A 104,542-nucleotide genomic window follows, 5' to 3' on the forward strand; every position below is an offset into this window, starting at 1 on the left:
AATGTAGGAGCCATAAAATAAAACACGCCACGGCTCTGTGTCAGTGTGTGTTAGTGTAGCTGTTCAGTGGGATGAGTGTGAGCGCGGAGGGGCCCTCTGGCCCCGGGACTCTCTGCGCCCTCAGGGACAGCCGCCGGCTGCGGGGCTTCAGGGAGTGCAGTGCGCGCCGGCCTCCGGGAGGGGGAGCACTCTCTACTCCAGGACCTGCGGAGACTCCGTGAGAGAGAGTGTGTGAGAGAGAGAGAGAGTTCCTGACTCGGAGCAGTCCGCATCTCTCCCGCCCACTGCGCGCTGGGTAATAAACCGGGTTTGCCGGGAGAGACGGGGGAAGATGGCGGCCACTGACCGTTCCAGGTCCGAAGCTGCGAAGCAGCGGCGTCAGGATCAGCTGCGGCGGTGGCAGGGCTCGGAGACGGACCGGACCGGCGCTGAGATGCGGACTCGGGCTGTGAAGTCCGCTAAAGTGCGCTTCGCGCAGGGCGCGGTGTTTATGGCCGCCTGCTCGGCCGGGGACCGGGAGGAAGTGGCGGAGCTGCTCAGACAGGGAGCCGAGATCAACCACGCGAACGTGGACGGACTCACTGCGCTGCACCAGGTTAGTAGGAACTCGCACTCTTTCACTCTCACACCCCCTCCCTCTCTCACACACACACACTTTCACAGAGTGTGAGAGAAACTCACACACTCATTTTTTCTCTTTCATTCACACACTTTCACACACTCTTCCACTCTCTCTCTCTCTCTCTCTCTTCCACTCTCTCTCACACACACTCATTTTTTTTCTTTCACTCACACACTCTTTCACACACTTTCACTCTCTCACACTCACACACATTTTTTCTATTTCACTCTCTCTCTCACACACACTTTCACACTCTTTCACTCTCTCACTCTTTCACTCTCTCTCTCACTCTTTCACTCTCTCACACACACACACTTTCACACACACTCTCACACACTCTCACTCACTCACTCAGTCACACCCACTCTCTCTCACTCACTCTCACTCACACTCCCACACACTCATTTTTTCTATTTCACTCACACACATTCTTTCACTCTCTCTCTCTCTCACACACACTTTCACTCTCTCTCACACACACTCTTTCACACACACTTTCACACACTCACGCTCACACACACTCTCACACTCTCTCTCTCACTCACTCAGTCACACCCACTCTCTCTCTCTCTCTCTCTCTCACTCTTTCTCACTTTCTCTCACTCTTTCTCACTTTCTCTCTCTCTCTCTCTCTCTCTCTCTCTCTCTCACACACACACACTCACTCTCTCACAAACACACACAGACTCTCACACTCACTTCCTCCTTCACCAACACAAGTGAGGTGTTTATTCGGAGCTCCTTCTCCTCACTGAGAGACAGGAGTCCAGTTAGAGCGGCTCTGATCCGATGTTTCAAAGTTGTGTCTGGAGGAGTAAAGAGTCTCAGGAAACAGACAGACACTGTGTTACTTTTCAGCACAACATGAAAGAAAACACAATAACTCCAGCCTGTATCTGTATCGATCTGCTCATGTGTTTAGAACGCAAGTCATGATCCACCCTGTGATCCGCCCTCAGCACATTCCTGATCGCAGCCCAACAAACACCACGCTTTCATTGTTGATTTTCTTCTTTCCCCTACACACACTGTATTTACATATATCGAACACTTTCTACCTTAATATCTACTGAGTTTGGGAGCAGTCTGTCTTTCTTTCTTTCTTTCTTTCTTTCTTTCTTTCTTTCTTTGGCAGGGCTGTTTCTTTTTTTTAAGAACTGAACCAGAATAGCTGTGGTTATAGTATAAGCTAAGCTAGGCTAGATCCTGTCTTCTTCCCTTCTTAAAGTCTCCAAGCTTCACATAAACCTCTTCAAGAATAATACACGAAAATAAATTTCATGATTAGCATTTAATGTGTGATTTATTTATTTATTCACCAGTGAGCAGTCAAAACTGCATTCAAGTGAAAAGTGCATCATGAAGCAACTGAAATATGTTTATGTTGAAATATTTCTCTTGCGTTTGATGATTCTGCTGTGCATTTCTTCTTTGGTGCTTTTTTTTTTTTCTTGTTCTTGCTCTGAGAGAAGAGTTGTGTGCCAGACTGACGTCACAGGGAGGACGTGTGGTAGTTAGAAAGTCTGCCTTCCCACTCGGGAAGTTGGAATTCCAAGTATGTCTCGTTCAAGTGCTTAGTCGTCAGAGCGAAATGACATCGCGGACGCGAGATAATCTTGAGGGACTAGATTGCTATCAAGTAAAGTGTACACAGATTGCAGATTAGATTATGTACACGAGTAACAGTTAACGATAGTTGTGCTGCTAAAAATAAACGATTATGTAACGTCCGTTACTGAAAGCATCCTCTTCTCTGCTACGTTCAAAGGCTGAAGGTCGTCCCGACTTGGGTATCAAAGTTATTTCCGAAGTTCCCACTTGAAATTTAGTTGAGGGGGATTTCATGTGCAACTTCAAATTTGGTAATTTGTATTTACCGTAATTCCAATAGCTAGTGAAGGCAGCATAATGCTGTGTTCAAGGTGAGGTTGCAAATTGTAATTTCTCACTTCCAACCAGTAAAAGCCACAGAAAACGCCCCTCGATTTGAAATATCAGTTTGTTAACTTGAGGTAGTCCTTGTCAAATACCAGTTTTATTTATTTATTTATTTATTTCCCATTTAAAGTGACCTCGAACCCATAGTGGCATAGCAGTATTGGCTTTATCCATTAATACGTCAAAGTCTTTCCCACGCCATGTGGCACATAGGGTGGCGCCAATCTCCGTTTCCGTAGCCCTCGGCCTCTCGCCTATTACATAGCTAGGGTTACAGTGGGGGGCTGGTCCTCTGGTAACCGCGAGAGTTTGACTCACCACTCGCATCTGTATTGCAGCGTGCCTTGCCAGACGGCAGTAGGTCCCATTTTTTTTTATGACGGACTTTGGTATGACCTGACCGTGAGTAGAACTCACGATCTCCCAATCGAGAGGTGGACACGCTAACCACTAGGCCAACTCGTGGTCCATTTAATATATAGACACAGTTAAATCTATACTATCCATACTAAGAAGAAGAACCCTTTATTCGTCACATGCACACTTCAAGCACAGTGAAATTCATCCTCTGCATTTAACCCATCTGAAGCAGTGAACACACACACACGCACCCAGAGCCATGGGCAGCCACACTACAGCGCCCGGGGAGCAGTCAGGGGTTAGGTACCTTGCTCAAGGGCACCTCAGCCCAAGGCCGCCCCACGTCAACCTAACTGCATGTCTTTTGGATTGTGGGGGAAACCGGAGGAAACCCACACAGACACGGGGAGAACATGCAAACTCCACACAGAAAGGCCCTCACCGGCTGCTGGGTTCGAACCCAGAACCTTCTTGCTGTGAGGCGACCGTGCTAACCACTACACCACCGTGAGAAAGTGATGATAAATGTCAGGGTTATCGCTTTGTATAACTACCGTTAGCTAGTTTGCGTCTTGTTGTTGCTGCTGTGGTGCAGTTTCTGTTTAAAATGTTGCATGAATGTTTGAAGGTCACTCCAGAAGAACAGAACCAGGAGCCACTCAGGCCTGAAACTGTAAAAGTGAGGTTCAAGTAGCTGTTTGAGCTTTACATGCTCTGACACGCTTTCATTTGTTTTCCCCCACTTTGTACATCGAATGTGAAGGGATCGAGGTAGGAAATGACATCCTTACAGCTTGCAAGTTACTGCTTACAAGACCCCATGAATGCAGCAATTTCCATCGTTTCCGAATTCCCAATAAGAACGATCCATTTGAACAGCTTTCCGGTTCGTAATTCCTACTCGGAAAATATTTCGAGAGCTCAGACTTCTCGAAGTTGTGGGTCCTTCACGATGGCAGTGCTCGAAGTGATGAGTAAGAACAAGAAATAAGGTTTTGAATCAGTTGTTTTATATTTGAAGTCACTAAATACTGGGTGATCTTGATGATTTGGCTTTCTGCAAGATCATCATCATCATCACCACACCGCTCTGTCGTGTAACATTCAGCGTTTTTACCAATGAATTATCACATCCGCTTTAATCAAACAACTCTTCAGTTCAAGTTGAACTTTAGTTTACAGCGAGTATTCGTTTGATTTTCTGACTTCAGACCGATGAGTTTGCGTGAACCTTCCAATGTGGGAAGTAGGAGCTTTTAAGATTTCCCAGTTCCAGGTTGTCATGAACCCAGCATGTTGGGAGGACAATAGGAGAACTTGAGCGTAAGGAATAGTGGTCAGGTTGCACTTTTGGCTCCTTAAAGCAAAAAGAGGTTAAGATTCTTTTTCTCGGTCATTGTTCATGGTCTTATTAATGAGAAATCCAACACGGAAGTCGTACAGAGTGCAACCATTGGAGTCAAAGTTCCAGAGCAAAGTGTAGCTGTAGGACACAGTGGCACTGATTTACAGCAAAGACTTCGCTCAGCTAGTTAGCGATCTACCAGATAGCAAGTGTTGGTGCCAATAGTGGCACAGAAGTTGATGCTTTGGAACCTTAGGCCATCCTTAAAAAAAAAATCCGTTTCCTGTCCACCGGGTGAGCAAAAAAATTTTCAGTAGGAAGGGAGGGATTTTTTTTTTTTTTTTAATATATGGATGGATAAGAAATCGCAATGCTGTGTTTGCTTTTTCTTTCAGTACTTTTTTTTTTTTATTACAAAAGCAGAGACACTTAATAAAATGACAGTTTAATCAACTGAAACTTGTACAAAAACTTTAAGTTAGCATTTTAAATGCTGACTGCAACATTTGCAAAACTTTTACAAAGGTACTTAAAATGTCCGACACACGGACTTTTTGTAGTTCTAAATCGAGCGTTAGGCCTAGTTCGGATGAAATTACACTATTAAAATGATCACTGAATGATTTGTTTTTCTGAATCTTTACTATTTTGTTGTTCGCTAGAATACCATTTTGCGATTTCACACTTAAGCAAATGTTTGAAAACTCCGGCTCTCCTTCCTTCATGGTGGCTGCCATTTTTTTGTGGCGCATGCGCAGAGCTGATTCAGTTCAGAGTGTGCGCGCACTCGGCGGAGGCAGTAGTGTGTCGGAGGGAACAGAAGCAGAGATAACGCTTATTTTGTCTCCGGCAGGGGCGATTTCTCAGAGACAACAAGGGAAGCCGAGCTTCCCCTAAAATTCTCTCCCCAAACTGCGGCATCTATGACATTGAATTCTCATTAAAACAATAATTTGCATAACATAATATATGCCCAAGATTGTATTTACGTTCATAACTATCCTGTAACTTATTTGAGTGATGTCTGACGAACTTGCAGTTCGCTACGAGAATCACCTTTGCTGCCAGGCTGTAACCAGCGTTGCCAGATACTGCTGACGTTTTCCAGCCAAAATATGTTCAAAACCCACCAAAATGCACTTAAAACCGCCCAATCTGGCAACACTGGCTGTAACCTTTCTTATTTCAATGGGCTCTATGGCTGGCAGCCGGGTATCCATTGCAGTCTACGAGACGGCTCTGAACAGCCAATTTCGGCTAGTTGTTATTGGTTAAAATCGACAAAATTGTCACTTCCAGGGAAGCCGGGCTTCTCTGGGACTAAACGAGACAGTGGGAGGGACAAGAAGCCGGGCTGATGAAGGATTATTGGAGGTGGTGTTTGAAAGACATGAGGAGGGCGGGCTCTGTACTTCAGCGTCGGCGAGGAACACGGAAGTATGATCAGATAGCGGATGTCGAGAAAGTGTAGCCGTGTGCCAAAGTGCTGTCCGAATTTCTTTTCATATAAACGTTTCTTCTCATTGATGTCTCTGTACATTACTCTGTAAATAAATGTAAATATTACTCGTTGTGCTCCGTTAACTTTCATCCATTCTATCAGTTTGATCATTCGCGAATTCACTCGTTTATTTCATTTGTAGTTCAATCTGGTTGTAGGCTAGCTTGAGCCTTATTGGGATCTGCAGTGCTAGCTGCTAACAGAAATTGGTGAAGTCTCTGGAAAGCACAACCAGCTGGTATGACAGGGTCACAGACCATTTTCTGGAAAAGGAGCGGAGGGCAGAATTTGTGTATAAATAGTGTTCATGTTCATGAATGTGAAGTGTGTATATTGTTCAGTAATGTTAAGAGAATGGTGGGCTCTGTGTTATAGGTTATACCTGGGTATAATATTCAAGGTTCTGTGTGTTGCATAGCCTACCTGGTTATGAATTTCCAGACTGTGTTGCAGAAGATGTTCAAGGATGTGTTGCACAGCTGGGTGTTGTGTTAAAGACTCTGTGTTGCATATCAGGGTATGATGTTCAAGGCTCTTCGTTGAATAGCCAGTGATTTTTGGATGTTTGATATTTTTGATTAAGGATATGAGGCACTAGCCTGGCAAGCCAGACTATAACATGAAATGTACAAGGAAAAATACTTTCTGCCACTAGGTAGGGTTGTCTAGTTCACTATGCTAATGGGGCACACCTTTCTATGCTTTGATATCCGGCCTACAGGTTTTACGATGAATGCGTAAAATGGGCTTCCCCTGTTTTAAAAACCAGCAGCCGCCACTGGTCTCCGGTAAACCAGTCTTCTCTCGTTCAGTTACGTGCTGGCATCAAAAGACACCGTTGGTTGTAAATGAATCCAAACCGAGTGGTTGGAGTGTATTTTCATACACAAATGGAGAAATGTTGGCTGAGTGTGTAATTGTGTAGCCCCCACTGCAGACCGTTGTCGTTGTTAATTCATAGCATGCTCAGCTGCGTGAATGTGTCATGCACCGAAAATAAGAGATTTACAAGCCAGGAACGCCTCATGATGCAATACACAAGAAAAGAAAGATGATTTACTGCCATTTTACTTTGTATTTGAGTAAAGTGAATAAATAAATGGTCTGTGGAAAATACATTTAATCCTGGGAACTGCGTGCACAGGAGTTTTTGTGTTTACCCCCCCCGGCTGGCTACTTATTTGTCATGGCTGGCTAGTATGAGCCTTAGTGGAAAGCCCTGGGAATGCGGAAATGTCGAGTTCGATTTTAGATTTACGAACCCAAAAAAAATGTCAAAACCGGCGTTTAAAAAAAAAATTCAACCGCACAAACGGCACTCGCTCGGCCGGTGGACCGGAAACAGAACATTTTTTAATAATGGCCTTATGCAAAATGAAGACCATGTTAATTATAGAAATTAACATGCATGTTGTTTAGAGTGATGTCGCCGCCCCCCCCCCCCCCCCATTTTAATGCTATGATACAAAAATGTCTCGGTTATACACAAGTTGAAGTTTATTTACAAATCAAATGTGCGTCCACTGTTTTGGCCTGATTTGGTCAGATCTCACACACACACACACACACACACGAGGAGAGAAAGTCAGTACCAGAGGCCTAGCGGAGAACTCTCGTCAGCTGGAAAATAGAACGTGGTGCGGGAGCAGGACACGGGCAAAAGAGTAATTGTTTGCAGAAATAAAACCTGATGTATGAAATACAAGTGTCGTATTTGAATCTTGGTGACCCCTAAGCAGTCATCTGGACAGCTGCAGCACGCACACACACTCGCGCACACACATTGTATCGCTATTGCAAAGGCCATTTAAATAACAGCTAACAAACGGTGTATTGTGCAGCGCTGCTGTAGTGTTAATGGTGTATTGAGCTGGAACAGAGCTCTGGTTTTAGTCGCGGTGATGTCATGGCTGGACAGTGGATAAAGCGAGCTGTACGGAACAAGTTGTCAGTACGGAGGCCTGAGCCTGTCAGGAGGACGGGGTTAGGAAAAAAGTAGTGTCGGGGCTGCTCCGTTTGTAGCTTATATGAGCCACAAAGCAGATTTCAGTAGTGCAAGGGCCATGCGTGGTCTTGTTTTGTTTCGTGGCGAGATGGAGCAGCTTGGATATCTTGGGGACGTGAGCTGGCTGATGCTGGTGTCCCAGAGGAGAGTCGCTGCTCCAGCTGTAGGATGTTTTTCTAAAAGTTCTTTATATACACACTGCTATAAGAGAGCAGCTCTCCATGAAGTCAGATTAAAACTTGGTGAATAGTGTAAGCCAGAGTGATGTCCCTTTATGTGTGTGTGAGAGATGTTCTCTCAGCTCTGCTCTGGACAGAATCAGTATTGCATCCTGTCATACAATTTTCTCCTTCTTCTGGGCTCGCACTGACACACAGCACACACTGTACTCTGTCTTCCAGAGATAGTTCGCATCCCAGGAGTCCTCCTAACATAAACACAGCTTATGTTCACCAGCAGACGGAGATGAGCCTCTGATTGCACGCCGATGTTCTTGCCTACTGTAAAAGCTTCTTCGGGAGACACCTAAAGTTTACTCCGCTAACCAGTGGTTTCAGATGGATCGTCAATGACGGCTGAGCTGAACTGTTGTCAGCCATGTTTTTGTTTAATTTGAAGTTTAAAAAAAAAAAAATTGGGGGTCGTTGCTTGGGTTCGTGAGCATGGTCTGGAAGTGCGCGGGGTTTTATTTTGGGAAAATCTCGTAGCGTGGCGGTTTGATGACCAAAATATCATCCAAGACCAAAAAAAACCCCAAAAAACCTGAAATCTGTCATTATGTCTGGAGTCTCACAGTTTCAGTGCCATGTCGGTTTGTATAGGTTTTATAGTGTGGCCCAAGCATTAAAACATGAACTCTTCAGATCCCAGTTGTGTAAATGGCTTCTGTTGTGTGGGGTGTTTTTTTAAAATGAAGTGCTGCCTACGCCAACGTTTTTAAAGCTAGACGGCTTTTCAATTTCATAAAATCAGTGAAATTTAGTTCCCTCTTACCCCTTTTCCATCAAATCAGTTCCAGGGCTGGTTCGGAGCCAGTGCTGGTGCTGGTTCACAACTCGTTCAACTTGCGAGCCAGCTGAGAACCAGTTTGCTTTTCCATAGCTCGCGGTGCTAAGGGAAGCCACGTCAGTTACGTCGCTGTATACGTCAGTTACGTTGCTACGTTTGCATAAACCTTGGCGCGAATATCGAAGCAAAAACAACACGGAAGAAGCAGCAGCAACAATAATAATAATAATGGATGACTTCGCGTTTGTACAGCTGCTGCTTCTCGTCGCTTAAAAATGGCGATCTTTCGCGGTCTTGTTACTGTTGTTGGTCTTAACAACTCCGCCCCCTGCTGACGTAAGCGGTTCTTTCCTCTGGCCCAGCAGAGAGGTGGTGCTAGCCTGGAACCGGTTTTTCTGGCCCCAGAGCCAGTTCTTTGTCAGTGGAAACAGAAAACCCGGTTCCAAACTAAGCACTGGCCCCGAACCAGCCCTGGAACTGATTTGGTGGAAAAGGGGCAATATACGTCAATGTGAGGTTGGTGGTGGTGGTGTTCTAGATGTGATACTGTATTAGAATATCAGCCCCGTTACAAATTCAAGAGTTCAGCAGTGCTGTGCTAAAAATTTCTCGGCAGTACAAGAACACAAATGACTTAACCATCAGTTTGAGAATTTCTGTGTCCTTCCGGAAAGGTGTGCGCACATTCCCAGGCAAGACAGTAATGTATTGTAGAAATACGTCTTTTTTTTTTTTTTTAAACCTTGAAATGTAGCAAAGTTGCATTTGTAATGTTCTGAACAAGATTAGTCCGTAATCAGATGTAACGCTAAATGGACCAGAAAGACTTGACAAAAGCTGTAATATAATGTTCATCAGGCTAAAGAGCAACGTAAAGGGGAAAGAATGATTGTTATTCCGATGTCTCGGTAAAGGTTCGTTTATTTTTCGAAACGTTCTCGGCGTGTAATGCTCCAGAGTGTGCTCGCTAGCAGAGGAAACGCTAATTGGCCGTGCCGTTGTATGAATGAACATGGTGGGAATTGTGCCACACAGGAAGCTGAAGCCAGGCTTGTGCCAGCTCTAATCTAGTTAAAGTAATGAAAAGCAGAAATGCATTTACTTTCCCTGTAGAGTTCGTAAAGCGTAAATCCACAAGCAGCGGTCGTATGCACAACGCTGTAAACAAGGAAAAGACTCCAAAGGGCTGCGCCAGTGAGGAAGGCTGCCTTTATTGCCTTTATTAGAAACACACGAGTGTTTCCAATACAGCATAATTCTTCACAAATCCCAGTTTGGAAGGAAGCTGAGGTCAGGACGCACAGTGAGCCATGGGATTGTGCTGCTGGAACAGCTGAGGGTTAAAAGTTCTGTTCAAAAGCCCAACGGTGGCAGCTTGTGCTCAGGGAACTGAACTTGCAACCTTCTGATCAGGAGCACAGAGCTTCTATTATTGCCTACTGTTCTGTTTTGCAAATTATTAAAAAGATATAGAATTACAGATTAACGAGGAGTGGCCGTACCCAGCTATACTCCTAGGGTTCTCATCTCATTATCTCTAGCCGCTTTATCCTGTTCTACAGGGTCGCAGGCAAGCTGGAGCCTATCCCAGCTGACTACGGGCGAAAGGCGGGGTACACCCTGGACAAGTCGCCAGGTCATCACAGGGCTGACACATAGACAACCATTCACACCTACGCTCAATTTAGAGTCACCAGTTAACCTAACCTGCATGTCTTTGGACTGTGGGGGAAACCGGAGCACCCGGAGGAAACCCACGCGGACACGGGGAGAACATGCAAACTCTACACAGAAAGGCCCTCGCCAGCCACGGGGCTCGAACCCGGACCTTCTTGCTGTGAAGCGACAGTGCTAACCACTACACCACCGTGCTGCCCTACTCATAGGGTTAAATTAACAAAATATTTCAAGAGGCAGCTGTACTGCCTTTCAGATTAAGTGTAGGTCCTAAAAAGAATTTTCCCCGACACCTAATTATTTTTGTTTAGTGGACCGGAAGCTACTGAATTCGAATCACAGACTTGCAATTTTATTAGGGTTTTTAAAATAGAACAGTTAATGAATTTACAGCCACGTGGCCCTAAATTCTCCGCTATTTTTTCCTGCTTCACCATGACCCAATTCAAGATTCTACGTCATGCATCACATGGTGGGCTTTCCCTGTTTGCGCAAGGCATTGTGGGATACAAATTAGAAACAGGAGAGAAAAATGGAGGACGTGAGTGTGCGAATGAAACGTGAAAGACCGACTACAGTAATGAAAAGCGAGAAGAAAAGACGTTATGTTGCGAAGGAAAGGAAACGCAGGACCAAACTAATAAATATCGGCGGTCAGCGAGCACCTCGGTGTGATCAGCTGTTCGTTTAGCGACAGAATGATGGAACAGTCAGTGCATCGTCAAAGGTAATCAGGCGCATGCACACACACGGGCTTCCTCTGTCTGCTTGACTGCGCAAAGCGAGTGATTTCATGCGCGTGATTTGCTCAGGAATCCCCTCAAATTAAATAACTTCCCAGCCACAGAATTAGGGCTGTGCTCGTTTGCCATCAGTTGCTCACGATATCGTACCATATATATCGAGTTAAACGATGTCTTTAATGTATTGTAAGCAGAGGACGCGAATACGTTTGGCGCCAAAATTATTCAATCAATGAGTCTCAAGACGAGGCCATGGAGACATGGGGGACGTACGGTAATTAGCGGCTTGCGGCGTCTGTAGCAGAGCGCATTGAAACTTAATCTACTGATGACAACATACCGATTGAGCCACTTCCAGTTGATATTATCCAAGCAAACTTCAGATTTGGGTCACCAAATGTCTAAAGATGTTATCTACTTCGTCATTTGTTGTGTTTCAATAACAAAAGTCGGACAATAAAGGCACAAATGACAGAGATATTGGATACTAATTAGACAACAAACAGCCATTACGGCATGCTGCTGCCTTAAGACACTGATTCTGATTGGCTGGCTTATAATACACCAGCCAATCAGAATGAGGGTTTCAAAAAGTAGTTTGGATGAAAAAAAGGCTCATTTCTAGTGCGCATGCCCTGAGTAACTGGAAGCGCCATTTGTAAATAAAAAAACGTTTTTGGTTGAAACAGGTCGCAAACATGAATTTCCGTCGATTTCTGGCATGAAACATGCTTTAAATCAAGTGAAAATTGATAACCTGCTACGGAACCGGGAGATATGCATGAAATGTGTCATATATGGGATTTTCGATTTTCAAGTGAGTAAACGATATCGTATCGTACCCCTGAAAATCGTGCATGATCGAGTATCGCGAGCTGTGAGCACAGCCCTACACAGAATGGCCTTTTTTTTTTTTTTAAATTTTAAAAGCTATTACAGAAATAAACATGCATGGTGATTCAAAAATTTTGATATCATTTCAGAGTCTAATAATTTTGGCAATTCTCGTTCAATTGACCTCAAATTTTAACAGCATGTGTGGAAACAGGTCAATTTTATGTCGAATGTGTTTTTGTTTTTATCTTTTTAGTAGTGCTGTCAAAAATGTCGCGTTTATTAACGCGTTAACTTGACTCAATTTTAACGGCGATAATTTTTTTTATAGCGAGATTAACGCTCTGTGACATGATGTAGGTTTTTCATAAGCTTTTGAAACTGCCAGGAACTTGGAACAGAGACTTTGCTTAGAAAACCGATAGCAGCTAGACTGTAATGCCCCGCACAGCCAGAGTCCTCTGCCCTCCCCCCAAAGAACCAGCGCGGGCAGGGCGCGCTAGTAGAGATGGGATTTATGGCTCTTTGATGGGATCCGCATCTTTGTGATCCGTTCTTTGAAAAGAGCCGTTCAAAAGACTGGCTCATTTGGCTCTTTTTAAATATTTATTCAGTTTTAAGAAGACAGCGTCTAAAGAAGCCAGATCCCTCTGAACTGTAAACTCAATGCTATCCCAGAAATCCTTCCTGTAATATGCAAATTTGGCCGCCTCTGATTGGACAGCGCGACGCATCAACAGGCAGAAAGTGTAAAAGTACAAAATGTGTTAAGTGCGCTGAAACAGTAAAGATCAGATTCAATGCAATATTTATCAACGAACAACTTAAAGTTAATATAATAGTGTACTTTATATTATAATCAAGCATGTCAAGCCTACCGTCACTGTGTAACCTGTCTCTCTGATAGACTAACTCAAGCAGTAGATCACTTCACTCATGGTTCTCTTGTTAGTCTCGGGACGAAGAGCCCCGGTGCTCAGCTTAGGTTTCAGTTAGCGGTGGCTGTGTCAAGACGTGCTATGCTTTGCAATAAGAAAAACATTGGTACAAAACAAGCCCATTAACTTTTTTATGCTGATAAGAGAATTACAATGGTTTTTCATGTGACAAAAATGTGTGATTAAATTGCGATTAATCGCGAGCTAACTATGACGGTCGTGACATTAATCGCGATTAAATATTTTAATCGCTTGACAGCACTACTTTTTAGGTATAGAAACGCTAGTCTGGCTAACGCGACAAAGCTCTGCGAGCATTGGTCTGGCCAAGATATTAAGCCCAACCGTTTCCCAAAGGGCGTGCTTGACCCACCTCCCTGAAATGCCTGTTTGCTACTGGTCGAAGCCAGAAAAGGCTGTGACGAAGCTTAAACCAATCACATCACTCTTTCCTCTGACGTATGTGACGCGACGGGGCTAACTGGTAGATTAAACTCTTACCGAAGCCGGTCGGGAGCAAGGCGAAAACGGCCTTCCGTTCAATAAATACCTCCAGGGCTGCTCTTTGCTCTGTTTTCAATGAGAACTTCCCGTTGAATGCTTTCAATACAGCATCTACCGCTGTGTCAAAGGCTTGCCGCTGCTCCATGTTCGTGATGTGAATGAAGCGCTTCCGGCATAGATTCTGTAAACAATCTATGGCTTCCGGTCGCAGTTCTACTACGTCACTGCCTTGAACACGCCTCTACCCAGGGCCGTTGGAGATGCTCAAAGTTGATTGGCTCCCGATTTTTCGGGAGCTTGGAAGAGCTGGAGATAGCTTGCCTGGCCAGACTAAGCTCGGAACAGGCCCTCGTGTTGTGTCACGCTTAGGATGGGCGGGCCCAGGCTATAGAAACGCCATTCACTGGAAAAGAAAAGGCGTTTTGTGTGTTAGAGTACGTTCGAACACAGTGGAACAAGACTGTGCAGCGTGTATTTATGAGAGAATTCTGTAAAAATGCACCAACTGCAATGCAGATTTGGACACGGCACAAAAAGTTCAAAGAGGAAGGCTGTGTGTGTGTCAGGCGGCGCACATATTGAAAATGTGTGAAATCGCTCATGGAATCCACATACCTTTTGAATTTCTCATTCAGATTTTGAGGAATAAATCTTGTACTGCTCAACATTAAGCCTGTTCAGTTTCATTTGCCTGGACTATGTAGTTTCTGGGCTATTTACATCTCAAATAATATCACATTCTTTGAAACACCCTGTATATCACAATGACCAAATTTCAGAGGGAGCTAAATTTCACCTTTTTTTTTTTTAATGAAATCAAAGGGCTGTCTACTTTTAAATAAAAACCAGAGACTCGGGTTGTTTTGCAGGTCAAGGGGCCCACAGGGCCCCTCCTGGGGAAAAAACAGGGGCCCATTTCTACAATCCTTCAGTTGAAGTGAACCTAGTGAGCGAAGCGAGCCCAATGAACAGCTGGGGCAGCCCAGGGGCTGTTTTTTTTTTTTTTTTTTTTGGTATTAGAAGCCATATGAAGCAATGTAGATGACAAAAATCAATGCTTCAACCAAATATATTGAGGTATTGTTTAATCAGTGGCAATATTTTGGAATTCAACCACAGGCCACTATATATCACATCTATATTATCTCCTCCTTGTAAATTATAATTTATTTTATTAACTTGTTTTCAGTTTGGTGTAGGTCTATAGGAGTAGTAGTAGTCAGTAGTGGTGGTGGTGGTAGTAGTGGTTGCTGTTGTAGTAGTTGATGTTGTAAATCTAGTATGACTAATTACCTTGGGTATCGGGGTATCAGTTTTTTCAGGTGAATGTACTCTCTGCCGAAGAATGACAAAATAGATGTATTTTTCTTTTTTTTTCTTATCCATGTTTTCTTGTCTCTTTCGAATATTCGTACATACGATAGACCGTAAGACGCCACCTAGTGAAAGACTTGGATCAGGTTTTGCTCGCTTGGGATGCTACAAACAGGGCGGCGTAAATACACGAACGGGTCCGACATATATTCAATATGGCGGCGGTCAAAACAAATTCATCCGATGCTGAAATCTGTTGAATATCCAGATAATTATGTTGGAAGCTGCATATTTGTGCAAGATTTTCGATATTGAGACCATGAAGTCAAGTAATACCAGTCCCCCCAGGATTCCGCGGGCCTTTTTTGTGATTGTTGCGGGCTAAAATGTCTGATGTTGCGGGGGGTTTTCCAAAAAATTGCGATGAAAGTTGCGGTGTTTTTTTAGGTTTTTGTTGTGATTACATTGCGGGAGGAAGTGAAAGTTGCGAGAAATTGTTGCGATTTTCTCTTTTTGTGATTTAAAATTGAGTGATATGTTAAATATTAAGTTATTACTGAAAAACTATTGATTAAAAAAAAAGACACTGAGAGATGGTCCTATAAACAACTTTACCAATATAAAGATTACCAGGACTACAAAAATGCAGAAAAATAGGCTTTACTGATCCAAATGCACCTGTTGGTTCAAAAGTTAAAGTGCAGAGAACCTCACAGCACAACAAGAAGTTACCTTCAAATATAATATAAATGCCTCGGCTTTCATGTAAGAAAAAAAACTATTAATACTAGTGCTGTGTGCAGGCAGTCTCTCCTGAAGACTAAATTAAACAATAATTATAAACTAATAAAATAAATGGCTCAGGCTTCATAGAAGAAAAACAACAATTTGAACAGAATCTCACAGTATGATGCTGAAGCTGCCTAAACAATGGAAAATAAAATACCATTTTGGCAAAAATGTTGGCATCCATTAATTTCTTGTATTAAGTAAAAAATAATGTAAAGTGCACACAGTCCTTCACTGTAAACATAACACACTTTCAGTAACAGAATTTAAGCCTACATAAACACTGACTCGCACAGGCTGCTTCTCTTGAACGGAAACACGGAAGTAAGCAGTGTTGCCTTGACGTTTTCCAGCCCAAAATATGTTCAAAACCCGCCAAAATGCACTTGAAACCCCCCCAACTGGGCGGGAAACCGCCCAATCTGGCAACACTGGAAGTAAGGCGGAAGGTAGTTTGTCGACGTCACCTCAAGACGACACCAGCGATTGGTCAAATTTGCAGGAAAGTTGCGGTGATTGGATATAATTGCAACACCGCCCTGAATTCGCGGGGATTGGTTGAATTTGCGGTGAAGTTGCAAATCGCAACATCGCGAAATCCTGGAGGGTCTGAGTAATACGCCACGAAACGTTCCAAATAGGGTATAAAATGCTCGCGTCCATATTGGCCCCTGCCCCTCTCGACAATGCGTTCGTTTTTCGAAATAGTGCATCTTAGAAGCGGGCGCGCCAACAATCTGAGTCTCTGAAAAACTCCTTTTTAATACCTGGCTGAAATCCGTGTATAATCCTGCAGGTTACTCTTGTTGTCTGTGGTTGGTAAAAGAGAGCAACTGGACTTGCTTGAAGATTCTTTAAAACGTTTCACCTCTCATCCGAAAGGCTTCTTCAGTTCTGTCTGACTAAAGGCCTCTGCATGCTCTTGCAACAAGGCTTTCGCAGATAGCTTTTCGCAGACAGTTGTAATTTATCGTTGAGCGGGGAGTAATAGGCATGCGCGATGTTATTCACCGCCACAACGCAAGGGGGCGCGAAGTTGCGAAATCGCTAGGAGTAGTTGGTGGGTGTGGTTAGTGGAGTGTTTATCCTCCGGTTACTTATAATGACTAGAACTGGAGTCATATAGATGTATGTACTTCCTCGATCAACCGTTCTTCGTGCTGCTCTCGTGTTTTTAAAAATGGTGGTTGTGAAAACAAATCAAACCGGGAAAGTAGGGAAGTGGAAGTGCGTGTACAGCGGATGTAGAGTGGACCAATCAGAGCCCTCTTGTCTGCGGTGGTCACAATTTTTGGGAGGTGCGCGCAGAGCGTCTGCGAAGGGGGGGGCTTCGCAGACGCCATCTGCAACGCCATCTGCGAGGACTGCGTTGTCAGCATAAATTGGCCTTAATAGGGAGTATCAGGTATTTATCCTCTCGTGGATCATCATAGAATCCGAATCAGAATGCTGATGGCTGCATTGTAGGTGGCTGATAAAAGATGTCATAGACACCCACCTCTGTTCAGTGATGGTCGTTCCAGGTTGACAATAATGAACGATCCTCTCTGGCTAAGATGTCTGCCAGTTTTCTGGAAGTCCTCTCATACTCCCGCACCAGTCGAAGGGAACTCATCCCAAAGTGCGTAGAAACATATCTGTGAAGAATCTCAGTCATCCAGGTACATAGTAATCTGTGGTTGGTAGAAGAGAGGCGAAACGTCTTCAAGACTTTTCAAGCAAGTCCAGTTGCTCTCTTCTACCAACCACAGATTACTATGTACCTGGATGACTGAGATTCTTCACAGATGTGTTATTCCTGTTGATGCGCAGACCTGCAAACCTTTTACACATTTTAATATCAGACTAGGCTGCTATGCGTGATCACTCAAATACCCAAAAAGACCAGTCTTATTCTCCAGTGGTTGACAGCTGTGTACGTGTTTTGATATTAGAGGTGTTGCACACTTAAATGTGAGCTGTAAACTAAATGATATGACCGTACTGTGATGAAGCACATCAGTCCTGGTGTTAATGGTTTTGGTTTTTTTTTTTAATTTGCATTTTACGGGTTGAAAATGGCTCAAACGGCATCTACTGTTGAACAACATCCTGAACCTTGCAAGGCCGACGCTCAACTAGTCAACCATCTGATATTTCTCTGAATCATGAAATTTGTTTAAAAGGCTCCTCCAGCGGATTTATTCTCAAACTTGTTTTCAGTAAAAGTAATCGCAGGTTTCAAAAATCAAACCATTTTCAGAGACCAAATAGCGTTTGAGAGAAATGAATTTTCTTTAAAATGCCAGATGGGTGAGACAAATTATGCTAAGAAACTAACAGAAATCCTTCTGACAGTTGCTAAGAAATGTATTGCAATAAAGTGGAAATCAGATACACACACACACACACACACACACACACACACACACACACACACCATTAAAATGTGGCTTCGTGAAATCAGTAGCTGTGTGCCTGTAGAGAAAATAAGGCCACCCATTTTTTTATCTTTAGGTTCATGGATTTTTTTCAACACATTTTTGATGTCAGTCGAACTAAAGTGTCCTTGTCCATTTTTATTTATTTATTTATTTTTTGCATGGCAAAATTTCAATGTCGGATTAAGATATCTCATCTCATTATCTGTAGGCGCTTTATCCTGTTCTACAGGGTCGCAGGCAAGCTGGAGCCTATCCCAGCTGACTACGGGCGAAAGGCGGGGTACACCCTGGACAAGTCGCCAGGTCATCACAGGGCTGACACATAGACACAGACAACCATTCACACTCACATTCACACCTACGCTCAATTTAGAGTCACCAGTTAACCTAACCTGCATGTCTTTGGACTGTGGGGGAAACCGGAGCACCCGGAGGAAACCCACGCGGACACGGGGAGAACATGCAAACTCCACACAGAAAGGCCCTCGCCGGCCCCGGGGCTCAAACCCAGACCTTCTTGCTGTGAGGCGACAGCACTAACCACTACACCACCGTGCCGCCGTCGGATTAAGATGATAAAATAATTTAAATTCAAGAGACACACTTTATACACACGTGTGTGTGTGTGTTCTTGTGTATAAGTTTATAACACGGACTAGCATTCCAGTACTTACTTCTCTGAAGGTATGTGGTCATATGACCGTTGAGCTCTCATGAGCACATCGAAGGCTGATACGTTTGTGCGACTTGATTCGATAGGACTCTCTGCGGCACCATCCTCTTCTAATTCCACAGTCAGATACTTGCAGCCAAAATTGCGAACTAACGTTATGGCAGGCATATTCGGCATCGCGCTCGTTACATCACCGCCTTCTTTCTGAGAACCAAAGATTTTGATCTTTTCATTGTTTACTTTCAACGCTTGAGAGACAAAATCGCCCATGTTTTGGTTAATGAGACAGTGAAAAGACTTTTCTTTACGACACTTTATGCTTACGTACAGTTGAGGCGATAGCTCGGAATCCATGCTGTCAGCCACGGTCAGCACAAGGTTGACAGTGTTGTAAAGCGGTCATAAATACCATAAAAACATTCAAGTGAATACTCAGTGTCGTAAATAGTTTCGTTTTCGGACTCGGCTGAAGTGGATCCATTAACCATTTGCTCACAAAATAAGAAATTTTTCTTGTCCTTTTTTCAATGAGGTAATATTTTCAAGATTGAAAATATGGTATTTGGTCTTCTAAAACAGCACATGTCATTTAAAAATACACGGAGTATATCAATAAAAGATTTTTAAAGAATAAAGTTCTATTTCTTTGACATATCTGACAGACATAACTCCCATTTGAAAAATCCCTTTCATTATCCCTGTTGCTATCGTCAGTGAATTTCTGTCAGATGACCTGACGATAGACTCGGCCATTATGGATCTTTGGTAGTTATCGTGTGGAAGCAGGCTTTAGAATTTTTGGGTGCCAACAGATAGAGTTGAAATAGATTAACAGCGAAAAAACTATTTCGTTCACGAGAGAAGCCCACAGTTATTTTTTAAAAAATGCTATCGTCAGTCTGTCAGTCAAACGCACCTGACGATAGCAAAATTCAAGCCCTCACCACGCACATGTTGACTGACGCAAAGAGGAAATTCTACTGCGCATGATTTTTGTGACAGCAGACATTTACTTCCGGGCAAGACTTGGAGTTCTGACAGCTAGATTTCATCAAATAAATCAAGGTAAGATTTTCAGTCAGCTATCCTGACGATAGAAATTTTTGACGATAGAAACATTGAGAATATATTCGTGCATTCATATTTAAAATTTTCTGGAGGAAAACTATCGTAAGTTGAGATAAATCAGAGCCACTTGCGACCCTTTCAGCCGACAGGCCGTTTCAATGTGTTATTTCCCCGCGAAAGTGACACAGTCGTGTCTATCGTCACTGTTCTGACAATTATTGTTGATATTTCAATTTTGAAAATAAATTTTATCTTTTTTTATTTCAATATTTTATTTTATTATTTGGTTCTAGTGATGAGGTATTTAATATTACTAAATTTGTCAGATTAATAATGTAAGAAACAGTTTTGTTGCTATTGTCATCTAGAGCGTCTGTCAGAATATGACGGTAGACGTTAGTTTGTCTGTCAGATGTTGATGATAGAAACCGATGTGTTTCTATTGTCATTTAGCATGTCTGTCATGTCAGGCTTTTATTAGTTAGTTACCAGGACTACTGTCCTAAAATTTACTGTGAATGTCCAAGACCCCAAATGCTACTAGAAAAACTTAAAGGAACAGTCCACCGTATTTCCATAATGAAATATGCTCTTATCTGAATTGAGACGAGCTGCTCCGTGCCTCTCCGAGCTTTGCGCGACCTCCCAGTCAGTCAGACGCGCTGTCACTCCTGTTAGCAATGTAGCTAGGCTCAGTATGGCCAATGGTATTTTTTGGGGCTGTAGTTAGATGCGACCAAACCCTTCCGCGTTTTTCCTGTTTACATAGGTTTATATGACCAGTGATATGAAACAAGTTCAGTTACACAAATTGAAACGTAGCGATTTTCTATGCTATGGAAAGTCCGCACTATAATGACAGGCGTACTAACACCTTCTGCGCGCTTCGGCAGCGCATTAACTACAGCCCCAAAAAATACCATTGGCCATACTGAGCCTAGCTACATTGCTAACAGGAGTGACAGCGCGTCTGACTGACTGGGAGGTCGCGCAAAGCTCGGAGAGGCACGGAGCAGCTCGTCTCAATTCAGATAAGAGCATATTTCATTATGGAAATACGGTGGACTGTTCCTTTAATAGAATGATCAAAATAATCAATTCAGCAATTTAAGGAGATGGGACTTAACTGGCCTCTGTTATGGTAGAATCTGCCTATATACAACACACTGTCGTGTATTTGCGATTCTAATACTTAAAGAAATATGACCTAGTACCAGGGATACAGTGCTGTTACAAGAAAAATATGTGACTTTTTTTTTTTTTTTAACATTTCTTTTTGTACGTTTCGGTGGTAAAAATAAAAATACGCACAGACTTTTTTTTTTTCTAGCGGTAGTATTTAACTGCCGTCAGCGGATCCGTGATCCGAAAAATCTAAAATGAGTCGCCTAACTTATTGGATGCAGAAAAATAAGACTTTTTACAAAATATGGCAACCGTTTTTAATTTATATGGAAAATCTACCAGCACACCAGATTGACTGACTAATTTCCCTGTATTCGAGTTTGGCATGATCTATGAGTAGTGATGCTACCCTTTGTCTCTCTCTGTATCTTCAATTATTGCATAATGTATTTTATTTATTCATTTATTCCTATTATTATTGTATTTATTTATTTTTCCACTTTCTGTTGTCCTGTTATTGAGAGTTCATTTAATTTTTACTTTGCCACCTTGTGGATATTGAATTTTTCCTTGATTTGAGTTTGTCTTGTCAGTTTGTAAATGTAACTTTTGTTCTTGGGGGGGGGAAGACGCCAGATGGTCTTCCTGCGGTGGTGACATATGCGATGACATCATGTAGTGGTCGCTTGGAGCAACTCGACTGTTTTTTTTTTTTTTTTTTATATTTAGTTTTACAAATTTTTACCAAATTTATCAGTTTTTAAATACGTATGCCTCATTGCGTAGCATATAAATGCCACAATGACGCTAAGAAGAAAGCACGAGCTGGAACCGGACTGCATTTCCACACACATACAGTGTGCTTGATCAGCTGGAACAGAGCATCACCAACAGAAACTGGATCAGATATACTGTAAGACCTCATGCTCAAGTCTTTTTTTTTTTTTTTCTTCCCATGATCTATAAAGGGGCGGCACGGTGGTGTAGTGGTTAGCGCTGTCGCCTCACAGCAAGAAGGTCCTGGGTTCGAGCCCCGTGGCCGGCGAGGGCCTTTCTGTGTGGAGTTTGCATGTTCTCCCCGTGTCCACGTGGGTTTCCTCCAGGTGCTCCGGTTTCCCCCACAGTCCAAAGACATGCAGGTTAGGTTAACTGGTGACTCTAAATTGAGCGTAGGTGTGAATGTGAGTGTGAATGGTTGTCTGTGTCTATGTGTCAGCCCTGTGATGACCTGGCGACTTGTCCAGGGTGTACCCCGCCTTTCGCCTGTAGTCAGCTGGGATAGGCTCCAGCTTGCCTGCGACCCTGTAGGACAGCATAAAGCGGCTAGAGATAATGAGATGAGATGATCTATAGAAAGTGTGTGGGGCAACGTATGTGTAGTGTGTGTATAGCTGCACTCTCTCTCAAATCTCGGTTTAAAATGGCTCAACTCACAGCGTGACCTGACACTTCATGGTTTAAAATCTGTTTTAAACCATACCACACACTCCCTTTGTTAATCTACCCAGCACCAGCTGAGTTGCTCCAAGCGACCGCTACCTGACGTCATCGCATACATGACCACCACCGGAAGCCCATCTGGGATCTTAAATGAATTTTCTCAAACACTATTTGGTCTCTGAAAATGAAGGTTAGATTTTTGAAATCTGCGACTACTTTTACTGGAAAGTTAGAGAATAAATCAACTGGAGGATCCTTTTAAAAAGAGAGAGAGAATGTTGGCGCGCTCTAATCCGAGGTGAGCGGCCCACTTTCCCCAGCCCTGCTCTTGAGTGGGAGTCTGGGAAACTGCGTTCGTTTTTATCCCCCACTGGCCAAAATGCCTGAAGGGGGATTACGTCGTGGCGATGTCTGTCCATCCGTCCCGGGAAGTTTCTGAAATCAACTCCTCTCACAATTTTCAGAGGACTTTCATGAAACTTGACCAGAGGCATTGTTATGTCAGTAGTACGCATATTGTAATTTCATTTTGTGTTTTGGAAATTTTACCAAAGTTTTGACCCTTGATTAAATAATTTTGACAATTTCATGATGGTGGTGTAGTGGTTAGCGCTGTCGCCTCACAGCAAGAAGGTCCGGGTTCGAGCCCCGTGGCCGGCGAGGGCCTTTCTGTGCGGAGTTTGCATGTTCTCCCCGTGTCCGCGTGGGTTTCCTCCGGGTGCTCCGGTTTCCCCCACAGTCCAAAGACATGCAGGTTAGGTTAACTGGTGACTCTAAATTGACCGTAGGTGTGAATGTGAGTGTGAATGGTTGTCTGTGTCTATGTGTCAGCCCTGTGATGACCTGGCGACTTGTCCAGGGTGTACCCCGCCTTTCGCCCGTAGTCAGCTGGGATAGGCTCCAGCTCGCCTGCGACCCTGTAGAACAGGATAAAGCGGCTACAGATAATGAGATGAGATGAATTTCATGATGGTGTACGTTCTTCTGAAATCAACTCCTCTCACAATTTGTGGATGAATTTCACCAAACTTGGCAAAAGGCTTTGTTATGTAACAGTTATACGCATATTGAAATTTTGTTTAATTTGAGCAAATTTTACCAGAGTTATGCCCTTGATTATTAAACTTGTACTTTGGGAATTTCATCAAGGTGTGCTTGCTTTCTGAAATCAACTTCCCTCACAATTTTTGGAGGAATTTCATGTAATTGGCAAAAAGTTTTTTTTTATTTTTTTTATATCCCCCGCTGGCCGAAAGGCCTGAAAGGGGGATTATGTCGTGGCGATGTCCGTCCTGGGAAGGGTACTCCCCTTCTGAAATCAACTCCTCTCACAATTTTTGGAGGAATTTCATGAAACTTGGCAGGATTCTTTGTTCTATGTCGGTAATACACTTATTGCAGTTTCGTTCAATTCGGTCACATTTTCCCAGTTATGGCCTATTTGCCAGCAGGGGATATTGTGCTCTCCGAGCACTCTTGTTAAATATACTGTACATGCATGTTGATCAAGACTCGTCATCCACAGGAGTTTATTTCCCCCTCTCAGCCACTCCTGCCCTGATTTTAGAGATTGCTCTAAAGCCCTATTTGCACGGGATAAGTATTACCTGTGGACCTCTGTTAATTCGGAATAATTACAGAGAATGTCTGAGTTCTTAGTCCCGTGCGAATGCGCCATGACCGTAATTTGCCAAGTAATAATTCCGCCGCGAATTACCTACTGTGTTTCGGCAAAACACAGACGTCCAGTGGTAATACAAGTCCCGTGTGAATGCGCATGTCTGTGTTTGTAATTATTAAACGCGCGTCTCTTGTACTTTTCTGGAGTGAATAATGGAGGATACGGGCGAAATTTTGATAAACAGCATTTCAGGGGCAAGTGGTAGTAGGCCTATCCCGTATTTGAACCAGATAAGCAGAAACAGCTCCAAGAAGAAAGCACGAAGAATCTTCAACTGGATGGCTTGTGTGGCAGCATATGGTAAGGAGCCACGCTAACCCCCATGACACAGCAATGCGAAGATATTTTGGTTAACAGAGGGAAGACAAATGTTCGTTTAGCAAAATACCCGGCTATGTGTAAACAGCGCCATAAACTGCCTGTTCATTGTCATCTCGAGACTGTTCTCATTTGCAGTGACCCCGCCTTCTCATTTTGAGAGCGTGGAGCAAACATACTGCATCCCTATCATATGCGTTTCCCCTCTCTTAATTTGGATACAGTGCTATTCTTATGCCTACTGTGTTTTCATCCTGCCTTATTAATGTACTACAGTAATATGTTGGCACTTCCAACATGCTACAACTGTATTGATTGTCACAATCCGGTCACAATGTCTGTAAATTCAGTGAATTACAGACTTTTGCTTATCCCGTCCGAATGCGCCACACAATAACGCAGAGGTACGGGGGTAATTGCGAATTACCAGAGGTCCATAGGTAATACTTATCCCATGCGAATTGTACATAAGTTGATAATGACTTTTTTTTTTTTTTTTTTTTACATGGTTGATTTGCTGATCGCAGTCAAATAAAACCCCGAGATTCCTATACTCCTCACATAATACACTCCCTGTCCACTTTATTAGACATACTGTACCTGCACACTTCCACAGTCCTGCAGTTCTCTAATTAGCCAATCATGTGGCAGCAGTGTAATGCACAGACTCCTGCAGGTACAGGTCAGGAGCACACGTGGGGCACAGACGCGCCCAAAATGGCCAGTTGAAGACGAAGGGAGGGGAAACCCACTTTTTTTTTTTTTCCCCCAGTCTTCAGCTGCCTAGTTTGAGTGAGTCTGTGCCCGTGATGGCCTCAGATTACTGTTCCTGGCTGACGGGTGCGGAGCTTTAGGTGTTCCGCTGCTGTTGTCGTCCATCCCCCTCAAGGTTTGTTGTGCGCTATGCTGAGATGCTTTTCTGCTCACTACGGTTGTAAAGAGTCGCTATGAGTTACTGGATCCTTCCTGGCAGCTCGAACCAATCTCCGTTTTTCCTCTGACCTCTCTCATCAACAAGGCGTTTCCACCCACAGAGCTGTCGCTCATACCCCTTTTCCACCAAATCAGTTCCAGGGCTGGTTCGGGGCCAGTGCTGGTGCTGGTTCACAACTCGTTCAACTTGCGAGCCAGCTGAGAACCAGTTTGCTTTTCCATAGCTCGCGGTGCTAAGCGAAGCCACGTCAGTTACGTTGCTGTATACGTCAGTTACGTCGCTACGTTTGCATAAACCTTGGCGCGAATATCGAAGCAAAAACAACGCGGAAGAAGCAGAAGCAATAATACACTGGCAGTCAATGAAAAAGTCCAGGTCAATAATTCAACATATTATGCAATACGGAGTTGGGGAAATGTTTGTTTTGAGATGTTTCTATTGAATAGCGTGCACAGAAGTCATTAATGAGTTCTCCTCAATCCAAACATTTTTCAGTAGTCTTCAGGGAGTGGTCTTTAGGAATCAGCTCAAAGTGCTGTTTTGGAGAAAAACAAAAATTTGTACACGGTTGAAAGGATGGGTTGGATATCCTTTATTAAGGCCATGAAAAAGCCGACTTTTGTATTCCTTATGTCCAAGATGCCACGCTTAAATCCAGATGACAGATCGCGGGCCCTCGGCATGGTGCAAGCCGGCCTAAGTTTTTCAGAAGTTGGGCGTCGATTGAATGTCCAAACCCTGCCATGGCCTACGTATTCACCTGATCTCAATCCCATTGAGCATTTATGGGATCACCTTGGTGTTCAGATCCAGAACCGTGTTCCTCGTCCCATGAACAGAGGTCAACTGATCCAGGCTCTTCAAGAGGAGTGGCAGGCCATTCCACAAGACAGGATTCGCCGTTTGATACGCAGTATGCGTCGCAGACTGACGGCTTGTATTGCTGTTGGTGGGGACAATACTCGGTACTGAAGCTGCAACTTTCCAATTACAGGGTATCCATTTTGTTCGGACTGTACATTATCAAAGCTCGCAACAATTGTGATATTTTTTTTGTTTATTCATCTCGAGTTAAATGTCAGTATATTGATCTGTAAGCTTCTAGTACATGATTTCATAGCTTATGAATAAAATTATTTTCATAAATGTCACCTGGACATTTTCATTGACTGTCAGTGTAATAATGGATGACCTTCGCGTTTGTACAGCTGCTGCTTCTCGTCGCTTAAAAATGGCGATCTTTCGCGGTCTTATTGTTGTTGGTCTTAACAACTCCGCGCCCGCCCCCCCCCCCCCCCCCCCCCCCGCTGACGTAAGCGGTTCTTTCCTCTGGCCCAGCAGAGAGTTGGTGCTAGCCTGGAACCGTTTTTTCTGGCCCCAGAGCCAGTTCTTTGTCAGTGGAAACAGAAAACCCGGTTCCAAACTAAGCACTGGCCCCGAACCAGCCCTGGAACTGCTTTGGTGGAAAAGGGGCATCACTCAGTGTTTTTTGTTTTTTGCACCATTCTGTGTAAACTCTAGATGCTGTTGTGTGTGTGTGTGAGTGAAACTGCTGGGCTCCTGGGGTTTTGAAATATTCAAACCAGTCCACGCATGCCACAGTGAAGGTCACTGAGAATTGTTGTGAACCTTAACTGACGCTCTTGACCTGCATCGGTATGATTTTATACACGCCGCTGCTGCCACATGATTGGCTGATTTAAGTAACTGCATGAACGTGCAGGTGTATAGGTGCATGGTGAGTGTATAGAACGGTGAGAAGGAAAGTACTTTTGTTTATTTAGTGATCACATTGAACTATTTTGCAAAATACTGTAGTCGTTATTCTACAACTACAAGCAAGATGATGCTCTTTGGCTCTTAGAGTTTTGGGGTGTTTTTTAAATTCACCACATTAGAGGTGGATGATGTGACAAACGTATGTCTATATGATGATGTGGTGCTTGAAAGTTTGTGAACCCTTTAGAATTTTCTGCATAAATTTGACATCAGATTTTCACACAGGTCCTACAAGTAGATAAAGAAAATCCGTTTAAACAAATGAGACCGAAATATTCTACTTAGTCACTTTATTTATTGAGGAAAATGATCCAATATTACATATCTGTGAGTGGCAAAAGTATGCGAGTCTTTGCTTTTAGTATCTGGTGTGACTAAACGTTTCCACCAACTGTTTTAGTCCTGCACATCGGCTTGGAGGAAGTTCAGCCCATTCCTCTGTACAGAACAGCTTCAGCTCTGGGATGTTTTTTATATATTAGCTTGAGCCACGACTTCAGCACAAGTGCACTACTCCAGATAGTTCTGGTATGCTTATGCGTTTTTATATGAGCCTCCTGTCAGTCATTTTATAGATACGTTACACTTTAGGTCACTGGAGAGCTACAGCGTCTTGCAAAAGTATTCATCCCCCTTGGTGTTTGTCCTGTTTTGTCGCATTACAAGCTGGAATTAAAATGGATTTTTAGAGGGTTAGCACCATTTGATTTACACGACATGCCTACCACTTTAAAGGTGCACGTTGTTTTATTGTGTCACAAGCAGTTAAGATGGAAGAAACCCCCAGAAATCTGGAGTGTGCATAGGTATTCACCCCCCTTTCGTATGAAGCCCCTAAATAAGAGCTGGTCCAACCAATTCACTTCAAGCCCCATAATTAGTTGATTAAGATCCACTTGTATGCAATCAGTGTCACATGATCGGTCACATGATGTCTGTATAAATCAACCTGTTCTGGAAGGACCCTGACTCTGCAACACTACTAAGCAAGCAACAAGAAAACCAAGGAGCCTCCAAACAGGTCAGAGACAAAGTTGTGGAGAAGTATAGATCAGGGTTGGGTTATAAAAAATATCCCAAACTTTGAATATCCCAGGGAGCGCCATTAAATCCATTATAGCAAAATGGAAAGAATATGGCACTACTACAAACCTGACAAGAGAAAGCCGTCCACATAAAATTCACAGACCGGGCAAGGAGGGCATTAATCAGAGATGCAGCAAAGACACCAAAGATAACACTGAAGGAGCTGCAAAGATCCACAGCGGAGATGGGAGTATCTGTCCATAGGACCACTTTAAGCCGTACACTCCACAGAGCGGGGCTTTATGGAAGAGTGGCCCGAAAAAAAAAAAAAAAGCATGTGGCAGACTCCCCAAACACATGGAAGATTCTCTGGTCAAATGAGACTAAACTTCATCCTTTTGGGCCATCATGGGAAACGCCATATGTGGTGCAAACCCAACACCCTGAGAACCCCATTTTTACAGTGAAGCATGGTGGTGGCAGCATCATGCTGTGGGGATATTTTTCATCTGTAGGGACAGGAAAGCTGGTCAGGACTGAAGGAAAGATGGATGGCACTAAATACAGGGCAATTCTGGAGGAAAACCTGTTTGAGTCGGCCAGAGGTTTGAGACTGGGATGGAGGTTCATGTTCCAGCAGGACAATGGCCCTAAACATACTGCTAAAGCTACACTGGAGTGGTTTAAAGGGAAACATTTAAATGTTTTGGAATGGCCTAATCAAAGCCCAGACCTCAATCCAACTGAGAATCTGTGGCATAACTTGAAGATTGCTGTACACCAACGCAACCCATCTAACTTGAAGGAGTTGGAGCAGTTTTGCCTTGAGGAATGGGCAAAAATCCCAGTGGCTAGATGTGCTAAGCTAATAGAGACATACCCCAAGAGACTTGCAGCTGTAATTGTAAAAGGTGGCTTTACAAAGTATTGACTTTGGAGTGTGCATAGGTATTCACCCCCCAGATTTCTGTTTTTCATGCTAATTATTGTTTGTCACAATAAAAAAAAAAAAGGACAAACACTAAAGGGGATGAATACTTTTGCAGGACACTGTAGCTGAACTGGAGCAGGTTTTGGGCGTAAGCTCAAGGAGTTTTTTTGGGGGGGGATTTTCAAATGTTAAACCCACCTACAGAATAAATGTTGGAGATCCAATCTTGACTTATAAAAATGGACTGATCTTACCTAATGCACTGTTAAAGCAAACTGTGCCTTTTTATTTACTCGCCGATTCTTTCTGATGTTATGTTCACCCTTTTGAAGTCCAGCTGGTGTATTCGGATCCACTTTTTTTGGGGGCTGATTTATGGACAAGTACTGTGCAGAAGTTTTTGGCACCCTATTTTTAGTATGAACTTTTTTTTTTAAATATAATTTTTACGATTTCTACACTGTCAGTACAAAAAATGTTGTTTCCGAACATTTAGTTTTCCAGCACAAAATTAAATGTTACAGAAAAACGTTTTGTTAATAAAGAAAACGGCGTGTTATGTAAGAAACCACTTTTCAGAACAAAAACAATGAGGGTTATTGGGTTTTGTTGCAGAAAAAAGAAGCGAGTGCGACCGTCAAAGTGTCCAGAAGAACTGTGTCTGGTTCTGTAAGATGCTCAGTAAAACCTGCAGCTCATTTCCTTATAAAACTGCACTCACTGTACGTCAGGGTACTAATTTTTATTATTATGATTATTTTTAAAGCAAAGGGTCGTCTCGCACCAAATATTGACTTTTGTTTCATTTCTTATGGCTTACGGCCCTTTTTTTTTTTTTTTATAAATATTAACATTTCATTATTTTTAAGCTGTTTTTGGTCTACAGTATTTCTGTACGTGCCTAAGACATTTGTACAGTACTGAGTGTGGGATTTTTTTTTTTTAATATATTTTTCCTTTTGGTGACCTCCTGTATTTATATCCTCACTTCTCATAGACAAGTAACAGAGTCCACATGCACGTATGCAATTGCCACATCTGGAACGAGCTCCAGCCCTTTTTATGAGCTTTCTGCCACATGAACTGCTGAATCAGTGATGCGATTTTCGTCCAGTTACTTCTGGCCTTCCAAATTTGGAGGACTGTGCATAAAAAGGGCTATAATTTGTACAGTGTGCGCTGCCATAAATACTCTCAAATTAAAGCTGATAGTCTGCACTTTATCATCAGGCACCATTTCATTCTAAAACCCAACGTGCTGTAGGAACACGGCCAAAACAATAGCTTTGAGTCACCGTTGCTGTAAAACTGTCCCTGGCGAGGAGAAAGCGAGGCCGCGCATGCTCAGGTACGGCCTCCTATTTCTTTGATGGCGAGACGTTTCAGCGTGTGCAGGTTTTTTTTTTTTTTTTTTAACTGGCTAGATCAGGTTTGTTTTTTATGTTCTCAGCTGGATGATTGATCCATGTGCTGGTTATGAACGTAGGAGGAGATGAAACATTAAGTGCTATGCGGAAACCATTTTACTGGCGTGCCGCTGCATGAAGGAAGTAGAACACTGGCTGGCAGCTACATATTTAGTCTGTACAAACAATATGTCTGTGGTGACCATATCAGTTATTGATTGCGAGTTGAATTATGCAATTTATTAAACATCTGACGCAGAGCTAAAGTAGTTGTTGATGACCTGGGAGTTCATCTTTGGTTGTTTATAAATACGTGTGTGTGTGTGAGAACACGAAGAACTATGTTGGTACTTTCGTCCCTTGCTTTTTCTTTATTGTCCATTCTTCTCTGCCATGTTATTTTCTTGTTGCCCGGTAACAAAGATTAAATATAGGACTACACACTCTTAATTTTCCATCTCTGCTCTCCAAAGTCACTCATTCATTTTCTGTCTCTTCCCACTACTGGTCCTTCCCCACCCACCGTTCTCTTTAGCGGTTCTTGGAGCAAATTTTTTTTTTTTGATAAAGATGGAAAAGCGTCGTGGATGCATCCTTCATTCTAGGAGGGATGCGAGTGAAAGGATGGAAAACATTCTTCAGGCAGCACAAACAGCTGTTGTCCGAAGTAAAGGCCACTCGCTCTGTGCCTCACACATGCACAACTCAAACAAGCACACTGTGTGACCCACTCATCCCCTCGTGCAGGCAATCCCACCTCCACAAGAACGGTCGCTCGCTGCACTACGACTGGGCCATATGGCGACGACGGACTGATATCGTGATCAATTGTCACAATCCACTTTGTTGAGATATCAGTGTCATCAGTATTTTTCGAGCGTTGTGCAACTGATATTTCAGAAGCAGCTGGGTTTTTTTTTTTTTTCTCTTCCCCATCTTTATTTTGTAGGATATTAAATTACTAAACACTCCATTAGTATTTCACGTTTTTAAATGCAGCACCAGTGTTTTCACTATACATCATGATGCATAGTGTATCATTGAAAATGTCTACAGTTATTGTGATTTTGTTTTTGTTATTGTACACTTATACCTACTGTTCACCCAGTTCACAATTTTTGGACTGGATTTTCCCATCATAATTTTGAAAAAAAAAATTAATGAATTTTTTTTTTTTTTTTTTTAACCAAAAAGCAACTTTTTTTTTTTCCTATTCTTTATCAACTTAAATATTTCTTTTTAAATAAAATTAATTTAATATAACCAGCTACATTTACTCACATTAGTGAAGGTTGGCATAAAATATAATAACCTGTTCACTAATATTCCTTTTATTAAAAATGAAAAGTTAACAAATGGGCCTTTTCTTAATAAACGTTCATGAACCATTTGCACTACCTCCATTTGCTTCTCTTTTTAGTTTTCAGCAGTCTGTAAAAAGAGAGCTCGGATTTCTTCTTAAATCCGTTTGTACGCAATCGTACAACGGCTCTTTCCCATTTCAGATCTGTGTTTGTGCGTTTGCGTGACTTTTAGAGTTGCGTTACTTCCACCTAGGGTGAAGCCATGTGCTCTATTGTATATTATACGTACGGGACTCTTTTTTTTTAATGGAGTAAAAACATGCATTCTATTCCCTTCTAGCGGGTTTCGTTCATTTGGCTTGATGGCATGCAGTATTGTTAGCAGATCACTTATCCTACATGTATTACATCACTCTGCCCGATGGAGAACGAGCGTCGAGTATGGTTTGTTGCATGGTTGTCGACAGCATGATGTCATACGTCGGAGACGTAAAACTTTCGTGCTTGTGAGCGACTGTGACAAGTTGTAAACAGACATGGCCGCCAGGTTTGCTTCGTTAAATACGGAAGGTTTTGAGAGAATTTTGAAAGGGACACATCGAACACCTGAAAGGAACGTGTATTATTAAATTATATTGGCTGGCTTAAAAAAAGCCAGCCAATATTATTTATTGTGCCCTCTGCTGTCTAAACAATGCAATTAAAGCTAGCAACAATTGATTATGCAGCCTGATGATCATTTTTTTTTCATTGATTCGAATGAATGTAAATGGCGATACAAACTTATCGCGTGATTTGTTATATGCCTGAATTCTACTACAAATCGTGCGCGCGCACAACTTCGACTTTTCTATTAAAGCTGCATGTCCTTTTGTCCTCCAGCTTGCGTTCTCTTACCACTTGTCAGAGCCACTGTAAATATTTATTTAAAGGTGCGTGCTGTAAAACCAGTTCTTTTAGATCCACACTAGTTAAATTGTCTTAATTTGTCTAGATTAATACATTCCTGTGTGAGAAACCCATTGACTGACTGAATCTAATCACATGGGGCATGAGATATTAAAGGGAGAGGGAGAAGTGCTGTTTTGACTGAACCGTGTGTGTGTGTGTGTGTGTGTGTGTGTGTGAGAGAGAGAGAGAGAGAGCGCAGTCAAAATCTTACAGCCGTTTTAAAGCACTAAACAGGAAGCCTGGAAACAGCAGAACATCCGCTCGAGATCGGGCTCGGTTTAGCTTGTTGAATGTCCTCGTTCTCATGACTTTAACTCGTGCAGTCTTGTTACATTTTCCTTTCTTTGAAAGCCACGGTTGAACTCGCATGTACGTCACATAGGACTTTTCATTGACGAAGTCCCAGACTATTTATTTTTCAGGCTGCAGCTCAAGCATTTGAGGATGGGCTCTGAGGGGAACTCGGGGGAATTGGACTAGCGGAAAAACAAGAGTTCCCATGCTGCTGTTTTCGCACAGCACTAATCATGACAAACATGATTAGTTTATTTGCAGTCATTTCAAGCCAGAGTCTTGCCTCAGCTGATAAGGATAATGGTTAACTAGTTTATGCTGGGAAAGCTTTTTTTTTTTTTCTTCCCCTGCTTTAATGTAACATTATCGCTTTTAGATCACTTTGTATGAAACTGCTGCTGCTGCTTGTTCCCATCACTATTCCTGATGCCCTTTATAGGGGAAGCCGTGGCCAAATGGTTATAGAAACCGCTTTAGGACCAAAAGGTCACTGGTTTGATTCCCTGAACCAGCAGGACTGGCTCAAGTGCCCTTGCTCAAGGCCCCCAACTGCTCCGGCAAGTGTGGTGGTGTACCTTGTGTCCGATTAGCCAAAGAAAAACTGATGCGATGATCAGTTTGGACAAGAACCCGACCATAATGGTAACCTTTAAAGCTAATGAAAATTACTTGTCATGACCAGCACAAAACACTGCATTCAACAGAGTGCATCACTATCCAGTCCCATCTCCTCCTCTTTATTAACCTAGGGTTAAGTTAAGATGTGTACTATATATGTATGTGGACACCTGACCATCACACTTTCCAGATTTAGTCCTTTTCCTGTTCTAGCCTCCACTCTTCTGCGAAGGCTTTCCACTAGATTTTGGAGTGTGGCTGCAGGGATTTGTGTTCGTTCAGCCACAAGAGCATTAGTGAGCTCGGACACTGTTGGTAAGGAGGACTGAGGTGCAGTCGGTGTTCCAGTTCATCCCAAAGTTATTCAGTGAGGTTGAGGTCAGGGTTTTGTGCAAGCCTTGTCTTCATGGAGGTCACTTTGTGCACGGGGGCATTGTCATGCTGGGACAGGATTGAGTGTTTTGGTTTCAGTGCAGAGAAATTGTAATGCTATGGCATACAAAGCCATTCTAAATCCTGAGATCGAGATGCTGGCCTCTTCTGCTCCTCGGACCTGCCTGATCCATCCTGGTGCCCTGTGCCTGGTCGGAGTCTCATCACATCGCTCCTGTAGAGGACGGCCCCATATGGACAGTCGAAAGTCACACTTGGACGCTCTGGACTCTTACAATAATGCTTTTATGGCTGAGGACTACAGTTGACTTGCTAACTTTAGGACTGCAGTTGTCATGAACAGTTTTGCCCTCAAGTTTTCATCAGTGAAGAGTTTATAACATCAACGAAACTGACTTCATGTTAAAACTGTTAATGTTATAGTCATGTTGTCTGTTGTCGCCTAAATGAGGATGGGTTCCCTTTTGAGTCTGGTTTCTCTCGAGGTTTCTTCCTCATGTCGTCTGAGGGAGTTTTCCCTTGCCACCATCGCCACAGGCTTGCTCATTGGGGATAGATTAGGGATAAAATTAGCTCATGTTTAAAGTCATTCAAATTCTGTAAAGCTGCTTTGCGACAATGTTTATTGTTAAAAACGCTATACAAATAAACTTGACATTCTGTAGAATGATGTGCGTCTAACGTTGTGGCAATGGTTTGGAGAAGGAACACCTACGGTATAGGTGTGATGGTCATGTGTCCAAATACTTTTGGACATGTAGCGTGTGATCTCTAGCTTCCAGATTTCTTAGAAATGCCTCTTGATTCCTGGGAATGACAGCACAAACCTGGACAAAGAAAAATGCAAATCATTTGTGTTTATATCAGCTCATGTTATGCAAATATTTTGAAAAGGTTGCGATGCAACAAGATGATTAAATCAACCGAACATAAGCCAGACACGGTAACAGAGAAGTGTGGAGCACGTGTGCAAAAGGTGTTGTTCAGTGCAAGGAAATGCTGTAAGAAATAAATAATTGCTTAATTTCTTAACTGTTTCTTTTGTTGGTGTTCAAACTTTGTAAGCAAATTCAAGGTTTTGGCTAAATGGCCTGTTCACAGCCATGTAAAACGGCATTGCGGTATTAAATCATAAATGAGTGTATCTGGGCACTGTAGAGCTCTCTTAGGTGTGGGTGGAGCACAGAGGACGGCAGGACAAAGCTTCAGGGAACAACAGGCTTTTATTGCCAGACTTTTCAGTATAACAATCGTTCGTATTTGGTAAATACACACACACACACACACACACACACACACACACACACACACACACACGCGCTGTGTTCTTGTCCCGGGAAGAGCTCTCCTCTGCTCTCCCTCTGCCTCCTTAAATAGGGCGCGGTACTGGGAAGACACACAAACACGGGTTAATTACCGTCAGGTGTAGTGATTCTGCCACTCACCTTCCCTGGCTCCGCCCTCCTGTCACAGACCGGCACTTGACCATGCCCCCGCTGCCACATACCCCCACCGCCTGACTCAGGCCGGGCGCCCGTCCGGCCCGCAGCTGACCCCCCCCCCCCCCCCCCCCCCCCCCTTGACGGGAGAGGAAGTCCGCCACGACCATCTGCGCCCCCGGCCTGTGGACCACCTTGAAATTGAAGGGTTGGAGTGCCAGATACCAACGGGTGATCCGCGCGTTTCATGCGGTGGAGCCACTGGAGGGGCGCGTGGTCCGAACAGAGGGTGAAAGGGCGCCCCAGCAGGTAGTAACAGAGGGCGAGGACCGCCCACTTGATCGCCAGGCATTCCTTCTCAATAGTGCTGTAGCGCCCCTCACGCACCAACAGCTTCCTGCTAATGTACAGGATGGGGCAGTCCTCCACCTCCTGGGACAACACCACCCCCAGCCCTCTGTCCGACGTGTCGGTCTGCAACACAAAAGGGAGAGAAAAGTCAGGGGAGTGTAATAGTGGCCCCCCACACAGTGCAGCCTTTACCTCAGAGAAAGCCCGCTGGCACTGCTCCGTCCACTGGACCGGATCTGGCGCCCCTTTTTAGTGAGGTCAGTCAGCGGGCTGGTGACGTCTGAATAATTGGGTATAAACCTACGATAGTAGCCAGCCAGCCCCAGGAACTGTCTCACCCCCTTTTTGGTCTTGGGCCTCGGGCAGGCCGCAATCGCTGCGGTCTTATTAATTTGGGGACGCACCTGCCCGTTGCCCAGGTGGAAGCCCAGATACCGTACTTCCACCCGCCCAATCGCACACTTCTTCGGGTTGGCAGTGAGACCCGCCCGCCTCAGCGACCTAAGGACGGCCCTCAGGTGTTGCAGGTGCCGCTGCCAGTCGTTACTATAAATGATAATATCAAGATATGCGGCCGCATAGGTGGCGTGGGGCCGGAGGACCCTGTCCATCAGCCGCTGAAACGTAGCGGGCGCCCCAAACGGCCCAAAAGGAAGTGTGACCAAATTGGTGTAAGCCGAACGGTGTGGAAAAGGCCGTTTTCTCCCGGGATAATGGAGTCAAGGGGATCTGCCAATATCCCTTTGTCAAATCCAGTGTCAAGTAAAAGTGAGCCGTGCCTAGTCGATCGAGCAGCTCGTCAATATGAGGCATTGGGTACGTGTCGAATTTAGACACTGCGTTGACTTTTCTATAGTCCACACAGAACCAGACCGACCTGTTGGCCTTGGGTACCAAGACCACCGGGCTGCTCCAGTCACTGTGGGACTCCTCGACGATGCCCATTTCGAGCATGGTCTGAAGTTCTTCCCGAACCACTTTTTTTTTTTTTTTTTTTTTTTTTTTTTTTGTGTTCGGGTAGCCTGTAAGGGCGGCTATGCACTACCACCCCCGGGGGCGTCTCTTTGTGGTGTTCTATGAGGTTAGTGCGACCGGGCAGGGGCGAGAACACATCCGAAAACTCGGCCTGCAACTGGGTGACCTCCGTGAGTTGGGTCGGGGAGAGGTGGTCTCCACAGGGGACTGGAGAGGTACGTGATGCCAATGTCCCTTTTTGAACCTCCGGCCCCAGCTCCGCCTTCTCCGGAACTACCGACACCAACGGCATGGGGACCTCCTCGTTCCAGCGTTTAAGCAGATTGAGGTGGTAGATCTGTAGCCCCCCCCCCCCCCCCCCCCCCCCCCGTCCGTTCGCCTCACCTCATAGTCGACGTCCCCGACTTGCCGTGTGACCTCAAAGGGTCCTTGCCACTTGGCGACTTAATTTGGAGCCCGACGTGGGCAATAGTATGAGTACCTTATCTCCCGGAGTGAACTCTCTAAGGCGCGTGCCCTTGTTGTACAGGCGGGCTTGCCGTTCCTGGGCCTGCCGCAAATTCTCCTGAGTTAGGTGGGTGAGCGTGTGGAGTTTTGCGCGCAGGTCCATAACGTACTGAATTTCGTTTTTACTCTGTGAAGGTCCCTCCTCCCAATTCTCTCGCAGCACATCTAAAATGCCACGCGGCTTACGCCCGTATAACAATTCAAACGGGGAGAACCCCGTGGAGGCTTGGGGGACCTCTCGCACTGCAAATAACAAGGGTTCAAGCCATTTATCCCAGTTACGTGCGTCCTCACTTACGAATTTTTTAATTATATTCTTGAGGGTGCGATTGAACCGTTCAACTAAACCATCCGTTTGTGGGTGATAAACGCTGGTGCGGATTGGCTTAATACCTAATAGCCCATACAGTTCGCTCAGTGTTCGTGATATAAACGAGGTGCCTTGGTCAGTCAGAATCTCTTTCGGGATTCCAACTCGGGAGATGACGTGGAAGAGGGCCTCCGCAATACTGCGTGCTGAGGTATTGCGAAGAGGCACCGCTTCCGGGTATCGCGTTGCATAGTCCACCAGAACTAATATAAAGCGGTACCCTCGTGTTGACCGATCTAATGGCCCGACGAGATCCAGCCCAATTCTTTCGAACGGGGTCTCGATTAATGGTAGGGGGCGCAAAGGTGCTTTCGGAATGGCCGCTGGATTTACTAACTGGCATTCGCGGCACGCCGTACACCACCTATGGACATCACCGCGAATCCCCGGCCAATAGAATCGGGCCATTATTTGGGCTAGTGTCTTATCCTGCCCTAGGTGTCCAGCCATGGGATTAAAGTGAGCCGCCTGAAATACCAATTCCCGGTGGCTCTTTGGAATTAACAGCTGTGTGACTCGCTCTTTCGTCTGAGTGTCCTGCGTCACTCGGTATAATCTATCCTTCATAATAGAAAAATAGGGGAAGGATGGGGTGGCGTTCGGCTGGAGCGTTTGACCATCGATTACTCTCACTTGGTCAAACACATGTCGCAGAGTCTCGTCTCGCGATTGTTCTAATGGGAAATCCGCGAGGGATTCCCCAACAGAAAGAGGAGGAGCCGGCGGCTCCTCACTCTGTCGCGGAGATGACGTAGACGGCTCTGCGACAGCAGCTCCAGCCAAAGTGACACCGGGACCTCCCCCTGTCAAATGGCAGGACCCACTCTTTACTAGGCGCGTCATTAAACCCCGAAATCCCGGCCAATCAGACCCTGAAATTAAAGAGTGGGTAAGGCGAGGGTTAACCGCTGCCTTCACTATAGATTTTTTTTTTTTTCCCCTCTGAAAAATATGTGGACCAACACCAAAGGGTAGCTGTGAACATCCCCATGCGCACACAACACCTTCACCCCCTGTGCTCCCCCCAGTGCCTCGTCTTGCACCAGGCTTTGGCGGATCGAGGTCTGATTGCCACCAGAATCCACCAACGCCTGATATGTAGCCCCTTGGACACTCCCCGGTATGCGATACGCTCCGGCCCGATCGAGGGCAGCCTCTGGCGCGTCGGGGATTCGTACCACCGCGCCCACCTCCATTGCTGCGCACTGTTGTTGCAGGTGGCCTGGCTCCCCGCAGCGCCAGCAAACCGGCCCGGGCTTTCCCTCTGCACCGGTGCTCTGGGGCTCACTCACCTGAGGGGGGGGAGAGACAGACACAGAAGGGAGAAATGAGAGGGCACCACGGGTGCGGCGGGCCGGCTGGGGTGGAGCCGGCCCCCGTCTCCGTGGTGGGGGAATGGGGCGAGGACGTGACACAGAAGGGAGGGGAGAAAGAGAGAGAGAGAGAGAGAGAAGAGAAGACATCGTCGGCCGTCCTGCCGCCGGAACAGCCGCCAAATGATCCTCCGCCAGTCCTACTGCCTGATCCAGCGATGCCGGGCGGTGGCACTGGACCCACTCCGCCGTTCCGGCTGGTAAGCGGGCGATGAACTGCTCCAGCACCACCTGATCATTGATTGATTGATTGATTGATTGATTCCCTCGGCGTCGCAATCGTCGGCCCTCAGCCACCGCCAGCAGGCGTCCCGGAGCTGCTGGCCGAACGTGAACGGCCGGCTGACTTCCTCCAACCGCAGCGCGCAGAAGCACTGGCGCTGTTGTTCTGGTGTGCGCCCCACGCGCTGGAGGATAGCCCGGCGAAGGTCCGCGTAGGCCAGCCGGCGGTCAGCGGGGAGCTGTAGCGCGGCCAGCTGTGCCTCTCCCATCAGGAGGGGTAGGAGGCGCGCCACGCGCTGCTCCATCGGCCACCCCGAGGCTTCGGCGACCTGTTCGAACAATGCGAGGAACGCCTTGGGGTCGTCCTGCAGGCCCATTTTGGTCACGGTGAGGGGAGACGGGCCCACGGCCGGGGTGTTGGTGGACCCCGCCGATGCGAGGAGATGCCAGAACACCTCGCGATCTTCCTGCTGGGCCAGCACCAGGGCTTCGAAGCGCCGCTCTTGTTCCTTTCGGAGCGTGATGAGCGCCTGGTGCTGGCTTTGCTGAGCCGTGGCGAGGGCGTGGACCAGGTCCGTGAACGGGGAGGATTCCATGGGGCTGCTGGGTTGGTGCTCCACCTTTTACTCCCGGGTTTCAGCACCACTGTAGAGCTCTCTTAGGTGTGGGTGGAGCACAGAGGACGGCAGGACAAAGCTTCAGGGAACAACAGGCTTTTATTGCCAGACTTTTCAGTATAACAATCGTTCGTATTTGGTAAATACACACACACACACACACACACACACACGCGCTGTGTTCTTGTCCCGGGAAGAGCTCTCCTCTGCTCTCCCTCTGCCTCCTTAAATAGGGCGCGGTACTGGGAAGACCCACAAACACAGGTTAATTACAGTCAGGTGTAGTGATTCTGCCACTCACCTTCCCTGGCTCCGCCCTCCTGTCACAGACTGGCGCTTGACCACGCCCCCGCTGCCACAGGCACTTTTTTTTTTTTTTTTTTAAACTAGGAACATCATACGACTAGTAAGTGGGACTCGGTCCCTCATGGCATGGTTTCAGCAAGGCGTTGGAAGGTTTTCTTTGAAATTGTGGCCCATGTTGACATGATGGCATCACGTTGTTGTTGCAGCAGGTTTCTACGCACATTTCGTACTGCGACTCTCCTGTTCCACTACATACCAAAGTTGCTCTACTAGATTCAGATCTGGGAACGCCACTGAAGCATGCTGAACTCACGGTCTTGTTCATGGAACCAGTTTGAGACCTGCTGTTCTGAAGGGCTGTGGCATTCACATGGTGCTTGATTGATACTACTGGGCCCAACCTGCCTTGTGTCAACATTTCAGGGTGGTGGTGCTGTAATGGTGTGGGGAATGGTGGATTTTTTTTTTCTCTCTCTCTGTTCAACCCTCAATTTTCAAAAACTGCCCCATTTTGGTGAGCCTGTGCATCTCCTTTTCCAATACTTTTCCATGTCATTTTTGTTCAGTTTTTGAGAAAGGAGTTGGAGTGGTCATTTTTCTGAGACTTGGCACACCAATTAAAATCTAGCCAGAGAGCTAGTGTTTGTTTAGCCATGTTTAATTTTGTTACATTCTAATGCACAATTTTGTGCTTTTAGATCTGAATGGCTCATCCAAACATTCATTCAGTGTAGTGTTTGTTTAAAGTTTTCCACTGACGTACAAGCAAGGCTTATTAGTGATCTGGCTGCAGGCCAGGCCGGATCAGCTTATGCGATCATGCGTCGTCCATCGTAGTCATCGTCCATCCACAATTTTGCAAAAATCATGACTCCTACAGGATGGATTGATTTGGATTTCGATCAAACTCGCATACGATTTTCCCCAGGTGGGTGTGCATAAAAGTTGTCAAGATGGTGGCGCCACCAGTCATATTTATGATTTCATGGAAATCTTGGCCAGTATGAGCAAGGATGCTTTATCCTAATGGGCTTCATGGGCAGCTGCCCAGGGCCTCTGCCAATAGGGGGCCTCGGAGGTAGCGAGATCGGAAAATCTCATTATCTCTAGCTGCTTTATCCTTCTACAGGGTCGCAGGCAAGCTGGAGCCTATCCCAGCTGACTACGGGCGAAAGGCGGGGTACACCCTGGACAAGTCGCCAGGTCATCACAGGGCTGACACATAGATACAGACAACCATTCACACTCACATTCACACCTACGCTCAATTTAGAGTCACCAGTTAACCTAACCTGCATGTCTTTGGACTGTGGGGGAAACCGGAGCACCCGGAGGAAACCCACGCGGACACGGGGAGAACATGCAAACTCCGCACAGAAAGGCCCTTGCCGGCCCCGGGGCTCGAACCCGGACCTTCTTGCTGTGAGGCGACAGCGCTAACCACTACACCACCGTGCCGCCCAGATCGGAAAATATGAAACGATATTTTCAGAAGTTTTGATCATATTGAACATTTTTCATGCATTTCGCCACCCGTAAGGAAGCCCACCTTGTCCCGTCGCATAAATCACCCGTCATTGTCAATATGATCACTGTCCAACATGTCTTCACACGCTACGCCAGCTTGCGTTCAATGATTTAATTAATGACTTCGCTTTCCAGAAAAGTAGGAAAGTGCTCTTGTAAGTTGACCCATGGCTGTCAAACTGAATGCGCAAAGCTGTGTGCCACTGCTGTTTGGGACGTTACGTGTGTGAAAGGATGAAATGTTTCACATAGCCTAACATTTTGAGATTTATTTCTGAGAAGCAAGATATTTTTCTTTCTTTATCGCTCTTTGTTTTCACAAGTTAAAAGTCGCCTGGATTCCAAAATGAAAACGAACGGTTATATACCAAATGAATGTTCTTGTTCTGAATACTAAAGAAACTGTTGTAGGCCGAGGTTATGTTCTTGACATGTTGTTCATTGACTCGCTCATTCAAAGGCTTCTTGAGGCTAAACTTTAGTTAACCAGACTTGTTAACCGTGATGTCTGATGGATTTTTTCACCATGCAATTGCCTATTTCACCATTGCTTTTTCTCGATTAAATAGGTGATGATGGATATAAAGTTTTATCGTTCAATAGTATTTCTAATTGTGCCACTGTCATTATTTAAGTTTCTGTGTCTAGTTAGACCGGCACGTCTGAGGGGGTGAATTTGCTGAGCGCAGTTGACAACAGGCGGGGGTGAGGTCTCGGGGGGGGGTCTGCCCAGGGCCTCGGCAAGGGTTAACGCGGCCCTGAATATGAGCTACAGACTCATTAAGGCTATTTTTTTTTCTTTTTTTGTGTGTATATTGCTACACCCCTAATATACACTCACTCACGCTCTACCTTTAATAAGAACACCCATACACCTCCGCATTCATGCAGTTATCTAATCAGCCAATCATATGGCAGCAGCACAATGCAGAGTACTGTATAATGCAGATACACATCAAGGAGTTTCAGTTAGCCTAATGTTCACATCAAGTATTAGAATGGGGGGGTTATTTGTGATTTTTAAACCATGGCTTTAACCTGGTTTGAGTATTCCATTAACTAACTGCTGATCTCCTGGGGTTTTCACACACAAGTCTCTCGAGTTTACACAGAATGGTGCAACAACAGCAAAAAAAAAAAAAAAGTGAGCGAGAGCTCTGTAGGTGGAAACGCCTTGTTGATAAGAGAGGTCAGAGGAAAATGAAGATTGGTTCGAGCTGCCAGGAAGGTTCTAGTAACTCATAGCAAGTCTTTTTACAACCGTGGCGAGCAGAAAAGCATCTCCGCACAAAGCATTGAAACTTGAGGTGGATGGACGACGACAACAGCAGAAGACCACATCAGGTTCAGACCAGAACAATCTTCCCATCGATCACTCACTATGCATCATATGTCATATAATTGTTATTAAATCCATTTTGAAAACATTTGATCTCTCTAATAGTCACCCACAGGTAGGGGAGCGTGTTGAACCAATGCTAATATTAGTTAGTTGTTGAGCGCTCTCTGTAGACTCGTTAATGAGCATTGGTGCTGCGCAACCTTTCGTGCTAATATGAGAAAAAATAAGCAGGTCCTAGCTCCGATTTCCTGCCGGTATGACATGCCAAAACAGTCCTGACTGCTGTGTATCTGTTACTAGAACATTGTGTTTCAGCAGGGGCCTCCACTAATAACTGCCAGTCAGATGTTGTGTAACCTCCCCCACTTTCTGCTGAATGACTTCTCTGTGCTGAGGCTCTTGGTCCTGAACACGCAGTTCTGCTCGTACACCAAATGAAACAAACCTGGGTAGCGTAAGTGATGTAACTTGCAGCAAATGTCATTTCTTCTCGTACACTTTTTTTTTTTTTTTTTGTAACCAGCTGAACACACCACCTCCCCACCTCGACCAACTCCCAGAGGTTCACTCGCCATGTTTTAGGCTAGGGGGATGTGCAATATGACTTTCATAATAAATAATAGTTTCAATCTATATAGCGCCTTTCTCAAAACCCAAGGTCGCTTTACAATTATAGAGAACAAACAAAGTCTACCAAATAGAGGCCAGGAGGTCATTCCAATGGTGTAGCAGCCACAGTTCCACCAAAAGGCGCACGAAAACAAGTCCCGCACAGCTGGGGAACACCACGCCATGGATCCACAAAGCGAGCACGGAAGCGCCGCCATGCAGAGCGCCGGTACGTCCCCAGCCGCTGCAACATCGCTCAGAACACCACGCCAAGCACTAAAGCACAGAGCGCTGGACAACCACGATGTTAAAATGAGCAACCAGCTCACTGCAGTCCATAGCGAGGAGCACAGGCTTCACCCACAGCGAACCAAGGCCTGGAGGGAACCGACGCCCAAAACCGGGTCCGAAGCTACACCACAACCGGCGGACAAAACACTCAAACCTCAAACTACACAAACACTCGAGAGAAAATAAAATTAAAAAAAAAGATTGATTTTAGATCAGGGCGGCACAGTGGTGTAGTGGTTAGCGCTGTCACCTCACAGCAAGAAGGTCCGGGTTTGAGCCCCGTGGCCAGCGAGCGCCTTTCTGTGTGGAGTTTGCATGTTCTCCCCGTGTCCGCGTGGGTTTCCTCCGGGTGCTCCGGTTTCCCCCACAGTCCAAAGACATGCAGGTTAGGTTAACTGGTGACTCTAAATTGAGTGTAGGTGTGAATGTGAGTGTGAATGGTTGTCTGTGTCTATGTGTCAGCCCTGTGATGACCTGGCGACTTGTCCAGGGTGTACCCCGCCTTTCGCCCGTAGTCAGCTGGGATAGGCTCCAGCTTGCCTGCGACCCTGTAGAACAGGATAAAGCGGCTAGAGATAATGAGATGAGATGAGTTTAGATCGAAAATGATCAAAATGTCATGACGATCTGGCTTTACAAAGAGAACTCTTGTCAGTGGTGCTGAAAACTTAGGAGAGAGTTGTTTTAAGAGGCAGGTTTTACCCTCTTCACTAGTCCAGCTTGTGTTCTCCCCAGTAATATCGAAGAGTAGGAAGTTCCTGAAGTTGCACTTCATCCTCGTTGTGTTTCACAAAACAGCAGTATGGAGGCACGGTGCAAACGATTGTTTTGACTGTTGTTTTGCGAAATATCTTGGAAACACAACAAACTTGTTTAACCACCAAGAAAGCCCACCAATGAGTTTTGCTGAAATTCAGGTAATACAGGTGTACATGAGAGTCAAACACAAACGCATGATGAAAGCAAACGGCAATAACAAACATGTTTTGAGAACACACTCCTCCTCCTTATGAGAACACGTAAGCCCTGGAAGAACGTCGCTGATGCCTTACCTGGCCAAGGATATCTAGTTCTTTAGTACAGATAAATAATTGAGTTGGGTGTCTTTAGGCAGTAGGTGCCCTGTTTTATATTGAAAGTGGTGTGGAGGGAATGTACACCTACAAACCGGAGTTGTAGGAAATGGGTCGTGATTTCAAGTAAGGGAAGTTTAGACACCGGACTCCTTCATGGGTTTTTCTGTACTTTTGACTATTTTCTACATTGTAGAACAATACTGAAGAGATCAAAATTATGAAATAAGAGATGGAATTATGTGGTAAACCAAAAAAAATTTTTAAATGTTTTTTCATATTTTAGATTCTTCACAGTAGCCAGCGTTTCCCTTGATGACGCTTTACACACTATCGGCATTATCTTAACCAGCTTCATGAGAGAGTCACCTGGAATGCTTTTCAATTAACAGGTGCCTCGTCAAAAGTTAATTAGTGCAATTTCTGCCGCCTTAATGTGTTTGAGATCAAACAGTAGATAATAAGAATACAGTAAATAGCCCTGTTCCACAACTGTAGTAATCCATATTAGGTCAAGAACTGATCAACTAAGTAAAGAGAAACATCATCCATCATTCTATTAAAGGAACAGTCCACCGTACTTCCATACTGAAATATGCTCTTATCTGAATTGAGACGAGCTGATCCGTACCTCTCCGAGCTTTGCGCGACCTCCCAGTCAGTCAGACGCAGTCAGACACGCTGTCACTCCTGTTAGCAATGTAGCTAGGCTCAGTATGGCCAATGGTATTTTTTGGGGCTGTAGTTAGATGCGACCAAACTCTTCCGCGTTTTTCCTGTTTACATAGGTTTATATGACCAGTGATATGAAACAAGATCAGTTACACAAATTGAAACGTAGCGATTTTCTATGCTATGGAAAGTCTGCACTATAATGACAGGCGTACTAACACCTTCTGCGCGCTTCGGCAGCGCATTGATACGGAGCTCAGATATCAATGCGCTGTCGAAGCGCGCAGAAGGTGTTAGTACGCCTGTCATTATAGTGCGCACTTTCCATAGCATAGAAAATCGCTACGTTTCAATTTGTGTAACTGAACTTGTTTCATGTCACTGGTCATATAAACCTATGTAAACAGGAAAAACGCGGAAGAGTTTGGTCGCATCTAACTACAGCCCCAAAAAATACCATTGGCCATGCTGAGCCTAGCTACATTGCTAACAGGAGTGACAGCGCGTCTGACTGCGTCTGACTGACTGGGAGGTCGCGCAAAGCTCGGAGAGGTACGGAGCAGCTCGTCTCAATTCAGATAAGAGCATATTTCATTATGGAAGTACGGTGGACTGTTCCTTTAAGGCAGGGGTCTTCAATCCTATCCGCAAAGGGCCGGTGTAGCTGCAGGCTTTCATTACAGCCAAATTGGAGGCTCACTTGATTGTTGATTGGAGATGAGGGTGAAATGATTAAACAAGTGAAATCAGGTGTAGCTCCTGCTTGGTTGGAATGAAAGTCTGCAGCCACACTGGCCCTTTGCGGATAGGATTGAAGACCCCTGCTTTAAGGCATGAAGTGTTTTTTTTCTCTTTCTCTTTCTTTTTTAAAATTAATAAAGAAAAATCCCTGAATTAGATGTCTCCAAACTTTTGACTGGTACTGTATATGTTGCCTCACAGCAAGAAGGTTCTGGGTTCAAGCCCAGTGGCTGATTGGGGTCTTTCTGTGCGGAGTTTGCATGTTCTCCCCGTGTCCACGTGGGTTTCCTCCGGGCGCTCTGGTTTCCCCCACAGTCCAAAGACATGCAGGTTAGGTTAACATGGGGCAGCCTTGGCCTGAGGTTGGGCTGAAGTGCCCTTGAGCAAGGCACCGAACCCACAACTGCTCCCTGGGCGCTGTAGCATAGCTGCCCGCTGCTGTGTCTGTGTGTATGTGTGTTCACTCCTTCAGATGGGTTAAATGCAGAAGTTAAATTTCACTGTGTGCTTAAATGAGAACTGAAGTCATTTTTAAACTTCTTAATTAACGTGTTCTTCAATGACAGTTTCGGTTTTAGTAACCTTATATCGTGAATCGTATTGGCAACTAATTGCAATTAAATATTATACTTATCGGCCTATTCGGTTTTTAGCCGTGTTGAATGTAGTTCATTTGGTCCACAGCAGGTGTCGCTTATCCGCGCGATCTTCACGAGACTTGTGCGAGACTTCGAAACGTGAAGTGTCAGCCAGGTGTCAGTGCCGCCATTTTGAAAACTGTTCTCCAAACTAAATATTGCACAAAAACGAGTTTAAATGACGATTACTGCCTACTTTTTTCAAACTTTCCTGATTGCTATCAAAACAAACAAAACTTCCGGCTTGATTACATCAGCATTCGAAGGAGGGTACGCACGTCTTTTGACAACGTCGGCAGATGTTGGTCACTTTGATTTCTGCTTTACATTTTACTTCTGTCCTACAATGTCTCACAAGTCTCAACGAATCTCGTTTGCAGCCATCGCTTTGACATATGGACTGATATATTACAGAGCATATTTCAAACACTCATAACTTGCTATCGCAGCAACAAAAATGGCTATCAAAAATGCGTTCCGATATTTAATAAAATGAGAGAATTTTGATGATAAATTTGCCTTCAGTTCTCCGTTAATGCCTCGGTCACAACCAGCCGTACGTGCTCCTACGGCCGGTCTATGTGCAAAAAACGCAAGGAACGCACGGAGGGCGCGCGTGTGACGTGCTGATTTTCGAGCCGCAGACCGGCCGCAGAGGTTCTTTGTCATGTCAAACTCTACGGGCGCTTACGTTTTTTTTTCAGGTTGCAAGACAAACTTACGGCCAACGTGCGTCTTTCTCCACGAACAAAAAAAACGCAGCGATTTGGGAAACGCCAAAAAAATCGTACGTCCGGTTGTGACCTACGCTTAAGTCTTTGCTTGTGTATGTGTGACCAAAGGCTTCTTTGCTTCCTGTACATGCACGTTTTTCTGAGCTGCACAAAAAAGTGCCATGCACTCAAATTGGCAAGAGCAGTGAAATTACATTCGAGCCTGCATGAAAAGAAGAGTCTGCGTCCAACAAATGTGTTTTATGCTTCCAGTGTCTATTTTCTACGCTGTGAAGTTGAGCGTTGACGACGCTCAAAGTCCTCATCGCAAAAACGTCGTCAGCGTACAGCTTTTTTTTTTTTTTCCCACTACATTCAGGATGCTTTAGTTGCAAATAATTTATCTTTTAGAACACCCAAGTTTCGTCAACGTCACTTCTTTCTCACCGACTAATCAAACTCAAGAAGGGGCGGGACTTAAGATATCAATACTGTCAAAAATGGTGGAGGAGAAGCTGATGGTCGTTAAACGTTGGTCAGGATTTTTGAAATCACCTTTCTAAAGCAGATTGATACTTGACGTTGATGACAAAGGAATGTGGAAGTGCTTGATGTTTTTTTTTTTTTTTTTTGGTAACCTAGCAACATTAAGTGCTTGAGAGAAGTGCCCTGGAAGTGCTCTGAAAATGAGGTGGTGAGTGCTGCTGCCAGTGCAAATGAAAAACCTTATCTGGTGGACACGGGCAATCAGTCTCTGTGTAGATAAAGCTAAAACGTACAGATCAGCTCAGGTGATCTTGTATCTAAAAGCACATTTGGTGTCTTTGTTTCTCCAGGCTTGCATCGACGAGAACGCTGAGATGGTGCAGTTTCTGGTGGAGAGCGGTAGTGATGTGAACCGAGGGGACAACGAGGGCTGGACGCCCCTTCATGCAGCTGCTTCCTGTGGCTTCATCCAGATCACCAAGTCAGTGTGTGTGTGTGTGTGTGTCATGTAAAGGCCTGTTTATACTTTGCGTTGAAATATATTTGTGTTGTGACGCACAAAGAGGATTTATTGCACACTACACCACTTGCAGAATCCCTGACCCTTTCACACGCCACTACCCCAATCATTTGCTTGGTGTTGTAGGAGTGTGCACGTTACGTGACTTCATTCTGACCACACAATCTGTCACATTGGAAAATTCCTGCTTTCTGAAAACGGCGTAATCGGAGAAAATGTGGAGGAACTGCAGCTTGGCTTTTAATGCTGTGCCTAACAGCCATTTGGGAATGGCGCACAAAATAGGTTCTCATAGAAACAATAGCGCCGTGCTTCGGTTTCGCCCAACAACTAGATGGATGATGAACTGGATTCAGGGATCTGCTGCGCAGTGATGATGTAAAACTTGAGAACGGTCTCGGAATCGACAGCATTTTTACTCGGTCTTGTCTCGGGCATGAAATAAAATCCCAAGACCGGTCAAGACCACAACTGTGGCGATTTCACTCAACTGCTTATGCATCGTCTGTCTGATTTATTTGTTAACGTTCATGGATGCAAACGGTGCGCCTTTTTCACGGCTGTCTGGGGGACTTGTGTGAATCGTGCAGATCCGATGAGTTTTTTTTGGGGGGGGCGGGCGTTGGAGTGTCTGATTTATAATTTCATCAAAGTAAATTCTGTATTAAAATTACTAAATAAGCAAATGCCGTTACAGTCCATGAAACGTAGGAAGTATAAGTATGAGAAGAAAACAGTAAATCAGAAAGCTGCGCACTTAAAGCCAATTGGCTGCGCGCCATTATCTGCTGCTGGCTGCACGTCACTGCACGCGCAAGGATTTCCATCAGTCCAACGTAACTTGTGTAATTTACTTGCGTAAATTGGCTTTACGCGCGCAGCTTTCTGATTTACTGTTTTCTTCTCATACTTGTACTTCCTATGTTTCATGGACTTGTAACGGCATTTGCTTATTTAGTAATTTTAATACAGAGTTTACTTTGATGAAATTATAATCAGACACTCCAACGCTCAAAAAAAAAACCTCATCGGATCTGCGTGATTCACACAAGTCCCCCAGACAGCCGTGAAAAAGGCGGCATCCGCCAAAAGGTGCGCCGTTTGCATCCATGAACATTGATTTTTGATGTAAAAATTCATGCTTCAAATGCAGCCTAGACGTGACTTCTTGCTAATTTGAAATGTTTCTTGCTGTTAACGGCTGTCACCCTCCCCCACCCCCTTCATACCCACTGGTCTTGGTCGTGGTTTAGGTGGTCTTGACTACACTACTGCGCAGATCAATACCACCCACCACCCACCCCCCACCCCCCGGCTCTTGGTGATTGTTTATACTTGCAGCTAGTCGCAGAAGGATTCATGCTATGTGGTTCTTCAGTCAGAAAAACAAACATGCTTGAAACTATTGGTGCCTCGCCAAACAATCACAGATGTACAAAATTGCATCACTGGACAGTCCAGACAACACTACTGGTCACAGCAGGAGCACATAGCAAAGTAGGTTTTGCCAGCCTAGAAGAGGCATTTTCACTCACTGACTGACCGGAGTAACGAGGGTGTTGTACCGGTCCGTCATGGTGAAGAGGGAGCTGAGCCAGACGGCAAAGCTTTCGATTTACCAGTCAATCTACGTTCCAACCCTCACCTATGGTCATGAGCTTTGGGTAGTGACCTGAAAGGATGAGATCACAGATGCATGCAGCTGAAATGAGCTTTTGCCGTAGGGTGGCTGGGTTCACCCTTAGAGACAGGGTGAGGAGCTCAGACTTCCAGAGGGATCTCGGAGTAGAGCCGCTGCTCCAGGTCAAAAGGAGTCAGCTGAGGTGGTTCGGGCATCTGATTAGGATGCCTCCTGGGCACGTCCAACTGGGAGGAGACCTCGGGGTAGACCCAGAACACGCTGGAGAGATTCTATATCTCATCTGGCCTGGGAGCACCTTAGGATCCCTCAGGAGGAACTGGAAAGCATTGCTGGGGAGAGGGATGCCTGGAATACCCTGCTTAGCCTGCTGCCATCGCGACCCACTGTCGGATAAGCGAAAGAAAATGGATGGATGGACGGCTCCGTGACTGGCTGACACGGTCCCTTTCTCTAGCTAGCCAAATTTAAACATAGCTACCCTTAGCTAGCTAGCATGAAATGATACGAGGGATATATTATTCTTCTTCTATCCACATTCACTGGATATGAGCAGTCGCGGACTCTGATTGGTTACTCTATTAATAGCCTATCAGCTCGTATACCGTGAGTCAAGAAAAACAAAATGGCGGAACGTGTTGCTGAACCAACCGAGGACGAAATAAAAACTCTACTCGAAAACAAACCCCCCCAGAAAAAATACCAAAAAAGCAACAAAATATGGAATGAAAGTATTTGATGGTAAGATGCTGCCCCCACCCCCCCACCCCCACCTTTCTTCCCAAGAATTATTATACAATTTTTCACAAATTGCTCTTGTCATTTCCCCGGTTTGTTTTACGTTCATCTTTTAAGTATAAAAAAAAAATATATATATATATATATATATATATATATATATATATATATATATATAAAAATATTAAATTTTTTTTTTTTTTTTAAACACTGGTTCAAAAGCTCAAAGAAGTTTGAAAATTACGTAACTGAAATGTCCAAGGAAAAATTTAAATAAATGTGTAAAGCTGTTCTATACTTCGGCAAGACGGCACTTTCTCCAATTAAAAATAAATAAATAACCCACTAAAGTCAGTTCATGCAGCCAGCGATTGATTTTTAAGAAGCCCACCTAAGTGGAAATGGTTTTGTATAAAGTTTTTATTTATCAGATTTGTATATAAAAATGCTCTGTTTTTCTCAAAATCCAGTGAATATGGATAGAATAAAAGTTATTCCACTCAATCTCATCGTACATGGCTTATAGGCAGCTCCAGCACCACGCGCCTCGTCGGCTATCAGCTCACGTACGACTCGATTTCGTGGAATAACTGTTATCGGTACATACCGTACCTGCATCTACTGCTCTTGGTCGCAAACTATCCCCCCTTCCACATCATTGTGGGATGTGTGAGAGAGGGAGGGAGAGCGAGAGAGGGAGTTGTAGGTGTTAGTATTTGTGTGTTCTTGCTTCAAATATCACTGAAGCTACTTAGTTATATTAAATGATTTGGGTCTGAGGATGCCTTGTAGCTTGAATGTGTTTGCCGTGTACTGGGTGTCTTTATCTCGCGCGTCGGGTCGTTTACTTGTATGAATGCGTGTCCTGCGCTTGGCTATCTACCTAATGTGAGTCACTTTACAATGCAGATAACATTTAGCTAGCAATCAGTGAATGATTCGTATCCATCTGCTACGCTTGTTCTCAAATTAGCCGACTTGCGTGTCATTTAGTGATGGTTGCTGAGTGAAGAGGCACGTTAGCTAAAGTTGTATAGTTTCATAGGTGTGTGTGTGTCCACGCTTGAAATATTATTGTGGAGAATAACTTTTATTTAATGAAGGGGCGTGAGGATGTACCGTTGCATGAATACGTTTGCAGATGCAGACTGGCTGTGGGTTGTGGTGTTTTTTTTTGGGGGGGGGGCATCCATCCATCCATTTTCCCTCCCTCCAAAAACTCAATATTATGTCTCGGTGACTTGGGTAAAAAGGATCCATCTGTTAAACGCTACATAAACAAGTCTCTCACTGTTACTGGATAAAGCCTTCTGGGTAACGATGGTAAGGGAATATTGTAAAGAATTTTAAAATATTAAGCGACTTCTTAGATATGTCGCACTTCCCCATTCAAAAATGTGCTATTTATAATGTTAATGTCTTTATCGATGGCTTTACTGCTTTATGATAAACATACTTGTCAAACGTTTGACTGATTTGTGTGTGTGATGTGATGTGATGTTCAGCTCTTGGAACCTGTGTGTGTGTTGCAGGTACCTGATAGAGCACGGCGCACAGGTGGGAGCAGTGAACAGCGAGGGGGAACTTCCTTTAGATGTGGTCACGGAGGATGCAATGGCACGGCTGCTAAAGGCAGAGATCAAAAAACAGGGTGAGGGGGGAAAGGGAGGATAAAAGCACTGAATGAACAAATGGTGTGAGAGAAGAGCCTTTTATAAGGAGTACATATTATGTAAAAAGTAATAGAAAGGACAACAATGGGATGGAGAAAACTGATCAACAGGTCAAAGGTCGGTGTTAAATCTCTAAAAGTTGCATACATACACGTGCGCGCACACTGCATTACGGCTTTTAGTGTCGAGTGGCTGCTATTCAGGTGTACGCTAACGTTCCGATGCAACAATCCTAAACCATCCGTCATCCGTTATAATCGATAAACTAGAGATGCATTTTCTGCAAGAAAATGCGAAATGTGCATGTGATTGTGCCAAAAAAAATGAATGCAGTTCATGACGGAGTTGATTTTACATGCTAGCAGCTAATATTCAAGCTTTGACATGCTAATATAATGGATGTGGGTGGGGCATAGACAGGGACGAGACAAGGAACTGTTTTCCTGCATTCATTTGCTCTTGCAGAAGACAATACAATTACCTTCTGGTCTTTTTATTCTGCACCTCTGCTCCTAAACATACAAAAGAGGTTTTTATTTTTTTCGCGGTCCGGTTTCCATCAAATCCTGCGCTCTGATTGACTGGCGAGCGGGTCCGTATCCTACGATATGGACCCCGGTTACGGATCCTGGTTATGGACCTCTGGCGACTCGCTCGTTCACAACAACAAACATGGTAGCAATTTTTGTCAACATTTATTTTTGCATTTCTCAGGAGAACAGCATTAATTTTACAGCATGGATAGCGATAACGACAGTGTTCACAGCGAAAGCAAGTTTTACTACCCTGAGGAAGAAGAAATAAAAAAACATTTCAGCAGAAAGCTAAAAACCTCTAACTTGCTAACGCCGAGCAAAAACATGGCTGAATCCTGAATGACTCCTATTTGTATAAATAGGGAACTACATAGGCGGCAAAATGTAGTTTTTTTTCCTGCCATGGAAGTGCACTTGTATACCGAGGAGGAAGCCATTTGCATTACAGCCGTGAATGAGGATTCAAAATGGCGGCTCAGCTTGGTTTTCCCTTTCGGGCGCTCTCGTTTTCTGTTAGAATTTGGTAAAGAAAAAAATAAATATATCATTTACCAGCTTAAGGTCGGTCCGTATGGTGAAATACCGTGACCTCAGCCTTGAATACTGACCTCGGCCCAGAGGGCCTCGCTCAGTACTTTCAAGACCTCGGTCACGGTATTTCACCATATGGACCTCCCAGCTGGGAAATAACATGTTGTTTTATATTGTGTGTGTGTGTGTGTGTGTGTATGAGAGAGAGGTTTTTTTTTTTTTTTAATATTATTAGGAAAATGGATGCTAAAGTCTCTGCAGCGCTACACTGGTCACATGGTGCAGGCAGCCCACTGTAGTGCAAATGGCGCCAAGAAAGCTAACCGAAAACTTCTACCAAAACTTATACTAGTGGTTAAAACAACACAAAGCGTCTGGGTAATGCTATCAGCGTTAGCATTAAATAATATCTGCCAGAAGAAACAACATAAATGACTCTTTTTCAAAAGAAAACAATAAAACACTTCGGCATTTACCCTCAGCAGGCGTAACGGCACTGTGAGCAGAAGACGGGAGGAGCTATGGAAACCAGAGGTGTACAGAAAAAGTGATGGCCAAAAAGCACTTTCCACAGGAAACGTGAATGAAAATAACAGAGAAAATTCACAAATATTCAACAGAATAATTAAATGCTAAATTAAATGTCACGAAAACAAAAATTAATAAAGTGCATTTTTAACTCCGTGACCTTAACAGCTAGTGCTAATGATTAGCTACTAACAGCTAATATGCTAACGCTAGCTGTTAGCATGTTCTCCGTTCACATGTTAGTCGTTACTGATGAGCTGTAAATCAGTTAACAGGCTAGCGAGGTGATTTTGCTTACGCTTATAATTCTTTACCTCTGATTATTTAAAATCCTTCCTTCTCTACGTAATTTTTTCATGAGTTAACGGTAGGCCTACCCCCAGATTCTCAACAAAGTTGCTCACTTAACGATCGGAGGATACTAAATTAAATCGTATTGTTTGGAAGCCTGAGGTTTACACCTTTTTGTCTATAGTCACCTTTAGTATAAATACGCAGGTGATTTTTGGTATAGAAAATTGCCTGCCCTGATTAGTCGAGAAATTCTGACTATTTCTCGATGATTACCTTAAGTGACTCTGTAAAATGGCGGCCAGTCGCTTTGTCATCGTAAATGAGGAAGAAGTATAAATTATGAAAGAAAACACGGTTCCTAAAAGCACTAAAGATGCTGCGAAGTTTGGTCTCAAACTATTCAAAGGGAAGTCAGAATTGTGATTTTATTTTATCAATTTCAAAACAAGGTATTTTATGAGTCGGCATAGAAAAGTGACGCAAGTCTCGGTGAATATCAGGAGTTATGAAAGATTCAACTTCATCTCGGTTATTGTTCACTGATCTTCACTTCACCTTCGGTGAATAATTGTTAATTATTTTTTTCATGGTCCAAATCCTGCGCTCTGATTGGCTGGCGAGTTACGGAACTCTGGTGACTCGCTTGTTCACAACAACAAAAAACATGGTGGCAATTTTTTGTCAACATTTATTTTTGCATTTCTCAGGAGAATCGCATTAATTTTACAGCATGGATAGCGATAGCGACAGTGTTCACAGCGAAAGCGAGTTTTACTACCCTGAGGAAGAAGAAATAAAAAAACATTTCAGGAGAAAGCTAAAAACCTCTAACTGTTGCTAACGCCGAGCAAAAACATGGCTGAATCCTGAATGACTCAATTTTGTATAAATAGGGGACTACATAGGCGGCAAAATGTAGTTTTTTTTTTTTTTCCTGCCATGGAAGTGCACTTGTATACCGAGGAGGAAGCCATTTGCATTACAGCCGTGAATGAGGATTCAAAATGGCGGCTCGGCTTGGTTTTCCCTTTCAGGTGCTCTCGTTTTCTGTTAGAATTTGGTAAAGAAAAAAATATATATATTATTTACCAGCTTAAGGTCGGTCTGTATGGTGAAATACCGTGACCTCGGCTCAGAGGGCCTCGGTCGGTACTATACTATTAAGTTATTTAACTTTTATTTAAATTTATTTTATTTATTCTTTTTTCAGATGATTTTATGTTCTATTTTTAGACATGTTTGATTCAGGAGCTTGGTAGCAAATTTGAATTTCCCTCTGGGGATTAATAAAGTAATTCTGATACATAAGGTCAACACACCTGTGTGTGTGTGTGTGTGTGTGTTAGGTGTGGATGTGGAGCAGGCGAGGAGAGAGGAGGAGAGGGTGATGATGCAGGATGCCACGGCTATTTTGGCAGGAACTGGTTCTCTGGTGCCTCATCCCAATACTAAGGCCACGCCGCTGCACGTAGCCGCGGCTAAAGGCTACATCGAAGTGCTCAAGTGAGTGTATGCTGTGACACGGATCGGCCAGCACTTTGTAGTTTTTCCAGGCTGCAGTAAAACAGTATCGTGTGTGTGTGTGTGTGTGTGTGTGTGTGTGGCAGGGTGTTACTGAAGTGTAAGTTGGATGTGAATAGTAGGGACTGTGATGGTTGGACACCTCTGCATGCTGCTGCTCACTGGGGGCAGGAGGAGGCGTGCAACCTCCTGGTGGATCAGATGTGCGACATGAACGCTGTCAATAACGTGGCAAGTGAATCCGAACTCCCTTTCTTTCTCTCTCTCGCTTCCGTTTCCGTCTGACCTTTAGGTAATTGACTTTTTGTTCCACAGGGTCAGACGGCTCTCGATGTTTCCGACGAGAATCTAGTGGACAAGTTGGAGGAGCTGCAAAAGAAGCAAAATGCAGTAAGTGTGTGTACGCGCGCGCGCACGCAGTGTGGTATGTTCCACATGGGAAGTGCTATCTTATCACCTCTCTCTGGTTTATGTTCAAAGACCACTTTCGCTCTTTCAAGAAAAGGTTATCTGTGCTGGAACACACTCGGAAAGCCAGCAGTTTGCTCAAACACACACACACACACACACTGAGTTATTGCAGGGCAGGACTGCTCAAGCCAGGAGCCATATAAGGACCTCCACATAATAGCGTGTCAGACTGTGTTTATTATTTTACCTTTTGCTGCTCTTTGGCAGTTAATTACATAAAGAAGGCTTACTGTAAGGCTGGTGAGTTTTGGTCTATGATCAGGGTTTTAGCGAGAGATGGAGTGGAGGGATTTTCAGCAGGTTTTATTACTGTTTTTATCCTGCTGTCGTGTGTAAATCTTCAGATGCGTACAGAGAAGCAGAAGATCCAGATGCCTGTTATTGAAACCAGTCCACCCATTTCTATGGCACCAGTCCGTCCTCGCAGGTAAAAAAAACCAAAACACACACGCTGACTCCGATGTGGTGTGCATGTTATTTCACCCACCAGCTCTGGCCTCACAAAAAGACACGATATTTGAATTGCATGCGTGAACACCAACACGGACACTATATAAAATGGTGGGTCTTAGGGATTTGGAGAACATTTTGAAGGGATTAGTGACCTGGAGAGTCGCATATTAGTGATGGAAATCTTGTGTGTATGTCTTAGGCTACGTTCACACTGCAGGCTGAAGTGACTCAAATCCGATCTTTTCGCCCATATGTGACCTGTATCCGATCTTTTATTGACAATATGAACGACACAGATCCGATTTTTTTCAAATCCGACCCAGGCCGTTTGGATATGTGGTCCTAATTCCGATCCCTATCCGCTCTTTTCATATGCGACTTCAGTCTGAACCGCCAGGTCGCATTCATCCGACTTACACGTCATCAACAAGCCACAAACGTCACTATTCTGCGCTGAAGTAGGCGGCGGGTCTCTCAAAAAAAAGTTACAACAACATGGCGCATAATCACAGGCGCAGATAGAGGGGGGGACTCGTCCCACCCAGATTTAAATTCACCTCGTTCGGTCCCCCCCCACTTATAGGGAGGAAAAAACGTCTATGCTGTCTTTCTTTGCATAAGGCAAACCTCACGGAAAAATCAAAAGACTAATTACCATTCGGTTTATTGAGGTGCACAGCAGTGTATACATAGTTGCAACAACTCACATAAAACAAAACAAAGACTGATATTTGGTTGGTTGAGCTGCGCAGACTGCACAGGTTGCGAGCTCGAGCTTGGTTGCTATGGTTACTAACAACAAGTTTGACAGGCATATCGGGGTTGGGGTTGGTTAGCTGGCAGCTTTGTCCCCCCCCGGTTTTTTGTCCCTCCCAGTTCAAAAAACGTATCTGCGCCCCTGCGCATGACATCAATGCGAGGGACGCTTCGGGCTGTGAAGGTTCTGAATCTTCTCAATGGAAGGACGCAGAGGTTAGGGAGCTGATTTCCATTTGGGGGGATGCAGCTATTCAAGCTAGATTGGATGGGTCATACCACAACCGGGCGGTTTTACTTCCGTAAACACTGGCCATGCTCACTGCGTGTGACGTCGTCGTATCCTGCAATGCGCATGCGGAACACTTTTAGGTCGCTTTTCGTTCATACTGAGGATCACATACAAGTCGCATATATTTGTTAATGTGAACGACCTCACAAAAAAATCGGATTTCACAAAAAAAATCGGAATTGAGCATTAAGCCTTGCAGTGTGAACGTAGCGCAAAATGCGCAAAGCAGTCAGATTTCATGATACGATTTAATTTGTGTGGGACTATTCTTTCTGTAGTTTTAAGCACCTATAGATGACTTGCAACCACGTGATCAAAATGTGCTAGGTCCTGAGCGCCCGCCATGATGGTGGATATACGAAGCAACTTGAATGGCAGCCGCTGAAAGCGCGTCTGTAAACAATGCTGAATTTTCTCAGTATTACCACGATTTGAACGCTCGAGCGAAGATTCGATACAAAGAGAAGATAGATATGTGTGGGTTTGACCCATATTATTTAAAACAAGTCAGACTTTTCTGTAGATAAGACGCTTCTACCGACCGCCGAGTACCCAGATATCGCGTTCTATCTGGTTTCGCTGCCGAAGAATCAAGTCCGACCTTGAACAAAACATGGCCCTTTTTTTTTTTTTTTGAGTGGGCGCCCAGTCTGGATTGTTTCTATCATGTAATTTTGCAGGCGCTCCGAGACGTGAAACAATAACACACGTGTTAGGGCCTCTGCATGCTCTTGCGACAAGGCTTTCGCAGATAGCTTTTCGCAGACAGTTGTAATTCATCGTTGAGCGGGGAGTAATAGGCGTGCATGATGTTATTCACCGGCACAACCCAAGGGGGCGCGAAGTCGCGAAATCGCTAGGAGTAGTTGGTGGGTGTGGTTAGTGGAGTGTTTATCCTCCGGTTACTTATAATGACTAGAACTGGAGTCGTATAGATGTCCGTACTTCCTCACTTCCTCGATCAACCGCTCTTCGTGCTGCTCCATCTTCGCTCGTGTTTTTAAAAATGGCGGTCGTGAAAACAAACCAAACCGGGAAAGTAGGGAAGCGGAAGTGCGTGTACAGCGGATGTAGAGTGGACCAGTTAGAGCCCTCTTGTCTGCGACGCTGTCTGCGAGGCTTCTGCGGTGGTCACAATTTTTGGGAGGTGCGCGCAGAGTGTCTGCGAAGGGGGGGGCTACGCAGACGCCATCTGCGATGCCATCTGCGAGGACTGCGGTGTCGGCATAAATTGGCCTTAAAAATTACAACAACGACTGAGTGAACTACAACAAGAGAACGTTTTTTTTTTTTATCAAAGTTCTAGCAACACAAAATAAAATTCTTTTGTGATATTATTGAGAGAGCTTTTGAATCTCCCCGGAGATAAAATGATTACTGCAAACACAAGCCGTTTTGGTTTTAGTTTCTGTTAGATCAGCCCTGCCGATGTTGTTCAGCCGTGCTCGTTTCCTCTCCGTACTAAGCCTCGGAGTTTCCTCGCCCTCTTTCTGAATCACGGACGGAATTCTAAAAAATCGGAACGTGCCACGGTCACGAGTACTGTTGCGACCACAACCATATACAGCACAAAGATATGGCATAGCTAAAAGAACGCTTAAAAGAAAGAGAGTTGCGCACGCGTGACCTGTGTTTTGTATGGAATATCGCTTGACCCCGCATTCGTATCTCCACCAACATGGCCGACATCCGGGTTTCTATTTTGCTTTGACGTCACTTGCAAGTCAAGGATTCCTGAAGGTATTGGACCCCCAATCTGAATTTTTATATCCGTCACGTTCTGTGAAAATTGACCGTTGTTCTGGCCAGTCATAAATTGGGATGCCAATACCTTCCACACCGCAGCCAAACTGCCTGCTCACTCATTCGCTTCACCTGTTCTGTTGCTCTCACCGATTGGCTGGTTTGCATGTCACTCGTGCTCCGCTGGCTGCGTTGGCCCGCCCCTGCAGGACGTCCATCTCTCGTATGAGCAGCAAGGAGAAGATCACGTTGCACGAGCGAGAGAAGCACCCTCCACCCGCCCTCCAGACTCCACCCGCGGAGGAAGAGGAGGAGGAGCCGCCAAACACCCAGAGCCGTCCAGGTGCGCCGTCCAAAGCCTCCAGCAGCTCCAGCTCAGAGGAGGAGAGCGAATCGGAGAGCGACGCTGAATCAGGTGAACACTACGAGCACTGCGTTTTCTGGAAATGCTCACTGGTCATCACACATCTGTAGTAATGGTGGCCGCATGCCGACGGTATACTTTATACTGCATGTAGTCCGTGTGGGCTCATCCAAAACGGCCAGTTGGAGCCCAGTGCAGTTTGACTGGTTGATTCAACCCCATTAGAATAATGGATTATGAAATGATTCATGAGGGTATGCATTATAAATCAGGAAGCATGTGTTTTCTGGAACACATTCCCATTAAAGCCAGTAGATTATTGACTCGTGTGGTTGGATTTCAGGCAGTTTGGGTTGTATTTTAAATGCAGACTGGTTAAACTGCCATGTGAGATCAGACCGAGTGCCAGGGAACGGAACAGAAGCATGTATGATGTGTTTTGGATAGATTACAGTAGGAAGATGACGAATTTTGGATAGAGTTCACAAAATACTTGTAAACAGGAATTAAATAATTCTTTTTTTTTCTTTTTTTTTTTACATTTTGGGCAGGGATGCATGGGATGGCATTGCTACCTCATGGGTCCAGGGCCCCTGGTTCAATCCTGAGCTCAGGTTTTTATCCCGTTATCATCCGTGGGTTCTTGGCAAAGAAACGAATACTGTGCAAATGCCCGTACAGCCGAACGTAGGATTGGTGCTAATCCTGCTGATTTGTGTTTAGGATTCATTTGAAGCCTGTTATGTGTCTGTCTGTTTTCAGAAAAAGCAAAAACCAGGGAGTTGATCAACAACTTGAACAACAAGCGCAACATCGCTGCTCCTATAACGACCACAAGCACGACCAGCAGCACAACAAACCAGGTTAAAAAGGTGCATTAGGAGTGCTGGAGTGTACTTTATACTGCAATCCTGCAAAACACAACAAGAGCGCATCATGATCCAAAGTGCACTTGAGGACGAGGTTCTTTAATCTGGACACGGTGCTTTGGAGCTTTTAGAAAACGCTGAACCTCGCGTGTTCTGTAAAGTTTTCTAGCTTATAACTGTTTGTTTTTCAATAGACTGTAAAGGAGACATATTGGAGTCGATTGAATGTGTTATACCTTCTAAACTTTGTGTGTGTAGCCGGAGCCGACCCGGCCCGCAGTGAGTGAAGCTCCGGGGTCGTGGAGGACGTCTCTGCGTAAAGCTAGCAGCTCGGTAACACTGGGAACCTCAGGCGCATCTGATGCAGCCACAGAAAACCCACGGGGCACCGAAAACACCTCAAGCGTCGGGATGTCCCGCTCAGCCTCCAGTCCGAGACTCAGCTCGGACACTGACACAAAGGTACACACGCGCTGATTCATACATGCATACCGTACACTCTTCTCCTCCTGTTTCTTTGCCATTTGTTTTCTAAAGCGCCCCCTGCTGGCAGCTAATTTAACTCTGTGTGTGTGTGTGTGTAATGCACTACTGACCAGAATCCAGAGAATAGTGTGTACACAATGTCCACACACTCATTAATTCCTGTCCATGAAACGCATCATTCTTCTGTAATCGTCTGGCAGCTAACGTGGATGACCTAAAAGCATATGATCATCGCTAGGAGTGTTAGAGCTCACACCAAACCCTAGCAGTGGTTTTTTTAATGCCGTTACAACACTTCGAGGTAATGCTGAGAGTATCGTGTGAGACGGGATCAAATTAGACATTTTATAAGCATTTTTACATGTTGCTGGTGGTCTCATCTCATCTCATTATCTCTAGCCGCTTTATCCTGTTCTACAGGGTCGCAGGCAAGCTGGAGCCTATCCCAGCTGACTACGGGCGAAAGGCGGGGTACACCCTGGACAAGTCGCCAGGTCATCACAGGGCTGACACATAGACACAGACAACCATTCACACTCACATTCACACCTACGCTCAATTTAGAGTCACCAGTTAACCTAACCTGCATGTCTTTGGACTGTGGGGGAAACCGGAGCACCCGGAGGAAACCCACGCAGACACGGGGAGAACATGCAAACTCCACACAGAAAGGCCCTCGCCGGCCACGGGGCTCGAACCCGGACCTTCTTGCTGTGAGGCGACAGTGCGAACCACTACACCACCGTGCCGCACGTTGCTGGTGGTTTTACCCGTTTATTCTGAAGGCGGAAGAAAGGAAAAACCACCAAATTTTTTTTTTTTTTTTTTGGCTGTGGTTTTAAATACGTAAATTTTTTTCCATGACTTGGAGTACCATTTATACATGTACGACTCGCGTGGGTTTTTTTTTTTTTTGTTAATTAAGTCATGTTTGGTGCTCAAATAAGGTAAAAGGGTGAGTGTTCAGATTTTGTTTGTAGACAGCCAGCAGCTCTGCTATTTCATCCAGAGGGAATTCATTCCAGCACCAACATAAACACATGTTCTCTGCCTCTTCTGTGCTGCAGGAGCCCAGGTTAGCCCGAGTGCGGCCCACTCCGTCCAGACGTCTGTGCACCAGCGTCGGAAACAGTGAAATCGGCAGCACCTCAGACAACCCCAGCAGGTCTGTGTGTTTTAAGAAACATCCTAGCAAATACATCGTGGTTTTTATTATTTCTGGGTACGAGACGTGTGATTTTTGTGCGCAGCTGGTTGAGCAGGAGCTCCTCATACACACGAAGGCTGAACAGCCAGTCAGGCAGTGAGCCGGCAGCACAGAACCCCTCTTTACCTCGCAGGTTAGTACCACACACACACACACACACACACCATTATCATGTTTCTGATCTGCTTTTAACCCTGTCTCTCTGACTTCAGCTCATCTTATGGAAGGAAGCTCGATGACTCTTCAGTGACCTCCGTCACCACACAGGGAACATCTGGACTCGGTCGCCTCAACAATATAGTGGCTCAGAGGTGTGTGGGTGTGTGTGTTTACACTAGCAGTACAACAGTGGAGCAACGCTACAAAGGTTATGCCATGCTGACCGAGAACGGGCTTTCCAACTGCTATGTTTCAAACAGGATTGTGAACATGCGCACGCACACACGCATAGTTATATGTATGACAAAGAAAAACAAACCTTTTGAGAGACGTACCTTAATTATATCCAGGATAACAGTACCTTGTTTGTTTTAAAGTCAGGGTAGGTAATTTTGTAGAAACCAGCAAGAGTAAGCTAGATTTTTGAAAGTGTCCAGTTGAAAAATCCCACCCCCTACCCCCAAAGCCACTCCTCCAAAACATGAACGCGCACTGCCTGACTACTGTGGAACGAGTCCATGAGGGATCGTGGTGTTGGAGGAGCGCAGTGCGTCGTCATGTCCAACTAACTCGTGTCTCGTTCACGTGAGAAAAAGCCTAACGTTTATCAAAATGAATGTAAACAATAAACATGCCCGTTAGTGCTTCCAGCTGTCGACAAGCTCGCTAGCTTTAGCACGATGTCCAAAATATGGCTCTCTGGCCTTGTGAAAGACTCTGGTTACATGCAGTGCGCGCGCACACGGGTAAACAGGCCGTCCAGTCATTTCATTCGGATCAAATGAAACGATTGGACGGGATTTTTACAGCCCTGCAACTGTCACAGATTTTTTATTTTTTATTTTATTTTATTCATTTATTTTTAAATATCGGCGCACTTGATGTTCGTTGCTGTCAGGTAAAGCAAATTAATTAGGGCTGTCGAAGTTAACGCGTTATTAGTGCGTTAACGCAATTTAATTTGATCGCGATTTTTAAAAATGACGGCGTTATCGCAGGGTATTTAAACAACAGTGAATTGGGCTCATCTTGGTAAGGAACAATGCAGATTTTTGCGGGTGACTAGCATGCAAAATAAAGCTAGTTATAACAACTTTGTGGTAAAACGAAGCTCTACAACTTGTCAAATAAACCCGCAACATGGTCAGTTAAATTGTAGTCTGCATATGCGGTGCAGTGCGAGTTCCGTTTGCTTTCACTTTCCCGGGTGAAATGTGTTGATATCTGATGGGCTACGATCGGGAATGCGCACACTCCCTTTTCTCCACCTGTAGATTGTAGGTAGCCTAGCGATTTCCAAATAGCCTACCGCTTCACTTGAATGAACTTGCAGGAGTCAAACTACTTCCTCTTTGCTCTTCGAAGTGTAGCTTGCAGCCATTACCGTTGAGGAAAAAAAATACAGTCTGTTATTTCTCCAAATCGTATTTTGCACATAGCCTGCAGTATGCCCAACAGATGTCTGACAGGCTGCATTGGAAAGAATATGCTGCACGCCTAGATCTAATATCAAAACCCGAATGCCAAATATTTGTGCATTAGGCCGATATATTGTCTATCATAGAGAAGATGAGCCTTATAATTGACATGGAGCATCAGAGCGTATATTCAAATGTTTGCTCTGATGTAGAAATGTATTTGAGTACAATTTAAACAGATGTTTAAAGTTTTTTTGCGATTAACTGCATAATTTTATGAGATTAATCGCGATTAAAAATTTTAATCGTTTGACAGCCCTAAAATATATATATAACTAAAAATGCTTCTAAAATGCCTTTAAAAGTAGACGGCCTTTTGATTTCATAAAATCAGTGAAATTTAGTTCCCTCTGAAATTTGGTCATTGTGATATATGTTTATTTTTGTAATATTGGGGGGGAAAAACAACCCAGGCCGTTCTGTGGCTGGGACGTTATTTAGTTTGAGGGATTCCCGAGCAAATAATGTGCATGAAATCGCTCGCTTTGCACAGTCGAGCAGACAGAGGAAGTCCGTGTGCGCATGCACAGGTTTATCTTCTTCTTTTGGGTTTTACAGCAGCGGGCATCCACAGTGTTGCATTACCGCCATCTACAGGTTTACCTTGACCGTGCACTGACTGTTCCATCATTCTGTCGCTAAACGAACAGCTGATCACACCGAGGTGCTCGCTGACCGCCGATATTTATTAGTTTGGTCCTGCGTTTCCTTTCCTTCGCAACATAACATCTTTTCTTCTCTCTTTCTGTTACTGTAGTCGGTCTTTCACGTTTCATTCGCACACTCGCGTCCTTCGTTTTCCTCTCCTGTTTCAGATTTGTATCCCATAATGCCTTGCACGAATGGGAAAGCCCACCACGTGATGCATGACATGGTGTCTTGAATTGGGTCATGGTGAAGCAGGAAAAAATAGCGGAGAATTTAGGGCCACAAGGCTGTAAATTCATTAATTGTTCCAATTTTTAAAAAATTGGAAGTCTGTAATTCAAATTCAGTAGCTTTTGGTCCACTCAACAAAAATAATTGGGTGTCGGGAAAATTATTTTTATGACCTACGTTTTTGAAAAATCTGAAAGGCAGTATAACTTTAAATCAGGGGTTTCCAAAATTTTCTTGTTTGGGCCAAATGGAGAAATACCTGGAGTAAAGACTTTTTCTCAAATAATAACTAAACCTGAATAAAATAAAAATGAAATGATCCTCCTTGATTTTACACCATGTAACAGGTGGTACCAGGTCACCTCGAAGACCTTTTATTCAGGTCGCTAACTCAGTCGGATGGCTCTAAACACATTTTCAGCATTATGTAAAGATTTGGCAGATTTCACTCAGCACTTAATTCTAACGGGAACACTTGTGTGTTTTGGACTGAAGTCAGGTGCAAGTGAAGTGGAGATGTGAAGCACGTTGCAAATGTGACTACAGTCAAACCTCGGGTCACGAACAAATCGGGCTACGGACACCATTTCCGAATAAATTTTGCTTCGATTCGCGAACGATGCTTCGATGCACGAACGCACAAACTGGCGGGCTTCCGCACCACGCGACGTGTGCGGCAGCATCAGTTGCACTCAAGGTGGCGCGCTGTGAACATTGTTCATCATTGCGCTGTGTTGATACGATTTTTTTGCTTTTTGCATTAAATTAACCCTCGTTATGGCTCCCAAGAAAGTGAAAAGTGTTAGTGCTCCTCCATCCACGTGTGCCAGCAACTATCGACCACAAAGGTAAAGTGTACTGTACAATTATGTTTTATTTTAGTATTACTGTATTTTTCTATAATTAAGGTCATCTTTAATCCCTTTCTGTATTTTTTTTTTCCACACACAAACCCATAAAAAGTTCCCAAAAAAACTCTTTCTGGGGCCGGTGAACGGATTAATTGGATTTACATTAATTTCAATGGGAAAAATTAATTCGGTTCACGAACAGAGTCAAAAGGGGTGTTCACACGGCAACTTTTACTCCGGTGTAGCACCGGGGCTGCCCCGGTAGAGCGTTCACACGGTACAAAGTTATAGCGGTGTAGCCCCTGAAAGCTGCTTAAACCGGTGCAAATCTAACCCTGCTTGGGAGGTGGTTTAAGAAATTTACTCCGGAGTAAATGCTAGTTTGCGAGGCAGCACCGATTATAAAATGGGACGTCTGAACGCTACAGGGGTAGACTCGCTACGCGTGAGGAGAGTTGATTACATACGGGCATTGCATAATTTGCATCCTGGTATTTTGCGCTTCCAAAATGGCGAATATCAACAACAACGGAACTGCGTGTCTTCCAGTGTTGCCGGATTGGGCGGTTTTAAGTGCATTTTGGCGGATTTGAACATATTTTGGGCTGGAAAACGTCAGCAGTATCTGGCAACACTGGTGTCTTCATCCACGTTGTTTTCCCGGCGCTTGGTGATGCCATGACAACCGGGAAAAGGAAGTACATTTTCACACATGCGCATATTTCATTTCCGCATTATTACTATCGTATAGCACGGTCGCAAAAACTGCCGTGTGAACGCAAGTGGGGCTGCACCGGTGCTAACACGCTTCTCTAGTAAGCAGGTTTGTGACGTGTGAACGCTCCACAAAATTTACACCGGTGTAAGATATATCGGTGCAGCATCGATGCAAATATGTGCCGTGTGAACACCCCTAAAGAAATTAAGTTTGTAACCCGAGGTACCACTGTATCAGTATTTATCTTGGGTCTCGATCATCTCTTGTTCAGCATAATTAGAGAAAACTGTTGATGTCTTCGATTCATTGTGGGTTGTTTTTGTTTTGCGAAAACTTTTTTTTTTTGTGTGATTTTTTTTTTCTTGCATCTTTTGCATATAATTTATAGCGACGACTTTTTTCCGTGAGTCCACTCACTTATAAAGTGACCTTCTGCAAAGAGTTTTCTGCACAGACCTATAAACTTCTAGCAAGCCTTTGTAGCGCCTTTCCTTGCACTTGGTTGGCACACACAACTGGTTTGGTTGCGCAGACAGGCTTGTTTGTTCTTGTTCAACACAACATGAAAGAGTGACACTTGGTTTCACAATCGTCCTTCGTTACAGCGCCGGGTGCCTGACAAATTAAACAGACCCACGTCTCTCTGCGTTCCGTTTTTCATTTATTCAGTATTGCCATGTCTGTCCAACAGCTTGGTTGCTTTTCGACATCCCTGCTTTAGGTTAAAAGAGTTTCTATGTAGTCACTTCTCCATCGTCGTGTTACCGCTCACAAAATAAAATGCTGGCTGAATCATCCAGCCGTGGTGGTTTACACGATTGTTTAGCGCACAAACAGCCCATCCTTTTCCATCACACAGGTTAGCTCAGGAAGAGTCCGAAAAGAAGGAACCCATATCCACGACAATCTCCTCGACAACAGGCGAGCAGGAGACGAAGCAGAGGCGGAGGTGAGTGTAATAGAGCTGGTGTGCTCGTGTTTTGGACATTTATTAGTCTAGCTAAGGATAAATTGCAGTCTGCTTTTTCAACCTCATTTAATAGTCTTGTAAACACCCTCTGTGTACTGCATCTTATTAAGGCCTTTTGTTTGTGTGCGCGTGCGCAGATCATATCTGACCCCAGTACGTGATGAAGAGGCTGAAGCTCAGAGAAAAGCTCGCTCCAGACATGCACGTCAGTCCAGACGCCCTACTCAGGTTCGCTTGCTCTTAAACTTTAGAATTTTGACCCAATCATGGCATTAAGCACCATTTGCGCAGAATCACTTAGACGGGTTAATTCGCTAATCATAATCAAGTCTTGCATATATATTGGGCTTTCAGTGATTTTTCTCCCCTTGAACTGTTCTTTTTCTGTGGCGGAATGATTGTACGACATAAGAATTTGGTGCACAAGTTTTAATTTATTTAGGGTTTTCTGAAATCATGCCTACTGAGTCAAAAATACACACATGCACCCACTTAGATTATTAATTCAGTGGTGCTGAAAGTTCCAAAATATCTTTTAACTTGCCAAGGCCTCTTAACTTCCTGTTCGTGATCATGATCGACTACAGCTGGTAGCTTCTCTGTGCAACATAAAAGGGTTTGTTTGAGAGCACTCATTGGATTGACCAACACACAGTACAGTGGGAAAGTCCAAGGAGCTCAGTGCAGATCTGAGAAAGAGGATGAGATTTACACTTAGGAATGGGTATACTAGTGCATCTCAAAAAATTAGAATATTGTGAAAAAGTTCAATATTTCCCATCAGTTATTTAAGAAAGTGAAAATGTTATATATTATAGACTCATTACACATAAACTAAAATGTTTCAAGCATTTTTCTATTTTAATTTTAATCAGTATGGCATACAGTACAGAAACATTAAAAAAAAATATTAGAATATTTAATTTCGAGTTTGAGTAAAACAGTATGAACACAGTGTATCTCTCGGTCTAGTTCAGTACACACAACCACAATCATGGGGAAGACTGCTGGCTTGACTGTTGTCCAGAAGATGATCACTGATGCCCTCCACAAGGAGGGTAAGCCACAAAAGGTCATTGCTGAAAAGGGTGGCTGGAAAAGGTGCACAAGCAACAGGGATGGCCGCAGTCTTGAGAGGATTGTCAAGAAAAGTTGATTCAAGAACTTGGGAGAGCTTCACAAGGAGTGGACTGAGGCTGGTGTCGGTGTATCAAGACCCATCACGAACAGACATCTTCAAGAAAGGGGATACAACTTTCGCATTCCTAATATCAAGCTACTCCTGAGCCAGAGACAATGTCAGAAGTGTCTTATCTGGGCTAAGGAGAGAAAGAAATGGACTGTTGCTCAGTGGTCCAAAGTCCTCTTTTCAGATGAAAGTACATTTTGCATTTAATTTGGAAATCACGGTTCTAGCGTCTGGAGGAAGAGTGGAGAGGCACAGAATCCAAGGTGTTTGAAGCCCAGTGTGAAGTTTCCACAGTCTGTGATGATTTGGGGTGCCATGTCATCTGCTGGTGTTGGTCCACTGTATTTTATCAAGTCCAAAGTCAACACAGCCATCTACCAGGAGATTTTAGAGCACTTCATGCTTCCATCTGCTGACGAGCTTTTTGGAGATGCTGATTTCCTTTTCCAGCAGGACTTAGCACCTACCCACAGTGCTAAAACTACTACCAAATGGTTTGCTGACCATGATATTACTGTGTTTGGCCAGCCAACTTGCCTGACCTGAACCCCGTAGAGAATCTATGGGATATTGTCAAGAGGAAGATGAGAAACCCCTGACCCAAAAATACAGATACGCTGAAGGCCACTATCAAAGCAACCTGGGCTTCAATAACACCTCAGCAGTGCCACAGACTGATCACCTCCATGCTGCACCGCATTGATACAGTAATTCATGGTAAAGGAGCCCCAACCAAGTATTGAGTGTATAAATGAATATACTTTTCAGAAGTTGGACATTTCTGTATTGTAAATCCTTTTTTTGATTGATCTTAGGGAATATTCTAATAATTTGAGATACTGGATTTCTGATTTTCATGAGCTATAAGCCATAATCATCAAAATTAAAACAAAGGCTTTAAATATTTCACTTTACATGTAATGAATATAGAATATATGAAAGTTTACCTTTCTGAATTAAATTATGAAACAAAGGGAACATTTTCATGGTATTCTAATTTTGAGATGCACTAGTGTGTGTGTGTGTGTGTGTGTGTGTGTGTGTGTGTGTGTGTGTGTGTAATATATATCCTTTCTTGCTTGCTTGGCGCCATTTCTAAACAACTGCCGATTTTTTTCCAAGATCGTCAGTTCAAACAACTGTACGCAAGTACAAGTTATTGGGAGGTGTAGCACTTTTCCAGGCTGCTTTGTTTGGAGAAGACCCAAACTGTCACCCTCAGCTGAAAGGAAACGGGTTCAACTGGTCAGGTACCACCAAGGTACAAGCCTACCATGAACTGGAGGCTACTGGAACACCAGTGTCCCTGTCTACGTCGTCATGGACTGAGAGGCTGCTATCCACAGGAGAAGCCCCTGCTCCAAAAGCCGCACCTTCCAGCTCAAAGTTTGCAGCTGACCACATGGACAAAGAAAAAGCCTTCTGGAAGAAAGTTTTATGGTCAGATGAGATGAAGATTGAGTCATTTGTCCATAATGAGCCAGAGGAGCAGTGTACCAGTTGTTAAACATGGTGGTGGTAGCATCATGCACTTGGGCTGTGTTGCTCCAATGGAACTGATGCATCGCACAAAGTGGATGGAATAATGGTGGTCTACCTCAGAATTTTGTGACCCCCTGAACCTGAACACAATAGGGTGTTCAACAGGACAGTGACCCAGACATCTATCCAAGCTGGTTGTGGAATGGATAAAGCAGGCTAATGTTAAGCTTCAAACTTCAACCCTGTCAAAAATATGCAGACTGTGTTTAATGTCTGTGCCATGAAACACACAAATTGAACCCTACTAATTCTGCCAAGAGGTGTGGTCAGATATCCGACCAGAAGCTTGTTAATGGTGACCAAAAGCATCTGGTCAGGGTGAACCTTGCTAAGGGGCATTTAACCAAGTATTAGGTGTGCTGTATGTCGAAGTTTTGACCTTCTGTGTATAATTTAGACCCTGTGTTGATTTCAGAAAACCTGTGACATTGCCATGACATTCATGTCTGTATGTAAACTTCTGATCGCAGCTATCCAGCTCTAGCAGGCAAGTGTTGTGTTGGTGTATGCGTATCTCGTACTATTGTTTTGTTTTTGTCTCTAGGGTGTAACACTGACTGACCTCCAGGAAGCAGAGAAGACAATAAAGACTGAAAACAAGGGAAAAGAGAAGACTAAGGAGGAAGAGGAAAAAGAAGCAAAGCAGAAGAAGGGAGAGGAAGGGGTGAGAAAGGTTGAGATTGTTGACCTGAGCTCTAAGACAGTCCAGTGCATGTTGAGCCTTCGTGCATCATCCCGAATTGTCTGATTTTATTATGCAGATTTATTTTAGGTCCTGATATTTTCAGAAGATAATTGTGTGCATTTTGTCATTTCTCTTCTCTTTCTCGGTCTGTGTGTGCAGGAGGTGAGTTGGAGGTCTCGTATTGCAAACTTGCAGAAGTCGGATCTGCTGGGACTCACTCACCCTCCTGGTGCACCTCGTCCTGCTGACAGGAGAGGTGACCTTTTACTGCCTATTGACCTTTACTCGTGAATAATCCAGACATGTTCTTTTTACCTGTAGAGTGTGTGTTTTTTTTTTTTTTTTTTTTGTGGTAGATGCAGAGGACAGTCTGGCTGAAATTGAGGAGCGAGCGAGGGAGAGGAGGCGAGCAAGAGCTCGGAGGAGAGAAAGAGCAGGAGAGGTGAGCGATGGGGAGGGAGAGGTGAGCTGTGTGTGAATGTTGTGAATTAATGAGTACCAGGATGGGGGGTTTGATATTTTGACCTCCTGTACGTAGAGTGAAGATAACGAGCCTAGTGCAGAAGATGAGAGCAGAGGTGGGCCGGACCCACAGGTTTGAGTAACAGCCTCACTAAAGCACTTTATATCTTCATTTATGCATTTTCTTCTTCACTGTTTATGTATGTCCATACACACAACCTCTCATACGTGTGTGTGTGTGTGTGTGTGTGTGTGTGTGTGTGTGTGTTTTCCATGATACAGGTAGACCGATATATTAGCAGCAGGTACATCTTTTGACATTTGACCATTTGATTTATTCGGTTGAGCAAAGATCAGATTGACCTCAGTCTCTCTTCTCTCCGTCTTCGTCTCTCAGGTCTAATCCAGCCCTCAATGACTGTCTCATGGCAGGGGGATCAGATGTTAAAGATTATAAAAGGGTAGGTGTCTCTTTTTGTCACCAGGGACCAGGCTTGTAGTACTCTAGTCCAGGACTCTGACTCCAGTCCGACTCGTGACCCGACCTGGACTCGTGCATTAACTGCATTCGGACTCGTAAATTGGAGATGAGGACTCGGATTTTTTTTTTTGTAACCTGCCATAATAATTTGACATCAGACATTTATATCTACATTAACTTTTATAATAACTTCATGCAAGAGTGTCACACCTGCGTGCCCTGGTGCATGCATCAGATAGACTCTCGGGTACGCTCCGGACAGCCCGTGCACCGTAAACGACTTGCACCTACACAGGATCAGTGTGCCGATATAAAGACTGAAAACAGACTTGCTTTGCAAAGTATTGAGTTTCATTGCTGACACATTACCGAGCCTTGTTTGGTTTCCTGATCCCTGATTTTCCTGTTTCTCGTCTTTGATTCTGCCTCGTCCACAATAGCCTGTTTGTGTCTCACTCTGCCTATAGAGATCTTGCAGTCACGTGACCGGAAAGTACACAACCGCCGTCTTGTCGGTCAAAAACACCGCTGAATACTGCTGCACTCGTGTACAGAATGGATCAGTTTCAACCGACGGACTACACGGCTCATTTTTCTAATGAACAGATAACTAGATATATGTCTAAAATAAACGATCTACAGATTTGTGACCCTTATGGCTTACCGGACGGAGTTTTCACGACCGGATTTTGAACTGCCAGCGGAATACCCAGACGTGTATAATTACCTCATTAACTTTCCCTCGCTGTTCAGTGGTGAAGCACTGCGTGCTTATAAATCTCTGGACAGTTATCTTTACAGAAATTCAGGATTTGTCAGCGACTCAGATGTGGCATCTTGTAAACAAGAATCCTCATTGGATGGGTAAGTCACTTAAGTATTGAGTATAGCACTGACCAGCCGATTATAGAATAAGGTAATTCCAGCTGTAATTCCAAATCGTCCGTGTTGTTTACATGGATCTGGCGTTGGAGAGGTAGAGGCTTAGCAGTGGAGGTTTGAGTGGCTGTTTTCTGAGCTTAGTCAACAGGCCGGCTCTGCAGCCTCGCTTTTGCTTCCGCTCCCGGCACCGCCTCCTTCGCTTTGCCTCCGATAACAATCCACGGAGACCCCGCTGGTCTCGCTATCTCGTCCGGAATGTTGTGCATGTGATGGAAATCGCTACAAACCGTCATTTTCTGCTGGAAACCCATGTCCAGTAAGTCCATATGGTTGTAGTGGATATTGAAGTCCAGTACAGACGAACAACATGCAAAAATACACACAAAAAACGTGCACAGGTAGGGAGAGCTTGTAGCCGCAGCCGTTGTAGTAGGTATATAGTAGGGTTTTCCAGAAGAAAAGGTAAAAGCAGAAGTAGAAGGCGGAATATGGCGTTTGACCGACAAGATGGCATCTGTCACAATCTGGATCGGCTGCGACGTCACATGCAAGTGCTCCATTGCCTGTCTCACTGTTTTATGATTTTGCCTGCCGTTCCGGATTGTTTACCGTCTTCACTTGTATTAATAAACACACCTTCTGCACTTACATCCGTCTCCCAACCATCTCTGACAGAATACTTCACACTTCCTGATAAAGAGAAGCACGTTCACCTGTTCAGGAACAAACTAACGTTAATGGTGCTAAAATGTCTGGAGTGAAGCCCCAGGATTGTCCGCTTTGCTTATACAGACTTCTCGTGCAGTGGGAAAAAAATGCACTGCTATGTGTTCCATACGTAGAAGAACTATCGAGGAGACGACGGGGACGACCTCGAACTTCAATCATTTGGTAAGACTCCACCCAGAGAAGGAAGTGACACGCTGCATTCATTGCTCTGTTGATAGCGGGGCTTGCTTGCTGACTGATGAACTAGCTAGTGTTGACCTTCTCTTATGTTGATAGTGGGCGGAGCTTGCTGAGCGATGAACAAGCTTTTTATCTGTAGCCTATTAACTAAAACGATTACTAAAACGATACCTCGGGTGCACAATAACCTCGGATGGCGGGAGTGACACCGAAATCAAGAAAAGAACTGGTATATCCAAATCTACCTTCAACAACATGAAATGCATTTTCACAAACAGAAACATAAGCCTCAACACAAAAATCAGGACCTTGAAGACCTATATATGGTCAATCCTTCTCTATGGGTGCGAATGCTGGACTTTGACAAAGGATACTGAACGCCGCCTGGAAGCAGTTGAGACATGGTTTATAAGGAGAATCCTGAGGGTCTCGTGGACGGACAGAAAGACAAACGAGGAAGTAATGCAAATGGCGGGGTACAAGAGATCACTCCTCAACACCATCCTTGAAAGACAAATGAAATTCTTTGGGCACATAATGAGAGCAAACGGATTGGAAAAGTGCTTGCTGTTAGGAAAGATCATTGGCAAAAAAAGCAGAGGAAGACAGCGGACAAAGTTCACAGACAGCCTGAACAAGATCGCAACGAACCACCAGTTCTCTACCATTGATCTCATCAGACGGACTGAATGCAGAGAGGAATGGAGAGCCATGATTGTCAATGTCTGTCTGCAAGACCAGACCTGACACCTAAAGAAGAAGAAGATGATTAACTAAAACGGGGCAGTCGAGCAGTAACGTTAGTCCAACACAGTAGCAGAGACGCTTTCACATAAAGGCAGCAACAGCCACCGTCAAATGGTGCGGATGGAGTCTTGTTCTCGGACTCGACTCGCTATTTTCTTTAATGACTCGGACTTGAACAGTGGGGACTCGAGACTGGACTCGGACTCAAGGTTTTGTGACTCGACTACAATGCCAGGGATGTTAAGCCTGTGTGTATTTTGCATATAGTCGTTGACTCAGTGCTGTTGTGTGTGTGTGTGCGCTAGTTGTTTGAGAGGTTGTCTAGGGAGAACACTCAGCTGCAGGCTCAACTACAGGACACACTGAGGAGTGTGTCTGTGACTAGAATGGAGCTGGAGAAAGCAACGCAGGTAAACACATGCTTGAAAACATTGTACATTTCAAATCCTCATGTTGGACCCAGATCTCCGTGCTAACAGCAAATGTGTTTGTGTGATACAGAGGCAGGAGAGGTTCAGTGACTGCACTGCTCTTTTGGAGTTGGAGAAAAAGGTGTGCGTTTGCTTGTCCTCTTCTCTAATCAAGTTAAGAGTGCGCTCATTGCTCCATATAACTTGTGTACATTTGAACGAAATCCAGCCGTCTGTGGCCGTGAGTCAAGAGAACAAAATTGGCCATGCTCTCAGAATGAGGGGGCTGCGTACTCTGAGCCCTCATGAGCCAGTTATTACCCGTTATGTTGGCGCATGTATGCGGAAGAGGGCAGAAAGCACTTTCCTCAGAAGAGTGTATTACTTCCTTGACTCTTGTAAAGAATACCGTAAATACAGGGTGTCTCAAAAAAATGTACTCACACTTTAACTGTCCCTAACATGCTGCCTTTTTTGTGTTGCAGGTGTAATTAATTAATCACAGCATGGCAGGAAATTATCGCACCAAACCAAGAACAATTGATGCATTGAAATTGGAAATTGAAAGACAATGTCGCGATATTCCTAATGACCTGTTTCGTGACGTTTGCGAATCCCTTGGTGCGCGTTACCAGCGTTGTCTGGACAATAATGGTCATCAATTTGAACATTTGCGAACGTGATTCTTCAATTACATTTGTCTTCTGTATTCGAAGCTATTCCATTTCACTCCATGTTCATAAATAAAGGTTTTCACGTCATTCAAAGTGTGAGTACATTTTTTTGAGACACCCTGTATATACAGGGTCCGAGCATCCTGACTAAACAGAAGAGTGGTCCAATGATCTAAACACCATGCAAAAATATTTGAACGCTTTTCATACCCGAGTAAAAGCTGTATAATTTGTTGATCCGTCTTTCGCTGTGAAAATTGTATGGTCACATGCACCGTTATCGCTCACATGGTACTTGATGGTAAAATCATTTACTAGTTGCTTGTATCAGATTTACTACTCGGTCATCTCTCACTTTTTTTTTTTCTTTAGGAGAAGGTGATGTTGGAGAGACGAGCAGCAGAGTTAGAGGAGGAGCTGAAAGTAAGAACAGCACACACCCAGAACTCCATTTTTCATCGATTTTTAGCCTCGGTTACTTTACACATCAGCTCCAACTTTTGTGGGGTTCCCCTCCCCCCCCTCTGTGTTTTGTGCTTGCAGGTATTGGGGGATTTAAAAGTGGATAATCAGAGGCTGAAGGATGAAAACGGAGCGCTCATCCGTGTGATCAGCAAGCTCTCGAAATAGACAATGAGAACGCACAAGTGAACGAACGAGAGGGAGAACAGAAAATAGAACGAGGCTCGGAGAGAGACAATCCACCCCTTCCCCCATCCTCACATCCTGTGCCAAAGAATTAGCTGTGTGAGAGAGAAAGGGAACGAAAGAATGATGGAGCACATCACTTCTTTTTTTTTTCTTTTCTTTTTAAACGTACACCGTTTAAATGAACTGCATTTTGGCCTGAACCCTACCTGTCTTGTCTGAGAGGGTGTGTGCACACGAATAGTAAACTACTCCAACACATGCACATCCAGTAGGAACTCCGATTGCCCCCATGTTCGGGAGTCTAGTTGGAAATGTATGCACACACTTGGCAGGCTTGTGCGTGCACAGAAGGCATTCGCATGAGTGCTACACACATTCCACACCTCTCGGGCTCCTTTAGGTCTGCAGTAATTTTGCACTTTGCATACACTTCTCTCTCATACACACACACAGGCTGATTTAGTTTCTTGTTGTGTAAGTTGCCAATTCTATGTCCACTTTGTTACCCAGTACTGGCTAAAAGTACAGCCATACAAGCACTCCAATCAACGACGAGACCAGTACAATTCTCTCACACACGCGCAGTCGGGGAAATCTGTGCAAATCCACTTTACTGTTGTGCACAAGCCTATCCTGCTATGCATTGTGTATTTTCTTACACGTATTGATATAAAGGTGAAGAAATAGAATATTGTTTTCATGTGTTTTTCGTCAATTCCTCGCACCTGTTGTTCAGCATCGAGGATGGTAACTTTGTTTATTATATAAATGGACATATTCCCTTAAAATAATAATGTCAAAAGTAACGTGATACCCATGTGTTTTTAATATATAATAAATGAATTTCAGCACTTAATAAAAACGTTGTGTGTTCATAGCTTAGTGTCAAGTATTTGATGTTCACTGTCGGTTTCTTCTCTTTCTAGAGCAAGGCTTCTTAGTCCTGGGGTTTAATAATTAGCTGTTCAGGTGTGCTCGGATGTTAATATTATATTCACGTTTCAAAACAAACCACATAGCTGCATTGTGTTTTCACTTCAGATCGAAGAGCAGTCCCAACAGGACAATTACATATAGTGTACAAATGGTTTTGCTTTTATATTGGTGAAAACAACATTCCATAGTGAAAAACGAAGCCTTCATTGTGTTGCTCTTATATTAGTGCAATAGGTAGTTTTTCTGACTAGTACAGTTGGAAAAATTTTGTAGAACATGATCATTTTCATCATCTCAAGGATGCTTCCTTGGTAGGATGAGTTCTTCAGAGGCTAGGCAGGTGTGCGTCATTGAAACGGGCTCACTTTTTCAAAACATGCACGTAGGATTTTGGGTGCTTTTAAGAACACCGAGGATACCGTACACACATGCATCCTTAAATTCTCTAGGTGAAGGACTCGGTCCTTGGAAGAATTGAAAAGATCCTAGACATTGGATCAGTCTTTCTGTGGGATTCGATGATGTGGCATTGTTGAAATGCAGCTGTTGAGGAGGTTTCCTTTACATTGAGAAACACCCATTGTGTTTACATAGGCTTCCTGTTTGGTCTTTTTATAAACGCACTCCAAAGCTCATTCACTCCATCCCCAATCTCAGTCTGTTTGGGAAGGAAAACATGGTGGAATTTGGTAGGCGCCCAGCACAACCAGATACTTTTACTGTGAGCGAAAAGAAATATGCCATCCTTCCAAAAACTAGCACTTTTCCAAGACATGGAATGGGAGGGGTGGGTTCAGGTAGGAAACAATCCTTCCTATGTTGAACTTTTACCTTGGAATTCCATTCTTGACAAATGCACCTTTTAATATTTTAATGGAAAAAGAACCATTTGTTGATTTTAGCATCAAGTATGTTGAGCTGTTGACCTTGTTTGTCATTATGCCTCCTCCTTCTTGTTCTTCCCAAGAGACTTCCAGCAAAGTTTGACATTTTCCAACTCTCAACACCTGAACCAACTCCTAAAGGGCTTCTCAATTAGCTGATGAACAGCTGGGTGTTGATGGTAGGGAAAATGTCAAACTCTGCATGGTATGAGGTCTCCAGGGCTGGAGTTAAGAACCCCTGTTCTGGAGGTACCACCTTCTGCTGTACAATTGGGTTGGAAGAAACCTCAGTACGTTAGACAACCATCGATTGGTCTTCCACTCTCTGAGAGTGGTGTCCGTCTGCCTATGTTTGTAGCTCACTCTTGTGTGCCTGCCCACCAGATGTCCTGCATCCTTGAGGGGAGGAACAGCTGGCGCAATGGGTGCAACATTCCCACAGTTTGTGTGTGTGTTAGAAAGAGCAAGGCACGAAGTGGAATGCGGACAAACTTTGTGTAAGCGCTGTGTCAAGGCTGCTGATTGACTAGAGTTAGAAATGAGCGAACCATTCTCTTCTCTCCTTTTGGTTCTTGTGAATCTTCTCAAACATCTTGTGTACACTCTTGCTGTTGACCGATTCATATCTTTCACCAAAGAGGAGCAACTTTCCAGATTCATGCCTCTGATGGATTTTACATGCACGTGGCTGTTTATAGACATGCCTCGAGAGCTGAATGACCTTTTGAGAGAATGCTACCTTCGTCTTCTCTACCCTCATCTGTTTGTCCCATCTATTCACACGTTGGTAGTCTGCCCACTGTCCTACAAGGACACAATGTAGCTGCTGACAGCAAACGTAGTTCCTAATAAGGTACGCCGAGCTGGCCTTGCTGTAAATATCTCAAAGGTCTGAGAAGGAAAGAAAGGGAGGGGGGAAGGAAAGGAGAGGAAGAGAGCAATAAAGGAAAAAGCAGAGGGGACGGATTGCAGCCTTATAAGGGCAAAGCTGCTCTTTTCCCAGGGTTCGGAGTTCCGACCTCTGGTATGCTGCCAGATGAAACCAAACTGTGTTGTGACCCCATCTAGAGGCCTATAAGTGTAAGGGTAATGGTATTCAACACTTCCTTGAGTGCTACCTTGAGCTACCAAGAGATGCTCTCGTAATCTGACAGATTTGGAGCGCTTTTGCAAGGAAGAGTGGGCAAATATTGCCAAGTCTAGATGTGGCAGGCTGATAGACTCCAGCCCAAAAAGACTGAATGCTGTAATTAAATCAAAAGGTGCTTCAAGAAGAAGAAACCTTTATTTGTCACATGCACACTTCAAGCACAGTGAAATTCATCTTCTGCATTTAACCCATCTGAAGCAGTGAACACATGCGCACGCACACCCAGAGCAGTGGGCAGCCACACCAGAGCACCCGGGGAGCAGTCAGGGGTTCGGTACCTTGCTCAAGGGCACTTCATCCCAATGCCACCCCACGTCAACCTAACTGCATGTCTTTGGATTGTGGGGGAAACCCATGCAGACACGAAGAGAACATCCAAACTCCACACAGAAAGGCCCTCGCCGGCTGCTGGGTTCGAACCCAGGACCTTCTTGCTGTGAGGCGACCGTGCTAGGGTGTGCACACTTATGCAACCAGCTTATTGTACATTTTTTAAGTTTTTCCCCTGAACAGATTTGTTTGTTTTTCAATTGAATTGTACAGGTTATAGGTCACACTAAAGGTGGGAAAAGTTTTTAAATTATTTATCGTGGTCTCATTATCATTTTAACAGGGTGTGTACACTTTTTACATCCACTGTATCATTATGTATTACTGGGTGGCATGGTGGTGCAGGGGTTAGCACTATTGCCTCACAGCAGGAAGGTTCCATTACATTACAGGTATTTAGCAGAAGCTCTTATCCAGAGCAACTCACAACATACCCAGAGCAGCAGTTTGGGGTAAGGTGCCTTACTCAAGGGCACTCAAGCCATTCCTGCTGGTCCAGGGAATCAAACCGGTGACCGTTTGGTCCCCAAGCTGCTTCTCTAACCTTTAGGCTATGACTCCACTTAGTTACAGGTTCAAACCTTGTGGCCAATTGGGGCTTTTTTCATGTGCAGTTTGTATGTTCTCCTCATACCTGTGTGGGTTTCCTCCCGCAGTCCAAAGACATGCAAATTAGATCAACTATTATAAATCTGTAATTGAACCTAATAATAATAATAAACTTCTTTTTGTGTATTTCTTCTTTTCATTGTCCCATGAGGAAACCTTTTACTTTCAAAAATAACCTTAGTGTACTAAGCTATAATTTGAGATTAATGCAGTCAGGTTTATACATTCATAATTGAAAATACCAGTGGCAATATTCAAACTGAATTGTAATATGTATGATGGCAGTCCACATAAGCTACATGGCCAAAAGTATGTGGACACCCAACCGTTACACCCATACAGTTTGTCCCCATTACAAAACCATGAGCTTTAACACAGATTTATTTCCCTCTTTATTGTTATGATAATCTCTACTTTTCTGGGAAGGCTTTCCACTAGATTCAGATTTGTGTTCCTTGAGCTACAAGAGCATTAGCAAGATCAGGCACTGATGTCAGGTGAGGAGGCCTGGAGTTCAGTCGGTGTTCCAGTTCATCCCCAAAGTTATTCAGCGGGGTTAAGGTCAGGGCTCTGTGCAGGACACTCGAGATCTTCCGCTCCAACCTTAGCAGACCATGTCTTCATGGAGCTGGCTTTGTACACAGGAGCATTGTCATGCTGGAACAGGTTTGGGCCTCTTAGTTTCAGTGAAGGTAAGCTGTAGTGTAATAATGCTACAACATACAAAGACATTCTAGAATCAGGCATCACCAAATGGCGGACCTCGGTCCGGATCCGGACCCAGTGATGGTTCTGTCCGGACCCGTGACCAATGGTAAATTCACGAGATTAAGTAATTTTCATGAAGCATTATTTTGGACGGTCATGGCTATTGACAGCGGGTGCTGCTACTCCAGTTAATACGACAACAGCTTCACTCAGTTGAGCCAATAAAATCGTTAGTTTACCCAGCGCACCACAGCAGAGCAACAAGCAGAGAGGAAGAGAGTTAAGTTCAGAGACAACTGACCGAGACAACACGGCTTGCTCCAAAAGGCGGCGGAAAGTAGACAAGGAAAATCGTTGTTTTAAAGATGAATGGACGGAGAAATATATGTTCATTCTTCCGGCGAGCAGTTCAAAACCAGTGTGCCTCATATGCTCCGAAAACGTGGCATTAATTAAAAGCGGCAACGTGAAGCGCCACTACGAAACGAAGCACAGCTCTTTTGAGCAAAGTTATCCCCTGAAGTCCGAGCTGAGGGCACGCAAAATAACCCAACTGCAAGCACAGTATGACAGGTCTACCCGACTCATCACACATACACTTACAGCCCAGCAACGTGCAAACGAATGTTCCTTAAAAGTAGCGTGGATTTAGGAGCAACATAAACACATTGGAGTGCATTCCCTGGTCTAACCAAAAGAGCACTGCACACCTTGACTATGTTTGGATCGACTTACAGCTGTGAGTCAGCTTTTTCCACAATGAACATTGTCAAAACCAAGTACCGTTCTAGGCTCGACAATGAACACCTACATATCTGCATGAGAATGGCACTAACTCCATTCCAACCAAGATTTAAATTACTGGCAGGTCAGCCACATGCCCGTTTTTCTCATTAAGAAGAGTAAAAGAAGAATTAAAAGAGAAAAGTTCAAAGAAAAATGTTCTGTTTGCATTTCCCCCCCAAAAAAGCCACTTGTTTTCTGAAGATGTGGACTTTTTTTTTCTTGAAAAGTAGGCCCTCATTTTTTTAGGCTGGGACCTCCTTATTTTAAGAACAAAGAAGAGAAAATGTGAAGTCAACGCTCTGTTTGCACTTTTTAGTTAATGTTTTCTGAGTTGACTTTTTTACTTGAAGTGCAGGCCTTCAATTCTTCAGGTTGGGACCTCTTTAATTTAAGAGAAAAAGGAGTTATTCCACTCTGTTTGCACTTTTTTTATTTATTTTATTCTGAGGTTTCTGTTTTCTTTAATCTGAAATAAAGGCCTTGAATTTTTCCTGGGACTACTTTTATTTATGGTAAAAGAGATAGTTGTGCACTCAGTTCATTTCCTGCATTGGAAATTAACAATAAATATTGTTGAAACCATATGAAAATGTGGACATAGGGGAAGGCTATAAGACACAAGCTGGACTTCGGTTCGGACCTTCTACTTGGACAAAATTTAATAACTGGACCTCAGTGACTTTTAATTGAATACTCCTGTTCTAGATGATTGTGTGCTTCCGGGCGGCACAGTGGTGTAGTGGTTAGCACTGTCGCCTCACAGCAAGAAGGTCCTGGGTTCGAGCCCAGCAGCCGACAGGGGCCTTTCTGTGTGGAGTTTGCATGTTGTCTGCGTAGGTTTCCTCCGGGTGCTCCAAAGACATGCAGGTTAGGCTAATTGGTGGCTCTAAATTGACTGTAGGTGTGAATGGTTGTCTGTGTCTACGGTATGTGTCAGCCCTGTGATGACCTGGTGACTTGTCCAGGGTGTACCCCGCCTCTCGCCCGTAGTCAGCTGGGATAGGCTCCAGCTTGCCTGTGACCCTGTAGAACAGGATAAAACGGCGAGAGATAATGGATGTGTGCTTCCACATATGGGTGTGATGGTCAAGTGTCCACAAACATTTGCCCATACAGTGTATTTGGTTTATTTCATTTCAAGAATATTCGACTGCACCATGGTTAGCTTTATTTCAATAAAAATTAAACCTGGACAACTTTCTCAACCTGTATGTGTGTGTGTGTGTTAATGCAATAGGGCAATATGATCTCATCTCATCTCATCTCATTATCTCTAGCCGTTTTATCCTGTTCTACAGGGTCGCAGGCAAGCTGGAGCCTATCCCAGCTGACTACGGGCGAAAGGCGGGGTACACCCTGGACAAGTCGCCAGGTCATCACAGGGCTGACACATAGACACAGACAACCATTCACACTCACATTCACACCTACGGTCAATTTAGAGTCACCAGTTAACCTAACCTGCATGTCTTTGGACTGTGGGGGAAACCGGAGCACCCGGAGGAAACCCACGCGGACACGGGGAGAACATGCAAACTCTGCACAGAAAGGCCCTCGCCGGCCACGGGGCTCGAACCCGGACCTTCTTGCTGTGAGGCAACAGCGCTAACCACTACACCACCGTGCTGCCCAGGGCAATATGATAAAATGTTGAATTTATATATAATTGCACTCTGAGGAGTTACTTACATGCATGTATGGACTGATTTGCCTTTACACAATTGGAGCAATGGGTGGCACGGTGGTGTAGTGGTTAGCGCTGTCGCCTCACAGCAAGAAGGTCCTGGGTTCGAGCCCCAGGGCCGGCGAGGGCCTTTCTGTGCGGAGTTTGCATGTTCTCCCCGTGTCCACGTGGGTTTCCTCCGGGTGCTCCGGTTTCCCCCACAGTCCAAAGACATGCAGGTTATGTTAACTGGTGGCTCTAAATTGACCGTAGGTGTGAATGGTTGTCTGTGTCTATGTGTCAGCCCTGTGATGACCTGGTGACTTGTCCAGGGTGTACCCCGCCTCTTGCCCGTAGTCAGCTGGGATAGGCTCCAGCTTGCCTGCGACCCTGTAGAAGGATAAAGCGGCTACAGATAATGAGATGAATGAGACAATCAGAGCACTTATTCTCTTGGAAAATGCATGATTGTATTTTCATTTCTACAGCCTACCTGTCAATCAACACATTAGGGCGGAGTCAAAGCCAAATGCTTGTGGGTATTAATAATAATAATAATAATAATAGTTTCTTTTGTTTTTTGCTAGAATTTGCATGAATGTGAATTTTGAATTCAGGTTTCAAATGACAGTGTCACTGTAATACACTAGCTGTTTTTTTTTTTGTTTGTTTTTTAAAACTCCACAAAACAAAACAAAAACACTATACCGCTGTCATCTGAGGGTCATCTGATCATTGCAGGACAACTGATTGTCTTGACAAACGTTCTGTTTTACTGATCTCAAACCAACTCTGATGTTTTCTTTATGCTGGCAAAGACAGAAATATGGGTCTTGGGAGCTGATCCCAGATCAGCGCCTAAAAAGGCGAGGCCCCGCCCCCAGTCTCCGCCCACACGGCTCTACAGTTCTGTAAGTTTAACTTCCTGTGGAGAGAGACAAGAGAAGTTTATAAACACAAACTTTACTTTTATAAGAATTGTCTGTAGTTTGCAGTTTTCGGGTGTCGAGCAGAGCAGTTAGACATTGCTTTGAGACGGTATGTATGATAATGATAAAAATTGTAATCATTTAGTTCTGTTTAGTCTGCCTGCAGTGCCCAGCAAAACAGAAACATCACAGCAAGTACTGAACTGACTGAAGTGCAAAGATGGTTGTAATTAAGTAAAACTTTTCTGTTTGATAGGTTTATATGATCATACTTAATGTAAAGAAGTTATGGTAGTAAAGTTTCAGTTATGCTGAGAGTCAGGGAGGGGTACTGAAATGACAGAGCTGTAATGTAATGTAATATACACTACCGTTCAAAAGTTTGGGGTCACTTTGAAATGTCCTTATTTTTGAAAGAAAAGCACTGTTCTTTTCAATGATCACTTTAAACTAATCAGAAATCCACTCTATACATTGCTAATGTGGTAAATGACTATTCTAGCTGCTGGTTTTTGGTGCAATATCTCCATAGGTGTATAGAGGCCCATTTCCAGCAACTCTCACTCCAGTGTTCTAATGGTACAATGTGTTTGCTCATTGCCTCAGAAGGCTAATGGATGATTAGAAAACCCTTGTACAATCATGTTAGCACAGCTGAAAACAGTTGAGCTCTTTAGAGAAGCTATAAAACTGACCTTCCTTTGAGCAGATTGAGTTTCTGGAGCATCACATTTGTGGGGTCGATTAAATGCTCAAAATGGCCAGAAAAATGTCTCGACTATATTTTCTATTCATTTTACAACTTATGGTGGGAAATAAAAGTGTGACTTTTCATGGAAAACACAAAATTGTCTGGGTGACCCCAAACTTTTGAACGGTAGTGTAATGTTGCAGCCTGGAGTGTTTACAGGAAGATCAAATAACACTCTGTTCATGATTCCATTCAAATAATGATGTGTCTTCTCATCATTGCACCAGACCTAATTTAAGAATAGAAATTTAGTGCTGTCACCTCACAGCAAGAAGGTTCTAGGTTTGAGCCCAGCAGCTAGTGGGGGCCTTTCTGTGCGGAGTTTGCATGTTGTCCCCGTGGGTTTCCTCCGGGTGCTCCGGTTTCCCCCACAGTCCAAAGACATGCAGGTTAGGTTAACTGGTGACTCTAAATTGACCGTAGGTGTGAATGTGAGTGTGAATGGTTGTGTGTCGGCCCTGGATTTGTCCAGGGTGTACCCTGGCTCTCGCCCATAGTCAGCTGGGATCAGTGGCGGCTGGTAGTCTTTCAAACAGGGGAGGCTGGTCGGTTACGATATTTCCAGATTTTAAAAGAAAAAAGAAAAAGCACATCAATTTTGCCCATACTCTTGCCTCTGATCTGGCTGATTGTTGGCAGGGTCACAAACTGTGAAATAACAGGTTCTTTTGGCCCATTAGCCTACTGTCCAATATACATGATGGTGGTGTTGGGGGGGGTATATTTTAACATTTTATATTTTAAAATTGTGGCATGTTGTTTAAAAATTGATCATTATTGAAAGCAGCTCTTTGTCAGGAACCTCAGCAGTAACAGCAGAGTGTTCTGGAATAGGCACAAGCACTGACCTTGGGGAGCCAAACATAGAGCTGGGTGCCACACATTTCATTCAATGACACTTTCCCTATATTTTACTTATTTTGACTGAGAAATGTTTTATTGACAATTTTGATAACCCTTCACTTTTAATCCAGGTCTGTAGTGTGAAATATTCTCGGCTGTGCTTTTGTTTAAAAATGTTTTCCAAATTGTAGCTGTGTTTAATTCATATCCAGAGAAATATATATTCCAGTATAATATACTCAGCATAAACATTTTAAATAGATTCTATATTTTTGGTCCATCCATGACATATTACTAAAGTAGCCTATTTACTGTTGTTGATGTGGGTCACTTGCTGTTAGCCAATTCACTTTCTCGTACCAGGAGAGCTGAAAGGAATGAGTATTATTCCCTACCTTTTTCACCAAGTCAATTTGAGGCGTTGGTCTACCCTGCTCTTTAATTTTAATTTTTTCCTCGAAAGGAAGACTGGCAAATGGCTTCGCCAAAATTAAATCAGCAATGCTTGGCATCCGTGCGCAGCTTTCTTGCTAGCTGACTAGCCCCCTCAAGTTCAAGTTCAGTCACTCAAATAAACGAAATTTCTGGAACTAAGATAGCAAACTTGACAACACTATATTTACACTTTATTTACAATGAAAATATATACAAACTAAAAAAGCTGGTAGAAACCGTATGTAATGAATGAAATCGAAATGTAAGCTGATCTCTTACAATACACCACAGCACTTGCGAATCCGCATGGGACTGAACTGAAATTCACCGCTGCCTGTCTATATTTGAAATGAGCTGTCAATCAAAGAAAATATCCGGCCGTTTTCACCAATCACCAGTCTCCTCGCGGAAACTGCCATGTCCCTCCCACTGTGAGGCTGGGAGTCCGTGGGCGGGCGTTTCCGCAGTATTTGTCCAATAACCGTCTTGCATTTTGAGATTGAAAGCGCATAGCTCCCAAATGCCATTGAAGTCCACTGAGGCTGGGCTGCATCGCGCTGTCACGAGGGGGAAAAACTCATGCACACATTAGGTGAACTGGGGGAAAGTTATAACGGAATGATTTCGCACTGTAGTTGGGTTGAGCACATATATTTCTATGATTCTGGATCTGAAATAGCAATGTTATAAGGTCGGCTATAACATAAGCCTAGCACAATTCATTCTACACGATGTTCGTCATTTTTAGAGGAGGCTGAGCCTCCCTTGTTGTCTTAGAGCAATCGCCCGTGGCTGGGATAGGCTCCAGCTTGCCTGCGACCCTGTAGAACAGGATAAAGCGGCTACAGATAATGGATTGATGGATGGCTGGACAGTGTCACCTCACTGCAAGAAGGTTCTGGGTTCGAACCTGCCAATTGACTGGGGTCTTTCTGTGTAGAATTTGCATGTTCTCCCCAAGTCTGCGTGGGTTTCCTCCCACAGTCCAAAGACATGCAGATTAAGTCAAATGACTACTCAAAAATGCCCGTGGGTGTGAATGGCTGCCTGCTTCTCTGTGTTAGTCCAATAGCAAGAGATTAGCAACCTGACCATGGTGTACCCCGCCTCTCACCTGATGTCAGCTGGGGTTGTCCCAGCTCACTTGCAATGGATAAGCAGTATAGAAAATGAATGAACGAATAATTTAGGGTCTTCGCACCAACAGGTCAAAGTCCCTCCTGTGCCAAGATCTGGTCTTCCCAGGCAGTTTCCTGTCCCAGTACTAACCAGCTCTTGAGGCACATGAGTGCGGCACCAATCTCTGTTTCAGGTGCCCTCGGCTTCTTGCCTGTTACAACGGGGGGGCTGGTCCTCTGGTAACCACAAGGGTTTGACTTGCATCTGTATTGCAGCGTGCCTTGCCAGATGGCAGTAGGTACCATTTTTATAATGGTCTTTGGTATGACCGGACCGTGAGTTGAACTCGCGATCTCCCGGTCACACTAACCACTAGGCCAGCTCGCGGTTCATACCAACAGGGGTGAATATTTGCTGTTCAAAAAAGGCACACTTCAATATTATGTATAATATTAGGGGCTAGGTTTTGTACAGTCATAATTTATGATCCCAATTACAGTGGTGCTTGAAAGTTTGTGAACCCTTTAGAATTTTCTATATTTCTGCATAAATATGACCTAAAACATCATCAGATTTTCACACAAGTTCTAAAAGTAGATAAAGAGAACCCAGTTAAACAAATGAGACAAAAATATTATACTTGGTCATTTATTTATTGAGGAAAATTATCCAATATTATGTATCTGTGAGTGGCAAAAGTATGTGAACCTCTAGGATTAGCAGTTAATTTGAAGGTGAAATTAGAGTCAGGTGTTTTCAATCAATGGGATGACAATCAGGTGTGAGTGGGCACCCTGTTTTATTTAAAGAACAGGGATCTATCAAAGTCTGATCTTCACAACACATGTTTGTGGAAGTGTATCATGGCACGAACAAAGGAGATTTCTGAGGACCTCAGAAAAAGCGTTGTTGATGCTCATCAGGCTGGAAAAGGTTACAAAACCATCTCTAAAGAGTTTGGACTCCACTAATCCACAGTCAGACAGATTGTGTACAAATGGAGGAAATTCAAGACCATTGTTGCCCTCCCCAGGAGTGGTCGACCAACAAAGATCACTCCAAGAGCAAGGCGTGTAATAGTCGGTGAGGTCACAAAGGACCCCAGGGTAACTTCTAAGCAACTGAAGGCCTCTCTCACATTGGCTAATGTTCATGAGTCCACCATCAGGAGAACACTGAACAACAATGGCGTGCATGGCAGGTTGCAAGGAGAAAGCCACTGCTGTCCAAAAAGAACATTGCTGCTCATCTGCAGTTTGCTAAAGATCACGTGGACAAGCCAGAAGGCTATTGGAAAAATGTTTTGTGGACGGATGAGACCAAAATAGAACTTTTTGGTTGAAATGAGAAGCGTTATGTTTGGAGAAAGGAAAACACTGCATTCCAACATAAGAACCTTATCCCATCTGTGAAACATGGTGGTGGTAGTATCATGGTTTGGGCCTGTTTTGCTGCACCTGGGCCAGGACGGCTTGCCATCGTTGATGGAACAATGAATTCTGAATTATACCAGCGAATTCTAAAGGAAAATGTCAGGACATCTGTCCATGAACTGAATCACAACAGAAGGTGGGTCATGCAGCAAGACAACGACCCTAAGCACACAAGTCGTTCTACCAAAGAATGGTTAAAGAAGAATAAAGTTAATGTTTTGGAATGGCCAAGTCAAAGTCCTGACCTTAGTCCAATCAAAATGTTGTGGAAGGGCCTAAAGTGAGCAGTTCATGTGAGGAAACCCACCAACATCCCAGAGTTGAAGCTGTTCTGTACGGAGGAATGGGCTAAAATTCCTCCAAGCCGGTGTGCAGGACTGATCAACAGTTACTGGAAATGTTTAGCAAAGGTTCACATACTTTTGCCACTCACAGATATGTAATATTGGATAATTTTCTTCAATAAATAAATGACCAAGTATAATATTTTTTGTCCCGTTTGTTGAACTGGGTTCTCTTTATCTACTTTTAGGACTTGTGTGAAAATCTGATGATGTTTTAGGCCATATTTAAGCAGAAATCTAGAAAATTCTAAAGGGCTCACAAACTTTCAAGCACCACTGTAGCTCCATTTCAGTTTTAGGTTGTATCACTACAAAATGTGGAAAAGTTCAAGGGGGTGAATACTTATTTAAGGCGTGTGTGTGTGTGCGCATATTCACTGTCAGTACTTCTGTTTGCCAGAGATGAACCCTGACTCTGCTGACCCTTATATATTTTCAACTCACTTGTTACCCTCTGACCATCGTTTCCTGCCGCCTCTGACTAACGGGACCCTGGGATGGAGAGTGTTTGAAAAAATTATGCATGAGGGTGGAGTCTATAATGGAGAGCTTGGAGCCTGTCACCGAGCGGATATACCATGTCCGCTTGCAGTCAGGATGAATGTTGAGGAGGGGAAGCATACGTACAGTTTGGACGCCCACACTGGTATAGCTGGAATGTTGTATCCACTTCTGTCTACCCCATTCTTCTTGCCTTCTGCTTAGGTTCACTTGCATGCAACAACTATAAACACTAACTTTCTGATGCCAGTATGCATGCCTGGATGAGAAAGTGTATCTCTTCTTCTCTTGCAGGTATATTCACTCACTCAGTACTTACCTCTTATGTGGAAGCAACTCAGATGTTCTATGCTCATCGAGAATATCCCAACCTCCTGGTTATGGAAGTACTGCTGAAGCGTCAGATGAGCTCTGAGGAACCAATCACAGTCAAGCTTGATAGTTCTTTCACTCCTCACAGTCATGACATTGCCTTTGAGACGGCTCCTGACTATAGAGGAGGGAGGTATGTTTTAGCAAATCCTTGGGTTGTGTATTTTGGCATCTGAAACCCAATACACTGTCAACAGTGTGAGACCAGAGCAGTGATTTGAATCTGTAAAAGCCCTAGTTAATCCTAAATACACACATTGAACCAGACAAACGCTGATTTTTAAAAAAATATGGATTACAGCAGATACACAATGATGTTGCTTAGGACAGCGCAGTGGTTAGCACTGTCACCTGGCCACCAGCGCAGTGGTTAGCACAGCTCACCCGTGACCATCAGTAGGATAAGTGGTATAGATAATGGACAGATGATCTTGCTTATTGCTTCAACTAATTACAGTAAAGCTCTGTTTCTTAACAACAGGCACATGTTTGGGCACACGATGTCAGCAGAGTTCCCTGGAGTACTCTGTCCCTGTGTGCACCTTATCTGGACCCCAGTAATCTCCTGTGTAACGTTACTGCCTGACCAGAGCCAGTCTAGCTGGAGCTTTCTGGTTGCAGTTGCAGAGAGCAGTGAGATCGCCAAGTTTTGCTTTGACACTGGTTTGGAGCTCATTGAAAATGGCGACCTGCAGGCTTCCCATGTAAGGGCATGGGCGGAGTTATGGCATGGTAGCAGTGTGGAGCTGGCCGGACCAGAGCCCTTGAGTCGAGCTGTGATTGGCTGCATGTTCTACCTTCTCAGCGCATTCCCGTCTCTCACAGAGACACCCAGACCATTTGGGGGCATCAGTCCTGGAGGATTGTCTAACGGGGGACACGGACAAGGACAGGACTACTGGGGACATGTTTTCTGGGATCAGGTAAGGTTCTTAACATCCATCTATCCATTATCCATAACTGCTTATCCTGTGCAGGGTCGCGGGCAAGCTGGAGCCTATCCCAGCTGACTACGGGCGAAAGGCGGGGTACACCCTGGACAAGTCGCCAGGTCATCACAGGGCTAACACATAGACACAGACAACCATTCACACTCACAGTCACACCTACGCTCAATTTAGAGTCACCAGTTAAACTAACCTGCATGTCTTTGGACTGTGGGGGAAACCGGAGCACCCAGAGGAAACCCACGCGGACACGGGGAGAACATGCAAACTCCGCGCAGAAAGGCCCCCGTCGGCTGCTGGGCTCGAACCCAGAACCTTTTTGCTGTGAGGTGACAACGCTAACCACTACATCACCGTGCCATTTCTAGGTTTTTAACAAATAGTAGGAATCAGTCATGCAGGTACAGGTCAAGCGCTATAGTTAATGTTCACATCAAACAACCTAATGATGTGGATGGTGAGTAGAGATGATGGCTCTTAATCCCAAAGTTTGCTTGCTTTCATTTCATGACCAGTACCTTTGTTATATATTTCATTAAGTGTAAAACGATTCCTCTTTCAGTAGTGTTTCACCTATTTTCAAATGTCTGGTTCTGTTTGCGGCGGCACGGTGGTGTAGTGGTTAGCGCTGTCGCCTCACAGCAAGAAGGTCCGGGTTCGAGCCCCGGGGCCGGCGAGGGCCTTTCTGTGCGGAGTTTGCATGTTCTCCCCGTGTCCGCGTGGGTTTCCTCCGGGTGCTCCGGTTTCCCCCACAGTCCAAAGACATGCAGGTTAGGTTAACTGGTGGCTCTAAATTGAGCGTAGGTGTGAATGTGAGTGTGAATGGTTGTCTGTGTCTATGTGTCAGCCCTGTGATGACCTGGCGACTTGTCCAGGGTGTACCCCGCCTTTCGCCCGTAGTCAGCTGGGATAGGCTCCAGCTTGCCTGCGACCCTGTAGAACAGGATAAAGCGGCTAGAGATAATGAGATGAGATGGTTCTGTTTGCAATTCACAGACTGTATGATCACAAAATAGAAGAATATTTAGCTAATAATGCAAGCTCATTAGGCTTAAAACAAATACACAGTACACACCAGATACTTACTTACTTACTTACTTACTTATTGAAACCACCATTTCCATCACTGAAATCATCCAACATTGTGTTGGAAGAGCTTAAACATTTTTAACAACCTGTGCAAAACCTGCACTCAAAGTTTTCGTTGCCAAGTTATATACATGACATTACAGGCTTGATCCTCTTTTTAAGACATGACACATGTTTAGGGCATAAAATATGTTTAAAAATACATCAGTAGAGTGGAACAGTTTATGCCCAGAACTTGTCTATTCTTCAGTGGATAATCACTTGGATACTGTTGATATGTATGTAATATTTTCTTCCTCATGCTGTCTTAGGGAGATTTTCCTAATGTCACCTCTGACTTGCTCACTAGGGACCTAGAATGAACGAATAATAAAAATATCCTTGGTCTGCTGAATGTTCTGTGAACTCTCTTTGAGAACCACAAATAAAACCTTGAAGATGTTTCCTCACAGTTGAGTAAAATTGTGACCTCTAACTAAGACATCTGTTAGATGAGTGTGAAAATAATCCATTCTTACAGTTAATCCTATGTATTAAGTCGATATGAATGATTGATTTGATTTTTGATTTTCTGTGTCTGTCTAGGACACCTGGATGTATCCTAACATTGCAGTCTTTCACCCTAACCTAGCCAGAGCTGTACTAGAGTACAGAATGCGAACACTAGAAGGTGCCTGGATCAATGCCCAGGAGCAGGGCTATAAGGTATGAATTTGAGTGATTGGGATGTAGGTGGTGGAGTACCTCTGTGTATAAATGTACTGTCGTGTCCGTGCCGCCCTGTTATTTGGCTTCATCTCACAGTTGTGGCACAGGGTTTGTGTTGTTCATTATGAATTTGTTACCAGGGCTTGAAGTTCCCATGGGAGAGTGCTGTATCCGGTCAAGAGGTGTGTCCAATGGACAGTTTTGGAAAGCAGGAGATCCATGTGAACGGCGATGTAGCTCTTGCCTTCCGTCACTACCTCTACCTGACACAGGTGTATATCCTGCTTAAGGTGCCAAATCACCCCAAAAGTGTACAGTGGTGCTTGAAAGTTTGTGAACCTTTTAGAATTGTCTATATTTCTGCATAAATATGACCTGAAACATCAGATTTTCACACAAGTCCTAAAAGTAGATAAAGAGAACCCAGTTAAACAAATGAAACAAAAATATTATACTTGGTCATTTTTTTTATTGAGGAAAATGATCCAATATTACATATCTGTGAGCGGCAAAAGTATGTGAACCTTTAGGATTAGCAGTTAATTTGAAGGTGAAATTAGAGTCAGGTGTTTTCAGTCAATGGGATGACAATCAGGTGTGAGTGGGCACCCTGTTTTATTTAAAGAACAGGGATCTATCAAAGTCTGATCTTCACAACACATGTTTGTGGAAGTGTATCATGGCACGAACAAAGGAGATTTCTGAGAACCTCAGAAAAAGCATTGTTGATGCTCATCAGGCTGAAAAAGGTTACAAAACCATCTCTAAAGAGTTTGGACTCCACCAATCCACAGTCAGACAGATTGTGTACAAATGAAGGAAATTCAAGACCATTGTTACCCTCTCCAGGAGTGGTCGACCAACAAAGATCACTCCAAGAGCAAGGCATGTAATAGTCGGCGAGGTCACAAAGGACCCCAGGGTAACTTCTAAGCAACTGAAGGCCTCTCTCACATTGGCTAATGTTCATGAGTCCACCATCAGGAGAACACCAAACAACAATGGTGTGCATGGCTGAGTTGCAAGGAGAAAGCCACTGCTCTCCAAAAAGAAGATTGCTGCTTGTCTGCAGTTTGCTAAAGATCACGTGGACAAGCCAGAAGGCTATTGGAAAAATGTTTTGTGGATGGATGAGAACAAAATAGAACTTTTTGGTTTAAATGAGAAGCGTTATGTTTGGAGAAAGGAAAACACTGCATTCTAGCATAAGAACCTTATCCCATCTGTGAAACATGGTGGTGGTAGTATCATGGTTTGGGCCTGTTTTGCTGCATCTGGGCCAGGACGGCTTGCCATCATTGATGGAACAATGAAATCTGAATTATACCAGCAAATTCTAAAGGGAAATGTCAGGACATCTGTCCATGAACTGAATCTCAAGAGAAGGTGGGTCATGCAGCAAGACAACGACCCTAAGCACACAAGTCGTTCTACCAAAGAATGGTTAAAGAAGAATAAAGTTGATGTTTTGGAATGGCCAAGTCAAAGTCCTGACCTTAATCCAATGGAAATGTTGTGGAAGGACCTGAAGCGAGCAGTTCATGTGAGGAAACCCACCAACATCCCAGAGTTGAAGCTGTTCTGTACAGAGGAATGGGCTAAAATTCCTCCAAGCCGGTGTGCAGGACTGATTAACAGTTACCGGAAATATTTAGTTGCAGTTATTGCTGCACAAGGGGGTCACACCAGATACTGAAAGCAAAGGTTCACATACTTTTGCCACTCACAGATATGTAATATTGGATCATTTTCCTCAATAAATAAATGACCAGGTATAATATTTTTGTCTAATTTGTTTAACTGGGTTCTCTTTATCTACTTTTAGGACTTGTGTGAAAATCTGATGATGTTTTAGGTCATATTTATGCAGAAATATAGAAAATTCTAAAGGGTTCACAAACTTTCAAGCACCACTGTATATTAGGCAAATGCGATGGACGGTGTGGCTCCATCCCCTTCCGTTCTAGTCTGTGCAGGAGAGATGAAGGTCAAAGTCAGGTACACCTCCTCATTTGGTAGGTGCATCTAGTACATCACCAAGGCTGTCAATCACTTAATTCCCAAGTGTATCCATGCCTTCTTACGATATAGTTGAATAACGTTTTGAAACTCATTTCTGGGGCCAAAATTAAACATGTGCCGATATCCGCAAACTAACTGTCCGAATTAGACACTTTAGACGGAAAGATACTTTTCTCATCTAAACTGACATGGAAAATGGGCTATTTTGACGTGGGGGTGGGCGGAGCTACACATTAAACTGCAGCCAGCCAGCAAAGGTGCTAGACCTGTGGTGGCTTCACTTTTTAATGACTATACGCGGGCCATTTTTTTTTTCCCCCCAGTCATTGGGCAATCATCTTCAAAAATCCATTATTGTTCTCCTCTTTCGAAAGGACATTGGAATATTTAAAGAAGGCGGTGCCAGTGAAGTGGTGTGGGGTATAGCCGATTATTGGGTGTCTCGAGTTATCTGGGACCCTGCTGACCAGCACTACCACCTCAAAGGTATGTAGAGTGATCTAAGCAGACAAAAGTTGCATGTTTGTTTGAGAGATATCTTGGAAAGAGAATTTTGCAAGGTTTTCTGTTTGCGTGTGTCATTTAGGAGTGATGCCTCCTGATGAGCATCACAAAAATGTCGACAACTCGGTGTACACGAACACTGTGGCCAAGTACAGGTGTGTGTATGGTTGTGTATTCAGATAAACTTGACTATCATAGATTTGACCTCATCTTTTATCGATTTCTCAGCCTGCAGTTTGCTGTGGACTTGGCTAGATTGCTCCAGCATCCTGCACCCTCAGAATGGCAGGAAATAGCTGATAAGCTAAAAATCCCATATGACCCTGGACTGAAGTACCACCCAGAATTTGACGGTTACAAAATTGGTGAGCCCTTTGTCTTGATTTGTTACCCTCGTATTAGAATTTCAATTTGAATGCTAATATGACCTCTTGTGTATGTGTGCATTTTAGGAACTGAAGTGAAGCAGGCAGATGCCATTCTGGTGGGATTCCCACTGGGATTGCCCATGAGCCCAGAGGTCAGACGGAATGATCTGGAGTGTTATGAGGCTGTCACTGATCCGCTTGGTCCTGCTATGACTTGGGTAAGAATGTCCTGATTTTCTAGTTTTAATTTATTAGTACATCAGATGAGTTAGGTAAATGTAAATGCCTCGTGTGTGTGTGTGTGTGTGTGTGTGTGTGTGTGTGTGTGTGTGCCACCAGTAGAGTATGTTTGCAGTGGGTTGGTTGGAGCTTGGTGAAGCTGAAAAAGCACAACAGCTTCTGCAAAAGTGCTTCAAAAATATACAGGGGCCCTTCCAGGTAACTTCTTTGTGCTTCTCCCTGTACAGTCAACTCCATAAATATTGGCACCCTTTCTGAAAATGAACAGCACATACAATGAGTGAGCAGTCTTTTGTGATCAACCGTATAGGAGTGATGTATAGTTTTATTTTAGCCAGTTATTTTTCAAAGATAATCAGCTTTCTTAAATAGTGATGTATATATATTTTTTTTTCTGTAAAAATGCTGGTTTCTAAATTACTGACACCCCCATAATCATTTGCTGCAGCATTCCCTAGTGAGGATAACAGTACTGATGGGTCATTGTTATGAAGGTGGCATCTAATAGCTTTTGCAATTCAAGACAACCTCAAGAGTCACCATGCACTTCTGAAACCGACATGTATAATTCCTGTCCTATTTTCAGCAGTTTCAGATTTTCCTTAATTATCCCCCACCCAAATGAAGTGACCATCCGGTCACATTTTCGTTTCCGGGCCATATCTTTAAAACTACTGAAGATATCTTCATGAAACTTTGTACATATCAAGTAACATGTGAACTGGTGCCTTTTGCTATTTTGGATTTTTTTTAAAAAAAAGTATTTTTCAAATTTTTACATAAATTTATTTTTTACTTGGCTTCTAAGAGCAGTGCTCGTTTCCGGAGCGTATATCCAAAACTATTCATGATCTGGATTTGAAACTTGGTATATATGTTAACAAGGTGATGTAGATGTGCCTTTTCATACTAAGAAATTTGAGAAATTTAAATTTTTCATGTTTCCATGGAAACAATTTCAGACTTCATCTCTCAGGTTAGTTAGTCTTAGGGGTAGGTTTTGTTTCTGGAGCAGAACTTGAAAACTGAGTGGTATGGTCTTGAAAGTTGGTATATGTGTTGATTAAGTAATGTATATGTGCCTTTTGATACTAAGAAATGTGAGAAATTTAAATTTTTAGCTCACCCCGACCAAAGGTCCGTTGGGTTTATGCCATGGGCTGCTGAGGTCCGTGTAAAGAGGTAGGGTTGGTTTCCTGCAGCAGAACTTGAAAAATGTGACACATAATATCTTGAAACTTGGTATATAGTTGTATATAGGGCAGGGGATATAGATGACTCTGTCTTCTTGTTTCTATTTATTTATTTGTCCATTATCCAACTTGTGCGGCCAACAAACATATCCCTGTCTCTCGTGCATTATAAGCTATTTGATTTTCCTCATGATGACTGATGATAAAGGGATTTTACATGTGTGCAATATCATATTCAATACACATAACATAGAGAAACAGGAAGCAATCAAAAGGCAAACAGATACTTAGATACTGGATACTGAGAGCGTTTTTAATAACTCCAGCAATTTATTTTTGTATTCATTTAAATATTCTTTCGGGGTGCCAACAAATATGCTTTTGGTAAAATATTATTATTTTAAAAAGAAAGTTCTGGCATAAATGTTGAAGGCAAATGTAAGTAAGCAGCGTCTCCAGTTTATTTGAGTGAAAATTTTCTTTTGTAATGTTTATTTTACACAACATTTTATTTTGCGTCTCATTCTCTTGAGGGCTGCCAATAATTCTGGAGTCGAAAGGGTTATTTTCAGATGCATTTTGGTCAGTACTTGTGTATGCAGGTGTGGAGTGAGTCATCTGATGGTTCTGGAGCGGTCAACTTCCTCACAGGCATGGGGGGATTTCTGCAGGCTGTGTTGTTCGGGTACACCGGTTTCAGGCGAGTGCCTGTAGTGACTTCCATACGAGCAATTAATACAAGTACACACACAAACACTTACAGAATACCGATTCATCACTGCAAAAAATAAAAATCTTAGGAAGTTTATTTGTCTATTTTCAAGTCAGAACATCTAGCCACCCTTATTATAAGACATAATTGCCCAACAAGCAAAACCTCATTTAGCTAGAAAGGCTAGTTTTTAGACAGTCCATCTTGAAAATCTTGTATAGACAAAATGTCTTGAAAAAGTCTTATTTGGAGCACCTTTGAAAATAAAACAAGTTTTTTTAAAAAAACAAGTAAGTACATTTTGGACATTTGTCAAATGCGGTTCATCTTGTTTCAAGAAAAACAAAACAAAAGTATGCTTGTTTTGGGAATAAATGAACTTTACTGAAATCTTTGAATCTTTCATTACAGTTCATACATTTCAAAATAGTCAGTGCCCCCAAAACGCACTGTTGCTTTGGCGTTGTGTAAGCACTGTAAGTCAAAATGCGTAGATATTTTGTCAGCTCACATATCCTAAGTTTACTGCGACTGTTTTCTCAGTCATTCAGAGTGAGCTGCTTCTAGATGCTGTACAGACTCTAGACCAGACAAGTGCCTTCAAAAAGGCTAGGAGTGAGTGGAGGACAAGTTCAGTGGTTTGTTTTTTTTCCCACCCACTCGTGAGGTTTTTGTGTATGAGGGGTTTACAAGATCAGGCACCAAACAAACAAATAGTCAGTGCCCCCAAAATGCACTGTTGCTTTGGCGTTGTGTAAGCACTGTAAGTCAAAATGCGTAGACTATTTTTTTAGGGTTTTTTTTTTTTTTTTTTGGTGCCTGAGGTCCTGGGGAAGTGGAATCTTAAGAGATGTTTTAATGTTTGAATGTTTAAATGGGAAAAAAAAACTTGTTGCAATGCTACACGTGTCGTCAACTTGATTCAAGATAGTCTCTGGTCTCATATCTAGAGTATTTTACTAATTACAGGTCACAAAAGGAGAATCTTTTAAGCTAGCAATGCTTAGTTGTAGAATTTAACAATCCTAATATTAGTATATTTATCTTAAATTCAGTTTTTACTGCTAAGACTTTGTCATGAATTTAAGTGAAATACCCTTAAAATGAAATAAATAAAAATGACTTGACTGGCTAAATGTAAGAAGTACGATCTTGTTATAAGAACTATTTTGATTATTTTGAGTTAATCAGATCTCGCATAATAAGTTCCCCAATCTTATTTTGGAATTATTTCATCTGAAAACAGGTTAGATTTTTCATCTTCTCATCTCATCTCATTATCTGTAGCCGCTTTATCCTTCTACAGGGTCGCAGGCAAGCTGGAGCCTATCCCAGCTGACTACGGGCGAAAGGCGGGGTACACCCTGGACAAGTCGCCAGGTCATCACAGGGCTGACACACAGACAACCATTCACACTCACATTCACACCTACGCTCAATTTAGAGTCACCAGTTAACCTAACCTGCATGTCTTTGGACTGTGGGGGAAACTGGAGCACCCGGAGGAAACCCACGCCGACACGGGGAGAACATGCAAACTCCGCACAGAAAGGCCCTCGCCGGCCCCGGGGCTCGAACCCGGACCTTCTTGCTGTGAGGCGACAGCGCTGACCACTACACCACCGTGCCGCCCCTCAAGCAAATATGCTGTTTTAATCTTTTACTCCTTATTTTTGAAAGGCCATTTTTTGCAGTGATGGAAATACAAACGTACTCCATGTTGATGTTGCATGCACACATCCAGTAAAACCACTTGTACTTTCTAGAGTTTCATGTTAATGTTCCAGATGATTTAGCGATTTTGATATTCCTCTGTTGTTCTCTTTAGGGTCCAGAAGGACTGTCTGACTTTTTCCCCACTGATACCTAACGAAGTGTCTATGCTCAGTCTGAAAGGCATCAGTTACCTTGGCAATAAGCTAGACTGGGTGTGTGTTAGACAGGAAGTCAGTGTTGTCGTGCGGAAGCAGGCAAAGGATTCTGGGAATCAGCAGCCTTGTCCTCTTGAGATTGTGCTACAGAGCTCCGGAGACAGAATCCCTCTTAATCCAGGTCAACGGTCATAATCACTTAACTCGGATAAACAACAGTAATCAAAAGAAACATCAATTCTAACATAAGCACCTTTTGTGATATTTCTGTATCAGGATGATTTATGTACAATTCTTCAAAGTGTTTTGGATATGCATGTTTGTTTATTCTGCACAGGAATATTAATGTGGATATATTTTATCTATTGACTACAGGCCAACAGGTGACATTTCCATGGCAACGTGGCAAGATCCAAAAACAAAGCTCTCCCTCCTACTGCTGGCTGTTTTGATCCAGAAATCACGAGCTAATATCATTAGTTGTACATCATCAGTACCATGAAAAGCGATATTATATTTTTATGATGCAGTTGAGCTGCTAGATATGCAATTAGTGTTTATTTGCTATTGTTTTGAAGTAGTTGATTATTCACTGGATGTTTTTGATTGTGCACAATTTTGTACGTTTACAAAAGCTATTTAAATAAAATGAAATGATGCCTTTTTTTCCTTACACATTTGATCCATGAATTAAAATAATTTGATTATTGTGTGATGACTGGAGAGTCTGGACAGTTTAAGCCAACTTTGACAAAATGTAGGAACTAAATTACTTAATTAGTGGAGAGTTATTGAATAAAAATTGCATAATCATGAGATGAGAGAGATGAGATATGATTTTGTTATAATTATCAAAAGTATTGGTTGTAATATAGTGCAAGTATAGAGTGTGTGAGAGAGTGAAAGTGTGTGTGAAACAGTGTGTGAGAGATTGTGTGTGTGTGAAATAGTGAGTGTGAGAGAGTGAGAGATTGTGTAAGAATGAGTGAGCTAGTGAGTGTGTGTGTGTGAGAGAGAGTGTGTGAGAGAGATAGTGTGTGTGTGAGAGAGTGTTTGAGAGAGAGACAGAGGGAGTGTGAGTGAGAAAGACAGTGTGTGTGTGTGTGAGAGAGAGTGTTTGAGAGACAGAGGGAGTGTGAGTGAGGGAGAGAAAGAGAGTGAGTGTGTGTGAGATAGTGTGTGAGTGAGAGAGATTGTGTGAGACAGTGAGATAGAGTGTGTGTGTGAGAGAGTTTGAGTGTGTGTGAGATAGTGAGAGAGACAGTGTGTGTGAGTGAGAGAGATAGTGAGAGAGATTGTGTGTGAGAGAGTTTGAGTGTGTGTGAGATAGTGAGAGAGACAGTGTGTGTGAGTGAGAGAGATAGTGAGAGAGATTGTGTGTGAGAGAGTGTGAGAGATAGTGAGTGTGTGAGAGAGACAGTTAGTGAGTGTGAGATAGTGTGTGTGTGTGAGAGAGACAGTTAGTGAGAGAGTGTGAGATAGTGTGTGAGATAGTGAGACAGTGAGTGTGAGAGAGTGAGAGAGAGACAGTGAGAGTGTGTGAGAGAGAGACAGTTAGTGAGAGTGTGTGTGTGAGAGAGTGAGAGAGACAGTTAGTGAGAGAGTGAGTGTGAGAGAGTGAGAGAGAGACAGTGAGTGTGAGATAGTGAGAGTGAGTGAGTGAGAGAGAGACAGTTAGTGAGTGTGAGATAGTGAGAGTATGTGAGAGTGAGATAGTGCGTGTGGGTGAGATAGTGAGTGTGTGTGTGAGTGAGTGAGAGAGAGACAGTTAGTGAGTGAGTGAGATAGTGAGTGTGTGTGTGTGTGAGAGAGACAGAGTGAGTGTGAGAGTGAGACAGTGAGAGTGTGTGTGAGAGTGAGAGAGAGTTAGTGAGAGTGTGTGAGAGTGAGAGAGAGACAGTTAGTGAGAGTGTGTGAGAGTGAGAGAGAGACAGTTAGTGAGAGTGTGTGAGAGTGAGAGAGAGACAGTTAGTGAGAGTGAGAGAGAGACAGTGAGTGAGAGTGTGTGAGAGTGAGAGAGAGACAGTTAGTGAGAGTGAGTGTGTGTGTGTGAGAGTGAGACAGTGAGAGTGAGAGAGAGAGACAGTGAGAGTGAGTGTGTGTGAGTGAGAGAGACAGTTAGTGAGAGTGAGTGTGTGTGAGAGTGAGAGAGAGACAGTTAGTGAGAGTGAGTGTGTGTGAGAGTGAGAGAGAGACAGTTAGTGAGAGTGAGTGTGTGTGAGAGTGAGAGTTAGTGAGAGAGAGAGTGAGAGACAGTGAGTGTGTGTGAGAGAGAGAGAGACAGTTAGTGAGAGTGTGTGTGAGAGAGAGAGAGACAGTTAGTGAGAGTGAGAGAGACAGTTAGTGAGAGTGTGTGTGAGAGTGAGAGAGAGACAGTGAGAGTGAGAGACAGTGAGTGAGTGTGTGTGAGTGAGAGAGAGACAGTTAGTGAGAGTGAGTGTGTGTGAGAGTGAGAGAGAGACAGTTAGTGAGAGTGAGTGTGTGTGAGAGTTAGTGAGAGAGAGAGTGAGAGTGAGAGACAGTGAGTGTGTGTGAGAGTGAGAGAGAGACAGTTAGTGAGAGTGAGTGTGTGTGAGAGTGAGAGAGAGAGAGTTAGTGAGAGTGAGTGTGTGTGAGAGTGAGAGTTAGTGAGAGAGAGAGTGAGAGACAGTGAGTGTGTGTGAGAGTGAGAGAGAGACAGTTAGTGAGAGTGAGTGTGTGTGAGAGTGAGAGAGAGACAGTTAGTGAGAGTGAGTGTGTGTGAGAGTGAGAGTTAGTGAGAGAGAGAGTGAGAGACAGTGAGTGTGTGTGAGAGTGAGAGAGAGACAGTTAGTGAGAGAGTGTGTGTGAGAGAGAGAGAGAGAGAGACAGTTAGTGAGAGTGAGAGAGACAGTTAGAGTGTGTGTGAGAGTGAGAGAGAGACAGTGAGAGTGAGAGACAGTGAGTGTGTGTGAGTGAGAGAGAGACAGTTAGTGAGAGTGAGTGTGTGAGAGAGAGACAGTTAGTGAGAGTGTGTGTGAGTGAGAGAGAGACAGTTAGTGAGAGTGAGTGTGTGTGAGTGAGAGAGAGTGTGTGTGTGTGTGAAAGAGAGAGAGACAGTGAGAGTAAGCGAGTGTGTGTGTGTGAGAGAGAGACAGTTAGTGAGATTAAGCGAGAGTGTGTGTGTGTGTGTGTGTGTGTGAGAGAGACAGTGAGAGTAAGCGAGAGTGTGTGTGAGAGAAAGAGACAGTTAGTGAGAGTAAGTGAGAGTGTGTGTGTGTGTGAGAGAGAGACAGTTAGTGAGAGTAAGCGAGTGTGTGTGTGTGTGTGTGAGAGAGAGACAGTTAGTGAGAGTAAGCGAGTGTGTGTGAGAGAGAGACAGTTAGTGAGAGTAAGCGAGTGTGCGTGTGTGTGAGAGAGACAGTTAGTGAGAGTAAGCGAGAGTGTGTGTGTGAGAGACAGTTAGTGAGAGTAAGCGTGTGTGTGTGTGTGTGTGTGAGAGACAGTTAGTGAGAGTAAGCGAGTGTGTGTGTGTGAGAGAGACAGTTAGTGAGAGTAAGCGAGAGTGTGTGTGTGTGTGTGTGTGAGAGAGAGACAGTTAGTGAGAGTAAGCAAGAGTGTGTGTGTGAGAGAGACAGTTAGTGAGAGTAAGCGAGAGTGTGTGTGTGTGAGAGAGACAGTGAGAGTAAGCGAGAGTGTGTGTGTGTGTGTGTGAGAGAGACAGTTAGTGAGAGTAAGCGAGAGTGTGTGTGTGTGTGAGAGAGAGATAGTTAGTGAGAGAGAGTGAGTGTGTGTGAGAGAGTGAGAGAGACAGTTAGTGAGAGAGAGTGAGTGTGTGTGAGAGAGAGAGAGACAGTTAGTGAGAGACAGTGAGAGAGTGAGAGAGACAGTGAGAGAGAGACAGTTAGTGAGAGTGAGTGTGTGTGAGTGAGAGAGAGACAGTGAGAGAGAGACAGTTAGAGAGAGTGAGTGTGTGTGAGAGAGTGAGAGAGACAGTTAGTGAGAGACAGTGAGTGTGTGTGAGAGAGTGAGAGAGACAGTGAGAGAGAGACAGTTAGTGAGAGTGAGTGTGTGTGAGTGAGAGAGAGACAGTTAGAGAGAGTGAGTGTGTGAGAGAGTGAGAGAGACAGTTAGTGAGAGTGTGTGTGAGTGAGAGAGAGACAGTTAGTGAGAGAGAGTGTGTGTGAGTGAGAGAGAGACAGTTAGTGAGAGAGTGTGTGTGTGTGAGGGAGAGACAGTTAGTGAGAGAGAGTGAGTGTATGTGAGAGAGTGAGAGAGACAGTTAGTGAGAGAGAGTGTGTGTGAGAGAGTGAGAGAGACAGTTAGTGAGAGAGAGAGACAGTTAGTGAGAGAGTGTGTGTGTGTGTGTGTGAGACAGTTAGTGAGAGAGAGTGTGTGTGTGTGAGAGAGAGACAGTTAGTGAGAGAGAGTGTGAGTGTGTGTGAGAGAGTGAGAGAGACAGTTAGTGAGAGTGTGTGAGAGAGTGAGAGAGACAGTTAGTGAGAGTGTGTGAGAGAGTGAGAGAGACAGTTAGTGAGAGTGAGTGTGTGTGAGTGAGAGAGAGACAGTTAGTGAGAGAGAGTGAGTGTGTGAGACAGTTAGTGAGAGAGAGTGAGTGTGTGTGAGAGAGAGACA

General features: G+C 44.0%; 2 protein-coding genes across 4 annotated transcripts; both read left to right on the forward strand.

Moving 5' to 3' along the window:
- Positions 1-228: 228 nt before the first annotated feature.
- On the forward strand, positions 229-77,364 carry zmp:0000001167 (protein phosphatase 1 regulatory subunit 12A). Of its 2 annotated transcripts, none has more exons than XM_060914472.1 (25): positions 229-595; positions 48,545-48,675; positions 52,624-52,742; positions 56,000-56,156; positions 56,261-56,405; positions 56,490-56,564; positions 56,990-57,072; positions 60,099-60,304; positions 61,016-61,125; positions 61,381-61,584; positions 62,676-62,773; positions 62,859-62,948; positions 63,028-63,126; positions 67,760-67,849; positions 68,008-68,098; positions 71,146-71,265; positions 71,446-71,542; positions 71,649-71,728; positions 71,825-71,881; positions 72,031-72,053; positions 72,146-72,209; positions 75,073-75,177; positions 75,269-75,319; positions 76,224-76,274; positions 76,395-77,364. In XM_060914472.1, the coding sequence occupies exons 1-25, from the start codon at positions 332-334 to the stop codon at positions 76,479-76,481; spliced, it is 2,697 nt and encodes an 898-aa protein (XP_060770455.1). In that variant the 5' UTR covers positions 229-331; the 3' UTR covers positions 76,482-77,364. The 2 variants fall into 2 exon arrangements, with proteins under 2 accessions (XP_060770455.1, XP_060770454.1); XM_060914471.1 differs by having other exon boundaries at positions 230-595; positions 71,643-71,728.
- Positions 77,365-84,468: 7,104 nt separating this feature from the next.
- On the forward strand, positions 84,469-100,749 carry pgghg (protein-glucosylgalactosylhydroxylysine glucosidase). Of its 2 annotated transcripts, XM_060914473.1 has the most exons (14): positions 84,469-84,606; positions 89,823-90,068; positions 90,218-90,428; positions 90,777-91,218; positions 92,917-93,036; positions 93,180-93,311; positions 95,436-95,547; positions 95,648-95,720; positions 95,794-95,930; positions 96,018-96,151; positions 96,276-96,371; positions 97,969-98,066; positions 99,907-100,130; positions 100,325-100,749. In XM_060914473.1, the coding sequence occupies exons 2-14, from the start codon at positions 89,825-89,827 to the stop codon at positions 100,399-100,401; spliced, it is 2,100 nt and encodes a 699-aa protein (XP_060770456.1). In that variant the 5' UTR covers positions 84,469-84,606; positions 89,823-89,824; the 3' UTR covers positions 100,402-100,749. The 2 variants fall into 2 exon arrangements, with proteins under 2 accessions (XP_060770456.1, XP_060770457.1); XM_060914474.1 differs by lacking the exon at positions 89,823-90,068.
- Positions 100,750-104,542: the final 3,793 nt, after the last annotated feature.

This window comes from Neoarius graeffei, chromosome 2 (genome assembly GCF_027579695.1).
Source record: "Neoarius graeffei isolate fNeoGra1 chromosome 2, fNeoGra1.pri, whole genome shotgun sequence".
In the NCBI taxonomy this organism is placed as follows: Eukaryota; Metazoa; Chordata; class Actinopteri; order Siluriformes; family Ariidae; genus Neoarius; species Neoarius graeffei.

Bases quoted from the DNA above. Each gene is read 5' to 3' on its own strand.
- zmp:0000001167 (XM_060914471.1), top strand. From the start codon at position 332: ATGGCGGCCACTGACCGTTCCAGGTCCGAAGCTGCGAAGCAGCGGCGT. The intron at 63,127-67,759 runs GTGTGTGGGTGT...TCCATCACACAG, and splicing joins AACAATATAGTGGCTCAGAG to GTTAGCTCAGGAAGAGTCCG. The intron at 71,729-71,824 runs GTGAGCGATGGG...TCCTGTACGTAG, and splicing joins GGAGAGAAAGAGCAGGAGAG to AGTGAAGATAACGAGCCTAG.
- pgghg (XM_060914473.1), top strand. From the start codon at position 89,825: ATGAACCCTGACTCTGCTGACCCTTATATATTTTCAACTCACTTGTTA. The intron at 90,069-90,217 runs GTATAGCTGGAA...CTTCTCTTGCAG, and splicing joins CAGTTTGGACGCCCACACTG to GTATATTCACTCACTCAGTA. The intron at 95,931-96,017 runs GTGAGCCCTTTG...TGTGCATTTTAG, and splicing joins ATTTGACGGTTACAAAATTG to GAACTGAAGTGAAGCAGGCA.